Raw genomic sequence first — 136,340 nt, 5'->3', positions numbered from 1 at the left:
CATATCCCCCTCCCCATACCCCCTTCCCCATATCCCCCTTCCCCATATCCCTTGCCCATATCCCCCTTCCCCATACCCCCTTCCCCCATACCCCCTTCCCCAATTTCCCCATATCCCCCTTCCCCATACCCCCTTCCCCATATCTCACTTCCCCATATCACCCCTTCCCCCATATCTCCCCTTCCCCCATACCCCCTTCCCCATATCCCCCTTCCCCCATACCCCCTTCCCCATAACTCACTTCCCCCATATCCCCTTCCCCATATCCCCCCTTTCCCCATATCTCCCCTTCCCCCATATCCCCTTCCCCCATACCCCCCTTCCCCATAACTCACTTCCCCCATATCCCCCTTCCCCCATATGCCCCTTTCCCCATATCTCCCCTTCCCCCACATCCCCCTTTCCCCATACCCCCTTCCCCATAACTCACTTCCCCCATACCCCCCTTTCCCCATATCCCCCTTTCCCCATATCTCCCCTTCCCCCATATCCCCCTTGCCCCGATCCCCCTTGCCCCCGATCCCCGCCTGTGTGTCTAACCATGCTGCTGTTTTGTGAGCTGCAGGACCAAACATCGAGGCACCCGTCCCCGCGGATGCCGACCGCCTGCAGGATGATCCTGGGTGGCCACGAGCCAGGGACAGACCCGGAGCACCAGTGAGACGACACCCCCATCTCGTACGAGAGCAGCGACGCCGGCGTGCCAGACCCAGCGACGAGGGGAGCAGCCACAGAAACAGGCCCCCATCGCAGCTGACTCAGGACACACCTACCCAGGACACCCCTACCCAGGACACCCCTACCCAGGACACCCCTACCCAGGACACCCCTACCCAGGGCACATCTACCCAGGACACCCCTACCCAGGACACCCCTACCCAGGACACACCTACCCAGGACACCCCTACCCAGGACACCCCTACCCAGGACACCCCTACCCAGGACACCCCTACCCAGGGCACAACTACCCAGGACACCCCTACCCAGGACACCCCTACCCAGGACACCCCTACCCAGGGCACACCTACCCAGGACACCCCTACCCAGGGCACCCCTACCCAGGGCACAACTACCCAGGACACACCTACCCAGGACACCCCTACCCAGGACATCCCTACCCAGGGCACATCTACCCAGGACACACCTACCCAGGACACCCCTACCCAGGGCACCCCTACCCAGGACACAACTACCCAGGGCACCCCGACCCAGGGCACACCTACCCAGGACACCCCTACCCAGGGCACCCCTACCCAGGGCACACCTACCCAGGACACCCCTACCCAGGGCACCCCTACCCAGGACACAACTACCCGAGGACACACCTACCCAGGACACCCCTACCCAGGACACCCCTATCCAGGACACCCCTACCCAGGACACCCCTACCCAGGACACCCCTACCCAGGACAGATCTACCCAGGACACCCCTACCCAGGATAGCCCTACCCAGGGCACATCTACCCAGGACACCCCTACCCAGGACACACCTACCCAGGGCACACCTACCCAGGACACACCTACCCAGGACACCCCTACCCAGGACAGCCCTACCCAGGACACCCCTACCCAGGGCACATCTACCCAGGACACCCCTACCCAGGACACCCCTACCCAGGGCACATCTACCCAGGACACACCTACCCGGGACACCCCTACCCGGGACACCCCTACCCAGGGCACATCTACCCAGGACACCCCTACCCAGGACACACCTACCCAGGACACCCCTACCCAGGACACCCCTACCCAGGACACCCCTACCCAGGGCACATCTACCCCGGACACCCCTACCCAGGACACCCCTACCCAGGACACACCTACCCGGGACACCCCTACCCAGGACAGCCCTACCCAGGATAGCCCTACCCAGGACACCCCTACCCAGGACAGCCCTACCCAGGATAGCCCTACCCAGGACACCCCTACCCAGGACTCACCTACACAGGACACACCTACCCGGGACACCCCTACCCGGGACACCCCTACCCAGGATAGCCCTACCCAGGACACCCCTACCCAGGACACCCCTACCCAGGACACCCCTACCCAGGACAGCCCTACCCAGGACACCCCTACCTGGGACACACCTACCCAGGACACCCCTACCCAGGACGCCCCTACCTGGGACACACCTACCCAGGACACACCTACCCAGGACACACCTACCTGGGATACCCCTACCCGGGACACCCCTACCCAGGACACACCTACCTGGGACACCCCTACCCGGGACACCCCTACCCAGGACACACCTACCCAGGACACACCTACCCAGGACACCCCTACCCAGGACACCCCTACCCAGGACACATCTACCCAGGACACACCTACCCAGGACACTCCTACCCAGGATAGCCCTACCCAGGATAGCCCTACCCAGGACACACCTACCCAGGACAGCCCTACCCAGGACACCCCTACCCAGGACACAACTACCCAGGACACAACTACCCAGGACACACCTACCCGGGACACCCCTACCCAGGACAGCCCTACCCAGGATAGCCCTACCCAGGACACCCCTACCCAGGACAGCCCTACCCAGGATAGCCCTACCCAGGACAGCCCTACCCAGGACACCCCTACCCAGGACACCCCTACCCAGGACACACCTACACAGGACACACCTACCCGGGACACCCCTACCCAGGATAGCCCTACCCAGGACACCCCTACCCAGGACACCAGTCATTTTCTTGGGACTGTGTCATTCATAATTTTCCTCTCATACAAACGAGCATCAAATGGCAGATCATCAAGTGGCTGAAGTGGATGTTCAGCAAAAAACTGTTTTAGCTTTGCTCGTGATGGATATTGGAAAATTCCAGTAATTGATCTTTCATTTTCTTGCGTAGGTTCATTTACAGGATGTGCTTCAGAAACCAAGTCATTTATGCTTGAAGGAATATCTGATTCCCTGTCACTAGTTGAAGCTATGTGTTCAGATGTTGCAACTACAGGCAGTACAGATACCGGAACAAGGAAGCCAGAAGAAATATTGGGCCTGGGTTGATTAGTAATGGATGCACTTGTATTTGTCTCTACATTCAAAGTAGCTCTTCTCTGTTCTTGTAACTCACATGTCATTGCATCATCACCATGAGCATTGTTTCTTGCTTCTTGATTATTTGTTGCAGAACTGGATATTGATGTGGATTGTGCTTGTGGTATTATAAACTCTGTAATAGGCCTGCATCGCTTGGCTGATTCCTTCCTTTCTGCTTCTTTTTGTTCTTTGCGTTTTAGTGACCCAGATTTATGCTTTTTCTTTTCCATGCTGGTAGGGGTAATATTCCTGAAATAAAAACTTAATTAAAAATAGCCCACATTGGGAAAAATGAATATTGATGATTGTAAGAATAACTTGAAGGAATGCCAGATAAACCCCTACTTGATAAAAAATATAAAATAACTTACTTACACTTCAATAGGCTATGTTCATTAGTCAATACTACTGTGGCCTATGCAGCTTCAGAAGAGGAGACAATCCACTGTCCAGTGTTCACACCAGCAAGCAACTGAGACAACTGTTGAAACTTAGAAGTTTGGTCCGACTATAGTAAGACATTAAGAATGGTCCCACGACCAAAGTTAACATGTCCAGTTTGATACCAGTGTAGTGTTACAAGTCGCAACCCTTTGAGTTTACCGATCATGGCTTATCACCTCAATATCTTTGACCTCATGATTCACAGTCACTATGTCCGACCCGGGTGAACCAGCCCCCCCCCACCCCACCCTGCCCCCCCCCCCCACCCCCACTCCTTTTCACATCCGTTTAACACTGCTTCGTTCCTTCATACACTGAGTGATTATTTGTTTGTTTCTTTATTGCATTTTTATTTGGTATTGCTCTTTTTAAAAACAATTATATTTTATTAAGTTAGAATACAAATCTCAGGAAAGAAGTTGGAGATTTATTTATCTAATTAATTATAATTTTTAAGGGCCCTTCAGAGATTCACGGGCCCCTTCTTGGCTCTCCGGGCCCTGGACCGATGTACCGGCTGAACCAAGACTACTGCTTAATATCCTTTTAAGTTGCCGACCATCTCAAATCACGAATTGTAACTTTATCTTTAAATTCACACACTCTTGCTGAAAACATGGAATTTCCTTAATTATGCCCGACCCGGGCCCCCTTATTCCACATCCTTCCACTACCTCCCCTGCTTCGTTCCTTTTCATGCACTGCTTATTTGTGTCCTGTTTTCTTTTTTTTCTTATTCCTTTTTATTACTAAAACAGTTGTCTGTGTTTGTTTCTTTATTGCATTTTTATTTGCTATAGGGGGCCCACTTCATCAGGGGCCCACTTTCCATCGGGCAAGCTGACACCCTGGCCAGTCCGCCACTGGATACGAACTGCTTCCAGGTACTGTACTGTAACCCCGGTATGGCTCCGCCTCTGGCTCCACTCACACCAGGGCATATATAAACCGGCCTCTTGTCGGTGACATCCATTCTGTACTACTGACTCTGGCTCAGGGCCGGTGCTAGGAATTGCGGGCCCAATTAGAAAAGTGATGGCGGGGCCCCTACTCTACAAAAGTAAAAATTTATGTATGTTTATATTTCGTGTAGTATGCTCGTCTTTAACCAAAAAAAAACATTAAATGCTTGATATACTAAAATTTTGAAACTTACTTACCCGGGCGGAAGGATTTGGCGGCGCAGGGCTGAAGGATTTGTCAACGGTAATGCGGTGCATTCCCCAAAAGTAAAAACTACCCTATAGTTCCTCTTAGAATACAGAAAAGGCTTCAAACGGTAACTCTATCGCCGCTGGTGCGGGCCCAATTTGATGAAATTGGTCAAATAGGCTTAAAACCGGCCCTGCTCTGGCTAGGCAGGCTCATGACTAATAAAGCCAACTGTTCACTTGCTCTCTCTGCCTCAAGGTGAATTAAAGGTATATTATTATTAAAATCACTTTCACACCGACAGAATCTGCCTTTGTGCTCTGTCCGATGCGTGCGGGGGTGCGGTATGAGGTGAGCGCCAGTGGGTGAGTGAGGGGTGATAGGACGTCGGCCTCAGGTGGATGTGTACCCCCCCCCCCCCCCGGGTCATCCTCGCCACCCGGGCGGACAGCGGGACCGTGCGCTGCAGTGTCACGGCCGCATGCAGGGACGGTCCGGGTGGAGGGTGGTACTGTGGCCATGGGTCAGGCATTGTCCAACGATGTGGAGCCCAGAGCTCATCGCAGGGGGGCTGTCATCATCCTCCATGGCCTGCAATAGACACGCTTCCACCGGCGACCGTGTGAGCCCGGCCCGTTGTGCCGCAGGTGGGTGTGCAATGGAGGGGTGGTGTGTATGCGGGCGGGGTGAGGGTGGTTGGTGTTGGGTGGGGGGGGTGTTGGTGGTTGGTGGTGGGTGAGGTGAGGGAGTCGGCTGGTGCCGTGGTGTGCAGTCTGCCAATACTCGCCGATTCCTACGCACCTCCCCCAGCCCGTGAACCGGGCAGCTATCAGCCTGTCCCATGCCCGCTGGCTCAGCCGGTAACGATGGGCAGCCTCTCGACCATGTCCAGCCCGTCTGTTCTGACCATTGCCCCCATCCTCCTCATCTGGGGAGGTCTTCGCCTCGTCTTGCTGTTCATCCCCTTCCCCCTCCTCTGCCTGCAGCACATCGTCACTCTGCTGGGCGATGTTGTTCAGGACGCAGCAGACACAACGATGCGGCCGACCCTACCTGGCAGGTACTGGAGGGCCCCTCCAGAGCGGTCCAGGCACCTGAAACGCATCTTCAGCAGCCCAAAGCACCTCTCTATCACACCCCTGGTCGCTGCAAGGGCATCGTTGTAGCGGGTCTCCGCGTCGGTCCGTGGCCTCCGTATAGGCATCATCAGCCACGACCGCAACAGGTAATCCCTGTCGCCCAGCAACCAGCCCCTCAGCCGGGGAGGGGGTTTGTCCCTCGAACATGGTGGGGATGAAAGATTGCACCAATACGAATGAGTCATGTATACTGCCCGGATACCGGGCGCAGACGTGCAGGATAATCATGCGGTGGTCGCAGACCACCTGTATGTTCATGGAATAGGTCCCCTTCCTATTCGTGAACACGGACCTGTTATCCGCAGGTGGACGCACGGTGACGTGCATCCCATCGATCGCCCCCTGGACCATGGGCATCCCGGCTGCTGCAGCGAAGTCCGCTGCCCGGGCACCCTGGCTGGCTCGGTCCACAGGGAACTGGAGGTAGTGGTCCGCAATGGCATATAGGGTGACTCATTGCCCGGATGCACCGATGCCTGCGAGATGCCGGACAGGTCCCCACTCGGTGCCTGGAATGACCCCATGGCATAAATGTTCAGGGCCACCATAACTTTGAGGGCCACGGGGTGAGGGTGTCCTCCCCCAGTGCCACGCGGTGCCAGGTGTGGCATCAGGTGGCAGATATGGGCGACGGTTTCCCGGCTCACCTCTCCTCCTGCATGCCCGGCCCGTGAGGTCCTGGTACGACGAGCGGGGCCGGTACAGACGAGGCCTCATCGGGGGTCTCTGTCGCCGTGGCACCACCACCACATCCTCCTCCTTCTCCTCGCCCTGTCGTGCAGGCGGCCGTCCAGCCAGGGTGGCTGTCACCTGCCTCACTGCGGCACGTTCCTCTGCGGCAGCCTCCGCCGCCTCCCTGGCACGCTCCTGCTCCAGCTCCAGCTCCCCCAGGGCAACATGTAGAAGTGCGGCTCCCGCCACGGCTGCAAACATCGCTGGGTGATCACCAAACATAACGTCCTGCAGGGGATGGGTGGTATGGGTGGGGGGGATAGACGACATGTCATCATTGCCCATAACCCCCCCTCCCCCCGCCCCCGCAGCCAGGTGCCATGGGCTGCATGGTCGTAACTGGCACCTGGCCAGGCGGACAACCTCCCCAAACCCACCCCTCCCCGGCACTCGCCCTCCCCTCCCCAGCACTCACCCTCTTCTCCCAGGCACTTGGCCTCTCCTCCCCGGCACTCAACCCCTACCCCCCTCCCCAGCACTTGCCCTCTCCTCCCTGGCACTCGCCCACCCCTCCCCGGCACTCGCCCCCCCCCTCTTCCCCGGCTCTCGCCCTCTCCTCCCCGGCACTCGCCCACCCCTCCCCGGCTCTCGCCCCCCCCTCCTCCCCAGCACTCGCCGTCTCCTCCCCGGCACTCACCCATCCCTCCCCGGCACTCGTCCATCCCTCCCCGGCACTCACCCTCTTCTCCCGGGCGCTCGGCCTCTCCTCCCCGGCACTCAACCCCCCCCCCCCCCCTCTCTCCCCAGCACTCGCCCTCTTCTCCGCGGCTCTTGCCCACCCCTCCCTGGCACTTGCCCTCTCCTCCCCGGCACTTGCCCTCTCGTCCCCAGCACTCAACCCCCCCTCCCCGGCACTCGCCCCCCCCCTCCTCCCCGGCACTCGCCCCCCCCCTTCTCCCCGGCACTCGCCCCCCTCCTCCCTGGCACTCACCCCCCCTCCCTGGCACTCGCCCACCCCTCTCCGGCACTCGCCCCCCTCCTCCCCGGTACTCGCAACTCCCCTACTCCCCGGCACTCGTCCCCCACCTACTCTCCGGCACTCGCCCCCCCACTCCCCGGCACTCCACCCCCCCCAACTCCCTGGAACACTTCCCCCCCTCCCCGGAACTCGCCCCCCCCCCCACCCCGCACCTCCCCAGGACTCTTCACCCCCCCCACTCCCCGGCACTCGCCCTCCTCTCTCCACCTCTCCCTCCACCCCCCTCCCCACTCCACAAACACCCACTCCACACAACCCCCCCACTCCACACACACACCCACTTCACACACAAACACCCCCACTCCACACACACACACCACACACAACCCCTCCCCACTCCACACACAACCCCCCCACTCCACACATCCCCCCCCCCCACCAACTGCGGCTGCGCCGTCACTTCTCCTGTGGCCACCCCACGCCCAGACCTACCTCTGCGCTGGCCGACATCACAACTGGTTGATGCCGTTAAATAGGTGGTTTAAGAGAGAATGCGGGTGGCCCCGGGGCCCATACCGTTGCGCCGGTCGTCGCCATTCTCGGAGGCGGGCGGTGCGATTCACGTCAGCGTGATTTATTGGTGGCCGGAGAATTCAGCAGCCGGCGGGGGTGGGATTCATGTCAACCCCGGCGATTCTCCGACCCGGCAGGGGGTCGGTCAGAGAATCCCGCCCTATGTGTCATTAGCTCTTCTATAAAGTGGGCCGCTTTTGGTACTGAAGGGGAGAGACCAGCCAAGGATCTTCCGTGTAGTGTATATAATAGTTTATCAGAATAAAACTTTGTTTCCGTTAACAAATCAGTGTGGATTCCTTCCGTCCTACAAAAAGAGCAGAATCTGTAGGGTAGTAAACTTTAGATTATTCCAATCACCACATGCTGGGCCCGGCCTTAGGAAATTAAGATAAGGATTGTCAATGCATGCCTGAAGAATGGTGCAGAACCATTTCAGATACTTAGGATGCTGGAATCATTTTTGGGGCCAGAAAAGACCGTATCGATAGAATGATCTTCACCTAAATTGGAGTTGAACCATGTGCTTTTAGGAAGGGTAAGTTAGGGTAGTGGGGTAGGATTTAAATTGGTTGGTTCACTGGAGGGGTAGATCCATACCATCAGTCAAAAACGTTGAGAAAAAGGTTAGCATTTTTTCTTTAGTTCTTTCTTGGGATGTGGGCTGCACTGGGTGGGCCAGCATTTATTGCACATCCCTCATTGCCCTTCTGAGTGGCTTTCTAGACCACTTGTAAATGACTTTACAAGTCATTTTTTTAAAGAGCCAACCACATTGCTGTGTGAGTGGAGTCACATGTAGTCCAGATCGGATGGCAGATTTCCTTCCTTAAAGGACATTAGTGAACCAGATGGATTTTTATGACAATTGAGAATGGTTTCATGGTCATCGTTAGATTTTTAATTCCAGATTCTTGTTATTGAATTCAAATTCCATCAGCTGCTCGGGTGGGATTCGAACCTCAGTCCCCAGAGCATTATCTTGGTTTTCTGGAATACCAATCCAGTGACAACACCCTAGTTTGAGGTACATCAAGTAAAAAAGACATGGGGAGAATGGGAAAACTCCACACGGACAGTGACCCGGGGCCGGGATTGTACACGGGTCCTCGGCCCTGTGCTAACTACTGTGTCACTATGCCGCCCTAGGAGGCCACCATGTTGTTGCCAGTGGTGGCGTCAGACCACGCAGTTGATAAAACAACAGGCCCAATTTCATTCTGATTGTGTTTACCTCTGGGTTTAGACATTTCAAATTTATGTTGAACTTTGGAATAAACCCCAAAACACTGATAAGTGAAAAAGCTGAACCTTTCACCTGATATTAGCAATGCTTAAACGGATTAATTGCAGAAATCATGGAAGCTGTTTGGCCACACCTCTTACTTCATTCCCATCAAGTAACCCTCTTTATCCACGCAATTTATTTATGAGGATCTCTTATTTTTGTATGTATACTCATTTTTTGAATTTCTATCTGTTTTGTCACCCTTTGCTGTTCTTTTTATTCCTCCTATTCTAAGGAGCTGTTCTTAATTTTAATTCTATATTTTTCATTGTTTATGCTTTTTGTTAGTTTTATGTTGTTTCTGACCTCTTTAGTCAAGTCTGGCTTTTTTTAAAGCAAGCCTAGCCGACATGTATGAACTGGCCTGTTTTATTTATTCTTTCATGGAATGTGGGCATCGCTAACAAGGCCAGAATTTGTTGCTCATCCCTAGATGCCTTTGAACTGAATGGTTTGCTGGGACATTTGAGGGCAGTTAAGAGTCAACCAGGTGAGGACAGCAGATTTCCTTCCCTAAAGAGGATTAGTAAATCAGATGGGTTTTTCTGACAATCAATTTAATTTTATGGCCAACATTACTGAGACTATGGGCTGCATTTTACCTGCCCCCATCGTATGTTTTCTCAGCAGGGCTGCATGTAAAATAGGGTATTTGCCCACCCCACCACCCATCCCCAAAATAAGAAGCCTGCCCCTTCCATATTTAAATAGGTAATTGAGGACCACAATATGTTAGGGAGAGGGGGGAATCTCTTCCCCAGTGAGGGGTGCAAGTCCCACGAGAGTTTAGCCTGCCCACAGCTCTTTGTGAGTGCAGGGCAGGCCAACGTGGAAAGGGTCGATTCCACCCCGACTTTCCTTCCCACCCAACCACCCTCCTTCACCGTGTTCAGTTCTATCTTATTATTCAGTTCTAAGCATTCAATTTCAGATCTATAATTGAGTTTAAATTCTATTCCCTACCATGGTGGGATTTGGCCTCAGCAAAGGTGGCAGCACAAGGTCAATGGTCAACATTTGAGTCGCTGTCAAAATCCTTGGAATGCCTAGTGGTAGGGATCATGAGGAAGGGAGCAGGCGGTGAGTGCCTTATTTTCGGAGCTCTCAATGACTGAACATTTAAAATATTTAAGGAAGCTTCAGATAATTTACCTGTAAATAGTGCAAGGTCTATTCATAGTGCCGAAAATAGTCGTGAAACTAACCGGTTCTATGTAAAACAATTTAATCAGTCTTGTTCAAATCAGTTTATTTGCAAGGGAGTGAGCAGCTTACGCTTGTTTGGGTTTGTACTGGGAAAAACAGAAGTTTATTTTCTGGGTTAGCTGACAAACTGAATTCATTGCCTGGCCTAATTGCTTGAGGTTTTTGAGTTTGGTAGTAGTTCTGGTGTTGTAAAATATGCAAAGAAAAAGAAAATCTTAGGATCACATTAGCAATTACTTTAAAGGTACACTAGTAATTACATGTTTAGGCATGGAGGGGGGGGGGGGTGATTATCATAACTCTTGTGTTAATGAAGTGGCATTGAGATCTGAAACCATACAAACATTTATAGGCCTGTGAAATAATACAACAGGTAGTAATGAGTAACTATTTTAAAACAAGTGAACATATCTTGAATTTAAAAAAAATAAGTTTGCTTTTAAAAAGGCAACCTCAAAGAACTGGAGTTTTATTCTGACTGAAGTCTTTCAAATACACAAAAGTCTGAGACAAGCAAATCAGTGTGTGAATAAATATTTTATCATTCCAATAGTTGACAGCAATTTTTCACCTTATGGTAAAGTCACTAAAATCACACTGCATCACTGTTATTGATTGACAAGGACTTTTTACAGTTGAAGATTTAAGTACGATCTTGTTCAAAGCAAAGGAACATCATTTTGGGGAATCATGAACAATTGTGGAATTTGTTTCACACGTAAGATAACCACTATATAAGACTTTTGTTAATCAACTGAAATAAATAAATTGGAAAAAGTGCAAAATAAAATAACTTCACACGTCCAGTTTTAAATTACCTGCCGCAGTGAAATCCTGAAAATACATGAAGCAAGGTAGTGTGATGATGAAAGCAAACACTGTTTATTGGTTTCCTGCTTGTCTGAAGTGCCTTTAGTTCCCTATCTAATGGCACTTTGATAACTTGGGAAATAAATCAATTAAAACTGGCAACCTAAGTAATGTGGAAATGAGCCACTCGAAACCTCTCTTTTGTAACATATTGGATTTCACCATCTTCATGTTAATACAAAATTAAATTTGCAAAATGCAAGTCATTACGTATTGGCATAAATCTGCTCAAACCAATTGATTCGAGAAACATATCAAATGTCAGTACTGTCGCACCCCCGTTTACAGCCAGTATACAGGATTTTACATATATCCAGAGTATTTCATAAAGTATTTCAGAAAATACTTCAAAACACCGCAAAGCAATGTTACAACACCAAGAGATTGATAGTAGTAAAAACATCTTGAAGGATAAATTGTACATATATAAAACCTGAAAAATAGTACACATAAGTACAACAAATTAGTACCATGAATTCTAGAAAATATTTAAACAAAAGATGGTGTATAAAATCTGTGAACAATTTTAGTTATAATTTAATTTTGCATTGAGAAACAGAATCTAAACATTATCATGAATGTCTCTTCTACTTAATTTATTCAATAATTTACAGAATATTACTTGTTCCACAGCGTGAACCATTTTCAATGCCTCTCTGAACAAATAGTTCTCATGATTGGAACAGCAAGGCGTGTAAAACTAAAGATTTATGTATAATATATAAGGGTCGAAAAACTGTGGGCCAGCAAGCTCAGTACTTGAGCTCAAGAAATTCCACAGCTGTATTTGCAAGAGTCAGAGGAATTTTTCCAAGTAATCACCAAATGATGGGTGCCTGCACCTCTCTTTGCATCTAAGATGCCCTGCAAGTTTGAGTATCCAGAGGGCGCTAAAATTGTTCTAATATTTTTTGACACCCCCCCCCCCCCCCCACTCCCAACATTGATTTGAGGATCCAGGATTTGGCCTCGAACCTCCAATATCACCCCTCAACGTCTTCAGCAATGCACTGGAGCTTTATCCTGGATTTTTGTGCTGAATTCTTGGACTGCGACATGAATTCATAACCTTCTGACTCAAGAGACACAGCCAACGCACTACTTTGGGGCAATGTGCCGTTCATACACTGTCACTGAATTTCCCACCATCAACAAGCTGGGGATCGTCGTTGATTCAAAACTGTATCAACATGTACCTACCGTGTCTACTTGCTACAGAATTTCCTGCTCTAATTTTCACCACCGTTGCTATCTAATTTGCTACTTTTGAATGATCTTCCTGACTCACATGAAACTGTAGCAAATAATTCTCAGCACTCAGCATGAACAAGCGGATTGCATCTCGTTAATCCCTCAAGTCACACACCAATGTGAGATGGAAATATATCACCGTCCCTTCATCACTACTGGGTCAGCATTCTGAAACTCCTTGCGAGACAGCACTGCGTGTGTATCTACACCACATGGACTGTGGGAATTCAAGAAGGCTACTTATCACTTTCTCAAAGGCAATTAGGAATGGGCAAACAGTGTTGGTCATTCCAGTGATTTTCACACCCCATGAACAAATAAAAAAGAGTATTTAGGAATGTTTTTTCACAGGTGTGGGCATACTGAGCGAGAATAGCATTTATTGCCCTCCCCCCCCAATTAACTTTGAGAAGGCGGTAGTGACGCAATGAATATGTTTGTATATTATATAAATATGGCAGCTGAATTGATGTTCCTCATTTTCTCCCTGTCCTCAAAGCAGTGACTCATGTTAGGTGAGGTCCCAATGGGTTCTCAGGGATCTTGCTGAAATGATTGCATTCACGTTCAGTCCAAGCAGGTTATTTTGCTACGTTGCGTGTGGGTGTCACAACTTTTCCTGATCCTCCCCTGGCTCAGCACAAAACACATTTTTTGAGGTTTACGGGATGATGATCGGGATATCTCTCCCATCTCTCTCTCTTGAGCCTGAAGGCATCAAGATTAACTGGATTGTCTCCACAGAACCATTGTTTAAACTGACAAACTCATAAGACCAGAGAGTGGAATTGAACGGCAGCTTTCCTCTTTTGTACTGCTCAATGCATTTACTTAAAGTCATCGAAAGGAATCTGCTTAGTTAACCCCTCTCTCCATTATAAACACCTTTCCTTTGCTGTTGGTAGTGGCACAGTGCAATAGGATTCTAATCACTGCTACCCGTTCAACAAATCGACCAAGTGGGAAGTTTTCATTCACAAGGGGATAAATTAACTTCCCACTCCAAGCAGTAACAGTGCAGGCAGGGGTTAGTTAAGATGGCGAGCAGGGGTTTAGATTGCAGGATATTCCCACACCACGGTGGTGGTCTTATTTTAACTGAGAGCCAATTAAGGGCAGTATCGTCTTGGACCAAGAGCAAAAGCTAACAGCAGCCTCTTGGCCCAGGGAAGCGATTTCATTAGAAAACTTTTTCACAGGTTCATCTGAGTCAGGAGGATCATTCAAAAGTAGCAAATTAGATAGAAAAGGAGAAAATAATTTCTCAATTGACCAATTATTTCCAACGGGAGGAAAAAAACAAGTCTGAGCATCATTGCGTGTACTTCCAAGCATGACTCATACATAAATGAATGTTTAAATGCATTCTGTACTGACAAAATCTTGAACCACATGCAGCGATACACAGGGCAAAGCATTTTTTCAGAGGGCTTAATTTTCTCAAGAAAGTTCAAAATGGATAATTTTGAAGTGCTTTGACTTCGATTAGAAAGCTTTCGATTCTTTCCACAGAACACTCTCCTTGCTAGATTATAAATGGCATTGTTGGGGTGCTGCCACACTTGTTTAGGAGCAGATCACAGAATAGAAGAATTCAGATTGATCTTAAAGCAGTGTCTTAAACTCAGGGAACGACCTAGCATATCTCCACAAAGTTCAGGATATTTTCTTTAAAAGCAAATAAATAGTAATTTACAGGTAACTTTTTTTACTCCAGCACCGAGATGAAATTTTACTTCCTCTTTTCAACCCACTCCTCTCTCTGGATGTTCATCCTTTTTTAGCTTTATTTTGAAAATGTAAACAAACTCCATGAATTAAAACATACAGTAGTTAAATTAAATCCACATTTGTCAATTTGAAGACCACAAAATTGTTTTTTCCCATTGTGCTATAACATCACATCACAAGCGGCAATTTACACCAATTGTGAATTGAAGGCTCAATTTCATTAATGGCAAACTAAACCATCAGTTTCGGAAAACAAATTTGAGACCATCCTTAAATATTGTGCATTTATGTAGTTGTACCTTCAAGATAGAAACTGTCAAACATCAATAAATTTTTTTTTTTAGAGTACCCAATTCTTTTCTTTTCCCAATTAAGGAGCAATTTAGTGTGGCCAATTCACCTACGTTGCACATCTTTGGGGGTGAGACCCACGCAGACATGAGGAGAATGTACAAACTCCACACAGACAGTGACCCGGGGGCCGGGATCGAACCCGGGTCCTCGTCGCGGTGAGGCAGCAGTGCTAACCACTGTGCCACCATGCCGTCCTGTCAAGCTTCAATTTTAAAATACTAAAACGGAATAAAAACATTTTTCACATCACATAAAATATTGTTTTGTTCATTGATAGATTAAAATGAAATGCAATACTAGGTTTGTTAAGTTGAAACAAATCAAAAAAGTGATTTTGCAGACGCATAAGCAGAAAATGCTCATATTCTTAATGAAAGGAAAGAAAGAACGTGCATTTCTATTGCCTCATTCATGAACTCAGGACATAAAGCGCTTTAAAGCCAATGAAGAACATTTTATAAACTGTGGTCACTGCTGTAATGTAGGAAATGCAGCAAGCAATTTGTGCGCAGCAAGCTGTGATCATGACCTGATCATCATTTTGTCATGTTGAGGGTAAGTATTGGTCTGACACCTGGGATAACCTCCCTACTCTTCTCCACAATAGTTTCATGGGACCTTCTTTGTCCACCTGAGGGGGAAGACAGGGCTTATCGTCCCATTCGGAAAATGGCACCTCCAACAGGTACAGCATTTCCTCAATACTGCCCTGGAGTGTCAGCCTAAACTTTGTGCTCAAGTCTGAAGTGGCAGTTGAATGTACAACCTTGTGACTTAGAGGGAGGAATGCTGCCAACTGAGCCACAGCTGACACAAAAAATGGACACTATTATTTGCAATTATGAAATGGATAGTCCATTCAGACACTGGCTCCATTCTATTGTCAAGCAGCCCTGCAGCATTCCACATAACAGCGAGTATAAGCAATAACTCCATTCAGGAATTGACCATATTTTAGGTTGCTGTACTAAAGCAGAGAATGAAAACCAAAATGAAAATGTCCACCATAATACTCTCCAACACCAGATAGTTCTGCCGCATTTTATGCATCAACACCACCCAACTATGTAGAATCATCAAAGGGGTGATTCGGTAATAAGAGAACAGAAAAAAAGCTTCCTCGCATTTGAGTTTGCATCAGTTAAATAACATTTAAAATGTATTTTAGGCAAAACAACCTAATTTCCCACCAGTGCCAATCTGGCAACATTGGGATCCACATCACTGATCAGAACTGAGCATTAAACACAGCAGCTGCTCGTCTATAGCTTGTCTTTACACATTTATGCAGTACTGCTTTATAAACAGTTAAATGCAATATTTCAATGGTTGTGATCAATTTCAGGACCTGGGAGTGGATTATCGATTGCCCCATCCAGGTGGCGGGTTTCCCAATCCAGTGGAGAACGGAGCCACCTCCGTTCCAATGCTCCGGGTCCTCGCTGGCAGCGGCAGTAAGTTACACGTCCCACGGGAGGACGCAAATTGGTGATTTCCAGCCCGAATCCGCCCACTGTTATGCACCGACCCCCACAGCGGGAAATTCTCCCAGTAGGATTTGGTGCAAGTTTTCTCCAAGCATGGCTCTGACAAGGTGGGTCAAAGGGGTCAGTGCATAACTGAGGTGCCCTCCCCAAAGTCCATCAGAAGGCCTCCCCTCCTCCCCACAATGCAAGTCCTGTCGCCCCCCCCCCCCCCCCCCCCCCCCATCAGCGACCCCCGCATGAAAGCTGAACAGCAGTCCTGGCAGTGGAGTGAAAAATCACTACATTTTCACTCACCCTTCCCTCACATCTGTCTCAGACAAATGTGTTTAAAGCAGCTACAGGTACGAGTGTCAACGGCTTCCTCGAAAGTCGAGTACACTTCAAAGGGCTTCAAACCCTTTCACATCTTTGAAATGCAAATCTTCCATTCAATTTCAGTTAGCAATACATTGCATTAGCCAGTGATCGACATTGTATTACTCCAGACAGCTGCTTGGTGGACTCTTGACCTATCTTTACTTTTACATTTGAATGCATCTCAAGTACCCTGCTTTGATGTTAACCACAATGTTTATAAGCACTCTTGCCATGATTGACAGTTCTTCACCACATCAAAAGCAGCTAAGTGCTTGATGCTGTGAAAAGGGGGAAGTGAAAGCAATTAGCTGCTTTTGATGTTGTGACGAACTGTCTCTGTTGGGAGGGTCTGATGGGGGCCGGGTAACCCTCATACGTGAATGCTGTGGGGCAGGGGCCTGTTATTCCCATGGTGAGAAGGGAAGGGGGGGGGCAGAATGCCCCTACCTGTCAGTGGAGGGGGGGGCAGGATTTGCATTGGGGGGCAGAGGGCGGATTGCCTTCTCAAAATGGCGACCTGATACCGCGATTCTGACAGAATCCAGCGAGCTCTCCTCCATGCATAAATTAGCATGGTAAAGGAGAGGGAATCGCACCTGGGGCTCCGCTCCTAGTGCCAGCAGAGGCCAGTAGGGAGTCTCCGCTGGCGGGAGCACTTAGTCTCCAGAACGAAGAATCCAGCCCCTGCATTATAAAGTTACCCAAAAAACTCAACTGTTGTCTTAACTTGTTTAACAATAAAGTTAATACAAAAGATGAGAAGCAGGGTGTAGTGTTCAATCTGATTGTTGCTCCATAAATTTCACATGTTACAAGCTGTGAAGATTTGTGACAAAATGTATATCAGCCAACCTACTGCTGGATTTCCAGCTCAGATTTTTATATTAACTAAAAATGTTAAGCAAATACAACTTAAAGACAAACGCTAATAAATGTACAGTGTTGGTCCTGCTACCTTCGGAAGAATATTGAGGTGTTGAGATAGTTCAAAGAACAGCATCAACGACTCAAAGATATCGGCTGCCATTAGGGGAAATTCCTCTTCAGGAAAAATTGGTCGGAATTCTCCATCCGTTCACGCTGGTGGGACTCTCTGCTCCCGCTGCAGTGAATGGAGTTTTGGCCGTGCACCAAATTCTCCCTTCTCGCTAGCAGCGATGGCGGGGTGAATTCGGATCGGAGAATCCCGCCCACTATATTATTCAGGACTGGTTGGGTTAAGGAATCAATCAGCTAATTCCTAACAATAATAAATATCTCTTAAAAGACATCTTCAGCAGGCATTGATGGTATACAAAAGCTAACTTAATAAATACAAAACAAGTTCCTTCAAAACTGATGGCTGCAAAGTCATTTCATTTACATATCTTACTTTTAAGGCTGAAATCACACAAGAATGATGTGGGGTCACCTGCCTTGTATGGAACAGAACCTTCATCCGTCCATCACCAGGCCCAAGGTAGCAAAGACAGGGATACACTTTTCTGAGTCGAGTCTGCATCTCAGCCTGGAAGGACATCTTGTGCGTTAGCGGCGGTTAGTTTGCTGAATGAGTCCTTGTGGTCCACGCTACAGAAATGTCATTCCACTGACCTTACTAATTTTGGCAGTGTAACATTGGGTGCCAACATGAAGCATTCTTTCATCTCGGGTTTGGACCAGTTGCTCTCCAGAACCCCCTACAAATGGCCATACGATTGATAAATGAATCTTCACTGCAAGCGTCAGCAAGCTATTCAATCCTGGAACCAAATCAGCGAAACCCAATACAGCAAACGCTTAACATTTAACCTCACCACCCATCGTCAGTAGAAACTGATGAAGAACATTGACCAATTTTCCCTTTCTGACACAAGGGATGATGAGGGTATCTGTATTGCTGCTTCTTGTGACATAAGCTGACAGCACAGATCAGGGATTGAGCCTTCTCCATCATATAGTTCAGCTGCTTATTAAATAACCAATTGGAGCGGTCAACCACTGATTTATGTAATTACTTATTGAGCATATTAGTTCAAATTTTTTTTAAAAGTTTGCAATACAGAGGAGTGCTGAATGGAGTTCAAGAAGCAGTTTTTGAATTTAAGGAACCACAAAACCTAAGCTCACAGAATGTATTTTCTTAAAATCTCTCACATCTATAGGAACAAACCATCTATATTTACAAAGATTGTCTACAGGCCCAACAAAAAGTTGATCTTTCCATGTAATTTCTAGATTTTAGCCCTGTCCACAGGTAGGACTGTTCGTCAGGCAGGTTTGTAGACATGAGAGGTTTTCAGAATTGTGTTATCAAATTTAAGAATAAACAGAACTGGGCAGTTTTACCAATGTGCAAAGAACCACACAAGAAATTGATACAAACACTAAAAACACACTGCATACTCTTCACCCAATGCAGTTTATGACCATTAAATCCCATTCCAATGAAGGGAACATCTGATGCTTTCTCAACCAATTTTAAAATGGCTGACCAATCCTCAAATTGAAGATACAAGAAATATGTCCAAAAATAAAATGTTTACTTTGGAGCATGTACCAATGCCTCTTTTCCTTGAAACATTTGTGCGTTCTTTTTCTGAAGGAGCTTAATCTGTTTTATTATGAACACTGAGGTACCACGCCTAAAACTTTCTGACTGAAGACAGTTGTAGAATCTGCAAGAGAGAGAAAAAATCCAGTTATTTATCGATAAGCTAAACAATGTGCTCATGATAACATATATTTTCAAGAGTACAAGTCAACAAGGTTGTTACAGGCGCAAAATGGTAGCAGTTGACAAGCACTCCATAAATACCAACCCTTTGGACCCTACTATTTTTACAGGGGTCGAACACAAGGAAATCAAAGCACCTGCCTATTTCAGTCAGCAGGATTCAGTTAATGTGGCAATTGGGGATGTGCATAATATACCGATCAGGGCAGAACAGTTGGATTGGCAGAGTACGCTCTCTGACCAGTTTTACTGGCGATAATAACTGAAGCGGCCTCAAGAAAGGATTTCTGTAGAACCGTGAGTAGCAAGGTTTCTCCTCCTGGCCTAACAAAAATAATCTGCACCACTGGGCTCTTCTACTTTCCCCTCTCCCCATCAGGCTATGATCATCTTGCTGCCACCTGGATTCTCTGATATCATGCCGGCCTGAAGTCGGCAAGCTGCTTGGGAAAAAACACTCAGTACAGCAGATCACCATTTCTATTCAACTGACACCTGGGCCAAAATTTGGTGCTGGATACATCACTGCCAACACAGACCAGCAGTCACCACTCTCTCTCTTAATTCAGGCAAGAGTGAAACATCAAAGACACTGGAAATTTGGATTAAAAACAGAAAAGACTGGAAGTACTCAGCAGATTTGACAGTATCTATACAGTATGATGTTGATAATCTTTCATTGGGTTTGACGAATGACATCCATCTGAAACGCTAACTCCTTTTCTCTCTCCATAGATACTGCCCGACCTGCTGAGTAATTCTAACATTCTCTTTTTATTCAATATAATTCCAAGACCAAGCAAGAATCAGGGTACTGCTACCGGCCATTTAAGCAATGGTGCATCCATGCAGCAGAATTAAGCAACCCCAGATTATCCTAAAAATTTCTGGGTTTCCCAGAGAATTACCGCTTTATGGTGCAGCGTGAAACCTTTGGCGGGCCGGAGAATGACCCGGGGGGGTGGGGGGGTGAATCTCCGGTGCCGGGGTTTCGACAGGGGCGGGAATCGCCCTTGGCTGCCTGTTTTCGGCCAGTCCTGCCGCGCAACTCAAACCAGGTCAGTACCTGCAGGACCTGGGTTTACGGGCAGCCTGCAGAGTCCTCGGGGTGGGGGGTTCCACCACGGTGGCCTGGCTTGCGATCGGGGCCCACCAATCCGCGGGCGGGCTTGTGCTGTGGGGGCATTCTTTCCCTCTGCGCCGGCTGCTGTCAACCTCCGCGATAACATTTCCGCGCATGCGCCAACTCGTGCCGGTCAGCAGAGGCCCTTCGGCGCAGCGCCAAGCCCTTCCGCGCTGGCTGGTACGCACCTGTGCTTAGCCCCTGAAGGTGCTGAGGATTCCGACGCCAGAGTGGTTCACGCCAATCCTCGGCACCGGTACGGCCTGCCCCACCGGGTAGGGGAGAATCCCGCCCCTTGTCTTTGATAAGTTATTAATTTCAGTCTAAAGCCTCAACATACCAAAGCCACAACAAAAAGTAACTAACTTTTAACTAAGTAACTAAATAGCCTGGACGAGTGACCATAGCCTTGACCTTTCTGAAACAAAAACTGAAGCATGCAACTAATCTTCTGTCCTACTAATCAATGTTCTTATTCTGGTCATACGTACAGATTGTGTTCAAGAGCCACTTGGGTTTGTTTTGCCAGTAAACACCAATGTAATAGACTGGAAGTCCAGATAAGGTTATGACAAATCCAACGGCGCATTCCACAGGTGTCACCCATATAGATACAACAATCAAGAAGATGCAGGCGAGCACAAAAGTGATTGGGAGCAGGATGTTAAACTGCAAGAGAAAAGAAAAATGCAAAACACGTTTCAAAATATGATTTTTAACTTCATTACTAATTAATTTCTATTTGACTCAATTTGCTGTTTCATCTACATTTATTTTCTCGGACACTCAAATCAGGGCAGAACTGCTCAATATATGCAGCACTGAAAGTATGCCAACAGGAAAACCATCGGCAGTACCACCAGCCAGTTTTAATACAAAGGGAATTGGTGAAGAATGGCTGAAATACACCCAAACACAATATAAATATTGTAAAACAAAGCTGCATATTAGAAAGGAAGGGAGCCATAAGCAAACTGTAAAATACTTTCTTGCAAATCGCCTTTTAGACCGCAGTTCAGTTTTGATTTACGATTTACTGTTTACGATGAATCCTTCAAACCTTTCTCCAACAAGCTGGGACTGAAATGTTTCTTTCATCAAGTACGCCATTTAAAGGAGAAGGCCACCTAAATTTCCAGGGTTTACACAAATCATTTTTCTCTCTTTTAGTGCCAAAGGCCATTCTTATAAGTGGGCCCTTGCTTCTTGTGAATTGGAGTGTGACTTTATATACACAACAAGTGGCAATGGAGCCCTACCCCAAGGGACAAACATATTGGCGCGATGTGCCTGATTGTGAACAGAATCTCGTAGCGAGCGCATTTAGCCAAGTGTTTCCTGACGCTCGAGCACTGAGACCACGCTAGGGGCTTTTCACAGTAACTTCATTGAAGCCTACCTGTGACAATAAGCGATTATATTACTGAACACCCATTCAGGTAGGCGCAGGGCCTCAGCGGGGAACTCCTCGACGAGACCACACTTAGTCCCTTTTTCTGCACTGAGGAGCACCGCTCACCGGAACTCCGGATCCGGATCTCTTCACCGCCCAATGCGACCCCGAATCCCTCCAAAGCACCAACTCACCTTTAAGGGGGTCTTCAGGCCCCCCGCAACACCTACACAGGGTACCCCTGAGCCCAATCCCCATTGCGGGAAAAATGGAAGCCTGACACATTGGTAGTGCCAGGGTGCGCAGGTGGCACCAGCAATGCCAAGGTGTCACCGCCCTGCCATGAGTGCCGTTTCGCCTGGTTCCCCCTTTGTGGAGACCAGCACGGCGCTCACCCAAGCAATCCAAGGAGAGGGGGTTGGTTCCCACGCCTTGATCGTGGAAATGCATGTTACAGTGAGACTAATTGTCTCACTCTAATATGCAGATTTGCCCAAAAGTGATCCTGCCCACAACGGCCACGATTCATGGTGAAAGTCTCGCGATATCGTGTTAGATCTTGCAAGGCGTGGTGAGCCGGGTAGATCCTGGAAAGGGGATCTTCCAGCAGCGCTGTACTGCCTTTCGGGAGGCCGGTATCACGCCTAAAACCTTGTTTCTGTAACATGAGCCCTCTTATTCTCCTAGTCATCAGATAGGGGACACAATCAGATCAAATAATATATATCATGAGCTCTCACCAGCCCGATACTCCACAAGTCCGGTGGTGGTGGTGACTCTGAGAATCCGGGGGCAGCGGAGAAGATATAAGCGAGTGGAGGGAGCATTGGTTTGGACCCCGATTTATAATAATTATCGGTTTGTACTGGGTAGGCTGGATGGTGGGTTCCGGAGATGGCAAAGGACAGGAATTAGGAGGATGGGGGATCTATTTGGAGATGGGAGAACCCATGGAAGTTGCTCTCGTGGTACGGCGGACAGGCCAGGCAGCCAGAATTTGGAGAAGGCGGCGGCAGCAGCATCGACAGAGGATCGAGGCGGCGGCCCATGTGCAGGGCCCCGCCCCACACCCTGAGGATCCGGCCGCCCATCAAGCCAGGGAGGAACACAGTGGGGGTCTTGCCAGCGACGGCCCAAGGTGTACAGGCGTCATTGGTCTTTCGAACAAATGATGGACAGTGTGTGCCGCAGGAGGCTCTGCCTCAACAAGGCGACGGTGCGGCACCCATGCCATATCTTTGTGGACTTGGCACCACGTGGAGGAGGAGGGTACCCAATCCCGGTGGTCGTCAAAGTCATCGCAGCCCTTAACCTCCATGCCTCAGGATCATTCCAGGGCTTGATCGGGGACTTGTGCAGCATCTCACAAGCTACAGCCCACAAGTACATCCGTGAAGTTTCTAAGTGTTGGCTTGACTGGGGAGAAACCCAATAGTTAGATAGCGGCGAGGAACTTGCTGACAGAGATGTGGGAAACTCCCAGCAAAACCCACCACAAATGACACTTCAAAACTGTTCCATCAGATCACGGTCTACATCTTGTGAGTCACCTTGATGGTCTTGTTCCATGAGATAAATGCACATATTTCCAAGATTTCCTAAAGGGCGACACATTGAGCCAAAGGTCCGATCATTGATGGCCTTGATTCCGAAGTACTCTGTTTTACTTGACCTCAGCCGTGCATCAGGCTTGAGCTGAAGTCAACAGATGATCTGTTCCCAAGCCTGTTTCAAAGCTTCTCTGCAAATGACTGCCAAGATCTATGCAGAAGTGGCACAGATGACCACGTCTATCGTCTCTCTTCCCTCCCCCCCCCCCTCTCTCTCTCTCTCCCTCCCCCCCCCCTCTCTCTCTCTCTCCCCCCCCCCCCCCTCCCCCCCCCCCCCCCCCCCCCCCCCCCCCCCCCCCCCCAAGGGATTGGGTGATTTATCAGTGATAAATTGTTAAATTAGGAATTATTGGGAAGGCCAATGTTTAGATACCCTAGTTATTTTACAAATGAATAGCATACGGTGATATTATTACAGTCACAAATAAACCAAAACTCTGGTATAATGCACAAAGTTACAGAGGTATACATGTGAAATGAATCAAGACTGTGTCTGCCCATTTACCTTGATAGGTCGCTCCATTTCTGGTTTCTTGTAGCGCAGCCACATCATTCCAGCAATGGCTAAGGCAATACATAACCAGTTAAAGAAACTGAAGAAGTTAATCACCGAGTAAATGTCGACTGAGAATGCATACATCAAAGTCATCCAGCACTGAAAAATGGAAACAAAAAAAAATCATTAGCCACAGGAGAAGAACGGGCATGTCCCCCACCCATAAGGGAGATCACTGAAAGTGGCAATGCAGGTCGATAAGGTAGTCAAGAAGGCATACGGCATGCTTGCCTTCATCGGTCAGGGCTTTGAGTATAGAAACTGGCTGCTGCAGCTGTACAGAAATTTAATGAGGCCACATTTGGAATATTGCTCCAATTCTGGCTGCCACACTACAGAAGGATGTGGATGCTTTGGAGAGGGTACAGAAGAGGTTTACCAGAATGTTGCCTGGTCTGGAGGGTATTAGCTATGAGGAGGGGATGGATAAACCCGGACTGTTTTCACTGGAGAGACGGAGGTTGAGGGGTGTTTACAAAATTATGAGTGGCAGGACAGAGTGGGCAGTCAGACGCTTTTTCCCAGGGTGGAAAAGTCAGTTACTAGGAGACATAGGTTTAAGGTGCGAGGGGGAAAGTTTAGAGGCGATGTGCAAGGCAAGTTTTTTTACACAGCTGTTGGTGTGTACCTGGAATGCGCTGCCCGGAAGAGGTGGTGGAAGCAGATACGATAGCGACGTTTAAGAGGCATCTTGACAAATACATGAAGAGGGTGGGAATAGAGGGATCCGGACCCTGGAAGTGCAGAAGGTTTTAGTTTATACAGGCATCATGATGGGCACAGGCTTGGAGGGCCGAAGCGACTGTTCCTGTGCTGTACTGTTCTTTGTTCACAAGGCCACCTGACTAACAGGCTTGGCTTCCAGTCAGGTGGGAAGTAATACGAAGAGCCACAGGACCAAGTAGTTCCTTACCCTGACCGGGCCGGCAGGCCTGTCTCTGGGTGGGAGTTGGGTAGGGAAGCAGGGCAATTAAACTGGAAAATACACTTTGGCTTGGGATGGGGAAGGTTGGAAGCCTCACTGGCGGGGAAAGGGTCAAAAGGATTGTGGGGGTTGGCCAGACACATTGAGCCTTTCCATTCAGCAGCTGGGATAAGTGGAAAGTATCAGTCCCTTACCTTGGATTAGCTGACGAGTGTCCTAAAGCATGGGAAACCCGGTTGGTTAGGATCCAATTTTAAATGGTGAGTAAAAATGAGGTATGCAGCCTCATTATAATATTTAGTGCCAATCCAAGTGGGCTGGTCACATGGCCTCTCTCTTTTATGCCATCTCCAGTAAAACTGGATGTTGGCAAGTTGCAGTCAGGATTCAGACTTCTAACACATGCACTTTCACCTGTTTTTTTGAAATTAAAATTACTCTCATCATGTTTCCACAACACCTACTTTTAACAAAGCATTTTCGCTGGAACAGTTCCAGTAAAATCACACGCTATTGTACAACGGTGAAAGAATGCAGAAGCTGGAACCTGTAAGCCATGGCTGTGTGGTTATGACTGGAAATATGAGCTGAGCCTACCATCAATACATGCAATAGGTGATGAACAAGTCCAGTAAATGCACTGAACAATGAGCAACTCAATTTAGAATCAGAATAACCAGGGCACTGCAGTATCACTTCGTTGGAATAGTTAATCCAGCTACTTCTTAGGTCATGTGAGTTGCACCTTCCTTTATCCACTTAAGTTTTAGCAAAAAAAAAGATAAGGAGATAAAGCAGAAACCTTTACATTTACAAATGCTTTTTCGCTAATATTAATGAGCAAAGGAAATCATACCAGAAAGGATTTATTTTAATAATGTGTTGTAAAAAGAATGATTTGATATCGCAAAGCTGATTTAAAGATTAATATTTGAATCTTTTTTAAGTGGAAATGCATTTTACTCCAAGTTACAATAAAGTTCCTTCACTTCTGATGGAATCAGTCTGGCTGAATGTTCTCTCTCTCTCTTTAAGTTGGCAATAACTTGCTTATTTGTATATACTGGGCGCGATGTAATGGCTGCGTTGCGCCCGGCGAGGATCCATGTGGGCCGGTTAGATTGTGGGAGAGTCCCAAATCAGGATCCGCATGAGGTGCTGAGTGGTCTGCGACCTAGCCAGCTCGCTCTCGTTAGTGGGATCCGGATCCCACCCAAACACGGCGAGAAACCAATAGTCACCAATTAAGGCCAATCTAACGGCCGCCTGTGATCTAACCGGCTCCCCAGCAAGAGGTCACGCAGGCACCGATAGTACTGGTCCACACGAACTAGGAACAGGCGTCATGGCAGCTGGGGGGTGTCTCCTAAGCCATTAGAGGCTTCATGGTGGTTGGGGACAGGGCAGGGTGGCATGCTGGCTCTCCCCCTGGTACCACCACCCTGGCACTATGGGATGCCTGGGTGGCACTGCAAAGGGTCAGGACCGGAGAGAGCCATGCCCATAAAAGGAGGGATGAGGGAGAGAGATGGGTATGGAGGTGTCTCCAAAAGGTTGGGTGGGGTAGTGAAGGTGGGAGTACTGAAAAGGGGATGGAGGTGGGGAGGGGGGAGGGGGGGGGGGGGGCCTCAGCGACCCCATAGTAGGATTGTGTGGGATAATGCCCATGTGTGTGGGGGGTGGCATTGCCCGTGAGTAGGTGGGTGTGGGGACCCTCAAGCTGATTTAGAGATCGGGGCACCTTTTCCAGTCTGGCTGGCGAGTTCAGCTCCCCAGTGATGAAAAAAAGTCGAAGTGTGGGCTAGCCCAGAGGGAAACTCCCCAGGGTCCCAAAAAATGACTAAATGTGGCTAGATAGCGGTGGGGAACATGTCGACAGAGCTCGGTTGGGGGGGGGGGGGGGGGGGGGGGGGGAATCTCCCAGCCAAACCTGTCTTAACTGACACTTTCTGTTAAATCGTGCCCACTGTTAGATCAGGGATTATTTAAACTCTCAAGCGGGGCTGAATTTAATGGCAGTGACGCGGTCTCACCCGTCATTCAGGCACTTAACTCCCCAGGATTAAGGAGGTCCCACCCGAGGCCAGCAGCTCTCTGTTGAGCAACAGAACCACAAGGAAGGTGGTGGCTGCTGCCGGTATAACACACATCTGAGGCCCAGTATTATTATGCATGCAAGCCACAGGGGAGCAGGGGGGGGGGGGGTGTCAGCAGGGGCCGAGTGGATGGCTCCCAGCGATCCCGCAGTTCCCTCGGTCAGGCATAAGTGCAGAAGCCTAAGCCGTAGCAACTATCTAACAGCTTGTTTGTGTGACAGTGGGGACAGTGGGATGGATGAGCAAACTGACCATGGCACCATGGTGAAGGAAGCCATCCAGTTTGGGGAGAAAAATGAATGTAGTGATAATAGGGGACAATATAGTGAGGGGGATTGACTTTGTTCTCAGCAGCAAAAAATGGAAATCCAGATTGTTGTGTTGCCATGGAGAAAAGAAAATTACTGCGGATGCTGGAATCTGAAACCAAAGAGAAAATGCTGGAAAATCTCAGCAGGTCTGGCAGCATCTGTACGGAGAGAAAAGAACTAATGTTTTGAGTCCAGGTGATCCTTTGTCAAAGCTAAAGACTTTGAGAGACTTGAGAGAGTGGGAAAGTCATTTTAACTGGGATTTTTAACCATTTCTTTCTCTCTTGTCTTTCTTTATATATATTCACCCCTCCCCATCTTATCTACCTTTCGTTACCCTTTCTCCCCTTTGCTTCCCCTTCCCCTCTCCCCACATCTACATCTCCCCGAACAGGCGCCGGAATGTGGCAACTAGGGGCTTTTCACAGTAACTTTATTTGAAGCCTCATTGTGACAATAAGCGATTTTCATTTTCATTACATCTGTCACAGTTTAACCTCTGATGTTAGTTTCTCTGCAGTTTTGATGTGGAGATGCCGGCGTTGGACTGGGGTGAGCACAGTAAGAAGTCTTACAACACCAGGTTAAAGTCCAACAGGTTTGTTTCAAACACTAGCTTTTGGAGCACTGCTCCTTCCTCGGGTGAATCAGTTTGGCCGTTCACACCTTTTCTCCCTGGGGACTGCCATTAGCACTCTTTCCCCTTGCTTTCTGTGGGTATTAGCCCTGGGTTTCTGTGGCTATGACTCATCTTTCATTCTCACTCCACAGTATATTTCCCACTCTCTCTGTCTTTAGCTTTGACAAAGGGTCATCTGGACTCGAAACATTAGCTCTTTTCTCTCCCTACAGATGCTGCCAGACCTGCTGCGATTTTCCAGCATTTTCCAGCATTTTCTTTTTGGTTGCTGTGTTGCCAGCTTGGTGCAAGGGTTTGGGACATCTGCATAGGCAGAACTAGGAAATAGGTTCTGCATAGAGTATGAGCTTCTAGGTACTAAATTAAAAAAGCAGAACCTCAAAAGTTATGATTTCTGGATTATTACCTGAGCCATGTGAAAGTTGACATGCGGGGGGGGGGGGGGGGGGGGGGGGGGGGGGGTGCTTTATAACAGACATGAATGTGTGCCTTGAAGACTGGTGCGGGAGAAGTGAGTTCTAGTTAAAAATCAGATGGGCAAAGGGAGCCTAAATGATGAATTCATACAATATTTTGGGGGTCTGTTTGAACAGTACATTCTCATGCCAACCTAGGATGGAGGTGGCAGCAATCATAATACAATTAAATTTTATGTTTTCTATTTCTTAATATATATATACACATTTATTTTAATTACACTGTTCTCCTCAACAAAGTACTTCAGTCTTACCTCATTTTAATGGGAGGAGTGATTCTGCTTCTTTTGCTCACAATTTCACACACAGACACAGACTCACCTTTTGATTTGATTTCCATGCAGTCCTCTCTCACACCCATGCACACCCCTCTCTCACATACCCCTCAAACACGCTCACCTCTCTCTCACACACAAGCACACACATAAAACTCTCCCACACGCAAAACCTCTCAATCACATGCTCACCTCATGCACACGTCACACACACTCACCTCTCTCTCTCACACACACACCTCTCACACTCACCTCTCACACACTCACCTCTCACACACAGACATCTCTCACACACATACCTCTCACAAACACTCACCTCACACACACAGACACCTCTCACACAGACACCTCACACACACTCACCTCACAGACACATCTCACACACACATACTCGCCTTTCACACACCTCTCACACACACTCACCTCACACACTCACCTCTCACACACACAGACACCTCTCACACACACAGACACCTCTCACACACAGACACCTCTCACACACATACTCGCATTTCACACTCACCTCTCACACTCAAATACTCGCCTTTCACACTCACCTCTCACACACACACTCACCTCTCACATACACTCACCTCTCACACACACATACTCGCCTTTCACACTCACCGCTCACACACACTCACCTCTCACACACACACTCACCTCTCACACACAGATACCTCTCACACACACATACTCGCCTTTCACACTCATCTCTCACACACACACTCACCTCTCAGATACCTCTCACACACACATACTCGCCTTTCACACTCACCTCTCACACACACACTCGCCTCTCACACACACACTCACCTCTCACACACAGATACCTCTCACACACACATACTCGCCTTTCACACTCATCTCTCACACACACACTCACCTCACACACACACACTCACCTCTCAGATACCTCTCACACACACATACTCGCCTTTCACACTCACCTCTCACACACACACTCACCTCTCACACACATACACTCACCTCTCACACACACACATACTCGCCTTTCACACTCACCGCTCACACACACTCACCTCTCACACACACACTCACCTCTCACACACAGATACCTCTCACACACACATACTCGCCTTTCACACTCACCTCTCACACACTCTCCTCTCACACACACACTCACCTCACACACACACACTCACCTCTCAGATACCTCTCACACACACATACTCGCCTTTCACACTCACCTCTCACACACACTCACCTCTCACACACACACACTCACCTCTCACACACACTCTTCTCTCTTGCAGACCCCTCACACGCTCCTCTCACACTTGCACATCTCTCAAACACACATACACCTCTCTCTCCCTCACATACTATCTTTCTTACACACATTCTCCATTTTCGCACTCACCTCTCTCATACTCACAAGCTCACCTCTTTCACACATGCACACACCTCTCTCTTTCTCACCTTTCTCTCACACACACATCCATTCTCACATATCTCCCTCGCATCCACTCACTCTGTAGCATCCACTCACTCTGTAGCATCCACTCACCTCGCTCGCTAATGGGTAATTTAGCATGGCTAATCCACCTAACCAACACATCTTTAGACTGTATTGCAAGAAAATTTGAGTGCAAGAATAAGGAAGTCTTGCTGCAGTTGTATAGAGCCTTGGTGAGACCACATCTGGAATAATATGTGCTGTTATGAGTGAGCCTGTCAACCTCCCTGGCCAGAGAGGGAGTGCGACAAAAGTTCAGCCGACTAATCCTGGGGGTGACAGGAGGAAGGATTGAGGAGATTGTATTCCCTCGAGTTCAGAAGAATGAGATATTACATCACCGAAGTGTACAGCATTCTTACACAGCTTGACAGGTTAAATACAAAGGAACATATGAATTAAGAGTAGGACAGGGTGACTCAGCCCTGCAAGCCTGCTCTACCATTCAATAAGATCATAGCTGATCTGACCATATGTGCAACTCCACATCCCTGTCTACCTCCAATAACCTTTCACCCCCTTGTTTAGCAAAAATCTGTCTACTCTACCTCAAAAATATTAAGTAGGGTGCTCTTTCCGAGGGCCGGTGCAGATTCAATGGGTTGAATGGCCTCCTTCTGTACTGTAAATTCTAGGATTCTATTGTGGAGGATTCAGTCTTGAAGCCCAACCTGCGTAACAGATTACACCAATCCAAGAAAATAGCTCAGGGTTGCAGAGATCTCATGGAGGTGGATGGGAGTCCAACACCAATATGTACAACCCAGAAGAGGAGAATCTAGCCAAGCTTAGTACGTAAAACAGATTTGTATCTACTGTTCTTGTCAAAAATTGCATCAGACTGTTTTTAATGTGCCTGGGAATTTTATCTTGATCATGTTTCTTTCACCTTCAGAAAGAACAATATGTTCAGAGCTATAACTTTCTATCAGGGGAAACCACTTGCCAAAACAAGAAATATATGCAATGGGAACAATGTGTGGGGTCAACTCTCACAGGATACACAAATGGTTTGGACTGTAGAATCATTTTTTTTTTGGAAGACTGAAAGGTGAAGATCAGAATGTTGTTACTCTCACCGCTGAAACTTCACAGTTGGCCAGTGAGTTTACCTTGGAACAAGGCAAGCTGCAGAGCTGGTTCACCAGCCGGCATAGCACCAGCAGGGGCTGGTTTAGCTCAGGGCTAAAGAGCTGGCTTTTAAACAGACCAAGGCAGGTCAGCAGCACGGTTCAATTCCCGTACTAGCCTCCCCGAACAGGCGCTTCTTTTCACAGTAACTTCATTTGAAGCCTATTTGTGACAATAAGCGATTTTCATTTTTTTTTTCATTTCATTTTTCACCAAGCAGAGCTGTCAATCGTGATAGCAGTCAGTTCAGGGTCCACTGTTGCAGCTGAAACATTAACATTTTCAGTCTATGCCATTTCTAATCAACATTAATGTAATCCTTATATGTGAGAGTTCAATCAAATGGTTCAAGGTTCATTCCATATATTAAGACGCCTCTTTGCTGGGTACCAATAGCAAATCAGATTCATTGTAGATACATAGCTGCTTGTATCATACACACACACAATTCTAGCGTTTTGTTAATGTAGACACAAAAACAGCCATTAGCAACCAACATGAAAATGAAAAATGAAAATCGCTTATTGTCACGAGTAGGCTTCAATGAAGTTACTGTGAAAAGCCCCTAGTCGCCACATTCCGGCGCCTGTCCGGGGAGGCTGGAACGGGAATCGAACCGTGCTGCTGGCCTGCTTGGTCTGCTTTAAAAGCCAGCGATTTAGCCCAGTGAGCTAAACCATACCCTTCATTGAAAGACTTCCATCTACCTTACTTTCTTTCATATTCCTTTCAATTTTGGTCAGCAAAATACTCCAGTATTTTGGGAATGACACTACCTAACCCTATCTTTTTTAAAATTTGTATTCAAGATGTGGGTTTCATTGCCGTGGCCAGAATTTGTTGCCCAAGCTTAACTGCCCTCGAGAAGGTAATGATGAGCCACCTTCTTGAATCGCTGCAGACCATAAGTACACCAAAGTGCTGTTAGGGAGGGAGTCCCATGATTTTGACTCAACAACAGTGGGGCGATGGAGATATCGATCTAAGTGCGATAGCTTATGGCTTGGAGGAGAACCTGCAGGTGATGTTCCTACGCATTTGCTGCCCCTGTCCGAGGTAGCAGAGGTTGTGGGTTTGGAAGGTGCTTTTCAAAGGAACCTTGATGAGTTGCAGCAATGCATTTGGTAGATGCTGCCATTGTGGTGGAGGGAGCAAATATTGAAGGTGGTGGATGGGGTGGCAACCAAGAGGCTGCTTTGTCCTGGATAGCATTGGGTTTCTTGAGTGTTGTTGGAACAGCGCTGATCCAGGCAAATGGAGAGCATTACATCAGGGAAACCATTTCTCTTCTAAACCCGTCTGCCATCTGCGCCTCACATTACCTTCGAAACATGTCTGCCAGTTCTTTCTTCTTCACCACATTTAGGACTCTCCTCTGACCACGTTTTTGCTATCGCCAAATGTTCCTTTCTTTATTCCTTATACCTCTATGAATTATTCAGGGACATTTTCTTTGTCAAAGACTCAATATAAATGTTATTAATATGTCCACGCCTGCAGTAAAATGTCTGCATCTCTGTGGTGTACAACTTTAGGTAAAAAAAGGTGTGCTACACTTTTATGTAAAGACAACACATTTTTTTTTTTAAAGAGTACCCAATTCATTTTTTACAATTAAGGGGCAATTTAATGTGGCCAATCCACCTAGCTTGCACATCTTTGGGTTGTGGGGGCGAAACCCACGCAAACACGGGGAAAATGTGCAAACTCCACACGGACAGTGACCCAGAGCCGGGACCGAACCTGAGGCTGCAGGGCTAGCCCACTGCGCCACCATGCTGCACCGACAACATATATTTTAAACAAATCCTTAATTTTCTGAGCTGCACAAATTTTAAAAATAGACATTCGATGGTTTTGTTCACATATTAGTGCACGCACCCGCAATTGGAGTAGTAATTTTACTCAACAATGTAAACCTCAAATTCCCTCTTCTCATCTAATATTGCACCCACTTGTTTTTCTTGAGTGTAGGTTAAACTACTCAACAACTTGATAGTGCACTTATTACTCTCGCTTTTATGAAATCAAAATGCTAGTATTGCAAATAGGATTTGGCAGGCCCCAATAGATTCAAGGGCACCTTAATCTGGATCAAACCAAGATTCAAACAGCAAACATCAGCAACAAACTGAAGGTTTCAAAAATTGCTTCAGACCAGGTAGTCTCTGCTCTTTGTGAGATGTTACAGTTCCGTTTTCATACAAAATTAGTGTAGTTATTTGAAAAGCCTGTACGCAGTGATGTAAAAGCAGTTGTTTTGAATAATAGAACAGGGTTGCTTTTGTACTTTGTAGGCCCATTAAAAATTTTAAGCAAACAATTCTCCAGCAGTGAATTGTCCCTTTCTTTACACAGTAAAACATCAATCAAGATACTCACGGTAAATATCAATGATGGCAGAGGAGTAAAATGTGTTGGGTGAATCATAGATAGGAGGGTCGGCAAGTGACCTTCTCGTGATCCCACAAAGAATAGTCTGCAACAAGAAAAAAAATATTGAAGTAAAAAAAATCAGGTACAGCTGGGAAAGCAAACATTAACTGATATTAATAGATAGTTTCCTGGGAAAGTTGGTTTTCAACCCGTCTGCAATATCCTCCAACACTTCTCCACTGTTGTCCAGCTAGACTGGGCTGCCCTTGCCTGGTTCATTCCGCTATCCACTCAGAGCCAGAGAATAATCTGAAATGGCTTCTCTCCTCACTCATAGAACATAGAAAGCACACAACAGGCCCTTCGGCCCTCGATGTTGTGCCAAGCATTGTCCAAAACCAAGATCAAGCTATCCCACTCCCTGTCATTCTGGCGTGCTCCATTTGCCTATCCAATAACCACTTGAAAGTTCCTAAAGTGTCTGACTCCACTATCACAGCAGGCAGTCCATTTCACATCCTAACCACTCTGTGTAAAGAACCTACCTCGGACATCTCTCGTATATCTCCCACCCTGAATCTTACAGTTATGCCCCTTGTAACAGCTACATCCACCCAAGGAAATAGTCTCTGAACGCCTACTCTATCTATCCCCCTCGTCATCTTATAAACCTCTATTAAATCGCCTCTCATCCTCCTCCGCTCCAAAGAGAAAAGCCCTAGCTCCCTCAACCTTTCCTCATAAGACCTACCCTCCAATCCAGGCAGTATCCTGGTAAATTTCCTTTGCATCCTTTCCAATGCTTCCACATCCTTCCTATAATGAGGTGACCAGAACTGCACACAATACTCCAAATGTGGTCTCACCAGGGTCCTGTACAGTTGCAGCATAACCCCACGGCTCTTAAACTCAAGCCCCCTGTTAATAAACGCTAACCCACTATAGGCCTTCTTGACGGTTCTGTCAACTTGAGTGGCAACCTTCAGAGATCTGTGGACATGAACCCCAAGATCTCTCTGTTCCTCCACATTGGTCAGAACCCTGCCGTTGACCCTGTAATCCGCATTCAAATTTATCCTACCAAAATGAATCACTTCGCACTCATCAGGGTTAAACTCCATCTGCCATTTTCCGGCCCAGCTCTGCATCCGATCAATGTCTCTTTGCAGCCTACAACAGCCCTCCACCTCATCCACTACTCCACCAATCTTGGTGTCATCGGCAAATTTACTGACCCACCCGTCATACCCCTCCTCCAAGTCATTAATCATGCACCATTATTTTTAATATCGCCCAAGGATTCAGCCTTGGTCTCTGCTGTTTCTCATTTTCATGCTGCCCTTGATGACATCATCCAAAAATACAGCATCACTTTCCATGTGTACGTTGACAATGCAAGACTTAAGCCATTGTCTTTAGACCTGCCATAAACTCTATTTTCTAGCCACTGACTCCATCCCGCTCCCTGGAAATTGTCTTGAGGGTGGACCAACAGTTCACAATCTTGGTGTTACATTGACCCCGAGATAGCTTCTGAACAGCTTTACACGTCATTGCCAAGACTTCCTACTTCCAGCAATGCCAATTTCCTACTTCCAGCAATGCCAATGCAACCTAGCTTAATTCTGTCCTTGCCTCAGCTACTGAAATCCTCATCCAGTCTTTCAAACATTTAGAACATAGAACTGTACGGCACAGTAATTGGATATTCTACCACTGACAGCCATGCCTTCAGCTGCCAAGGCCTCAAGTTCTGGAATTCCCTCCTGAAAATTTTCCATCTCTCTTCCACTCTTTCCTCCTTTACGATGCTCCTTAAAAACCTCTGGCAGGATTCTCCATTCCTGAGTCTATGGATTTGTGGATTTTCACAACGGCAAAACTGGCGCCGCACCTTGACCGATTCAGCAATGATGGTGGGGCTAGCACCAGCACCATATGGAACACAATTGACTCCAATAAGAAATTGTGCGGTTTTCACTGGGTCCGTGATGGACACTCGGGAGGCCGACAAGCAGCAGGCGCATTAACACATTACATTCCCCACACTCATCTCAATCAACAAGGTGGTATTGATTGCATGGAGTGCGTCCATCCCACTGACGGGTCAGCTGGGGCCAAAGGGCACCTAGGGAGCTGGCTTGAGGGCACATCCATACAACCTAGGTTCACAGTGGGCAGTCAGCAGCGTGCGCAGCTGAATGGCCGCCTTCCAGGCCGTGCAATGGTGCTCTGTACCCGTCCACCCCGACCCCACAGCTAACTTCCTGGCCACCCCCGCTACTCCTCCCAGCCCTGGCAGAAGCCTCCCGGCCAGCAGCACAATGATCAGCAAACTATGGCAATGTTGGACACTTTCCGTATCCCCTCACTCTCCCTCAGCAGCAATGTCAGCTGATGCACAATTTTCTGCACATATGGAGATATACTTGTCACACAACTACCAGTTAAGATTTTCAGGTTTGAAAAACAACAAAAAGATATTCAAACAGTATATCAGACGTGGCACAATGGTTAGCACCAGAGGTCCTGGTTCAATTCCGGCCTCAGATGGCTGTCAATTTGGAGTTTGCACATTCTCCCCTTGTATGCGTGGGTTTCCTCCGGGTGCTCCGGTTTCCTCCCACAGTCCAAAGATGTGCAGGTTAGGTGGATTGGCCATGATAAATTGCCCTTAGTGTCTAAAGATGTGTAGATCAGGTTCAGGGGTTATTGGGATAGGGCGGGGGAGTGTGCTTGGGTCAGAGGCTGGGTGCAGACCCGAATGACTTGGTCCTGCACTGTAGGGTTTGTATGATTCTATTCTATGAGACTACATAAAATCCAAGCACTTGTTCCAGGCTGATACTTTGGTGCAGTACTGAGGGAGTGTTCTATTGCTGGAAGTGCATACCTCAGATAAGATATTAAATACTCAGATACGATATTAAACAAGATTTCAAGTGCATGCAAACCAACAATCCCAAGAATAGCAGGAATTTCTTCCAGGGTTCTGGCCAATAATGACACCTTTTCCGGGTTAACAGTGCAAAAAAAAACAAGACTACTGGTCAAGCATATCGACAGATGTTCAAAAAATCTTGCTGTGTCCAATCAGCATGCATCTTGGTCTGTATTAGTGACCACACTTCATGCAAAGTGCTGATAATATCTTACAGATGGCACCACATAGAGGAACAATTCACTGAGGTGTGCAAAAATAATAATAAAAGGGTAATTATACGAGGGAATTTCAACTTCCCCAACATTAATTGAGATTGCCATAGTGTAAAGAGTTTAGAGGGGACGGATTTCTTGAAATGTATTCTGGAGAGTTTTGATGTCAATATGTGGAAGGTCAAGCAAGAGAAGACACAGTGCTGCATCGAATTCTGGGGAACGAAGCGAGATAGGTGTTATATGCGGCAGTGGGGGAGCATTTTAGTGATAGCAACCACAATACAGTATGATTTATGTTTGTTCTGGAAAAAGAAAAAAGATGGTCTGCGAAAAAAGGTTTTGGTTTGGAGGAAGGAAGATTCAATTAAAATAAGGTGGGACCAGGCCAAAATGGTCAGCTTCTTGTGGGAAAAACAGCAGGGTTGTGCAGGATATTCAAAAAGGAAATGGCGAGAGTACAGGCCAATATGTTCCCTTTTGGGTGAAATGTAGGAACAACAAGCCTGGAGCACCCTGGATGTTGAGGAACATTCAGGACTGGATGAGAAAGAAGCATTTAGCAGGTACAAGGGAGCAAATCAGCAGAGGCCTCAGTGGAGTATAGACATTGCAGAGGGGAACTTAAGAAAGATAGGCCATGAAAAACTACTGGGGGGTAAGATTAAATGTGCTATTTGCAAGGGCCCACATGTACATCACTCTGGATTGGGACCAGACGAGCCAGGAAGCCAGGGCCAAGGGCTTCGCCCACATAGCAGGCATGCCCCAGGTGCAGGGTGTCATTGAGTGCACTCACATGGCTCTGCTTTCTCCATGGCAGCATGGGGTGCCATCTGTGAACCCCAAGGGATACCACTCCCTCAATGTGCCAGTCGTCTGCGCATCATGCAGGTGTGTGACTGTTCCCAAGGGAGAATCCATGATAGTTAGATTTTGGGGTGCTTGCAGATCCCAGCAGCTTTTGAGGGCTGGCATTGGCTGGAGGGTTGGCCTGCTCAAGATATTCCGGGGAGAATGTTCTGGTGCCTGAACCATTCCGGGGGGGGGGGGGTCGCTATCCGATATAGCCTCCAGAGGGTGTCCCGCATTATTGTGGTATGCTGCGCGCTGCACAACCTGGAACTACAGCAGGATGAGCAGCTGGACCAGGAAATGGAAGTGCGCCACATCTCCTTGGAGGATGTCGAGGAGGGTGGCGAGGGGGAACCCGCGGAGGAGGTGAAGGAAGGACCACAGGCGAAGGCCATGGCCTGCATTGGGTGCAGGGCTAGGGACACCTTCATTGCCTCTCAGTGTGGTGACGACCAGGGCTAGGGTGTTAAGACCTCTCTCACCATGGGGTCTAGCATTCGCTGTCTACTGCGGTGCCTGTGGGACGTCATTATGATAGTGGCTACATTCATGGGCTTGTCCGGACGCTGCACAAGAATGATAATGACTTGCAATGAGGATAAAGCAATGCTTCTCTTATCCTCTGCAAAATGACTAATTCCTTTCTGACTGAGAACCGAGCACAATCTGCCATTGAATGGGTGACCTAGGGGCCCAGAGAGGCCGAACGTCACATGTCAGCTGCTACTACATCCTCCGAGGTCAGGGGTCCTGGTATTTATCTCCACTTACTGACAAGGTGGACAGACTCTTTACACGTATTCAACCTCTGGCATCCTCATATCTACAGGGTGTGGGCAGACATGAAAAGCCTGAGCATTAATGTTGGGGGGCTAGGTCACAGCGACTTTACTGTGTTATCAGTGTGAGAGGCGGGACAGACATTGCACTGCCATTCTTTCACTGCATAGAGAAGTGCCAAGTTAGCGCTGGAGTTTGCGGAACCTGCAGCCACGACATGACATTATGGAGGGTCTATATGGGTCAACAAAGTGATTGTTATTCCAAATGCCCTGTTACAAAGGTGACTTATCTCTACTAATGTCTAGGTTCACTCAAGCCTACCAGATGTCTATTGTTACTTACTCTTCCTGACTCTATGCCCAAGTCCATCCGCATGATCCACAGCAAGGTTGAGGCAGCCTGCTGACTTCCATGCCCTGCTGCCCGAGATAATCTTGGCAAGCGTCCCTCGGAGGCCTCGACCTTGAGGGTTCGGGCCTACCTTCGGGCTGCGCAAGTGTTGCAGTGCTGCAGTCCTCGGAGTGCGGGGCTGGGGATTTGTTGCTCACAGGGAGAAGGGTGTTAGATGGGCTGGACACCACCCCTCGTGCCTGCTCGGTTGGAAGGCCCTGGGCTGCGCTCCGATTGATCTTCCCTTTGGCTGCCCATGGGCCTCACTATAGGTTGAAGGGGCAGCTGCAGTGAGATCCAGAAACCCCGCCATCCTCTGGTGCTAATGGCATCATTTGCATCACAGGGGCAGACTGATGGAAGAAAGTTAACTCACGTGAGGCTTGCATCGTGGGTGCATGCTCACTTTTGTCTCTTGCCGGGTGGCACAGAGGTTAGCATTCCTGCCTCACGGCGCCGAGGTCCCAGGTTCAATCCTGGCTCTGGGTAACTGTCCGTGTGCAGTTTGCACATTCTCCCCGTGTTTGCGTGGGTTTCACTCCCACGACCCAAAGATGTGCAGGTTAGGTTGATTGGCCACGCTAAATTGCCCCTTAATTGGAAAAAATGATTTTAGTATTCTAAATTTATTAAAAGGTTTTACCCTTGCAACCATCTTCATAGCTGCAGTCCTGTTCCTCACCGGCCAGCTCAAGGGCTCTCTCCTCAAAGGGGGTTAGGGTTCTTAGCTTGGACATGACTCCGACATGTTGTGTCCGATCACGCCAGTTGTGCTCGAGTCTGTCCTGCAGTGAGACAGATGGGGAGAGGGCAAGCGGGACTCCTGCCCAGTCAGATGAACTCTGGCATGCGTGGGAGGTGAGTGGGAGTGGAAATATGAGAACCAGAACGGTCAGGGGGAGACGGTGGGAGTGGGAGATTATCTACTGGGGGGAACAATGGGAGGTGGGAGATTATCTACCGGGGGAACCATGGGGAGTGGGAGATTATCTACTGGGGGGAACAATGGGAGGTGGGAGATTATCTACCGGGGGAAACATGGGGAGTGGGAGATTATCTACCGGGGGAACCATGGGGAGTGGGAGATTATCTACCGGGGAACCATGGGGAGATGGGGAGTGGGAGATTATATACCGGGGGAACCATGGGGAGTGGGAGATTATCTACCGGGGAACCACGGGGAATGGGAGATTATATACCGGGGGAACCATGGGGAGTGGGAGATTATCTACCGGGGAACCATGGGGAATGGGAGATTATATACCGGGGGAACCATGGGGAGTGGGAGATTATCTACTGGGGGAACCATGGGGAGTGGGAGATTATCTACTGGGGGAACCATGGGGAGTGGGAGATTATCTACCGAGGGAACCATGGGGAGTGGGAGATTATCTACCGAGGGAACCATGGGGAGTGGGATATTATCTACTGGGGGGAACCATGGGGAGTGGGAGATTATCTACCATGGGAACCATGGGGAGTGGGAGATTATCTACCATGGGAACCATGGGGAGTGGGAGATTATCTACCGGGGGAACCATGGGGAGTGGGAGATTATCTACTGGGGGGATCCGTGGGGAGTGGGAGATTATCTACTGGGGGGAACCATGGGGAGTGGGAGATTATCTACCGGGGGAACCATGGGGAGTGGGAGATTATCTACCATGGGAACCATGGGGAGTGGGAGATTATTTACCATGGGAAACATGGGGAGTGGGAGATTATCTACAGGGGGAACCATGGGGAGTGGGAGATTATCTACCGGGGGAACCATGGAGAGTGGGAGATTATCTACCATGGGAACCATGGGGAGTGGGAGATTATCTATCGGGGAACCATGGGGAGTGGGAGATTATCTACCGGGGGAACCACGGGGAGTGGGAGATTATCTATCGGGGGACCACGGGGAGTGGGAGATTATCTACCATGGGAACCATGGGGAGTGGGAGATTATCTACCGGGGGAACCATGAGGAGTGGGAGATTATCTACTGGGGGGAACCATGGGGAGTGGGAGATTATCTACCATGGGAACCATGGGGAGTGGGAGATTATCTACTGGGGGGAACCATGGGGAGTGGGAGATTATCTACCGGGGGAACCATGGGGAGTGGGAGATTATCTACTGGGGGGAACCATGGGGAGTGGGAGATTATCTACCATGGGAACCATGGGGAGTGGGAGATTATCTACTGGGGGGAACCATGGGGAGTGGAGATTATCTACCATGGGAACCATGGGGAGTGGGAGATTATCTACCGGGGGAACCATGGGGAGTGGGAGATTATCTACTGGGGGAACAATGGGGAGTGGGAGATTATCTACTGGGGGGAACCATGGGGAGTGGGAGATTATCTACCATGGGAACCATGGGGAGTGGGAGATTATCTACTGGGGGGAACCATGGGGAGTGGAGATTATCTACCATGGGAACCATGGGGAGTGGGAGATTATCTACCGGGGGAACCATGGGGAGTGGGAGATTATCTACTGGGGGAACCATGGGGAGTGGGAGATTATCTACTGTGGGGAACCATGGGGAGTGGGAGATTATCTACCATGGGAACCATGGGGAGTGGGAGATTATCTACCGGGCGAACCATGGGGAGTGGGAGATTATCTACTGGGGGAACCATGGGGAGTGGGAGATTATCTACCGAGGGAACCATGGGGAGTGGGAGATTATCTACCGGGGAACCATGGGGAGTGGGAGATTATCTACCATGGGAACCATGGGGAGTGGGAGATTATCTACCGGGGAACCATGGGGAGTGGGAGATTATCTACTGGGGGGAACCATGGGGAGTGGGAGATTATCTACCATGGGAACCATGGGGAGTGGGAGATTATCTACTGGGGGGAACCATGGGGAGTGGAGATTATCTACCATGGGAACCATGGGGAGTGGGAGATTATCTACCGGGGGAACCATGGGGAGTGGGAGATTATCTACTGGGGGAACCATGGGGAGTGGGAGATTATCTACCGAGGGAACCATGGGAGTGGGAGATTATCTACTGGGGGGAGCCATGGGGAGTGGGAGATTATTTACCATGGGAAACATGGGGAGTGGGAGATTATCTACGGGGGGGACCATGGGGAGTGGGAGATTATCTACGGGGGGAACCATGGGGAGTGGGAGATTATCTACCGGGGGAACCACGGGGAGTGGGAGATTATCTACCGGGGGTACCACGGGGAGTGGGAGATTATCTACCGGGGTGAACCATGGGGAGTGGGAGATTATCTACTGGGGGAACCTTGGGGAGTGGGAGATTATCTACCAGGGGGAGTGGGAGATTATCTACTGGGGGGAACCATGGGGAGTGGGAGATTATCTACTGGGGGGAACCATGGGGAGTGGGAGATTATCTACTGGGGGAACCATGGGGAACATACAGTTCCCCGAGTCTTTCTCCAGGGCAACGCTGGAGCCAATCAGAGTCGATTTACCTATCAATCAGCACTCTTTTCTGCTGTAGTATAAATTGTTATATTTTGAAATTTGGGATTCGTGTCATGATGAGTGCAAGGTGGAAAACGTTGACAACATGTGTCCCTTTTCAGCAATCTAAAATCCTGTTCATCAAATCCCCCTCCTGTTGCATTGTGCACCTGCGATTAGCCACGGACAGGGTTTTCACTCCCCATGGTCCGCCCCCGATAGATAATCTCCCACTTCCCATGATTCCCTCCGATAGATAATCTAGGTAATCTCCCACTTCCCATGGTCTGCCCCCGATAGATAATTTCCCACTCCCCATGGTCCGCCCCGATAGATAATCTCCCACTCCCCATGATTCCCTCCGGTAGATAATCTAGATAATCTCCCACTCTCCATGGTTCCCCCTGGTAGATTTGGTTTATATTAAAAGAGAATATGACGAGGCAGGTATTTAAACTGTGGTCTGGTTGAATTAGGAGCTATATAGAAAAATTGTTTCATTCTTCAAACACATTTTACACTGAGGTAAGATTGGGTCCAGTATTCCCTTCATCAATTGGCTTCTGCAATAGAACAATAGCTCCCATCCCCTTTTGCACTTGCTACTCGTGCTGGCTACCATTGTTGTGAAAAATGTTTCATTCACCTTCCTCACTCTACCTTTATAAATCGCGGTGAGACATATGCCAGCAGAATTGGATTCTCCGCAACTGTTGTGTTGAAAAACACCGGGCGCGATTCTCCCAAACAGGGAGAAATCGTAAGGCTGGCGTCAAAAACGGGCAGGTTTGACGCCAGCCTCCCCCCCCAGACCGGGAACCGATTCTGGTCCCCGGTCGGGGCTAGCATGCTGCGGCCGTGAACTCCGGCATCGCGGGCTTAACAAATTTCGTTAAGCCCGCTTGCCAGAGTTTGCGACGGCTGACGCGTCACATGACGTCAGCCGCGCATGCGCGGATTGGAAGACTCCAACCCGCGCATGCGCGAATGACGTCATCGCGCATTTGCGCGAAACCCGCGCATGCGCGGGCCGGGATGCCCCTCAGCCGCCCCGCAAATGGATACAGCGGGGCGGCGGAAGGACAAAGAGTGCGCTGGAATCGGACCCGCTGCCCGCGATCGGTGGGCACCGATCGCGGGCCCATGGCACCCTTGGCACGGCCGTGGTACTGCCGTGCCAATCGGTGCCATGGTTGCCAAGATCCGAACTTTACGGCCGTTTTTACGAACGGCCAGACCAGGTGTGTTTGCCGTTCGGAAAAACGGCCGTAAAGGGCTTGGACTTCGTCGGCCAGCTGAGAATCGCTGCTCGCCGTAGAAAAACGGCGGCAGCGATTTGTGTCGGGAGTCGGGCGTGGGGGGGGGGGGGGGGGGGGGGGGGGGGGGGGGGGGGGGGGGGGGGGGGGGAGAGAGAGAGAATAGCGGGGAGGGCGTCAGACTAGCGTGGCCGTAAAAATTTACGACCCCCGCTATTCTCCGCACCGTCGTGAGTGCGGAGAATTGCGCCCACCATTTGTTGCAAGAATGAAGCAATGATTCATTAATCCATATTACAACATGTAACAAGGTGTTTAAAAGGCTTATTAATGTAATGTTTATTCATTGTAATAATGCTAAATATAAAATTATAACATTTTAATCAGTTTACCTCGATGAAGTGAAGAGCGATCCATTGACAGAACCGAAACAAGACAATCCTACAAACACAGGGACAACCCAGGCCATCACTCCCAGGTGGATATTTCCAAACTCCTGCACAAACAAGGAAAAACACAGTCATAAAATAAATAAAGAATACAGCTCTACTTCAGATTGTAATTCAGCATAAAAGACAAATGTAAACATTTGTTTTAGATTTTGTGCACCTGTATGCTTAAATGCTTACTCTGAAGGGTGCCTAACTTGGGCAATATAGAACCAAAATATTTTCTAATAATAGCAAAATGTTGCAGAGACTGGAGAGATCTGAAATAAGAACAAAGATTTTTCCACAGAAGAGTCATATTGGACTCAAAACATAAATTGTTTCTCTATCCACAGGTCCTGCTTGGCCTGCTGCGAATTTCCAGCACTTTCTGTTTTCATACCAACATGTTTTCAAAGAACAAAGAAAAGTACAGCACAGGAACAGTCCCTTCAGTCCTCCAAGCCTGCGCTGACCATGCTGCCCGTCTAAACTAAAATCATCTACACGTCCGGGGTCCATATTCCTCTATTCCCATCCTGTTCATGTATTTGTCAAGGTGCCCCTTAAACGTCACTATCGTCCCTGCTTCCAGCACCTCCTCCGGCAGCGAGTTCAAGGCACCCACTACCCTTTGTGTAAAAAAACCTGCCTCGTACATCTACTCTAAACCTTGCCCCTCACACCTTAAACCAATGCCCCCTAGTAATTCACCCCTCTACCCTGGGAAAAAGCCTCTAACTATCCACTCTGTCTATGCCCCTCATAATCTTGTAGACCTTTATCAGGTCCTCAACCTCCGTCGTTCCAGTGAGAACAAACCGAGTTTATTCAACCTCTCATAACTAATGCCCTTCATACCAGGCAACACCCTGGTAAATCTCTTCTGCACCCTCTCTAAAGCCTCCACATCCTTCTGATAATGTGGCGACCAGAATTGAACACTATTTTCAGTTATCATCCATTTTTGATTGTGAATATTGGTTTATTTTACCAACAGAATGTTGGTAAAATAAGGGTGTGTGGAGTGAGGGGTGTGGAGTAGGGTGTGTGTGTGTGTGTGGAGCGGGTGTGTGTGTGTGTGGAGTGGGTGGGCTGTGTGGAGTGGGGGGGCTGTGTGGAGTGGGGGGGGTTGTGGAGTAGTGGGGGGTGTGGAGCGGGGGGTGTGGAGTAGGGGTGTGTGTGTGGTGGTGTGTGTGTGTGTGGTGTGGGGGGTGTGTGTATGGAGTGGGGGAGGTGTGTGGAGTGGGTGTGTGTGTGGAGTGGGGGTGTGTGGGTGTGTGTGTGTCTGGTGTGGGGGTGCGTGTGTGTGTCTGGTGTGGGGGTGCGTGTGTGTGTCTGGTGTGGGGGTGCATGTGTGTGTCTGGTGTGGGGGTGCGCGTGTGTGGAGTGGGGGTGTGTGTGTGTCTGGTGTGGGGGTGCGTGTGTGTGGAGTGGGTGTGTGTGTGGAGTGGGGGTGTGTATGTGTCTGGTGTGGGGGTGCGTGTGAGTGGAGTAGGGGGGCTGTGTGGAGTGGGGGGGCTGTGTGGAGTAGGGGGTGTGTGGAGGGTGTGGAGTGGGGGGGGGGGAGGTGGACAGGAGAGGGCGACTGCCCACAGGCCGTTATGTTTGGTGATCACCCAGCAATGTTGACCGCCATGGCGGAAGCCGCATTTCTACATGTTGCCCTGGGGGTGCAGGAGCGTGACAGGGAGGCGGCGGAGGCTGCCGCAGAGGAGCGTGCCACAGGGAGGCAGGTGGCAGCCGCCCAGGCTGGAGATTCGCCCGCACGACAGGACGAGTAAGAGCACGAGGAGGAGGAGGAGGTGCCACGGCAACGGAGACGCCCGATGAGGCCCCGTGTGTACTGGCCCCGCTCGGCAGGCAGGAGGAGAGTCCGGATGAGCCTGGAAACCGTCGCCCATATCTGCCACCTGATGCCACACCTGGCACCGCGTGGCACTGGGGGAGGACACCCTCTCCCCATGGCCGTCAAGATTACGGTGGCCCTGAACATTTATGCCACAGGTGAATTCCAGGCGCCGAGTGTGGACCTGTCCGGCATCTCGCAGGCGTTGATGCATCGGTGCATCCGGGCAGTGACAGTCACCCTATATGCCATTGCGGACCGCTACCTCCAGTTCCCTGTGCACCAAGCCAGCCAGGATACCCGGGCAGCGGACTTCGCTGCAGCAGTCGGGATGCCCATGGTCCAGGGGGCGATCGAGGGGATGCACGTCACCGTGCGTCCACCTGCGGATAACAGGGCCATGTTCACGAATAGGAACGGGACCTATTCCATGAACATACAGGTGATCTGCGACCACCGCATGATTATCCTGCACGTCTGCGCCTGGTACCCGGGCCAATGTTCACGACTCATGTGTTGTCACGGTCTTACATCCTCGGCATGTTCGAGGGACACCGCCCCGGCTGAGGGGCTGGTTGCTGGGCGACAGGGATTACCTGTTGCGGTCGTGGCTGAAGACGCCTATACGGAGGCCACAGACTGACGGGGAGATCGCCTACAACGATGCCCTTGCAGCGACCAGGGGTGTGATAGAGAGGTGCTTTGGGCTGCTGAAGATGCGTTTCAGGTGCCTGGACCGCTCTGGAGGGGCCCTCCAGTACCTGTCAGATAGGGTCGGCCGCATCGTTGTGGTTTGCTGCATCCTGCAGAACATCGCCCAGCAGAGGGGTGATGTGCTGCAGGCAGAGGAGGGGGAAGGGGATGAACAGCAAGACGAGGCGCAAACCTCCCCAGATGAGGAGGATGGGGGCAATGGTCAGAACAGACGGGCTGGACATGGGCGTGAGGCTGCCCACCGTTACCGGCTGGGGGGGGGGGGGGGTGCGTGGGAATCGCCAAGTATTGGCAGACTGCACACCACGGCACCAGCCGACCCCCTCACCTCACCCACCCACCCACCAGCAACCACCCTCACCCCCCCCCCCCCATCACCCACCCACCACCAACCACCCACACCCCCCCACCCAACACCAACCACCCCACCCCACCTGCATGCACACAACCCCTCCATTGCACATCCACCTACGGCACAACAGGCCGGGCTCACACGGTCGCCGGTGGAAGTGTGTCTATTGCAGGCCATGGAGGATGATGACAGCCCGACCTGCGATGGGCTCCTGGCTCCACATCGTTGGACAATGCCTGACCCATGGCCACAGTACCACCCTCCACCCGGACCGTCCCTGCATGCGGCCGTGACACTGCAGCGCACGGTCCCGCTGTCTGCCCGGGAGGTGGCGAGGGCGTCCAGGGGGGAGGGGGGACACACCCACCTGAGGCCGACGTTCTATCACCCTTCACACACACTGGCGCTCACCTCACACCGCACCCCCGCATGCATCGGACAGAGCACAAAGGCAGCTTCTGTTGGTGTGAAAGTGATTTTAAGAACAAACTGTTCATACACGTGCCCTAGCCCCAATAACTAATCTGTGCCCTGCACCCGTGCCAACTTACTCAGTGTCTAATTGTTTGGCCTTACGGGCCCTTTGACTACGTCTAGGTGGTTCCCAAAACGGTACAGCAGAACTGGAGGTGGACTCCTGCGATTTCTGCCTTCTGACTCCAGATCCCATTGGCGGCCATTTCCTGGGGCAGCCCGGCCTAGATGAGCCAGGCCGCGGCTCGGGCGACTGGGATGGATAGCTGCCAGCCTGTCCTGCCTGTTGCCCACCAGATGCACCTGGGACGGAAGTGGGGGGGGTCCGAGGTGTCGCGGTGTTTTGGGACCTCCCCTACAGGGGGACCTGGAACAGGCCCCAGCACCTCCTCCTCCCTCAGGATGCCCGATGGTCCCCGGGTCTCTACATCGGTTGGCGATGCGAACGGACCGACCATCCGCAACCCCCCCGACACCTGGCGCTGCCAGTCCTGGAGGTCCTTGCTGTTATCGACAAGGGTCTGCAGGTTTGCAGCCATGGAGCTGAGGGAGTTGGCCATCCCTGTCTATGTCTGGGAGACGCCGGCCAGCACCTGGGCAATGGAGCCGATACCCTCAGCGATGGCCTGCTGAGACTGGGTCATTGCCTGCAGAGACTGGGCCATGGCCTGCTGAGACTGGGCCAGTGCCTGCTGAGACTGGGCCATTGCCTGCTGAGACTGGGCCATTGCCTGCAGAGACTGGGCCATGGCCTGCTGAGACTGGGCCAGTGCCTGCTGAGACTGGGCCACTGCCTGCTGAGACTGGGCCATGGCCTGCTGAGACTGGGCCAGTGCCTGCTGAGACTGGGCCAGTGCCTGCTGAGACTGGGCCAGTGCCTGCTGAGACTGGGCCAGTGCCTGCTGAGACTGGGTCACTGCCTGCTGAGACTGGGCAAGTGCCTGCTGAGACTGGGCCATTGCCTGCTGAGACTGGGCCAGTGCCTGCAGAGACTGGGCCATGGCCTGCACGAAGGCCCCAGGCCTCGCATACTGCTCCCCATGTCTGATACCGTCGCACCCATTGCCTCCACTGTGGACACCACCCTTGAGTTTTCGGCCTGCGTGACATGTGTGACCGGCCCCACTCCCTGCTCCTGCATGCAGGTGGATTCCTCCACCTTCGTCTGCAGCTGCTGCAAGCCGGCCGTCACCCCCTTCGATCGTCCCTTGGTCCGTGATTGCATTGGGTCTATGGGTGGCTGTGTTAACTCCAGGAACCCGAGACCCATCTGGGTGGCAGACAGTTGCTCGCGCCGGGATGCCCTCCGACCTCCCGGCCCCTCGGCTGCTCCTGTCTCCACCTGCTGTACTGGGACGGTGGTGTTGTGCGCACCAGTTAGTGTACCAGAAGCCTCATCGCTAAAGTGCGTCAGTGTTGTGTGTGTCAGCATCCTGTGCGTCAGTGTCCTGGGCAGGTGTGTCCTGGGTAGGGGTGTCCTGGGTAGGGGTGTCATGCGTCAGCTGCGATGGGGGCCTGTTCCTGTGGCTGCCCCCCTCGTAGCTGGGTCTGGCCCGCCGACTTCGCCGCACTCGCACAAGATGGGGGCGTCGTCTCCCTGGTGCTCCGGGTCTGTCCCTGGCTCGTGGCCACCCAGGATCATCCTGCGGGCGGTCGGCATCCGCGGGGACGGGTGCCTCGATGTTTGGTCCTGCAGCTCACAATACAGCAGCATGGTTAGACACACAGGCGGGGATCGGGGCAAGGGGGATCGGGGCAAGGGGGATATGGGGGAAGGGGAGATATGGGGGAAGGGGAGATATGGGGGAAGGGGCATATGGGGGAAGGGGGTATGGGGGAAGGGGAGATATGGGGAAAGGGGGATATGGGGAAAGGGGGATATGGAGGATATAGCGGATGGGGGATCTGGGGCAGGGAATATGGGGGAAGGGGGGTATGGGGGAAGGGGGATATGGGGAAGGGGGATATGGAGGATATAGCGGATGGGGGATCTGGGGCAGGGGATATGGGGGAAGGGGAAAAGGGGGGCAGGCTGTGGGATCGCACTTGGCAGTGCGCCCCCGACCTCTGCATCCGCAACCTCCCGGTCCGCCTGCAAGTTCCACGGCCCTCTCTTCATGAACGGTGAGTGGTCGCACTTCAACTGGACCCCCTCCGGTCCTCTCACGCACCAGTTGTTGTGTGCGCGCTTCTCCTGTGGGGGGCGGGTGGGTGGCAGGGATAAAGGGCAACAGTGTTAGGCAGAGGTATACATGCGGACCAGCGGTTGTGTGTATGTTGGCAGAGGTTCACAACCCATCCTGCCAATGCAGCCTGCATGGGTGGGTGCAGACATGTCAGCTGCACCTCGGGGGGGGGGGGGGGGGGGGGGGGGGGGGGGGGGGGGGGGTTAGGTACTCACCCTGGCTGCCCTGACTAGGTCATTGACCTTCTTGTAGCACTGGGCGCCTGTCCTTGCTGTTCCAGCCACGGCGCTGACGGCCTCTGCCACCTTCCTCCATAGGCGCCGGCTTAGGCGTGGGGCGATCCTGCGGCCGTGTCCGGGGTACAGGGCCTCCCTCCTCTGCTCCACTGCGTCCAAGAGCACCTTGTTGTCCCGCTCCTGGATCCTCGGAGCTGCGCGGCGGGCGGCCATTTTGATGCGTCTCGGGGGAGGGCGGTGTCTTTTGTGCTGCGACACCGCACGGCGTGGGTCAAAAACCCCGTGCATTACTCGTTTTACTGCCACATAAGGCCTACTCGAGGATTGATTTTTTTTTATCCTGAGCAGGGGGTTGGTTTCGAGGGTAGAGGACGTGGAATACTCCGCCATTGCCATTCCAGATCATGCCCCGCACTGGGTGGACCTCGGGCTGGGGGAAGAGAGGGACCAACGTCCGCTCTGGCGCTTGGAGGTGGGGCTGCTGGCAGATGAGGAGGTGGCCGAGAGGGTTCGGGGGTGTATCGAGAGGTACCTTGAGGCCAATGACAACGGGGAGGTCCGAGTGGGGACGGTCTGGGAGGCATTGAAGGCGGTGATATGGGGGGAATTCATCTCCATCCGAACCCATAGGGAGAGGGGGGAGCAGAGGGAGAGGGAGAGACTGATAGGGTGGATAGGAGATATGCGGAGGCTCCAGAGGAGGGATTGCTGGGGGAGAGGCGTAGCCTTCAGGCCAGATTCGACCTATTGACTACCAGAAAGGCGGAAGCTCAGTGGAGGAAAGCACAGGGGTCGGTGTATGAATACGGGGAGAAGGCGAGCAGGATGCTGGCGCACCAGCTCCGGAAGCGAGACGCGGGCAGGGAGATTGGGGGAGTGACGGATAAGGCTGGGAAGGTGGTGCGGAGGGGAGTAGATGTTAATGGAGTCTTCAGAGACTTCTATGGGGAACTGTACCCCGTCGGAACCCCCGGTGGAGGGGGGTGGAATGGAGCGCTTCTTGGGACAAGCTGCGATTCCCGAGGGTGGAGGAGGAGCAGGTGGAGGGACTGGGGGCGCCGATCGAGCTGGAGGAGGTGGTTAAAGGGATAGGGAGCATGCAGTCGGGGAAGGCGCTGGGGCCGGATGGGTTTCCGGCGGAATTTTATAAAAGATATTTGGACCTGTTGGGCCCCCTGTTGGTCCGGACCTTTAACGAGGCAAGGGAGGAGGGGCTTTGCCCCCAACTATGTCACGGGCGCTGATTTCCTTGATCCTGAAGCGGGACAAGTACCCTCTGCAGTGCGGGTCACATAGGCTGATTTCGCTGCTAAACGCCGACGCTAAGCTGCTGGCAAAGATCCTGGCCACTAGAATAGAGGATTGCGTGCCCGGGGTCATTCATGAGGACCAGACGGGGTTTGTGAAGGGAAGGCAGTTGAATACAAACGTACAAAGGCTCCTCAACGTTATTATGATGCCGGCTGTGGAAGGGGAGGCGGAGATAGTGGTGGCATTAGATGCGGAGAAGGCCTTTGATAGGGTTGAGTGGGAGTATTTGTGGGAGGTGTTGGAGAGGTTTGGGTTTGGGGAGGGGTTTATCCGGTGGGTGAGGTCCTCATGAATGACCCCGGGCACGCAATCCTCTATTCTAGTGGCCAGGATCTTTGCCAGCAGCTTAGCGTCGGCGTTTAGCAGCGAAATCAGCCTATGTGACCCGCACTGCAGAGGGTACTTGTCCCGCTTCAGGATCAAGGAAATCAGCGCCCGTGACATAGTTGGGGGCAAAGCCCCTCCTCCCTTGCCTCGTTAAAGGTCCGGACCAACAGGGGGCCCAACAGGTCCAAATATCTTTTATAAAATTCCGCCGGAAACCCATCCGGCCCTGGCGCCTTCCCCGACTGCATGCTCCCTATCCCTTTAACCACCTCCTCCAGCTCGATCGGCGCCCCCAGTCCCTCCACCTGCTCCTCCTCCACCCTTCCCTTCACAAAGGTTTGGGTTTGGGGAGGGGTTTATCCGGTGGGTGAGGCTGCTCTACGAGGCCCCGATGGCGAGTGTAGCCACAAATAGGAGGAGGTCGGAGTACTTTCGGTTGTACCGGGGGACGAGACAGGGGTGCCCCCTGTCCCCCTTGCACTTCGCGTTGGCGACTGAGCCCCTGGCCATGGCATTGAGGGAGTCAGGGAACTGGAGGGGCCTGGTGCGGGGTGGGTAGGGGCATCGAGCGTCGCTGTATGCGGACGACCTGTTGCTGTATGTGGCGGACCCAGTGGGGGGGATGCCGGAGGTGATGAGGATTCTTAGTGAATTTGGGGGTTTCTCTGGGTATAAGTTGAACCTGGGTAAGAGTGAGTTGTTTGTGGTGCATCCGGGGGATCAAGAGGAGGGGATTGGTAGGCTCCCACTGAAGCAGGCAGGGAAGAGCTTCAGGTACCTAGGGGTCCAGGTGGCTGGGAGGTGGGGGGCCCTGCACAAGCTCAACCTCAGGTTGGTGGAGCAGATGGAGGAGGAGTTTAAGAGGTGGGATATGTTACCGCTGTCACTGGCGGGGAGGGTGCAGTCCGTTAAGATGACGGTGCTCCCGAGATTTTTGTTCCTGTTCCAGTGCCTCCCCATCCTTATCCCGAAGGCCTTTTTTAGGAGGGTCAACAGGAGTATCACGGGATTTGTGTGGGCGCATGGGACTCCGAGGGTGAGAAGAGTGTTCCTGGAACGGGGCAGGGATAGGAGGGGGCTGGCGTTGCCCAACCTCTGTGGTTACTATTGGGCTGCCAACGCAGCGATGGTGCGTAAGTGGGTAATGGACGAGGAAGGGGCAGCATGGAAGAGGATGGAGGCGGCGTCATGTGTGGGCACGAGCCTGGAGGTGCTGGTAATGGCGCCGTTGCCACTCCCTCCAATGAGGTATACCACGAGCCCGTTGGTGGCGAATGCCCTCAAAATTTGGGGGCAATGGAGACGGCATAGGGGAGAAATGGGGAGCTCGATGGAGGCCCCGATACGGGGGAACCATCGGTTTGTCCCAGGGAGCATTGATGGCGGATTTCTGGGCTGGCATAGGGCAGGGGTTAGGAGGTTGAGGGACCTGTTTGTCGAGGGGAGTTCGCGAGCTTGGGGGAGTTAGAGGGGACGTTTGGGCTCCCCCCGGGGAACATGTTTAGGTACATGCAGGTGAGGGCGTTTGCCAGGCAGCAGGTGGAGGGGTTCCCCTTGCTGCCCCCACGAGGGGTGCGGGATCGGTTGCTCTCGGGGGTGTGGGTTGGAGGAGGGAGGATTTCGGACATATACCGGGTGATGCAGGAGGTGGATGAGCTGAAGGGTAAATGGGAAGAGGAGCTGGGTGAGGAGATTGAGGAGGGGACGTGGGCGGATGCCCTGGAGAGAGTGAATTCCTCCTCTTCCTGTGCGAGGCTTAGCCTCATACAGTTCAAGGTGCTGCATAGGGCCCACATGACTGGGACGAGGATGAGTAGGTTTCTCGGGGGCGAAGACAGGTGTGCTAGATGCTCAGGGAGCCCAGCGAACCACGCCCATATGTTTTGGGCGTGCCCAGCGCTGGGAGAGTTTTGGAAGGGGGTAGCAAGGACGGTGTCGAGGTGGGGATTCAGGGTCAAGCCAGGCTGGGGACTCGCAATTTTTGGGGTTGCAGTGGAGCCGGGAGTGCAGGAGGCGAAAGAGGCCGGTGTTCTGGCCTTTGCGTCCCTAGTAGCCCGGCGGAGGATCTTGCTCCAATGGAAGGATGCGAGGTCCCCAAGCATGGAGGCCTGGATCAATGATATGGCGGGGTTCATTAAATTGGAGAAGGTGAAATTTGCCCTGAGGGGGATCAGTACAAGGGTTCTTTAGGCGGTGGCAGCCTTTCCTGGACTTCCTGGCGGAACGGTAGGGAAATAGGCCGGCAGCAGCAGCAACCCGGGGGGGGGGGTTTGGATCGGTGGGAGGGAGAACTGTGTACATGGGTTTGTGGGATGTGGCGGGTGTTATCTCTTTCCCTTTTGTTGTTTGGGTGTTCTTTTGTTTTTTTCTTTTGTTTGTAGTTGCTTTTAGAGTTGGGTGGGTATTGTTCTTGGGGTGTTACCGCGGTTGTTTTGTTAATAGAGTTGAGATGTTTATATTTTGTAAAAATTTCAATAAAAACTTTTTTTTTTTTAAAACTCCGTGCATCCGTGACAGGTGACGCCGTCGCAAATGGCGTCACGCCGCTGCTAGCCCATTCCCAGCTGGAGAATTTGCTCCGTTTCGGGGGGCCCAACGCCGGAGTGATTCGCGGTGTTTTTGGCGCCGGGTTTTGGCCATTGCGCCGATTATCGGAGAATCCCGCCCCAGAATTTGAATACAAATGGCAGGCACTGGAATAGAAACTCAGCTTTGTTATCCCATGCCACAAGTTCTCCCTGTCTGAAAGTTACACAATCCTACAAGTTATGGAGCTATCTCCAGTGCAAATTATTGCAATGAATCAAAAACCAGATTTAAATGCTAGTGGCAAGTACGTAAAACTAGTCAAACACACAGAAGTCCCTATTTTGCAAGGTTTGAAACCATGCAAAGGCTTAGTCTTCTGCCAATCATTTTGGGCAACACGTAATAATAATCTTTATTGTCACAAGTAGGCTTACATTAACACTGCAATAAAGTTACTGAGAAAATCCGCTAGTCACCACATTCCGGCACCTGTTCAGGTCCACAGAGGGAGAATTCAGAATGTCCAATTCACCTAACAAGCACGTCTTTCGGGACTTGTGGGAGGAAACCGGAGCACTCGGAGGAAACCCACGCAGATACAGGTAGAACGTGCAGACTCCACACAGACAGTGATCCAAGCCAGGGAATCGAACCCGGGACCCTGGAGCTGGAACAGTGCTACCGTGCTGCCCATGTAAATGGAATGTAAATTCCTTTGTGGGAATGTTTCAAACTATCAGGCTGCCTCATGATCATTCACCTGTAATCACTTACCACAGCAACAGCCTCTGTTTGTAGCATTAACTCAGGAGACAACGTAGTAAAATACGCCATATTGGTCAACACATAGACAATTGTTACTATCGGCAAGGAGATGATAATAGCCCGAGGCAAATTCCTGAGGAACAAAAAGAAAATTACTGATGGGTGAAAATTTATATTTTCATGAAAATCATATTCATCTTTTTTAGAGCAACAGGCAGGAGTCACTTATTGTATAGTTCTCACAGCGTGGCCATGAAGCACAGGCAATTATTAATCAAACAGCGCAGTTTGCATTGCACACACTACACAAGGCAAAGATCCAAGACATTAACATTCAGGAATTACATTAGTAAGCACCAGACCCACATAAACACCCAGTATAATTTTGTCGCAAACAAGAATGTTTAGCTCTTTTTGTGGAATGAATGTTTGTTTATTGGAGCTTTGAGATAACTGCCTTTATTCAATAGCTTTAAAGCCAATTATAGTTGACTGTGTTTTCTCAATCTGTTCAAAAGCTAAGCAGGCCGAGATGTTACAAATCAATTAATAGGTTGTGGAGCTGAAGGAACTGTTGTAGTAATGGGAAACATCACTGATATTCTAGGATAATTAAATTGAGCTGTAGTTAGCTTTGGTAATAAGTGCATAAGATGCTGCGCTAAACCTTTTTAAAAAAAAATCTCTACTTGGGCCGCAGCTGGAATATTGCATACAATTCTGGGTACCACCCTTCAGGAAGGGTGTCAGTGTTGGAAAGGTCACTTAGGAGGTTTAACAAAAGGACATCAGGAATGAGAGGCTCCAGTTATCAGGTGGAGAATGTAGAAGCATAGATTGTTCTTTTAAAATAACTAGCAAACGAATTATGGGACAAATAAAGAGGAACTCATTTTCATGGAAAGTTGATAAAAAAGAAAGCTCTTAAAACTTACACCAGGACTTAAACAAAGCCACAAAATTTGTATGCCCATGTTTAGGACATGCTCTAAGACACTGCTAAACTAAACTTAATTTCCTAACTAACTATAAAGAATCAGGAACATCTCACTCAAGTAAAACAAATGGCTGGCCTTCTTTAACACTTCATGGTGCAAATTGTGGCGATGTTTCACTTCATTGCCATTTGAAGTAAAATAGAAGTGTTCCAGATTTTTTAGTTTTAATGACAGTGAAACTGTCAGCTTCCACTGACATTATTCGTCTAGCACCTTCCAGTGCCTCCACAGTGCAGTTAAATGCAGAAATCCAGAGGTTGCTGAGAGTGATTTCCTGCCGCTCTATAGGGTACACTGTTGAGGTTCTCACAGACAGCAATGAATTAGAAATCAGTGACTTGATATGAAATTCCACTTTTTAGTCTCACTATAAAAACTTCTGAAAATGTTTTGCCCTGTTGAATAGGGTAACTGGATTGTTAGTGTTGCACTAAGTCATAATTACAGCTGAACAACCTCTTCAGCTGTTAAATTACAGAATGTATTTTTAGATTTGTTGACTTAGGGTCAGTTTCTAATACTGTAATACCACACAAAACCTGCTTGTTAAGATCTCTACTGCTGCTGCCAAAATTAAACTAAGGTTGGAAAATGTGAACTCCACGATGAGAAGATTGTTAGATCTTTGTGGGCCGCTTTCTTTGATGTCAGTGGCAAGCACCTTTGCTTTGCTACTGCCCACAAATTCCAGGCCAATGTTGCATTCCAAGTTTATTAGGAGGTGTAACTACGCTCAGTGCCAGTCAATTTATTGAGAAGTACAATCTGCTCAAGTACCATGTGCGGTCAAGGTCAACCTATGCTTGAAAAGCTGAAGCATTAATGTTTCCAAACGTACATACGACAAGTTTTCAAAAACCCAATAAAAAACATTTATAAAAAAAGAAAGTGCAGATGAAGAAGGTTTTGGTTACCTTTCTAGATCAATATTTTACCCGATATGGGGAATACACTTCAAAATCTTAATAAAAATATTATCCTCCCGACAGTAAACTCAATGCCACAAAACTGCCAATGCAAAATTATTTCTTAAGATTCAAAATGTTTCTAATTATCAATACCAATTATTGCAAAAAGCCAAAAGCAACTTGCATATTGCTAGGATAGAGGTTAATTGTGCTCCGTTTCTACTCATGTTTTGATCGAGTCTTTCTATTTTTGATAGGACTGTGAAACAATTGTCAAACGCAGACTTCACTGTTTTTTAAAGTTCCTCTTTGACTACCTGGCAAGAGATAAACTCAGAGTGAGAAGGTGAGCAACAACTTCATCTAAGATTTAAAGTGGCTGAAGAACATCATGATGTTTAATCCAGAAATGTTGCTGCACTCACTTAAATGGTTCGATCATTTCTTCCGTGACAAAATTCAAGTAATTCCTACAATGAAAGAAAAGTTAAATTAAACTTCAACAAACATAATTCTAACAAAATTGTGTGCATAACAGGCTAGCTTTTACAAATTTGCAGTCCCATGGTCACTTAAGCAGCACCATTCCAAACCCACAACCAAGTTTTAAGTTTAACGCCGTATTCACAGATTTCTGGAGCTGGGCTTCCCTGAAAGTTGCCAATGAAAGCAAGGCGAGAACATGATGGCAATTGGGGGAGCAAATTAAAACTACTGTCAACACTGCAATAAAGGTGGGATGGTGGCACAGAGGTTCGCACTGCTGCCTCACGTCACTGAGGGTCCGGGTTCGATCCCAGCCCTAGGTCACTGTCAGTGTGCAGTTTGCACATTCTCCCTGTATCTGCATGGGTCTCATCCCCACAACCCAAAGATGTGCAGGGTCGGTGGATTGGCCACTCTAAATTTCCTCTTCATTGGAATTTTTAAATGAACGGTTCCTTAAGTTAATGTGACGCTAATTACATATGACATCAAATAGCCTCACCAGCCACCATATGCAAAGAGGCCACTGTAGACTGCCAACACTGCTTTTCCAACATCTGTGGTTGTCCCTTCAAAGGCCCGATCAGGTTTCAAGTATGGAGTGTCTCCTGTTTGGAAGAAAACAATGCCCATGGTTACTATTGAACAATATAGTTAAGAAGAAATGAAGCTTGTTAAGAAATAATGAAGTCACTTACGAGATCCAAAATTCCTCTATTATTTTAGAGTAGGGATTTTACTTTAAATCAACAGACGTCTCTAGCATATTGAGGGGCATATTAAGGAATTTACAATCACAGAGCGATTTAACAATCAATGCGGTCTGCGCGGGCCAGCTGGCAGATGTGTTTGTGGACATCTTCGACCTCTCCCTACTCCGTTCCGAAGTCCCCACCTACTTCAAGACGACCACCATCATACAACGGTGCCAAAGAAGAACCAAGCAATGTGACTCAATGACTACCGTCCAGTGGCCCCAATATCGATCGTAATGAAGTTCTTAGACAGGTTGGTCATGAGGCACATCAACTCCATAGTCCAAGATTGGGGCAGCAGGGTAGCATGGTGGTTAGCATAAATGCTTCACAGCTCCAGGGTCCCAGGTTCGATTCCCGGCTGGGTCACTGTCTGTGTGGAGTCTGCACGTCCTCCCCCTGTGTGCGTGGGTTTCCTCCGGGTGCTCCGGTTTCCTCCCACAGTCCAAAGATGTGCGGGTTAGGTGGATTGGCCATGCTAAATTGCCCGTAGTGTCCTAATAAAAGTAAGGTTAAGGGGGGGCTTGTTTGGGTATAGGGTGGATATGTGGGCTGGAGTAGGGTGATCATGGCTCGGCACAACATTGAGGGCCGAAGGGCCTGTTCTGTGCTGTACTGTTCTATGTTCTATGCCAAAATCCACTGCAATTCACATACCGCTAAAACCGGTTCACAGCAGAGTCTTTTCTCTGGCCCTACACTCATCCCTGGAGCATCTCGAAAACAAGGACTCCGACATCAGACTCCTATTTATTAACTACAGCTCCGCCTTCAACATCATAATCTCAGCCAAGCTCATATCCCAGCTCCAAAACCTAGGACTTGGCTCCTCACTCTGCAACTGGATCCTCGACTTTCTGACTCATAGACCACAATCAGTAAGAATAAACAACAACACCTCCTCCACGATCGTCCTCAATACCGGGGCCCCGCAAGGCTGCACACTTAGCCCCCTACTATACTCCCTATACCCGCACGACTGTGTGGCAAAATTTGGCTCCAACTCCATCTACAAGTTTGCTGACGACACAACCATAGTGGGCAGGATTTCGAACAACGAAGAGTCAGACTACAGGAGGGAGATAGAGAGTGGAGTGGTGTAACAACAACAATCTCTCCCTCAATGGCAGCAAAACTAAAGCTGGTCATTGACTTCAGGAAGCAAAGTACTGTACACACCCCTGACTGCATCAACGCAGCAGAGATGGAGATGGTTGACAGCTTCAAATTCCTGCACATCACCAACCATCTGTCCTGGTCCACCCATTTTGACACTACCACCAAGAAAGCACAACCGGCCTATACTTTCTGAGGAACTAAGGAAATTCGGCATGTCCGCACTGACTCTTACCAACTTTTACAGGTGCACCATAGAAAGCATCCTATCCGGCTGCATCACAGCCTGGTATGGCAACTGCTCGGCCCAAGACCGCAAGAAACTTCAGAGAGTTGTGAACATAGCCCAATCCATCACACGGACCCGCCTTCCATCTGTTGACTCTATTGACACTTCCTGCTGCCTTAGGAAAGCGGGCAGCATAATCAAAAACCCCTCCCACCCGGCTTACTCACTCTTCCAACTTCTTCCATCGGGCAGGAGATACAAAAGTCTGAGAACACGCACAAACAGATTCAAAAACAGCTTTTTTTCCGCTGTTACCAGACTCCTAGACAGGGCCGGCCCAAGGCACCGGCAACTCGGGCAGTCGCCCGGGGCGCCATGTGTTAGGGGGCGCCAGAGACTCGGGTCCCGCGCATGCGCAGTTGGGCCGGTGCCAACCAGCGCATGCGCAGTGGCCGCCCTCCCCCAGGGCGACCCCCCCGCCCGCCCGCCCCCCCTTCCGTCCGCCCGCCCCTCCACCCCCCTTCCGTCCGCCCCCCCCCCCCCCTTCCGTCCGCCCGCCCCCCCCCTTCCGTCCGCCCTCGCCCCCCCCCCCTCCGCCGCCGCCTCGGCCCCCCCCCCCCCCCCCCCCCCCCCCCGCCGAGAATGAAGATATTCATTGAAGATCTGCACAGTGTGTGCGAGGTACGGAGTCCCGTTTCAACACTCACCCAAACACCTAATGTGTTCTGTGGGTGGTCAGGAAATCTGCACAAAGAGTGAGAATCAAGTGGCGTGGATGTCCTGGGATCTGGTCAGTCTATCAGGAAGAATCTGGGATCAGGTCAGTAATTGAGGCTGGGGGTGGTTGGCAGGGTGTCTGGGTCGGAGTGTTGAAGAAGGGGCTCAATAACATGGCAGGAGGTGATCATTAACGATGAGATGGGGTCAGTGTAATGTGGAGAGGATCAGCTTAAAGGGGTAAGAGTCAGTGTAAGGGTAGGAGGGGGTGGTGTTTGGTGTCTAGGACCAGTAAGTGTAATTGGTGGAGGGGCCAGTCATTGTATTGTGGGAGGGTTAGGATCAGTTGGGATGAACTGTGCATGAGGAGCTGATAGGACTGGTTAAAGTGCAATTTAGTTCGTTTCCTCTATCTAACCCCTGCCTCGGCCCCCCCCCCCCCCGCCTCGGCCCCGCCCGCCCCCGCCTCGGCCCCGCCTGCCTCGGCCCCGCCCCGGCCCCGCCCGCCTCCCCCCCCGCCTCGGCCCCCCCCCCGCTCCCCCGCCCGCCTCGGCCCCGCCCCCCCGCCCGCCTCGGCCCCCCCCCCCGCCTCCCCCCCCCCCCCCCCCCCCCCCCCCGAAGGGCGCCGAAGTTCAGCTTGCCCGGGGCGCCAGCAACCCTAGGGCCGGCGCTGCTCCTAGATGACCCTCTCATGGATTGATCTGATTAATACTACACTCCTGTATGCTTCACCCGAAGCTGGTGCATATGTATTTACATTGTGTACCTTGTGTTGCCCTATTACGTATTTTATTTTCATGTACTAAAATGATCTGTTTGAGCTGCACGCCGAAAAGTACTTTTCACTGTCCCTCGGTATACGTAACAATAAACAAATCCAATCCAATCCAATAGTAAAAGGGTGGTTTAACTCTACAACATGTGTCTTCTGTCACTGACAGGTGCCCTGCCAAAAGGTCAGTCTGACCGAGACTTGGCTTCCAGTTTGCCAGGAAGCACTCTGGAGCAGGTCAGGTTGATCCAAAAACCCAGTGCAGTGTGCTAAATATTGAATGTACAGATAAAGGAACCAGCTGATGTTGGCTGTGGCTTGGGAGGTCACCAAGTACAGATAATTAATCTAATGTTTTGAGACCTAGGTTTAATAAACATCTGAGGACATCCTTGAGCAACTGGATTATTTCAAATGACAAATTAACAATAAAAACAATTGTACACAAGCTAACCAATTTAAAATATCGTAAAATATTTTAAATAGAAATATTACCATTAACTGTACTTTGAACTTACTGGTGAATGAGTAAAAGGCAGGCTCAATTCGTCAATATTTTTGGATAAAGTTATTTACTAACTTGCTTTGTGTAGTTTTAAACTTTTTCGCTTCCTGTCCTTTCCTAAATGATATCCATTTACCATCCCTTTTCCTAACTGTTGATCAGTTGTTTTTAAAACAAAGCATTAGTGAAGAGGTGGATGTGCATCACCAGAGACGTCTCTCGCACGGGGAGGATTTGCTGTAACATGCTTCAATCAGATCCAAAGCAGTGGGGATTTTTCAGGGGCACAGGCAAATTAAGTACAAAAATACTCCTTTGCTAATGTCGGCCATTGCAATCAATGGAAAGCCAAGAAAATCAGGGAGAAAAAAATCCACGTTTTAAAAACAATCAGGCTGGGAGAAAGAAACAAAGGAAAGCGATCAAATTAAGTCGTTCAAGAACAAGAAAATATGAAAATAGCAGCATAATTTGAAGCACTAAACACAGCGCTAAAAACTATTCAGGGTTAATATCAACTGAAACATTGACAGCACCTTCCAAACCCTCAACCACCTTGAAGGAAAAGGGCGGCAGATGCATGGAACTACCGCCCCCGGCAAGTTCCCCTCCAAGTCACATACCATCTTGACTTGGTACCAAATCGCCTTTCCTTCATTGTCGCAGTGTCAAGATCCTGGTACTCCCTTTCTAATGGCACTGTGGATGTATTTACACTACATGGATTGCAGCAGTTTAAGGAGGCAGCTCAATTAAGGATGGGCAAGAAATGACCCAACTTCCATCACCCACATCCCATGAATGAATGCACAAAAAAAACAATCCTCCAGTCTGTGGAGCAGCACAGTGGTTAGCACTGCTGCCTCACAGCTCCAGGGACCCAGGTTTGATTCTGACCTTGGGTGACTGTGTGGAGTTTGCACATTCTCCCCCTGTCTGCATCGGTTTCTTCCCACAATCCCAAGATGTGCAGGTTAGATGAATTGGCCATACTAAATTGCCCTTAGTGTCCAAAGGTTATGTGGGGTTATGGGGATAGGGCGGGGGTGGGCCTAGGTCGGGTGCTCTTTTGGAACGTCGATGCAGACTCAATGGGCCGAATGGCTTCCTCCGGCATTGTAGGGATTCAATAATTCCATGATTCCACGAATGTTAATGCATTTTCCAACTTTTCTTTGACACAATTACTATCGGCGGAATTTACCGGCTATTCACGCTGGCGTGATATTCTGGTCCCACCGACGGCACACCCCTGCCTCGGGTTTACCAGCGGCAAGGGGTGCATTCAACGGGAAATTCCACCGACAATGGCTGGATCAGAAAATCACACTGGCATGCCACCTCCACCGCCAAAAAACACACGGCGGGTTGCTTGGTAAATCCTGCCCGATATGTTAAATCAACATTAATGTAGAACTGTACCATCGATAAGAACACGAGGCACAGGAGCAGTCGTACACTCCATGTCTGTTCCATCATTCAACACAATCATGGATGATATCTCAGCCTCACTTTCCTGATATCATAACCCGATATTACATTTATAACCCGTTATGAAAAATGCAAAATTGGAAAAGTGAATTATTTTATGACTAAAATAAAATTATTTGTTGTCCATGTACCAACGCACTGCAGCTTTCTTAAATGTTCTTTTACTAATACCACTGCTTCTATGAGATGCTTCCTTGGTGGATTCAGTGTAGCTGATGGCCTCATAGCTCATGTGAAATACTTTTGAGGCACACCCATTTGGCCACCTGCAAGAGCTCCGGCTTTAGAGGACTTGGCTACTGCCAAGGCAATGTTGTTCAGCTGACTTTCGGACACTTTGACGGATTATTAGATTTTGAGGGTAGGATGTGCCACAAGATCTGCCACAGAGCTATTGCTCATCACTCTCGCTAATCTTCGCAGTCTTTGGGAAATTAGTGAAGCACATGAAGCCCTTATCTGTGCAGTCCATTGCCTATCCAGGTTATGCAGATGTTGGAACTAAGAGTCTGAATGACTGCAGTTTGAACTACCAATAATCTACACAAGCTGATGCAACAGATTCCTGGAGCCCAATTTTACACCAGCAAAACACTTCTACGGACTTTTAAAGAGCTGATGCTAACTAGTTACATTCATTTTATTTATTTTTTCCCCAATTAAGGGGCAATTTAGCGTGGCCAATCCACCTATCCCGCACATAATTTGGGTTTGTCGGGGGTCATAGAACATAGAACATACAGTGCAGAAGGAGGCCATTCGGCCCATCGAGTCTGCACCGACCCACTTACGCCCTATCCCCGTAACCCAATAACCGCTCCTAAGCTTTTTCTGGTCACTAAGGGCAATTTATCATGGCCAATCCACCGAACCTGTACGTCTTTGGATTGTGGGAGGAAACCTGAGCGCCCGGAGGAAACCCACGCAGGCACGGGGAGAATGTGCAAACTCCGCACAGACAGTGACCCAGCTGGGAATCGAACCTAGGATCCTGCCACTGTGAAGCCACGGTTCTAATCACTTGTGTTACCGTGCTGCCTGATGATGCCCGTGCAGACATGGGGAGAATGTGCACACTCCTTATGGACAGCGACTTGGGGCTGCGATCGAACCCGGGTCCTCGGTGCCATGAGGCAGCAATGCTAATCACTGCACAACCATGCCACTCTGCGGGAAGGGAGAATCCCGCCGCTGACGGGACCACGCCGGAAAACAAGGACAGAGAATCCTGCCATGGTACAGCAACTCATGGGCTGGCTTTCCAAGAGGCTGTATGATTACATTGTGTTGAAAAGAGCTCTCTTATCAAGGCCGTAGCCCATGTTTAGCATTTATGTCCTCTTCCACAGAGCTTGGAACAAAACTTGCCTCCAATGAGTTGTTTCTTGGGGGTCCTTTCCACTACTTCCCATTTTTAGCTGTGCTGACTGCTCGAGTACTTCGCCAAGTGATGTAGACCCTCTAACTCATCACTCTAAACTCTCACCATCAGCCCCCATTGAGAAGTTAGTCTCTGTGCTGGTGCTTGAGAGGGATGAAATGTGTCACTGTGCTTTTTCTGTAGGGTAATGCTCCTTCAAATCTCCAGAATTGGGGAAGGGACAGGAGCTAGTGCAGACCGACAGTCTGCACAATAGGAGATGATGATAGCTTCACTGTGCAGCTTTAGGTTGGGAAGCTGCTTGAACAGAGGATTGCTGGAGGTCAATGCAAGGATGAAATGATAGCCAGGCAGCTTTCTCAGTGCCAACACCCCCCCCCCACCCCCCCAGCCCCACCCTTTCTGACACTCTGCTCTGGATGGCCTTATCATTTCCAGAGTTGCCTGTCTCATCTGCGAAAGAGCCTAAATGCAAAATAACTTCTCTTGTATTTCGAGATAATTCATTCCCCCGAAAGTGAGAGCTAGTGAGTGGTTCTGGAAAAGAGATGTCCAAATGTAGGGGCGCCTCATCATTTAGTGTGAATGCTGTGAGGGAGAAAAAGCAAGGTGCAGGCAAAATAGAGAGCTATTCAATAGAAAGAATAAGATTGGGCTGTGAAGAATTACAAGCAACCATCAGAGCAGATTATTGTTTGCTATTTGTTATCTTGTGAGAACAGAATGCTCTTACTGCCTCTGTGAAGTCAGTGAGCAACGGGAGAGTATATGTGATTAGGGAAAAAAGGAATAGTAGCAGACTGTCCATTTGTGCTTGGAGGAGAGAAGGTAATGAAGAGAACATAGCACATACAGTGCAGAAGGAGGCCATTCGACCCATCGAGTCTGCACCGACCCACTCAAGCCCTCACTTCCACCCTATCCCCGTAACCCAATTACCCCTCCCAACCTTTTTTGGTCACTCAGGGCAATTTAGCGTCGCCAATCCACCTAACCTGCATGTCTTTGGACTGTGGGAGGAAACCGGAGCACCTGGAGGAAACACACGCAGACACGGGGAGAACGTGCAAACTCCGCACAGACAGTGACCCAGCTGGGACCCTGGCACTGTGAAGCACAGTGCTATCCACTTGTGCTACCGTGCTGCCCCAGGGGATGGAAGTGTTTGGAATGCGAGGGCAGAGAGAGTGCTGGGCAGATAACTGTTGTAGCCAGGCATACCGCAGAGAAGTGGAGGGATAAGAACCTGGATTGAAGCTCACTGCTCTGGTCAATTATGGAAGCATGCCCTTCATCAAACTGGGGTCCCAGGGTCTAAGGGTTAACTACCACTGTGATTTATTTCCCAGCATGCTGCAAGGTCAGCTTCTTTGCATTAGACATTCCTCCACCTCCTCAAAGAAGGCCTCAACAGACGTGTCTGAGAATCTGGCAATTTGCGAGCACACTAGGAGCTACATATATTCACACTCAGAGACCTGTCCTTCGCAGACAGAAATAATATGTTCCTGCACTGCGCCTTTTTCAACGAAACAAAAGTTTGGGGGATCAGCTATTCCCTGGCTCATTCCCCATGATTTGCCTTTACTGGAAGGGACCTGCCTGGTTTGAATTTAAACAAAAGCTTGCCACTTAATTGCTGCTTGGGGCATTCCCATGGCAACACCTCAACCAATCAGCACTCATTGCTCATGCATTATAATTTGCTGTTGTCGTTACAAATTCAGTCCTGATCAGTGCAACAGAAATAGTTTCAACTGCTGTCTTTTTCTTTCAGCAATAAAAAGTGTATTCATTTGTTAAATAGCATTCAGGAAACTCTGTCCTATAGGTATGTTTGCCCATTGCTGACATGATCAGATGGGCAACCCCACCTATCAAAGAGTAATCCGGCCTAGCGAGACTGAGGCACTAAATTGGGTAGATCTGGCCCAGAAACTCTAATGCGTGATTATCCTGTACCCGTCCAGGGTAACATAGGCACATACCAACCTCATGGTATGAAATGAAATGAAATGAAATGAAAATCGCTTATTGTCACGAGTAGGCTTCAATGAAGTTACTGTGAAAAGCCCCTAGTCGCCACATTCCGGCGCCTGTCCGGGGAGGCTGGTACGGGAATAGAACCGTGCTGCTGGCCTGCTTTAAAAGCTAGCGATTTAGCCTGGTGAGCTAAACCAGCCCCGTGTACAAGTGTGTGCATGTGCCACAGACAGTGGGCGCGATTCTCCGCTCCCCAAGCTGGGTGGGAGAATCGCGGGAGGGCCCCCCGACAAATTTGGCGCCCCCGCCACGCTCGGAAGAATCGCCGCTCGCCGTTTTTCGCGGGGTGGCAGAGGGGAAAGACGGCCACCGCGCATGCGCGGGTTCGTGCCGTCAGCGTCATGACGTCAGCCGCGCATGCGCGGGTTGGAGCCGGCCAACCTGTGCATGCGCGGCTGACGTCATTAGGCGCGCCGGCCGCGTCATTCTTGGCGCGACGTCCCCGCGGCCGAGAGTTACGGAGCACCGCTCCTAGACCCGCCGGGAGGGGAGAATAGGGGACGAGGAGCGGCCTCCGAGGCTGTCGTGAAACTCGGCCGAGTTCACGACGGCCCTCCCGATTTTTCCCGGGAGCGGAGAATTCCCCCCACTATTTTGGAACTGTTCGAAGCAAAGAAAGACCAAAGAACAAAGAAAAATGTGTTTTTCTTTGCACAGAAACGGGCCCTTTGGCCCTCCAAGCCTGCGCCGATCCAGATCCTCTATCTAAAACTGTCGCCTATTTTCTAAGGATCTGTATCCCTCTGCTCCCTGCCCATTCATGTATCTTAAATGACGCTATCATGCCCGCCTCTACCACCTTAGACGGCAATGCGTTCCAGGCTCTCACCACCTTCTGCGTAAAGAACTTTCCACGTGTATCTCCTTGAAACTTTTTCCCTCTCACCTTGAACTCGTGACCTCTAGTAATTGAGTCCCCCACTCTGGGAAAAAGCTTCTTGCTATCCTCTCATGATTTTGTAGACCTCAATGAGGTCCCCCCTCAACCTCCGTCTTTCTCATGAAAATAATCCTAATCTATTCAACCTCTCTTCATAGCTAGTGCCCTCCATACCAGGCAACATCCTGGTGAACCTCCTCTGCACCTTCTCCAAAGCATCCACATCCTTTTGGTAATGTGGCGACCAGAACTGTACGCAGTATTCCAAATGTGGCTGAACCAAAGTCTTATACAACTGTAACATGACCTGCCAACTCTTGTACTCAATACCACTTCCGATGAAGGAAAGCATGCCGTATGCCTTCTTGACCACTCTATCGACGTGCGCAGCCACCTTCAGGGTACAATGGACCTGAACACCCAGATCTCTCTGTACATCAATTTTCCCCAGGGCTTTTTCATTTACCGTATCGTTCGCTCTTGCATTGGATCTTCCAAAATGCATCACCTCGCATTTGCCCGGATTGAACTCCATCTGCCATTTCTCCGCCTAACTCTCCAATCTATCTCTATTCTGCTGTATTCTCTGACAGTCCCCTTCACTATCTGCTACTCCACCAATCTAAGTGTCATCTGCAAACTTGCTAATCAGACCACCTATACCTTCCTCCAGATCATTTATGTATATCACAAACAACAGTGATCCCAGCACGGATCCCTGTGGATCATCACTGGTCACAGTTCTCCATTTTGAGAAACTCCCTTCCACTACTACTCTGTCTCCTGTTGCCCAGCCAGTTCTTTATCCATCTAGCTAGTACACTCTGGACCCCATGAGACTTCACTTTCTCCATCAGCCGACCATGGGGAACCTTATCAAACGCCTTACTGAAGTCCATGTAAATGACATCTACAGCCCTTCCCTCATCAATCAACTTTGTCACTTCCTCAAAGAATTCTATTAAGTTGGGAACACATGACCTTCCCTGCACAAAACCATGTTGCCTATCACTAATAAGCCCATTTTCTTCCAATTGGGAATAGATCCTATCCCTCAGTATCTTCTCCAGCACCTTCCCTACCACTGACGTCAGGCTCACCGGTCTATAATTACCTGGATTATCCCTGCTACCCTTCTTAAACAAGGGGACAACATTAGCAATTCTCCAGTCCTCCGGTACCTCACCAGTGTTCAAGGATGCTGCAAAGATATCTGTTAAGGCCCCAGCTATTTCCTCTCTCACTTCCCTCAGTAACCTGGGATAGATACCATCTGGACCTGGGAACTTGTCCACCTTAATGCCTTTTAGAATACCCAGCACATCCTCCCTCCTTATGCCGACTTGACCTAGAGTAATCAAACATCTATCCCTAACCTCAACATCCGTCATGTCCTCTCCTCGGTGAATACCGATGCAAAGTACTCGTTAGGAATCTCACCCATTTTCTCTGACTCCACGCATAACTTTCCTCCTTTGTCCTTGAGTGGCCAACCCTTTCTCTAGTTACCCTCTTGCTCCTCATATATGAATAAAAGGCTTTGGGATTTACCTTAACCCCTGTTTGCTAAAGATATTTCATGACCCCTTTTAGCCCTCTTGATTCCTCGTTTCAGATTGGTCCTACATTCCCGATATTCTTCCAAAGCTTTGTCTGTCTTCAGTCGCCTAGACCTTATGTATGCTTCCTTTTTCCTCTTAGCTAGTCTCACAATTTCACCTGTCATCCATGGTTCCCTAATCTTGCCATTTCTATCCCTCATTTTCACAGGGACATGTCTGTCCTGCACTCTAATCAACCCCTCTTTAAAAGCCTCCCACATATCAAATGTGGATTTATCTTCAAACAGCTGCTCCCAATCCAATTTCCCCAGCTCTTGCCGAATTTTGGCATAGTTGGCCTTCCCCCAATTTAGCACTCTTCCTTTAGGACCACTCTCATCTTTGTCCATGAGTATTCTAAAACATACAGAATTGTGATCACTATTCCCAAAGTAATCTCCAACTGAAACTTCAAACACCTGGCCGGGCTCATTCCCAACACCAGGTCCAGTATGGCCCCTTCCCGAGTTGGACTATTTACATACTGCTCTAGAAAGCCCTCCTGGATGCTCCTTACAAATTCTGCTCCATCTAGACCTCTAACACTAAGTATATCCCAGTCAATTTGGGAAAATTAAAATCTCCTATCACCACCTCCCTGTTGCTCCTACATCTTTCCATAATCTGTTTACATATTTGTACCTCTATCTCACGCTCGCTGTTGGGAGGTCTGTAGTACAGCCCCAACATTGTTACCGCACCCTTCCTATTTCTGAGCTCTGTCCATATCGCCTCACTGCTCGAGTCCTCCATAGAGCCCTCCTTCAGCACAGCTGTGATATCCTCTCTGACTAGTAATGCAACTCCTCCACCCCTTTTACCTCCCTCTCTATCCCGCCTGATGCATCGGTATCTTGGGATATTTAGTTGCCAATCATGCCCTTCCCTCGACCAAGTCTCAGTAATAGCAACAACATCATACTCCCAGGTACTAATCCAAGCCCTAAGTTCATCTGCCTTACCTGCTACACTTCTTGCATTAAAACAAATGCACCTCAGACCACCAGTCCCTTTGCTTTCATCATCTGCTCCCTGCCTACTCTTCCCCTTAGTCACGCTGACTTCATGATGTAGTTCCTTACAGGCATTAGTTACTACCTCCTTACTGTCCACTAACCTCCTCATTTGGTTCCCATCCCCTGCCACATTAGTTTAAACCCTCCCCAACAGCCTTAGCAAAAGCAACACAAAGGACATTGGTTCCAGTCCGGCACAGGTGCAGACCGTCCAATTTGTAGTAGTTCCACCTCCCCCAGAACCGGTCCCAATGTCCCAAAAATCTGAACCCCTCCCTCCTGCACCATCTCTCAAGCCACGCATTCATCCTGCCTATTCTTTCATTTCTACTCTACCACGTGGCACTGGTAGCAATCCTGAGGATTACTACCTCTGAGGTCCGACTTTTTAACTTGGCTCCTAACTCCCTAAATTCTGTTTGTAGGACCTCCTCCTGTTCTTTTACCTGTATCATTGGTGCCTATATGCACAACGACAACTGGCTGTTCACCCTCCCCCTTCAGAATGTTGTGCAGCCTATCTGAGACATCCCTGACCCTTCCACCTGGGAGGCAACATAGCATTCGGGAGTCTTGTTTTCGACCACAGAACCACCTATCTATTCCCCTTACAATTGAATCTCCTATGACTATAGCCCTTCCATTCTTTTTCCCGCCCTTCTGTGCAGCAGAGCCAACCATGGTGCCATGAACTTGGATACTGCTGCCTTCCTCTGGTGAGTCATCTCCCCCAACAGTATCCAAAACGGTATACCTGTTTTGGAGGGAGATGACCGCAGGGCACACCTGCAACTGCCTTCCTGCTTTTTCTCTGCCATTTGGTCACCCATTCCTTTCTCCCTCAGCAATCCTAATCTGCAGTGTGACCAATTCGCTAAACGTACTATCCACTACCTCCTCAGCATCGTGGATGCTCCAAAGTGAGTCCATCCGCAGCTCCAGGGCCGTCAAGCGGTCTAACAGGAGCTGCAGCTGGACACACTTCCCACGCGTGAAGGAGACAGGGACATCAGCCATGTCCCTGAGCTCCCACATTGGGCAAGAGGAACATAACACGGGTCTGAGATCTGCTGCCATTTTTAATCTTAACCTTAACTTAGTCCAACTATAATATCAAATAATAGATAAATGAAAAAGGAAAAAAAAGAAAAATTATTACCAATCACACGATAAAAAGAAATAGAAATAGAAAAACCTTACCTTATCAACACACCACAGTCTCTTTTTTTTGGTTAGAGGAGGAGGGCGGGTGGGAGACACTACACGTGTAGTGTCTCGGGTTCAGCCACTGCCCAAATATATCAGTTCACTCACCTTCCCAGAGCGCCATTCGACCGCTCCCACTCTGCTCCTCTCTCTCACCGCTCCTGTAAGCTAAGTTTTTAAAATGGGAAACTTACCTTCCCGACAGCCCCCGGTTACTGCTCTCGCTGCTACCACTGAAAAACTGAAACAATCGAAGCACCCAAAAAATATGTATGACCAAGCCCAATTTCACACCCACTAAACTCTTCCACAAACCTTTTAAACAGCTGATCCCAACCACTTAAGGCGACACTGTAGCACACCTGGTTAGCACTGTTGCTTCACAGCGGCAGGGTCTCAGGTTCGATTCCCAGCATGGGTCACTCTGCACGCTCTCCCTGTGTCTACGTGGGTTTCCTCCGGATGCTCCGGTTTCCTCTCACAAGTCCCGAAAGACGTGCTTGTTAGGTAATTTGGACATTCTGAATTCTCCCTCTGTGTACCCGAACAGGTGCCGGAATGTGGTGACTAGGGGATTTTCACAGTAACTTCATTGCAGTGTTAATGTAAGCCCACTTGTGACAATAATGATTATTATATCATTATTGATTTCTCCCTACCCACTCGATCAAGATTCCTCATAATTTTGAAAACCTCTATCACATCAACTTCTCTGGCTTCCCCAAGTTTTCAAAATGTATTTAAAATGGCTTTTGGCACACCCAGGATCGGGCGATCCAGAAGGTGGAGAAGGCGCTGGCTGAGCAGGAGGAGCATCAGACTGCGGTGGAGCTGGAGGTGGGGATGCTGAGGGACCAGCAGAAAAAGCTGCTGGAGAAGGTGGAGGACCTAGAGAATAGGTGCCGCTGGCAGAACCTAAGAAGTGTTGGGCTCCCGGAGGGGTCCGAAGGAACGGACGCTGGGGCATACGTCGCAGGCATATTTGAGAAGCTGCTGGGGGATGGGGCATTCTCCCAGCCCTTTTGAGCTGTATAGGGCGTTAGGGTTGAATGTTCTGCTGACGAGGGAGGGACTTGGGCTGAGGGACAGAGAGGAGGTTGGGGGCGGGGGTTGCCTGAGGATGGACCGGTGGAGGCACGGTTCGCGGCCTGCAGGCGGTCCTAAAAAAGGGGGATGACTGATCGGCGGGGGGGACAATGAGCCCCCCAACTAGGCTGATCACCTGGAACGTTAGATGGTTAAATGAGCCGGTCAAAAGGGCACGTGTGTTCGCGCATCTTAGGGGATTGAAGGCAGACGTGGTGTTGTTGCAGGAGACGCACCTTAAGATAACGGACCAGGTTAGACTGAGAAAAGGCTGGATCAGCCACGTGTTTCATTCGGGACTAGATTCAAAGACTAGAGGGGTCGCGATCCTGATCAATAAACGGGTGGTGTTGGAGGTGGGTAGAATAGTCTCGGATGTGGTAGGCTGGTACATTATGGTCAGTGGAAAACTGGAGGGGGTGCAGGTGCTATTAGTAAATGTGTATGCGCCAAATTGGGATGATGTGGAGTTTATAAAGAGGATGCTGGGAAAGGTACCGAACCTGGAACCACACAGGTTGGTGATGGGAGGGGACTTCAACACAGTTATGGACCCTGGCTTAGACTGGTCAAGCTCCAAAACGGGCGGGGGGGGGGGGGGGGGGGGGGGGGGGGGGGGGTGGATCCATGGAGGTTTGGGCAGCCGAGGGTGAAGGAGTTCTCTTTCTATTCACACGTGCATAAAGTGTACTCCCGAATTGATCTCTTTATTTTGAGCAGGGCCTTTCTGGCTGGGGTAGTGGACACGGGGTATTCGTCAATTACAATCTCAGACCATGCACCACACTGGGTTGACCTGCAGGTTAGCAAAGACATTAACCAGCGCCCGCAGTGGAGGTTGGATGTGGGATGCTTGGCGGATGAAAGGGTGTGCGAGCAGCTGAGGAAATGTATTCGGGGCTACCTGCAGGTCAATGACACGGGGGAAATTTCAGCAGCGGTGGTTTGGGAAGTACTGAAGGCGGTAGTGAGGGTGGAGCTGATCTCGATCCGGGCTCATAGGGAGAAGGAGGACAGGGCAGAGACGGACAGACTGGTAAAGAAGATATTACAGATTGATAGGAGATATGCGGAGACCCCCAGAGGCAGGATTTCTGAGGGAACGGCGGAGGTTGCAGACAGAGTTTAGCTTGCTGGCCACAGGGATGGAGCAGCTGAGAAAGGCGAGGGGGACAATCTATGAACGTGGAGAGAAGGCCAGCAGAATGCTTGCACAGCAGCTTGGGAAGAGGGAGGCAGCGATGGAGATAGGGAAAGTAAAGGATGGAGATGGGAACCTGATTGGTGATTCAGTAGGGGCGAATAAGGCATTTATGGATTTCTACAGCAGGCTGTACAGGTCGGAACCCCCTCCAGGGCCGGAGGGGATGAGGCACTTCTTGGAGGGGCTGAATTTCCCAACGGTGGACAGGGAGCGGGTTAAAGGTCTGGGGCCCCAATTGGGCTGGAAAAGATAGTGGAGGGCTTGAAGCCCATGCAGGCGGGTAAGGCCCCGGGTCCGGACAGGTACCCAGTGGAGTTTTATAAAAAGTTCTCGGGGATATTGGGTCCGGTGTTGTTGAGGATGTTCAATGAGGCAAGGGAAGGGGTGCTGCCCCCGATGATGTCACAGGCAACAATTTCGCTGATTCTTAAGCGGGACAAGAACCTGGAGCTGTGTGGGTCCCACAGGCCGATCTCCCTGTTGAATGTAGATGCCAAGTTGCTGGCCAAAATCTTGTCCTCCAGGATCGAGGACTGTGTTCTGGATGTTATTGGGGAGGACCAGACGGGGTTTGTTAAGGGCAGGCAGTTGGTGGCCAATGTAAGAAGGCTGTTGAATGTGATCATGGTGCCCCCGGAAGGTAGGGAGGTGGAGTGAGTGATCGCAATGGATGCAGAAAAGGCTTTTGATTGGGTAGAATGGGATTATCTGTGGGAGATGCTGGGACGGTTCGGATTCAGGCAGGGCTTTATTGACTGGGTCAGATTACTGTATCAGGCTCTTGTGGCAAGTGTACAGACGAACAGGACAACTTCGGACTATTTTAGACTTTTAGACTGCATCGGGGAACGAGACAGGGATGCCCCCTCTCCCCACTGCTGTTTGCGCTGGCTATAGAGCCGTTGGCAATTGCTCTGAGAACTTCAAGGGGCTGGAGGACGGGGTTTCGCTCCGTGTGTATGATCTGCTTCTGTACGTTTCAGACCCAGTAGAGGGGACAGAAGAAATCATTAAGATTTTAGGAGAATTTGGCCGGTTTTCAGGGAATAAGCTAAATATGGAAAAGAGCGAGATATTTGTAGTTCAGGCGAGGGGACATGAGGGGCGACTGGGAAAGCTGCCGTTTAGGTTAGTAAAGGGAAGCTTTAGGTATCTGGGCATCCAGGTGGCGCGGGAATGGGACCGGCTGCATGAATTGAATCTGGCCCGGATAGTGGACCAAATGAAGGACGATTTTCGGAGATGGGACGCGCTTCCGTTGTCTCTGGCCGGGAGGGTGCAAACGGTGAAAATGAAGGTCCTCCGGAGATTCCTATTTGTATTTCAATGTCTCCCCATCTTTATTCCGCGGTCCTTTTTTAAGCGGGTCAACAGAGTGATCAGAGTTTGGGCGGGCAAGACCCCACGAGTAAGGAAGGTAATGCTTGAGCGGAGTCGGGGAGAGGGCGGGCTAGCGCTGCCAAATTTTAGCAACTATTACTGGGCGGCTCATATAGCCATGATCAGGAAGTGGGTGGTGGGGGAGGGGTCGTCATGGGAGCGTATTGAGGCGGCTTCTTGTAAGGGCACCAGTCTGGGGGCGTTGGTAACTGCGCTTCTGCCGTTCCCGCCGGCACGGTACTCCACCAGATCCGTGGTGGTGGCGGCCCTGAGAGTTGGGGCCAGTGGAGGCGGCATGTGGGAGCAGTGGGAGCATCGGTCTGGGTCCCAATTTGTGATAATCACCGGTTTGCCCTGGGGAATATGGACGGGGGGTTCAGGTTATGGCGGAGAGCGGGGATTGAGAGGATGGGGGATATATTTATAGAGGGGAGCTTTCCAAATATGAGGCCGTTGGAGGAAAAGTTTGGGCTGGCGAGGGGAAACAAATTGGGGTATCTGCAGGTGCGGGACTTCCTTCGTAAACAGGTGTCAACCTTCCCACTCCTATCACTGAGGGGGATTCAGGACAGGGTAATTTCCAGAGGGTGGGTCGGGGAGGGGAGCGTTTCAGACATCTCTAAGGAGCTTAAGGGTCGGAGGAGACGCAGACCGAGGAGCTGAAGCACAAGTGGGAGGAGGAGCTGGGAGGTTGAGATAGAGGATGGTCTATGGGCAGACGTGTTGAGTGGAGTCAACATGTCTGCAACAGGTGCCAGGCTCAGCCTGATACAATTTAAGGTTGTGCACCGGGCTCACGTGACAGTGGCCCGGATGAGCAGTTTCTTTGGGGTGGAAGACAGATGCACAAAATGCTCGGGAGGACCAGCGAACCATATCCACATGTTTGGGACACGTCCAAAGCTTCAGGGATTTTGACAGGGGTTTGCGGACGTCATGTCCACGGTGTTAAAAACAAGGATGGCGCTGAGTCCAGAGGTGGCGATTTTCAGGGTGTCAGAAGACCCGGGAATCCAGGAGGAGAAAGAGGCAGACGTTCTGGCCTTTGCTTCCCTGGTAGCCCGGAGACGGATCCTATTAGCTTGGAGGGACTCAAAGCCCCTGAAGTTGGAGACCTGGCTATCGGACATGGCTAGATTTCTCTATATGGAGAAAATTAAGTTCACCTTGAGGTTCACTGTTCGGGTTTACCCGGAGATGGCAACCGTTCGTCGAATTCTTTGAGGAAAATTAATCGTCAGCAGACTGGTGATGGGGCATCTGGCGCCCGCTTCACGAATGCAGCGACCAGGTATGGTTGCTGCCGTGGTGAAACGGGCGTGAAGCGCCGGCCGCTCGGCCCATCGGGCTCGGAGAATCGGCGTTCGCCGTGAAAAATGGCGAGCGGCGATTTTTCTGAGCCGGGGGGGGGGGGGGGGGGGGGATAGCTGGGGGCGCCAGGGGGTCGTAAAAATTGTCGGGAAGCCCTGCCACGATTCTCCCACGCCTCGTGGGGAGCGGAGAATTCCGCCCTATGTTTATGGTTTCATGTATATTATTTTGTTTTTGTTACTATACCAAAAATACCTCAATAAAATGTTGATTAAAAACAATGGCTTTTGGCCTAATTAACCCCGTCTCAAAATAACAATTTACTCCAAATTGGGCAGCACGGTAGCACAAGTGGATAGCACTGTGGCTTCACAGCGCCAGGGTCCCAGGTTCGATTCCCCGCTGGGTCACTGTCTGTGCGGAGTCTGCACGTTCTCCCCGTATCTGCATGGGTGCTCCGGTTTCCTCCCATAGTCCAAAGGTGTGCAGGTTAGGTGGATTGGCCATGATAAATTGCCCTTAGTGTCCAAAAAGGTTAGATGGGTTATTGGAATTGGGTGGAAATGAGGGCTTAAGTGGGTAGGTGCAGACTTGATGGGCCGAATGGCCTCCTTCTGCACTGTATATTGCAATGTTCAAATTTTCACTTCCCCAAGTCTTAAAATATGCAGTAGGAATTAATTTGAACCCTTTCAGCCTCTAACGCTGCCATTCCTGTCTTACTGGTTGAACTACTGTAAAAATGTCAAATTTCTATTCTGTCAAGTTAGATCTTTATAGTTACGCCTTGTCTTCCTGTGATAGTGTTGCAAGATATTCAGGCAGTTTGCTCAAAAATGATTTCACACAGACTGAAGTCTGAGGTCTGAACAATTCTCAATATAGTACACAGAAAACAGGTAGACAGGCTAAATAAATTGTCTAATAAACTTTCAACAGTGCACTCTAGTTTAGCTGATTTTAATTATATATTGTGTAATTTTGTTTGTAGCTCATGAGGAAGTCACTATCACACACCAGGGCTGAATTCTATCATCATGGCTGCTGTCCCTTTTAAAACAGTGTTTTTTCAAACATCTTTTTCCTGGGACCCACTTTGTCAACTGGCTAACCTTCGGGACTCACCTGATGGCTGGCACAGACATGATGGTCCGAAGGACTTCTTTCTGTTTTCTGTGTTGTAAAATGATACGACGCAATGAAAGTAGAGATATATTCAAAGTGCAGAGGAGAGCATGAGGTGAATGCCAATCTTTGAATTATGGAAATAAAAATGAAGATTTACATTTTTCTATCACCTCACAACTACATGAGTATAAAGTAGTTTGCAACCATTGAGGTACAGTCACTGCAGTAATGCCAATTTATGCAAAGCAAGACCCCACCCCAGATAATTCCCTGCTCTTATTCAATGTAGTCCCATGGAATCTTTTACATCCACATGAGGCAGAGCCTCCATGTAACATGGTAACAGGAAAATGGCATTTCCAGCAGGGCATCCCTACAGTACTACATTTAGCCTTGATGTGAAGGTGAACCCACAACCGTCTGATGTAGAGACAAGAGTGTGTAATGGACAATTTTAATACTTAATATTGAATAACTGCTTAATAGTGTGATTAACTAAAGCTGCAGGCGTTTGTGTGTGTGTGTGTGTGTGTGTGTACGGTTAGAGAGAGAGAGAGAAAAACTGATATCCCAGCTGTCTGAAGGTCGAGATGGTAAAGTTAGGAGAAAAACAACTCCTTATATGGAATGGAGATTTACTTGTATCTTTTGAATGTATAAAGACAAGGTTGAGGCGCTCGGCGCGCTTTCCTCTCTCTCCAGTAGAGAGAGGAGGGTGTCCTCTGCAGAGCTAAGAAATAAACTAACTTGCTCTTATTCATGACTGATTGCTTCTGAGTTTTCCTTTTTCCCACCACAAGTGTTACCCACTAAGTCAGGACTAACAGAGGAAATTTAGGCTTAATAACCTTTAATCTAAAAGATAATCTTGCAGGAGAAGATGCAGTATGCTAGTAAGTGGTTGGGAAGGGAAGATGAATCCAGAACATTACTGTAAATTATATAGTGGTTTGTACAGGTTTATACTTGGAAAAATTGCTTTTGGGATTTATATCAATAGTCTTTTCACTTACGATACAAGATGAAGTTTGTGTGGTTGGGGGGGGGGGGGGGGGGGGGGGTTTGCAGACAAAGGCAGTGAGTTTCCATAAAATTCTGAGGATTTTCCTTTGGTAGCAGTTATGAAAGAGTCCGTGTGTGATTGTTCTGTGCCAGATTTAATCTGGTATATGCAGTGAGTTTTGCTGCGGGTGAGGATCGAGAACCCAGAGGACCCAGACCCAGAAAGAAAGACAGTTTTGTTGAAACCCTATTGTCCCTCACACATTGAGAATGGATGCATACAATGAGAGGACAGACAGAGAGAGAGAGAGAGAATGTGTGAGCAGTGATTTCTTTCACTGCCACTATCTGGTTTGCTCTCTATCTTCCTGTCAGGGGTCTTTCTTCTGGGGGGCTTCCTGACAAGAGTCTCGTTTCTGCAGGGTCTCTTTATTTGGGGGGTCTCAGCTATTGGGCGGTGGGCGGTCTGTTTGGCGTGGGGTGGCAGGTCTTGCATTGTGGGGGCTTTTGAATGGAATCTGAAGAATTACCCCCTTGGTGCACCACGTCAGGGCCAATAGTGATATTCTCACTGAGGTGATTCCCAGTCCAGGGGACTGGAGAATACGGTGACTGGTCGGCTATGTGGATGCAAATGGGATCTTAATGACCCATTTGCATCCTCCTCTTGACCCGGGGCGCAAACCTTCATCCTGACGCCAGCAGGATGGAGCATCGGAAAGGTCGCCGATGCTGTTTTCTCCACAACGGTGGATCCTCTGCCTCATCGGTAACTCCGCGACCAGCGCCCTAAAGATGCGCAGGGCAAGTAGATTGGCCACGCTAAATTGATTCTTAATTGGAAAAAGATAATTGGGTTCTCACAATTTATTTTTAAAAACTCTGCTACCTATGGTGCGAGGCGGCAAATTCAGGCCATTAAGCTTGTTTGGAAAACTGTCCGAAATATGCTAACAATCTGCAGATTCACATTTACTTCTGGTAAAGCAGCACCTCAATTTTATAATTCTCACCCTCATTTTCAAATCTCTCCATGAAACCGCCTGTTCCCTAGCTCTGTAATCTCCTCCAACCCCACAAACCTCTGAGATAGCTGCACTCCTCTCAGTTTGGGCCTCTTGAGGATCCCCGCTCCATGATTGATTAGAACGGCTCAGGATCGCTGCTCCTGGGGGCCTGTTGACGCCGTTGTAAAATTCCGGGAGAGGCTACCCCAAGAATTCCTGACGGCCATTCCACTTCACACGATCTAACCAGATCATAGAACTTACAGTGCAGAAAGCGGCCATTCGGCCCATCGAGTCTGCACCAGCCCTCACAAAGAGCACCCTACTCAAGCCCACGTATCCACCCTATTCCCGTAACCCCCACTTAACCATTTTGGACACAAAGGGCAATTTATCATGGCCAATCCACCTAACCCGCACACCTTTAGACTGTGGGAAGAAACCGGAGCACCCGGAGGAACCCCACGCAGACACAGGGAGAACGTGCAGACTCCGCACAGACAGTGGCCCAGCCGGGAATCGAACCTGGGACTCTGGAGCTGTGAAGCAACTGTGCTAACCACTATGCTACCATGCTGCCCTTAGATCTTGCTGGATGTCACGATCTGGTTGGCGGGACCCAGTCTCGCATGGTTAAATGAGTTAAAAAATGGGGGGGGGGGGGGGGGGGGAGGATTTCAAAAGATCCCCCCTTACAGTCCTCAACCATTCCTCATACGACAAGCTCTTCATTCCAGGGACCATTCTTGTGAACCTCCTCTGGACTATTTTGAGCTTATTCCTAGTTTATGGTCCAGTTGCATCATTTAATATTCTCAGCTCTTTTCCTGGCAATTCTCTTGCTATTGCAGCATTGAAGGAATGTTGCACTTTCCATTTTTCCACAGCAACTATGAATGCGATTTTCCAGCCGTTCCCGCCAGTGGGATCTTCCACCCAAGTGGACCCTGCTGCAGGTTCCCTGGCGGCAGGATAGCCAAGAAATGCAAAACCATGTACTTTGGCAGACATGAAGATCCCACCAGCAGCCAATGGCGAACCACCTCTGCTGCATTGGTGGGTGTGGTCATATATTTTTCTGGGTCTCTTTAATCACTCTTTAACTAATATTTACCTTCCTCTCCAAGTTTTCCAAATATCATTTCACTCCTTTATTTCACTTTTAATTGCTTAGATAATCCATTTCACGTAACGCTTGTTTAACTGTTGGCCTGAGATTTGGAGTTATAATGCATTTCCAGCATTGCAAAATAGATTTGGAGCTTTGTGCCAATTATAACCACGGGAGTCCTGGGAAGGTCCAAACTCAAACGGTTTATTTAATTAAAGAAATGCAAGGCCACAACGTGGCGGACAGTGCATCCAGCATTCACTCAGCCAGGCTGTTTGAGGAGGGGTGGTACGGGGTGGCCCAAATGTGTTCTACACTGTTCAACTTCATGATGTTATGATACTAAACTAATGGCGCAACATCTGAATGGCAGCCCTCGAGATGGTGGACAGCATCCGGTAAATGTTCAAACATTTTGAGTGGGGGGGTGGGTGCGGCATGTGGCGCAATGGTTAGCACAGGGACTGCGGCACTGAGCACCCGGGTTCGAATCCCGGCCCTGGGTCACTGTCCGTGTGCAGTTTACACATTCTCCCCATGTCTGTGTGGGTTTCACCTCCACAACCCAAAGATGTGCAGGTTAGGTGGATTGGCCACGCTAAATTGTCCCTTAACTGGAAAAACAATAATTGGGTACACTAAATTTATATTAAAAAAACACAAACATTTTGAGCGGGCGTCAACGAACAGCAGGAACATTGATCCTTGAAAAGGTCTGGCGAAATCGGAGTGTAACGGTACCTTGGACTGGCCTGGCCGCTCCCAAGGGTGAAAAGGTGCTGCTGGTGGGAGTTTTTGACCCTCCTGACATAAGGGCCGGGATTCTCCCCTACCCGGCGGGGCGGGGCATCCCGGCGTAGCGGAGTGGCGCCAACCACTCCAGCGTCGGGCCTCCCCAAAGGTCCGGAGTGGTTGGCGCCACGCCGACTGGCGCCAAAACCGGCGGCAACGGGCCAGCTGCTCGGCGTCGGGGCTGGCCGAAAGGCCTTCGCCGGTTCGGGCATGCGCCAGTGCATCAGCGGCCGCTGACATCACCACCGTCGCATCCGCAGTAGGGGGGTTCTCTTCCGCCTCCGCCATGGTGGAGGCCGTGGCGGAAGAAAAAGAGTGCCCCCTCGGCACTGGCCCGCCCGCCGATCGGTGGGCCCCGATCCCGGGCCAGGACACCGCGGGGGCACCCCCCCCGGGGTCCGACCGCCCCGCGCCCATCCCCCCCCAGGACCCCGGGGGCCCGCTCGCGCCGCCAATCCCGCCGCCACCAGACGTGGTTGAAACCACGTCGGCGGGTTTGGCCTCTGAGCGGCGGGACTTCAGCCGATTGGCGCGGCGCGATTCCTGGCCCCGCCAATTCCCGGGTGGCGGAGAATTCCAGCCATGGTGGGGGCGGGATTTACGCCGGCACCGGGCGATTCTCCGTCCCTGCGTGGGTTCGGAGAATTTCGCCCAAGGTGCATTGCTGCACAAAACTCTCGATGTTGCCATCAAGTTCTGACCAACACACGGAGCTTCTGGCAAGCATCTTCATTTTGGACACACCCGAGTATCCATTGTACAGGTCCTGCAATATGGCTTTCTCGCCTTTGCTCTAGACCAGAACACGGGCTCCCCACAGGAGAATGCCATTCGTCACGCTAAGCTCTTGTTGCTTAGTCGTGACAATCCGCAGCTCCTCAGGCAGTCTTCCCTGCTGTCCCCCGTGCAGGACGATTTGGCCAATTTTGTTCAGATCGGGTCCTTTTGTGTCCACTTACGAATCTGTGCCCGGGAATGTATCCGTAAAATTCAGTGCCAACACGACTTTATCTGCTACTGGCGGTCAATAGCACCAATTGCTGTATCCTGGTCATCGCTATCGGTGGGATTGTCTTGTCCTCCTTGAACGGACCAAGCAACGGTTTGTGCTCTAATACTGCCCCAATGCCAAAAGGGGAAGCATCACATGTGATTAAGAGTGGTCTGGAGCCGGTTCAATCCCGGCCCTGGGTCACTGTCCGTGTGGAATTTGCACATTCTCCCGTGTCTGTGTGGGTTTCACCCCCACAACCCAAAGTGGATTGGCCACGCCAAATTGCCCCTTAATTGGAAAAAAAATAATTGGGTACTCAAAATTTTTTTTTAAAAAGGTGGTCTGGAAGGGTCGGTGCGCGTTAGCAGCCTAGAGGACAACAGCTGTCACTTTACCTTGGTAAACACCTCTTCTTATGGCGCCCTCCATGCCTAGCTCTTTTTTTTTTAAAGGAGTGCATGTAGTGGTGGTCAGTATGGGTGAATTTGCCGTAATAATTCACAAGTCCGAGGAATGACTGTAGTTTGGTTGCATTCTCAGGCGTGGGGGCCTGCTTGCAGGCTCATACCTTCTCCTCCATTGGGTGTAAGCCGTCCTTGTGAACCTTGTCCCCTTGGTATGTGACCTCTTTTGCATTAAATATACACGTCCCATTTTAGGCAGTGGGTGGCTGGGTCCCACAGGCTCGACTCTTAGGTGGTGCTGCTCTTCACATTGAGGGGTGCCCAATGCTATTCACCTCCATATCTCGCGGCTCTGGAATTCCTGGACTCGTTTCTCTTCTTTTACACACGAGAGGGATATCTCTATGGCAGATCCAAAGAAAGTTCAGCCAGAAACTTACGTTGGGTCATCATGTTGTTTATGCCACACATGAGGTGGTCCCTCAGCATCTCCAAAAGCGATGGCCCATTGCCACAATGCCCGGCCAGCTTTCATAGACGCATCACAAATTCTGTGACCAACTTCCCTGGGGTTCACCTAGCTGTGGTGAACCTATACCTTTGTACAATCACCAAAGGTTTGGGATCGTAATGATCTGCCAAAAGTGCTACCAGCTCGAAGGTCTTTGAATCTGGGATTGCAGGGTAGGTCAGGCCTTTGATGTAGGGGCCCTGCGGGCAGTCAGGTGCATTAACTTTTGGCGTTGTCTCCTGTAATGATGCTTGCCTGAAAGAAGTAATGGATTCTCATTCTCAGTGTACTGGACTCAGTCTTCTACGCTTGTGTCAAAGGCATTGAGCGTCCCGAAGATTGGCATTTTAAAATATGTTTTGTCCTTGCTCCCTTGTAGCGAGATCTAACCCTAGTCCCGATGTCCAGAATCACAGCCTGTAGTTCGTTTTTCCTCATCACCAGTATTATAATCACAGGAGTTCTGAGAAGGTCCAAACTCAAAGCAATGCAAGACCACAAAGCTGTGGGCAGTACATCCAGTCCCAGCCGGGACTATCCGAAGATACTGGTTCCCATCCTGGCCAGTTTTTATCGGTCTGATTTAACCAGGCCTGCAGTTAGGTAGGCCTCTGCCCCTCAGCAGGGGTGCTCATATTCCAAGAGCCCTTTCAATTGGGAGATCAATTGGGTTATCCCAATGGGTCCCATGGTGGTTATTACAGTGCCAAATTTGCTGAAGGCATTAAGTGAATGAATGCAAGCAGGGCGATTGGTGCTCCATTGAGTATGGAGCTGTACATTGGTTCCAAAAAATAATTCTAACCATAGGAGTTAAGGGGCGGGATTCTCCGCCACGGGATCCTCCCCTTCACCGGCAGCGCACTCAAGCCCGCGGATTTCCCAACAGTGTGGAGGTGACCATATTGGGAAGCCCTATTGGCCGGCTGCCAGGACTGAGGATCCTGTGGGGGCGCGCCGCACCAGAAAATGGATGCAGCTGGACAGAGAATCCCACCCAGGATCTGCTAATGGGAATGAAGTGAAAGTAGTAGGTATGAGAAATAATACGAGGTAGCCATTGAGATTGTATTTGCTGGTTCTATTCAATTCTCCAATTATTTCTTTACCCAATTGTACTGCAGTACAACTCTTAACACTTGTTCCATTGTGAATTTAAAATTTTCATTAAATTCATAACATTCATTTTAATCTGTTATTTAGGCTTGCATTGTATCAGGAAAAAAATACTTTTCCTTACCCTCTGGAAAATGAATCTATTATTAGCACAGTATCGTTGAGCACATGCACACCATACAATTTTAAAATTAATAGTAATTTTGCAGTTCAGAACTGGAGTAGAGCTGAAAAAAGCAACATGGGCCCATATCTTCCTGGCTCCCAGTGTCACATTTGGGGATTATCCCGTAGATACGTTAGGGAATCCCTTTCAGAAGTTCCCAGAAACTAGTTTACGTGCGAATTGTCCAAAAGTGCTAACTTCCCCTGGACAATTGCGCTGCGAACCATCCAACAAAGCAATTTAAATTGCTAACATTGGATTGTTCTGACAGCAGTACGCTTATGGTTACACTGAAATAAGAAGAAATAAAACCACTTCTAACTTTAGCATAACTAGTTTAAACACCCAGACCAATCCCAGCACGGGCTTCCCCAAACACTCCTGAACCCTTAGAGGGCTTCACCTCTGCAACTACCCCCAAAGTAATCCCCAAGCCTGACCTGTAAGGGATTCCCCCACCCCCCAGTCCCGACCCAACATAGCCCCCCACCAACCTTACCTGACTAGACAACAGCACAGACAACTGTTTTGATAGTATATATTTTTGATACCCTATTCACTGGCCTCCCAATCCCCTCCTTTCATTAGCTCTAGCTTGTCTAAAATGCCAATACTCATGCCCATCCTGTACGAAGACTCCCTTATCTAGTTAATCTGTTCTTCAACGTGTTAAACCCGAGACTTAGTTCACATCTATAAATTCCAGGACACTTCTGCCCCAACCTCCCTCTGCAAACTCCTCCAGTCCTATAATGTCCCTGGACTGTTCTACTCCTCTGCTTCAAGCCCTCTGTACAGTCTCTCTCACCTCTACTCCCATCACTGGTGCTAGGGTTTTGTCTTATTGATCCTATTCTCCAGAACTCTGGAGTCTCCTTCTGGGCTGGATTCTCCGATTTTGCGGCTATGTCCAGAAGGAGCGTCTGGTCTTATGACCAAAATGTCGATGGCTCCCCTGCACCCATACTCCGCCCGGTAAGGGGCTAGCAGCCGCGCCAGATAGCAGATAGGCACAGAATGGCCGGGTCCGCGCATGCGCAAGGCGGCGGCTGCACCATACAACATGGCGCTGGCCGAGTGCGGACTCGGTCTGCCAGATAGTGCCCCCCTATAACCTCCCCTTGCCACCCACCATCAGTCCCCACCGATACAGCAGTACATCACCCCCCCCCCCCAGCTGTGGCGGCGCTGGACACAGTCCGCAGCCGCCATGCCAACTTCATGAAAGTTGAGAGGATACGTGACCGACGCCATCGGGAAGTTGGCCCATCGGGGGCGGAGAATCGGGGCGGGCCTCAGGTGATATCCTGGGGCCGTCCCAGTGGCGTGAGTACGCTGTTTTTGAAGGGGACGGAGCAGCCGAAAAACGGCGCCGTCCCCGATTTCAGCGTAAAAGCGGATTCTCCGGTTGATCGATCGCCGAACGCAATGTTGCCGTCAGCAATCGGAGAATCCTGCCCTCTAACTTCAACATTCATCACTAAACCCTTCTCTCAGGCTGAGTTTTCTTCCTCCTTTGATTTCCACTGCAGCATTTCCCCCTCAGAATCCCCAATTGTAATCAGTGAAGTATCTTGGAATGTTTTCAACATTAAAAGGTGCTCTATAAATTCAGATGATTGTGGTTGAGAATTTTTAGAAAAACGATCTGAGGTTTGTTTTGAACAATTGAAAAATACAATAAACCTGACAAAGTAGCACTCAAAAACTCAACTGGTTTTGTGTTAGAGTAACCCCCAGGGCTGGTTTAGCTCACCAGGCTAAATCGCTGGCTTTTACAACAGACCAAGCAGGCCAGCAGCACGGTTCGATTCCCGTACCAGCCTCCCCGGACAGGCGCCGGAATGTGGCGACTAGGGGCTTTTCACAGTAACTTCATTGAAGCCGACTCGTGACAATAAGCAATTTTCATTTCATTTCATCAGACACTCTTCAATGTGTGGAACAATGGTGTTGTTTTGTCCTGTGAGCACTCACAATTTTTTTTTAAAAAGAGCAGGACAAAGATTCTCCGTTGCAAGTCCTCCCCGCTACCACTAATAGCGAGGCTGAAAAATTCAGCCAAATTTCCCATTCACTGCAACAGGACCAGAGAATCCCGCTGCCGTGAACGGATGGAGAATCCAGCCTCAGGTGATCTTATAACATTTAGGCCTGAATTATCTGCTCCATGGTGCCAGCAACTAAAATTGCAATTGGGCGGGGAATTGTACTTGATGAAAAAAATAACAATTTGCACCTGGTGCCAACTCCATCACCATTCTTCGCTGGAGTTATTGAAGTTGCGGCCCATGCTGGCAGGTCCATGCAAAATCATCATTTGCATGGATTGAAATATCATTTGCAGCTTGGACATTTCATGTGCCACCCTCCGTGATGCCACACGACAGAAGTCTCGGGAGCGCCAATTTGTGCAAGTATTTATAAGCGGGGACTGGGCGCCATGCCTGCTGAGGGGGAGAAAGAAGCTACAAAACTCTCAAAACGTGTTGGACTTATTGGGGGGGTGCCGGGGCCTGGAGCAGTATCAGGGAATGAATCGGTTCCAAGTTGGGGTCCCCCTCGATATCGGGGTGCCCTGGTTCAGGCCGCCGTTACTGCAGTAAGTGGATTTAAACACGTCCCTTTGGTACTACTTACAGTCCATGGCTGCTCACTGTGTCCTCTGGATGTTCAGAGAGCGTCTGGTAATGTGGGAACTCACCCCTCTGGAAACCCTGATACCACAGCTGTACACTGTAGTATCAAGGGAATGGGTGCGGTCAATCTCAATCAGAGGCCCACCAGGTTTTGACACTGCTCAGAAGCCATCTTCGTGGCTGCAGTGAGTGGGTGGTAAGTGGAGCGCTTAAAAACAGCTCTAGCTGTCAGGCTCTTTTGCTCTAATTCCGGCCCCAGAGATTATACCACGCACTGGGCTGGGAATTGCTTTCAATTGTCGCCGGCAGAGTGCTGGCCCATTTACTTGTCCTGAGCCACGGAACAGATAGCGCCCCCAATGGAATCGTGAATCGCACGCTATTCAGTCCCAGCAGGTACACTGAAGTCTCCCAAACTGAGAATCCTGCTTATGGGGCTGCACAGTGGCACAGTGGCTAGCACTGCTGCCTCACAGCACCAGGAGCCCAGCATCAGTTTCTGGCGCGGGCGACTGTCTGTGTGGAGTATGCACGATCACCCCGTTTGTGTGTGTGGGTTTCCTCCTGGTGCTCTGGTTTCCTCCCATTGTCCAAAGTTGGCCATATCCCTTCGCGTCCAGGGATGTGCAGGTTAAGTGGGGTATGGGGTTGCAGGGATAGGATGGGAGCCTGATTAGGGTGTTCGTTCAGAGGGTTGGTGGAGACTCGTTAGGCCGATTGGCCTCCTTCTGCACTGAAGGAATTCGATGATTTATATACTATCAAGAAAACAATTTTCTACATACAAAAAAATGACCTGTTCATTCCTAAACATTTTCAAAAGCAGTAAGAAATGCTGCCTGATTACCAGCTCAGCCCAATCTATATTGGAAAAGCAGAATTTAAGGTCCTTCAGAGTGATCCATCTGAACTCAAAGTACAGACAATTGTCCATTATTACCAGCTACTGCTGGAGATTTCCAGTGTAAGAATTGGGTCACTTAACACTGGTTCTCTTCAGTTGACATGTTTCCTTCTCTCACATGGGCATGATTGCTGTCAACACATTTTAAAAGAATTCATTAAAGCCCAGTTTGTATCTTGTTTCAACAGTACAAACTATTTGCAAGTTTAACGCAGTAAACAAAAGATTTCATTCCCCATCAGCATCCCCCCCGCCTCCCCAAATCCGGCACAAAGGTCATGACAGAGGTTATGAGAAACTCTACCAGAACAATAACTGCACTGTATTTTAAATGGAGACCGCATTTTTAATTTTTCTGCAACTTTACAAACATTTTGCAATAGTTTTACTAGACAAAAGACGGAGATGAATAACTGGCACCATATACTTGGGTTATTACAATCTGATACCAGTAAAGTGTCCATTTAACTACTAGAAATAGACGCCGACATTCTCCAAACTCTCACATTATTTCGGCTTATGAGATTTCAACGAGAAGACATAGAACCATAGAATTCGTACAGTGCAGAAGGAGGCCATTCAGCCCTTCGAGTCTGCACTAACTGTCCAACATCCTAACTCGCCCCCCTCCCGTCCCCAATAACCCACCTAACCTGCACATTTTTGGGCACTACAGGGCAATTTAGTACAGTCTATTCAATTAACGTGCACATCTTTGGACTATGGGAGAAAACCGGAAGACCCGGAGGAAATCCACACACGACACGGGGGGGGGGGGGGGGGGAAGAAGAAGAAACGTGCAAGCATTGCTCGCACAATCACCCAAGGCCAGAATTGAACCCGGGTCCCCGGCACTGAGGCAGCAGGACAAAAATAATAAATTTTCAAAAACAAAATCACTCACTAAGCTTAATAATTCAAGGAGAACAGATACTCCTGAACAAAAAAGCAACAACATTTCTACTGAACACCTTTCAAGTACCCTCATGGAGAAGTTCGATTTTTGAAACAACTTTTTTGAGCCAAAAGCCATTGGGGTCAAATTTACATGAGTAATGTTTTCAATGTGTTGACATGTTGTTTGATTTGGAGCCAAAAAGTCTTGCAAAGGAATAAAGTAAAAACCAACGACACTAAAGAATTCATATTAATCATCATTCATTAACCTGATCACTTTAATAATTTGAATAAATCAGAACAAAATTTAGACGCAGGAATGCTTTAAGCATTTTTTTTAACCAGTAATTGTTTTTATTAATATTTATACATTTATACTCAAATAAAATTATTAACTTCCCCAGGCTTGTACTTTGGTTCTGAATTTTTTTAGCCTTTGATCCCCGTGAAACATTTACATGAGAATGACTTTTGGCACAAGTATATATGGTAAATGCTGGTGGACCCAATTAATCCTTTTTTTAAAAACAGCATGACATTAATGATAGAAACAATGAAAAATCTCCTCTTTGGTATGAAAAGGGCATCAAGAAAAAATGGTTAACAACGAAGTGATTAATATTTTAAAATCTTTTCAATTCTGTACTGTTCTCAGCACATCACATTCTTGATGGTTCCGCAAAGATTAAACAATTCAACCATACAGTCTGATGGTACAATGTCGATATGGTTCAGAACAAATTGAGAGAAAAATGAATCACAAGATTAGCAAATGACCAAGTGCCCAGCCAAACTAAAGATACATTTAAATCCTTCCTGTCATGATATGCATACATGCACATAATGAGATACAGACAGGCAATGAACACTTGGGGGTGGTTTCCCACTATAAAAGGCACGAGACACTCACACTCCGCCTATTTCCACGAGGGACATCTACAGAGTCAGTCCCAGACCCGTGTTATGCTCCTCGTGCTCAATGTGGGAGTTCAGGGACACGGCCGATGAAATGAAATGAAATTCGCTTATTGTCACGTGTAGGCTTCAATGAAGTTACTGTGAAAAGCCCCTAGTCCCCACATTCCGGCGCCTGTCCGGGGAGGCTGGTACGGGAATCGAACCGTGCTGCTGGCCTGCTTTAAAAGCCAGCGATTTGGCCCAGTGAGCTAAACCAGCTCCTGATGCCCGACTCCTTCATGTGCGGGAAGTGTGTCCAGCTGCAGCTCCTGTTAGACCGCATGACGGCTCTGGAGCTATGGATGGACTCACTTTGGAGCATCCGCAATGCTGAGGAGGTGGTGGATAGCACGTTCAGTGAGTTGGTCACACCGCAGATTAGGATTGGTGAGGGAGACAGAGAATGGGTGACCAAAAGGCAGAGAAAGAGCAGGAAGGCAGTGCAGGTGTCCCCTGCAGTCATCTCCCTCCAAAACAGGTATACCGTTTTGGATTCTGTTGGGGGAGATGACTCACCAGGGGAAGGCAGTAGTAGCCAGGCTCATGGCACCGTGGCACAGAAGGGCGGGAAAAAGACTGGCAGGGCTATAGTCAGAGGGGATTCAATCGTAAAGGGAGTAGACAGGCATTTCGGTGGTCAAAAACAAGACTCACGAATGGTATGTTGCCTCCCGGGTGCACGGGTCAGGGATGTCTCAGATCGGCTGCAGGAAATACTGAAGGGGAGGGTGAACAGCCAGTTGTCGTGGTGCATATAGGCACCAACAATATAGGTAGAAAAACGGGATCAGGTCCTACAATCAGAATTTAGGGAGTTAGGAGATAAGTTAAAAAGTAGGACCTCAAAAGGTAGTAATCTCAGGATTGCTACCAGTGCCACGAGTCAGTCAGAGTAGAAATTCAAGAATAGTCAGAATGGCTTGAGAGATGGTGCAGGAGGGAGGGGTTCAGATTTTTGGGACATCGGAACCGGTTCTGGGGGCGGTGGGACCATTACAAACCAGATGGTCTACACCTGGGCAGGACTGGAACCAATGTCCTAGGGAGTGCTTTTGCTAACATTATTGGGGAGGTTTTAAACTAATGTGGCAGGGATTGGGAACCAGATTAGGAAGTTATAGGTCAGTAAAGAGGCAGCAACTAAAGCCAGTAAGGTACTAGATAATAAACTCAATGTGACTAAGGGGAAGAGTAGACAGGGAAGAGATGATGAACGCAAAGGGACAGGTGGTCTGAGGTGCATTTGTTTTAATGCAAGAAGTGTAGCAGGTAAGGCAGATGAATTTAGGGCTTGGATTAGTACCTGGGAATATGATGTTATTGGTATTACTGAGACTTGGTTGAGGGGCAAGACTGGCAACTAAATATCCCAGGGTATAGATGCTTCAGGAGGGATAGAGAGGGAGGTAAAAGGGGTGGAGGAGTTGCATTCCTAGTCAGAGATGATATCACATCTGTGATTAAGGAGGGCACGATGGAGGATTCAAGCACTGAGGCAATATGGGTAGAGCTAAGAAATAGGAAGGGTGCAGTAACATTGTTGGGACTTTACTGCAGGCCTCCCAAAAGCGAGCGTGAAGTAGAGGTACAAATATGCAGACAGATTATAGAAGAATTTAGGAGCAATAGGGTGGTTGTGATGGGAGATTTTAACTTCCCCAACATTGAATGGGACTCATGTAGTGTTGGAGGCGTAGATGGAGCAGAATTTCTAAGGAGCATCCAGGAGACATTTTTTAGAGCAGTATGTAAATAGTCCAACTCGGGAAGGGGCCATACTGGACCTGGTATTGGGGAATGATCCCGGCCAGGTGGTTGAAGTTTCAGTCGGTGATTACTTTGGGAATGGAGATCACAATTCCGTAAGTTTTAGAATACTCATGGACAAAGACGAGAGTAGTCCTAAAGGAAGAGTGCTAAATTGAGGAAAGGCCAAGTATAACAAAATTCGGCATGAGCTAGGGAATGTGGATTGGGAGCAGCTGTTTAAGGGTAAATCCACATTTGAAATGTAGGAGTCTTTTAAGGAAAGGTTGATTAGAGTGCAGGACAGACATGTCCCTGTGAAAATGAGGGATAGAAATGGCAAGATTAGGGAACCATGGATGATGGGTGGAATTGTGAGACTAGCTAAAATGAAAAAGGAAGCATACATAAGATCGAGGCGACTCAAAACTGATGAAGCTTTGGAGGAATATCGGGAAAGTAGGACAAATCTCAAACGCGCAATAAAGAGGGCTAAAAGGGGTCATGAAATATCTTTGGCTAACAGGGTTAAGGAAAATCCCAAAGCCTTTTATTCGTATATAAAGAGCAAGAGGGTAACTAGAGAAAGGATTGGCCCACTCAAAGACAAAAGAGGGAATTTATGCGTGGAGTCAGAGGAAATGGGTGAGGTTCTTAATGAGTACTTTGCATCGGTATTCACCAAGGAGAGGGACATGACGGATGTTGAGGCTAGGGATGGATGTTTAAATACTCTAGGTCAAGTCGGCGTAAGGAAGGGGGAAGTTTTGGGTATTCTAAAAGGCATTAAGGTGGACAAGTCCCCAGGACCGGGTGGGATCTATCCCAGGTTACTGAGGGAAGCGAGGGACGAAATAGCTGGGGCCTTAACAGATATCTTTGCAGCATCCTTGAGCACGGGTGAGGTCCCGGAGGACTGGAGAATTGCTAATGTTGTCCCTTTGTTTAAGAAGGTAAGCAGGGATAATCCAGGGAACCTGTGAGCTTGACGTCAGTGGCAGATAAACTGTTGGAGAAGATACTGAGGGATAGGATCTATTCGCATTTGGAAGAAAATAGACTTATCAGTGATAGGAAGCATGGTTTTGTGCGGGGAAGGTCATGTCTTACAAACCTAATAGAATTATTTGAGGAAGTGACAAAGTTAATTGATGAGGTAAGGGCTGTAGATGTCATATACATGGACTTCAGTAAGGCGTTTGATAAAGTTTCCCATGGCAGGTTGATGGAAAAAGTGAAGTCGTATGGGGTTCAGGGTGTACTAGCTAGATGGATAAAGAACTGGCTGGGCAACAGGAGACAGAGATTAATGGTGGAAGAGAGTGTCTCAAAATGGAGAAAGGTGACTAGTGGTGTTCCACAGGGATCCGTGCTCGGGCCACTGTGGTTTGTGATATACATAAATGATCTGGACGAAGGTATAGGTGGTCTGATTAGCAAGTTTGCAGATGATACTAAGATTGGTGGAGTTGCAGATAGCGAGAAGGACTGTCAGAGAATACAGCAAAATATAGACAGATTGGAGAATCGGGCAGAGAAATGGCAGATGGAGTTCAATCCAGGCAAATGCGAGGTGATGCATTTTGGAAGATCTAATTCAAGAGCGGACTATATGGTCAATGGAAGAGTCCTGGGGAAAATGATGTACAGAGAGATCTGGGAGTTCAGGTCCATTGTACCCTGAAGGTGGCAACACAGGTCAATATAGAGTGGTCAAGAAGGCATACAGCATGCTTGCCTTCATCGGAAGGGATATTGAGTACAAGAGTCGGCAGGTCATGTTACAGTTGTATAGGACTTTGGTTAGGCCACATTTGGAATACTGCGTGCAGTTCTGGTCACCACATTACCAGAAGGATGTGGATACTTTAGAGAGGGTGCAGAGGAGGTTCACCAGGATGTTGCCTGGTATGGAGGGTGCTAGCTATGAAGAAAGGTTGAGTAGATTAGGATTGTTTTCGTTGGAAAGACGAAGGTTGAGGGGGGACCTGATTGAGGTCTACAAAATTATGAGAGGTATGGAAAGGGTGGATAGCAACAAGCTTTTTCCAAGAGTGGAGGTGTCAATCACAAGGGGTCACGATTTCAAGGTGAGAGGGGGAAAGTTTAAGGGAGATGTGCGTGGAAAGTTTTTTTACACAGAGGGTGGTGGGTGCCTGGAACGCTTTGCCAGTGGAGGTGGTAGAGGCGGGCACGATAGCATAATTTAAGATGCATCTGGACAGACATATGAACGGGCGGGGAACAGAGGGAAGTAGATCCTTGGAAAATAGGCGACAGGTTTAGATAAAGGATCTGGATCGGCGCAGGCTGGGAGGGCCGAAGGGCCTGTTCCTGTGCTGTAATTTTCTTTGTTCTTTGTTCTATATAATGTAACGCTTACAGCACGTGGCTAAGAGCTAGTCTGGTTCAGTCAGACAGAGAGATCACACTTAGGTTAGCAGAGAGTCAAATTCATAGAGAACTGTGTGACAGGTTCAATGAATCAAATTGAACTGACTTCAAGGTCTGGAGTCTATGTCAGTCATAGCTGCATCCAGTTGCAGCCCGTGTTATCTCAGTGTGCTTAACATGACACTTCCGACAAAAGTATGGCCACCAGCTCCTCTGGTAGTTTCGCTGCATATTCAACCATCCAGCAATTAGCATTCCAAAATTAACGATCCTCATGGATAACCATGACATAAGGCTAACAGATTTTAATATTTATTAGATGAGATTCTTCTGACGGTATAAGTTTCAAATTTTACAATGCAGATATCGGAAGCTTTCATTGAGGAAATAAATTTTGGGAATAGAATCTATTTTAATACAGGACTGGCCTCCCCATATTTTGTGCGATAAGTCCATCGCCATAATTTTCACACAGTCACAGGGGAGGCATGGAGGGCAGCAAGCTTCCACGTAATTGTCTTGGAGCCACAATTTTAGTTAAGCAGCAGCAGCACTGAAATGAACTCTTGTTCATCTCTAAAAAGTACTGACAATTTTCATTTAAAAATCTTGTTGCAGAAGAGTGACAATGAATATGTGCGTATTGTTAACTTTGAAAGCATGTGCAATACAGACAATGGGGGAAACACCGCAATCCACTTTATGCAGGTACACCCACAGTCCTTTTAGAGAGGGAATTACAGGATTTTGATCCAGCGACAGTAAACAAATGACAATATAGTTCCAAGTTAGGATGGTGTATGGCTTGGAAAAGATCTTGAAAGTGGTGGCTTTCCCATGCATCTGCTGTCCTAGATGGTTATGGGTTTGGAAAGTTCCAAAGAATCCTTGGCAAAATAGAATTTTGCAGTGCAGGAGGCCATTCAGCCCGTTGATTCTGCACCAGCCCTTGGAAAGAGCACCCACTTAAGCCCACACCTCCACCCTATCCCCGTAACCCCACCTAACCCAAGGGCAATTTATCATGGCCAATCCACCTAACCTGCACATCTTTGGACTGTGGGAGGAAACCGGAGCAGCTGGAGGAAACCCACACAGAGACGGGAAGAACACGCAGACTCTGCAGAGACAGTGACCCAAGCCGGGAATCGAACCTGGGACCCTGGAGCTGTGCAGCAACTGTGCTACCGTGCCGCAATAATCTTGGAGATGGTACAAAATGCAGCCACAATATGCTGGTGGAGACAGTGAATGTTTAAGGTGATGGATAGGCTGCCATTCAAGTAAGTTGCTTTTGTCATGTATGGCAATTGGCACAATTGAGATCTTGGGTACCAGAAGCTTTTTGATGCTGGAGTTGGATAACCTTGATGCTTGGCTGGATGAGGAGGGCCGAAGGGCCTGTTCCTGTGATGTAATTTTCTTTGTTCTTTGTTCCTATATAGATCTTTTTGCATGCAGACCGTTGGTCATGTAGCTGAGGTATACAGGGCGAAATTCTCCGACCCGCACGACGGGTCGGAGAATAGCGGGAGGGCCTTCCCGACATTTTTCCCGCCCTCCCGCTATTCTCCCCCACCCCCGCCCAACTCCCGACCCGAATCGCTGCCGCCGTTTTTTTACGGCCGGCAGCGATTCACAGCTGTTCGATGGGCCGAAGTCCCAGCCCTTTACGCCGTTTTTACGAACGGCAAACACACCTGGTCTGGCCGTTCGTAAAAACGGCGTCACAAACTCGCTTTTTATAACCATGGCACCGATTGGCACGGCTGTACCACGGCCGTGCCAAGGGTGCCATGGGCCCGCGATCGGTGGGCACCGATCGCGGGCAGCGGGACCGATGCCCGCGCACTCTTTCTCCTTCCGCCGCCCCGCAGTATCCATTCGCGGGGCAGCTGAGGGGCAACCCGGCCCGCGCATGCGCGGGTTTCGCGCAAATACGCGATGACGTCATCCGCGCATGCGCGGGTTGGAGTCTTCCAATCTGCGCATGCATGGCTGACGTCATATGACGCGTCAGCCGGCGCTAACTCTGGCAAGCGGGCTTAACGATATTCGTTAAGCCCGTCATGCCGGAGCCTACGGCGTCGGGCTGCTAGCCCCGACCGGGGACCAGAATCGGTTCCCGGTCGGGAAGGGGCGCGCTGGCGTCAAACCCGCCCGGGTTTGACGCCAGCCTTACGATTTCTCCCGTTTTAGGAGAATCTCGCCCACAGTAGCTGACAAGAATAGACAGAAGAGGAGAAGGCATTCTTTCAAGGGAACCTCAGATATAACCACATCATCCAGGCTCCTCAAATGGTTAATGAAGTGTCACTGATTGGACAAGCACTAACAGCCACTACTGACAACGATTTCAGTCTTGACTCCACACCTGGATTTCAATATCACCATCAGCCCTATTGTGCCATAGAATCCATACAGTACAGGGGGCCATTCAGCCCATTTAGTCTGCACCGATCCTTTGAAATAGGGTCCCTGTTGCTGTGAAGCAGCAGTGCTAACCACTGAGCCGCTGTAATGCCACAACACCTGGAAGCAATATATTATTAGTTGTTCTTAACACCCTGGGACTAGTTAGGCGTAATAGGCAGAATAGTGTGGCATCCCCATGGCAAGTTAATGCCATGGGAGCATTAATTGGGCAGGAGGGTGGTGGGTGGTGACTCCTCTCCTCCACCTTTCTCCTTAAAACCCTGGTGAAAAGGCCTGTAGACAGTCTTGCCACTCCATCGCCAATTGAGACTCTGAAGAAGGAAATTAATTCCCACTTAAAGGCCAATCCTGCCACTGCTGGTATTAATTCAGCAGCAGCACCCAATACCAAATGCAACGGGCCTTACCAAAAAGAGGTGACAAGAGGATCTTACCGACTCTCCAGACAGCAGCCAAAAGCTCTGCTGTCTCCATAAGATTCCACTTCGTGAGGCCAGAACAGATGTGATCCAAACTACAAATCTTGGTCCTATGCAGACTCAGACATGAGGTAATTTTGTTGAATTATGCATATATGTCTTAGGTATGTTCTCAGGTCGGGCGGCACGGTGGCGTAGTGGTTAGCTTTGCTGCATCACGTCGCCGAGGTCCCAGGTTCGATCCCGGCTCTGGGTCACTGTCAGTGTGGAGTTTGCACATTCTCGCCGTGTTTGCTTAGGTTTCACCCCCACAACCCAAAGATGTGCAGGGTAGGTGGATTGGCCATTTTAAATTCCCCCTTAATTGGAAAAAATAAATTGGGTACTCTAAATTTGTAAACAAAAAAGGTTTGTTCTCAGTTTTGGGGTGTGGAGGTTTGCAAACAAATACTTCTGTACTTTTGTCCCACTGATGGATCAATTCATAAATTTGTCAGAAACCACAGGTTGAGATGCACGTAAAATCATGGAAACATTGGAGGGTATTTGCACGTGCCCAAAATGAGCATGAAGTTGGTGTGTATTCCCAGCTCCTGCCTGAGTAGTTCATAATGATGCCTGGACCATTTTCAGGTTCAGGTTTCATTAGTAAATAGTTGAAGCAAATACTATCTACAATGGCAGCATTCAGTTAAAAGCTTGGTTGGCTGAGAGTTTGTTTACATTATTTGATTAAAATGTGGCACCAGCGCTCTTTAGACATGCCTTTAAATTATGGAATCAGCAATCAAACAGAAGTAGTGATTAGAATTACAGCACGCGATGGATCACTAAACTTTCATTTTTTTATTATTCTTTAGTGCAGACGGTGTTTGTTGAGGTATACCAAAGAAAGTTATCAGGGGCTGGGAGCCAGCACTGCAGAGCACGTTCTTTGGGATACAACACTTTTCCAATGGCATCTTGCAAAAAAAGTACTGGATAATATTCTCTGACAAAAGACTGTTCACATCAATCCCAGCCTGTCCCCCTTCTTTTCCTGAGAATTTGTAATCCCATTAGCCTCATCGTCCTGCTGCAGTGTCACTCCTTGGTGGATGACAACTGTACGCAGTATGATTGCCAACAAGTCTTCATGGCACTGACGGAGCCCAGTACACATCATAATTCATGACACCAGCTACTTTGACAAAATTGTCACCACTTTGCTTTTTTTTTATCTGAAGCAAATATTAACTGTAATGAGAGCATTCAGTTTAAATGCTAGCTTGCCTGAGACCATGCTTGAAATATCTGATTAAAATGTGGCACCCGATAGTTTTATAACAAGTCTAGTTGCAATATGTAGCAATATGATGATCTATGTACAAATGTATCAAACACATTTTGACTGATCATGGAAATGAATGTACAGCAAAGAAGTAATGTAGATAAGAGAAACAGCAGACACTGTTCTCTCCATAACCCAGTACGAAGTAAATACACTCTATAAAGTGGTGCCAATGTGTCCAAGCCAGAAGAAACTAGTTTTGATTCCATGGGCCAGATTTCAAAGTGGGACTGTGAACCCAACACCAGGATAATTTCCAGGTACTGACCCCATGCTGCAACTGTGTCACTCCTGCCATGCCATTTTAAAATGTAAATGGCTGAATTGGGCCACAGGCGTGCTCCAAGCCAAATCAGTGCCATTGCAAGTCTCTTGGGGGTGAGAGCTGCCTGCAATGTACAAGCAGCAACGGCACAATGCAGCCACAATCGCTGCTGCCTTGCAGAATAGAGAGAGCACCCCTAAGGGCCAGCAATATGGTCACTCACAAAGTGGCATGTGGCCAAGTCAGAGTTAACCTGCATGATCCGACCCAAGATTCCCCAGGTCCTCAGAGTTTTCACTGCATATAATTAACTTTCGCCTGGTTTGAACTTGACAGCTATGCACTAACATTCACCAGACTGGCCAGCTCCATCATATTCACATTTGAAAACTCCAATCTCGCCCTTCCAGTTCGTTAAGCCCCATCAAAGAGATTAATGAGTTGTCAAATAGAGGTGAGTGGGGTCCTCATCCCCTGCTGAAAATTGGAGCATGTCTGGAGATTTAGGGATCCACTGACGCTCTCCAGGCATATGATCTGTGCGGTCCAGGCACGGACCACTATTGCCGCAGCTTGCAGAGCAGCCACCTTGCTGCCCACCCCACTGCCACATGGCCTCTGGGTGTGCACCACGCCCCCCCCCCCCCCCCACCCTCGCCCCTACAGGAGCTGCAGAGTGTACAGCTGGCACGGGGAGCGCCCGCCACCAGTAACCCTGCCAACAGGGACGGGTGCCTGGGCCAGAGGCCCTTGGGATACACTGAGACTGTACAAGCAGGAGCTGCTCGGGGACGATCCTGCAGTGGCAGAGCCTGCCCACAGGAACAGGACCCAGCCAGTGAGGTTGGAGAACCAGCCACTGAACAGGCCGAGGAGACGCTGCGTTAGGCCCTGTGAGTACCGGCAGCGCCTGTCATTCGAGGACCTGCCAGGCCGGGCATGCCATTGAAGGCTCTGGCCGAGGAAGGGACAGTACCACATACATGCAGGGTCATGGTGCACCTGGAACCGTGGCGGTATGGGGAAGAGCACCCGCTCCCGTGGCCGTCAGGTGACGGTCACCCTGAACTAGCACGCCACGGGGTCCTTCAAGGCATAAGAGGGGACCTGTCTGGGATCTCAGACCTCTGTGCTCAGGTGCATCCAATGCCGTCACTGAGGCCTTGTATGCCCAGTTGGCACAATACATCAAATTCAATGTGGACCGAGCCCACCAGGATGCCCGGGCAGCGGGTTTCACCACCATCGCCAGGATGCCCCAGGTCCAGCAGGTGATCGACAGCTTTCAGGTCTTCCTACGAACACCGGCCCATGATAGGCCAGGCTTCACAAAGCGAAAGGGGTTCCATTGGAGGAACATACAGATGGTCTGTGACCATAAGCTGCACATCATGCACATCTGCGCCCGATACCCAGGCAGTGTGCACGATGCCTTCATCCTGGCGCACTGAACGGTTCCTGACATTTGAGGCGTAACGCTGGGTGAGGCATTGGCTCCTGGGTGACAGGGGTTATCCACTGCAGGCGTGGCTGATGACACCTATTCAGCAGCCACAGACCGACGTGGAGACCTGCTACAACAACACGAGAACAGTGCTTCGGCATCCTGAAGATGCAGTTCAGCTGCCGGGACCACTCTGGATGGGGCCCTCCAGTATAGTGCTAGAAGACTCTTCATATTGTGGGGGCCTGCTGCACCCCCCACAACATCGCGCAGCAGAGGGGCAACGTGCTCCAGGAGGTGAACGCCAGGCCTCGTCCGACGAGGAGGATTGCGAGGATGGGGCCCGGGCAGGCGCAGGAGGCATCACAATGCGTGCACCAGGGCCAGCGCGCACAGGACTCTCTAATCGCCTCGACGTTCACCGACTAGGGGCCTGGCCAAGGGTACAGACATCCGCTCCCCTCACCAGCTGATCACCCGTCCTACAACACCCACCTCCCTGCAACGCCCTCCGTGATTCCTACCTATGGGTGCGGGCCCTGGATTGGCAGTAATAGTGGGTCTGGTCCTTGGGATGGAGGATGATGACAACGTACTCCGCGATGAGCCCTGGTGCTCTGCGTCATTTGAAAACATCTGACTCCTGCTCGCAGTAGCACTTTCTCCGTCCACCTGGGTGATCCCTGCATGTCAGCTGGCCATTCCATCACACAGTCTCACTGACCTCTTAGGGTGGCGGAGGTGAGGACTGGGTGGGGTCGATGTGTGGGGTCCGACCTGGCAACACCCCACCCCTCGCAGCCAGCCCTGCTCGCACCCTTCTGAAACAGCATTGAGGCAGTTTGGAACCTTTATGCACCGGTGTTTATTTTACAAAGAACATGTGAACACCTCTCTAACGGTCTGTGCCCGAGCACCTAACCCTTTCCTATGTTTTACACCCGTGCCACCTTAACTGGTGTCTACCTTTCTGGCCTTACAGGCTCTAACGCTACGTCTAGATGGATCCATACGCGGTACATCAGGAGCGGCGTGCTGCAAATCCCGCCCTGTGACCTGGGTCCCCTTTGGTGGCCATCTTCTGGAGCAACCGGGCTGGGATGAGCCCGGCGGTTGCTTGGGTGTCCCGAGTGGCGTAGTGCCACCCTGCTCTGCCCGCTGCCCAGATGCGCCAGGCACATGGGGGCGTGGGGGTCTAAAGCGCTGCAATGCACCAGAACCTCCCCTGCGGGAATCACTGACAAGGGCCCCATCATCTCCTCCTCCCTCAGGGTGCCCAGTGCCGCGCGCGCGCCCCCCCCCCCCCCCCCCCCCCCCCCCCCGGCTACTCTTTGGAGCGGGGTGCAAACGGAGTGAACTCCTGGGGCTACCCCACCACCTGGCGCCGCCAGTCCTGGAGGTCCACTCTGGCCTCGACAGGGGTGTCTATGCTCACAGCCATGGAGCACAGGGACTGTGCCACCTTCCAAGCACTCCTGTTTCAAACAGGAGAATTTTACCAAACACATTTCTAATTTGCGGAAAGTAAAATGGCAGCACTACTTGAAAGGGAAGCAGGAACATAAAATTCAAGACGAGCTTGGTAAAATTCTTCAGTACAGTACTCATTTAGGGAAGGACCCTGCCTTCCCAGGGAAGAGAACAAAAATATTAGAATGCAGAAACCTGGGCAGGATTGAAAAAATGGAATTCTGCACATATTCCAAGATAGTGCAGGAAAGTCATCACCCAGTCGGGATATCACAGCATCATCTTTTTAACGTCGGGATGGGTCAATGTTCGTATCCGAAGTTCACACATTTGTGCTTTGCAGGAGATGCACTGCGCAGGTATCAGAAACAGAAACTTGCAATAGTTTACTTTCTCAGGCCAATGAAAGGGAGAGAAGTTTTCACAGTGATGGTAAAGGCAGGAACTGGGCATGCAAATTCAAAATGTGTTCTTCCAAATTTATTGGCAGGACCTGTGTGAGGGAAATGGGCCAGACCACTGACTGCAGCTGTTTGTCAGGTAAGTTGGAGCTGCCCAAACAGGCAAGCCCTGAGCTCCACATACACTATTCCACTTTTAAGTGTAAAGACAAAAAATTGTTTTTTTGACTCATCATGTTGGGCGCAATTCACCGGAAATATTTTGAAGTCTGGTTTCGGGCACATTTGTCGGGGTGTTTCTCGACAGCTGCAGTGTCGAGATTCAAACCGTTATTCAACTTGGCTTTTTCTTTGGGTCTCAGGGAGTTTTTCCCCATTGAGGCCACAGTTAGAAAGTTTTCCTGCACTCGGGAGCTCGCAGTAGGACCAGCTACTCACAGATCAGGGCGCCCTTTTCTCCAGGCCCCCCTCACCCTCCCTTTCATGGGCATTGCCACCCAGGCCCTGACCCTTGGTAGTGCCAACCTGACACCTTAGCAGTTCCATTCCATCACACAGTCCCACTGAACCATTAGGGTGTGCAGTGCCAGGTCGGACACCACACATCGACCCTGCCCTGTCCTCACATCTGTCACCTTAAGGGTTCAGTGGGACTGTGTGATGGAATGGCAGTGCCTGGGTAGCAGAGCCAAGGTGCCCGGATGCTGGGAGGAGTGTCAGGGTGCTACCATCCTACCCAACCATCCTGGCCTGTGAAACCCCCCCCCCCCCCCCCCCCCCCCCCCGAGGTGCTGCTCCCGATATCCCATTTTTCTCTGGTTCAATAATTAATTGAGCATTTTCAATAGCATCCAGTTAAGATGAAAGGTTATCACCCTGAAATATTTACTCTACTGTTTTTTCATTCATAGATAATACTCATCCTGTTGAATATCTGCAGCATTTTCTGATCATGGGCGGGATTCTCCGACTCCCCGCCGGGTCGGAGAATCGCCGGGGGGGGGGGGCGTGAATCCCGCCCCCGCCATCCGCCGAATTCTCCGGCACTGGAGATTCAGCGGGGGCGGGAATCACGGCGCACCAGTCGTCGGCCACTCGCAGTGCCCCCCCCCATCGATTCTCCAGCCGCAATGGGCCGAAGTCCCGCTGGTTCTTTGCGAGTCCCGCCGGCATGGATCAGGCTAGGTCCCTTACCGGTGGGGCCTGGCGGTGTGGGCGGGCTCCGGGGTGCTGGCGCCTGCCCCACGGTGGCCTGGCCTGCAATCGGGGCCCACCAATCCGCGGCCAGGCCTGTGCCATGGGGGCGCTCTTTTCCTACGCGTCGGCCTCCGCGAAGGTGAACCCCCCGTGCATGCGCGGGGATGATGTCAGCAGCCGCTGACGCTCCCGTGCATGCGTAGACTCTCGCCGGCCGGCGGAGTCCCTTCGGCCCCGGCTGGCGTGGCGCCAAAGACCTTCCACGCCAGCTGGCAGGGCGCAAACCACTTCGGCGCCGGCATAGCCCCTGAAGGTGCAGAGGATTGCGCACCTTTGGGGCGGGCCGACGCTGGAGTGGTTCACGCCATTCCGTTCCGCCGGGACCCTCCGCCCCGCCGGGTACGGGAGAATCCTCCCTGGATTACAAAACAAGTTTGCAGAGGGAGACGGTGTCATATTACTGATATTGGTACGATGCTGTTCACTGTATTTCCTTCATTTATGAATCTTCACATTGAGAAATGCAGAATTTTAAAATAAACAAACTACTGAAACCTTTAATGGGAAGCACTTTAAAATCGTGTACATTTTGATTTAAAATAGTGGGATGGATCCTCCAATCGCTGACGCCAAGATTGCATTCGGTGGTCGACCGGTGAATTCACTTTTATCCTGGAATCGGAGGCAGCGCCGTTTTTCTGATGCTCCGCTCCCTCAAAAACTGCGTACTCGAGGAGTACACCGCACGCCGGCCTCAGGATGTCACCTGAGGCCCTCCCGATGGGCCGAGTTCCCGACGGCATACGACACGTGTTCTCACAACTTTCGGGGACCTTGGGTGGCGGCTGCGGACTGTGTCCAGCGCCGCCACAGTCGGGGGGGGGGGGGGTTTAACAAGTCGGCAGGCTGGGTTGGCGCGCGGCCGGCGCCATGCTGTATGGCACTGCTGCCGCTGACATGTGCATGCGCTGCCACGGACCCTGCCATTCTGTGGCTGTATCCGCAGGTAAAGCCGGGGGGCTTAACGCGGCTGCTAGCCTCCAATCAGGCGGAGGATCGGTGCGGGGGCAGCGCCAAATTTTTGGTCATAAAAACAGACAGATCCTGCAGACATATCTGCAGAATCCAGCCCATTGTATTTCACATTTAAATGGTGGTGATCATGTTTCCAGTGAAAACTTCTTAAACTATTGAAAATTGCATTAAATGATGCCTTGACGTGATTTTATGAGGTTTTCGAGATAAAAGCTTTTGCTCGCGGGTAGTTAAGTTGGAGAATATAGGTCTGTCTCAAATCATTTTTACAGTATAAAGATGTGCCATGATGGGTAAAAGGTTGGGAACCATTGGCTTCGAGGAATGTAGAAAGTACAGGGGTAAGAAAAGATGGAAATTACGAAAGCAAAGAGAGGATATGAAAAAATTATTGGCAGTAAAATCAAAGAAAATCCCAAGATGTTTTACCAACGACATAAACATTGGCCGAGTAGTTGAAGGGGATAGTTGTTGACTCCAGAGTTATATCAATGGTTTGGTTGAGTGGGCGGAAACGTAGCAAGTGGAATTCGATCCAGAAAAGTGTTGTCGTGCATTTGGGGAGAGCAAACAAAGCAAAGTAATAATAAACGGGAAGATACGGAGAAGGGTTGAGGAAATGAGAGTGCATGTCCACAGGTCCTTGAAGCTGGCAGGACAGCTGGACAATCTAGTCAAAAAATCAGATGATGGGATGGCATGTGGCGCAGTGGCTAGCACTGGAACTGCGGCACTGAGGACCCGGGTTCTAATCCCGGCCAGGGGTCACTGTTCGTGTGGATTTTGCACATTCTCCCCATGTCTGCGTGGGATTCACCCCCACAACCCAAAGATATGCAGGTTAGGTGGATTGGTCACGCTAAATTGCCCCTTAATTGGGAAAAAAAATAATTGTAATGCTGGAACTGTATAAAACGTTGATTTGGCCACAGCTGGAGGGTTGTGTACAGTTCTGGTCACATTACAGAAAGGACGTGACTGCTCTGGACCGAATGCAGAGGAGATTTACAAGAATATTGCCATGGCTTGGAAATTACGACTACGAGGAGCGATTGGATAGCCGAGGGCTGTTTTCCTTAGAACAGAGGAGGCTGCAAGTTACAGATCAGGTGCTGGTAAATAGGATTAAAATGAGTGGCTAAGGGTGGCACAGTGGTTAGTACTGCTGTCTCATGCCACCGATGACCCGGGTCCAATACCCGCCCCACGTCACTGTCCGTGTGATGTTTGCACATTCTCCCCATTTAGTATCATCATAGAATCATAGTGGGACGGCAAGGTAGCACAGTGGTTCGCACTGTTGCTTCACGGCTCCAGGGTACCAGGATCGATTCCGGGCTTGGGTCACTGTCTGTATGGAGTCCCCGTGTCTGCGTGGGTGCTCTGGTTTCCTCCCACAATCCAAAGATGTGCAGGTTAGGTGGATTGGCCATGATAAATTGCCCTCAGTATCCCCCCAAAAAAGGTTAGGAGGTATTGCTGGGTATGGGGGATAGGCTTGAGTAGGGTGCTCTTTCCAAGGGCTGTTGCAGACTCGAGGGGCCAAATGACCTCCTTTTGCACTGTAAATTCTATGATTCTATGTCTATCCTTATGGATGGTTAATAATGTCAGTCAACTTGAGCATATAAATAAAATATGAAAGTAGCTACTCCAGGACATTCGGATGCAATTAATAATTTGGATGCATCACAAGCAGATTCACAGGATAGTATTCTGATACTACATCCCACTTACTGTGGCTTACATTGTAGCTAGAAAACATTTCTGTGTCGCCATATCATAGAATCCCCTACAGTGCTGAAGGAGGTCATTCGGCCCGAGTCTGCACTGATTATCTGAAAGTGCACCCAACCCACGCCTACACCCCCGCCCTCTACCCAGAACATCACCTACCCATTGGACACAAAGGGGCAATTTAGCATGGCCAATCCACCTAATCTGCACATTTTTGGACTGTGGAAGGAAACTGGAGCACCCAGAAGAAAGCCACGCAGACACAGGGAGAATGTGTAAACTCCACACAGCCAGTCACCCGAGGTCAGAATTGAACACAGTGCTAACCACTCTGCCACCAATACTCTACACATCAACGGCATAATGAAAAGTTTGATAAAGGAAGCAAGTTCTGTTACAATAAACAATTCCACTCACCTGAAATTGCTGAGCTTTCCATGGGTATACAGTTTAATCAATCCAATAATACAATCTGTTTGTTCAGGACGACAACTTCCTTCAGTCTAATGAGAATGGACAGCCTCACCTTGCACCATCCCATCCTCCTGAGAAATCTAATCAGTTAACTACGCATGGCAAAACTTACAAACACATTTTCAGGTATCCAGGGCGGGATTCTCCCAACGGGAGTCTAAGTGCCGACGCTGGAGTAAAAACCGGAGTGTTTTACTTCGGCGTCCGTTCCCAGACCCCTATTCTCCCCCCTCCGTGGGGCTAGCAGGAGCGTTGCGTGATTTACGGGGGCGGGGCCTTGGCACAGCATCAGAGACCCGGCGCCGTGTAAAAGACGCGGCACCTCGGGTCCCCCACATGCGCAGTTGGGCCGGCACTAACTAGGCACCCAGGCCGCCCCGCACAAACATGGCGGATGGATCCAGGCTCGCCGGCAGAAGAAAGGAGGCCCGCTGACAGAGGCCGGCCCGCCGAACGGTTGGTCCCGATCGCATAGCAGGCCACTCCGGAGCCCCCCCCCCCCCCCCCCCCCCCCCCACAGACCGTCCCTCAAGCCTTCACGACAAGTACCCACCGGCAGCGACCAGGCCGTTTACGCGCGGCCACTTGGCCCATCCGGGCCGGGGAATCGCCGCTTGCCGCGATTCTCCGAGCGACCCGGCGCGATTCTCGCGGCGCTGGTTTCGGGGGGGGGGGGGGGATTACCACCCCCAATCTTTGCCAACTGTCACATCAGGGGCAGGATTCTCCCGTACCCGGCGGGGCGGGGGGGTCCCAGCTGGACGGAGTGGCATCACTCTGGCATCCTCCGCACCTTCAGGGGCTAGGCCGGCGGTGGAGTGGTTTGCGCCCCGCCAGCCGGGAAGGCCTTTGGCACCACGCCAGCCAGGGCCAAAGGGACTCTGCCAGCCGGCGCGGGTCCGCTCATGCGCGGGAGTGTCAGCGGCTGCTGATGTCATCCCCACGCATATGCAGGGGGGGTTCACCTACTTGTCGGCCATCGTGGAGGCTGACACAGCCGACGCGTAGGATAAGAGTGCCTCCACGCCAGATCGCCCCGCGCCCCCACTCCCCAGGACCCCGGAGCCCGCCCGTGCCATCAGGTTCCGCCGGTAAGGGACCTAGTCTAATTTACGCCGGTAGGACTGGCAAAGAACCAGCGGGAATTCGGCCCATCGCAGGTCGGAGAATCACTGGGGGGGGGGGGGGGGGGCGCTGCCAGCGGCCGCCAACCGGCGCAGCGCAATTCCCGCCACCCCCGGCGGTTCTCAGACCTGGCGGGGGGTTGGAGAATCCCATCCCAGGTGTTTGTTGTCTTCAGTACCGTATAACTATTTTTTCTACAATATTCACTTGACAACCCTAATTCCTACTTTTACGTTTAGCTCTTTTCACTGTATTTAAACATCATTCTATCTGACCACTCCGTGACAAGACTCCACATACCAGGTCAGCCAACATTTTTCAGACGATAACATTTCCCTTCCCGTCATCCAAAGTGGGAGCAGGAAATACATCCGCCCCGGCTCAGAATGTCCCACAGCCACTTCATGCTCGAATGAGCGTCAATTGGCTGTAGGCGGGACTTCTGCCCCTCAGTCAGGTGAAATTCGCGCTTTCGAGAACAGCTGGTCAATCTGGCTGGACAGCAGCTTTTCCTGTCCCCGCAGCGACAAGAGCTGCAGTGGACCAAGAAGAACGCTAGGAAGATACCTGAGCCGAAGTCCCAGACTGGAGGACAAGGTAAGTTTAAGGGGGCCCCAGGGCGCAGAGGGGAAGGAAGGTCTGGGCGGCCCAAAATGGCCGTTGGGGAAAAAAGGGAGATGATGGATGTCCAGTGGCCACCAGACCCGGGGATGAGAAACATGTCAGCCAATGGGAGGAACAAGCTTGATGGGCCGAATGGCCTACTCCTGCTCCCATATAGTATGGCCCGAAGTCAGAAGGAGGTTTCTGATGGAGGCTCACCACCCCCCTCACTTTCTCTCCTGAGATCTAAGCCCATTCAGTTTTGGGTTTCCTCCACACCAGGTAAATCCTCCCGCCAGTCTATGTGGCATTTGCTATTTTACGTTAGACAGCAAGGACAAACAGGTAGATTATTTTTTTGTCAAGTAAACGGAAAGAATTTAATATTTTAATCTGAAAGCACAACAGGGATGATAAATGGTATTTGAAAACAAGGGGCACATTCACAGGCCGCAGGATCGGCGGTGTGGGTAGAAAATATCATGAGAATCAGGAAATGCAATTCTCGCTGGAGAGATCATGTGCACAATTCCTTGAATTTTTTTTAAGTGCGAGCGAGCGGGAATTGCCACTCGCATCCCGGCGCTCGGCCTAGTGGGGCCGGCAACGCAAATCAGCGTTAACTGGTCCGCTTAATCAGGCCTCACAGGCCTCCCATCGCAAATGATAGCTCACCAGCTGATTCGCCTGGACCACGTTCGCCAGGCCCCCACTAACAAGGTCAAGCAACACTTAAGCTGCACTTTCTCAGCCAACCCCAACCAGCTCACAGCTCTGGTGCCGAGATGACCGGCCACCAAAATTAGGAGATGCTGACCTGGGGAGTCTCCTAGACGCGGTGGAGGTCTGGAGGACTGTCCTGTTCCCCCAAGGATCCCGGAGGGTGAGCCACAAGGTAGCCAATACTGCCTTGGATGAGGTGGCAGCAGCTGTCAGTTTGAGGAGCATGACCAGGAGGACTGCCGTCCACTGCAGGAAGAAGGTCAATGACCTACACCGGCAGCACGAGTGAGTGGACACCAATGCACCCCCCATCCCCAAAAGGGATCACCCACCCCCAACTCCCCGTGTGACCCCCAGCCCTCACTTCCCCCCACCCTGCCTTCTCACCCCCTCTCCCACCACTGTAAACCATGCATGTGGCTAATGATACCCTCTGTGTCTCATCAGCAAAAGCTCCCCCATAATCGCCAGGAGAGGGCCTGTCAAACGTGAGTTGTTGCCTTACTGACTGACTGACCCATCCCTCCCACTGACCACATGTACATTCACCTGCAGGTCCTTCAGCCAACGGAGCTGGCTCATCCCAGGTGGCACTCTTTCCTGATGCCGAGAACACCTTGGAGGAGAGCGCCGATGATGCAACCGTGGTCGTGGCACAGCTGTCGTACCCATCCCCCCCCCCCCCCCACCGGCGCATGCTCGTGGACAGGCTTCTGGGGCACAATCAGGTGATCACCACACAGCACAATATGCAGATCAGGTGGAGGCAGGAACCCCCAGGTGAGACAGCAGTCGGAGGTCTGCTGGATCCCAGCACCAGACCAACCTTGATGAGGTTCTGCGTGACATGTCCCACTCTCAGATGGGTATGGCCAAGATGCTGTAGAGCTTGTCCCTGTTGCAGGTGGGCATTGCAGAGGTGCTGCAAAGCATGGCCCAGTAACTGAAGTCACGAGGTTTTGCTGCAGCTTTATAAAACTCTAGTTAGACCACACCTGGACCAGAATTGTGTCCAGTTCTGGTCGCCTCATTATAGGAAGGATGTGGATGCTTTGGAGAGGGTACAGAGGAGATTTATCAGAATGCTGCCTGGACTGGAGGGCATGTCTTATGAAGAAAGGTTGAGGGAGCTAGGGCTTTTCTCACTGGAGCGAAGAAGGCAGAGAGGTGACTTGATAGAGGTGTAGAAGGTGATGAGAGGCATGGATAGAGTGGATAGCCAGAGACTTTTCCCTAGGGTGGAAATGGAGGAAGGTATAGGGGAGATGTCAGAGGTTGGTTCTTTACATAGAGAGCGGTGGGTGTGTGGAATGCACTGCCAGCAGAGGTGGTGGAGTCAGAGTCATTAGGGACATTTAAGCGACTCTTAGACAGGCACATGGACAGTAGTAAATTGAAGGGGTGTAGGTTAGGTTGATCTTAGATTAGGATAAATGGTCGGTACAACATTGTGGGCTGAAGGGACTGTACTGTGCTGTACTGTTCTATGTTCTATTACTGAGGGTGTTGATACAATGGTGCGGATCATGGGGAACTGCCAGGGCTGGCAAACCCAGATGATGCAGGGGTAGCCGTGGCTCAAACCAGCTGCCCCTCCATCCCAAGGTGAACCACAGGGCCCTATGGGCACCGATCAGGAGGTGGAGATGCTGGATCCCAACCCTGACCCATCCCATGGAGTGGAGATGGTGGGCACCAGGCCTGGGTGGGAGCCCCATGGGCAGGGCTGCACGTTGATGTGTGGTTGGTGGGAAGGGGTGAGGGGATGGAAATACCTCCGTGATGGGGACTTTAAAGATGGTGCCCCGATCTCTTTGGAGCTGGTTCTGGGCTCTGTGCAGCCCTGCCCTGCCAGAGTGACAGTGTAAACCACACTCACTCTTTTTTCCCCAGAGAGGCTCAAGATCCCGTGAGAAGTCTGGTCTGTGCAACCGGAGAGTTAGACGCCAGCTTTCTACCTGAGCTGAACTATTTGCCAAATTCTGGTACGATTCCACTCACGGTGTTGACAATTAGGGCTCATTTTTTGAAGCATTATTTCGAATACTTCCTTCATTAAGGTGCAGAGAACATTCATCTGCTAACTGCAATGAATTATCAGCTCAAAGCACAATGTAAAATCATTTTTTCTGACGCCCCTCCAAATCTCTGCCACACCCACATGATGTCACAGAAGTTACATTGAATTGAAATGATTCATATCTATTTGCTGTTGCCCAATGCTCCAGTGCTACAGAATGAATCATGTGAAACACCATCTGGAATCATGCAAAACAGTGCTTCAGCAACACACTGAATACCTGACTGTACTGATGTCAAGGGTTTGCAAAATTTCATCCAAGTTACCAACACTCACACTGCGTTGAATTCTTGTGCACAGTAATTCCTTGTGAAGTCACATTTTTAAATTAGGTGAACTAATTTCAGGGTTCTCAAAGTGGTGGTGCGGATGTCAGTTTTTTTAAACAAGGCAGGTCCAAACACAGATTATAAAATTCGATCTTTTTCGCTGTTACTGGTCTTAAGAAAGTAGAATTAAACATTTGACAATTAATATTCAATAACTTACATTTATATAGTGCCTTTAATATAATAGGACATCCTCAGGCACTTCATGAGAGCATTATGAAACAAAATATGACACGGATACACGTAAGAACACATCTACACAGTTAAGATGGCCAAAAACTGGTCAAAGAGGTAGGTTTAAGGAGCGATTTAAAGGAGGAAAGCGAGGTGGAGAAGTCTTGGCAGTGAATTCCAAAGCTTGGAGCTGAGGCACCTGGGCAACAGTGGAGTGCTGCTGGAGGAGGATGGTGTGGTCAACCAAGGCAGGGGTTGCAGACTGGTTAAAAAGGAAGAGGAGGGATACTTTACCGTTGACAGTTACTGTTCAAGCATTGCAGGATACGGGGAAACGTTATTGGAGGGACTCAAACCGAGTTCCAGGAGAGATGGGCATGGCTTTAGGAGGTGATAACATGTTCAAGGACTTTGGAATGTAAAGGGAGGGAGCTTGGTGATAGGGCGGCATTTGCAACAATGCAAAAAAAGGGTCAAGGCTTTTTTTTTGGGTGGGGGAGGGGGTGGAGAGGAGTGATGACAATAGATTTGAAGAGAGGGACAAAGCCTAAAGATGGCGAATCGTTAACAATTTCAGCTAACATGGAGATCAGGAGGGGTGGTCAGCAGTTCATTGCCAACAAGATTGAGGGAGCAGCAAGTAGGTTCTCTTGGACAAGAAATGCTGAAAGAGGGCATGAGGGAAGATTGGAGAGAAACTAGAGAAAGATGTAAGCATTTTGAAAGCATTTAAGGCAGGACTTTCTATTTGATTCATACAGAATTTTAGTTTTAGCGGGTTGAAATATATTTTTCAAAATAATTTGTTCGGGATAAGCACAATCCAATTTTATTTGGAATAACGCCTGGTACAATAGGTTTCTCAGGCAGTTGTAATTGGAACAGACTGACAATACAAATACAATTTGTGTCACACCTACCTCTAAAAATCTGCACAAAGCCCAAAATAATGATAACAGTTAGGGCCAACAACTTGGCTGCAGCAAAGATGTCCTGTACTCTTGTAGCTGCCTTTACACTGTAACAGTTCACTGCTGTTAGAAACACTGAAAAGAAGAGGAAAAAGCTGTCAATATATTAAATCTTAGATTTTTTATTTAAACACCATAGATACCTGTTGAACAAGAGGGGGCAGTAAAATTGTGGGATTGTCACTGGGCTAGTAATCAGGGCAAGATCTGGGCACCTGGGTTCAAATCCCACCACGGCAGATGGTGAAATTCAAGTTCAATACAAATCTGCAATTAAAAGTCTAGTGAAGATCATGAAACCATAGTCAATTGTCATAAAAACCCATCTGGTTCACTAATATCCTTTAGGGAAAGTCTAACTCCAGGTCCACAGCAATGTGGTTGCCTTTCACATGCCATCTGAAATGGAGGGCAGCTAGGGATGGGAAATAAGTGCTGGCTTTGCCAGCAATGCCCACATCCTGCAAATGAATTTTTAAAAACAAGACACGCATTCACAACCAACCTACACACTGACATTGGCCGATGAAGACTCACTGGATAAATAAAACCTAGTCATGTAGTATTCGTTCATACAGACTACAAATGGTTTAGGGTTGGATTTTGGCTGCAAAGGCACTGTAGCTTGAGTCCGCCTCGATATAAAAGGCCCCATCACACACCATTTTCATTCCAGGAAGGGGGCAGGGGGACGACAACACGGATTGAAGTGGCCCAGCCCAACCAGAAGCAGACTGAAGGTAGCCATATTGGCTGTAAGCGTCAAGAACAGCTGACCTGAAGGGTCGCCTCAGTTTCTGTGTCCCAGCTGTTTTAAAAATGGTTAAGCCCTCAGCCCCCTCATCATATCCCCTCCAAGAACACTCGCCTAGTATGGACCATGTACAGAACTAATATAATAATAATGCTGGAGGAAAAGAAACACCCTTACAGAAATTTTCTTAAAAGAACTGTGGCTCTTACAATCCAATAAACGTGCCAATCAGACAGAGCCATTCGGAGTATGATTAACAGAATCTTTCCCTCACTTTACGCCTCTAAATCTTGTCCAAATAAACAAACATGGAAAAACTTCATAACCTCATAAAAATGTCGACCAAACACTGCATTTCTACCTGTCAAAACAGAACCCCTGCTGAGGTCATCTATATGCGAGTCCTGAAGCTCATTCAAGCATTCAAAATTAGGTCATCTGGGAAGTGTACCAACAGGCACAGGTGACCAGACATCTATTTCTTTGCAAAACCCTGGTCTTAGTGCTTAATATTGGGTTTGTGCTCAGCTGGCCACTCTCATCTCGTGCAACAGGGTATTCATGATCTGTATAGCTGAGGTTGTCAATAGATAAATTCACTGCACAACAATATTACACACCAGGTTATTGACAGTGTAAATGGCAAGGAGGGAACAACATTTCTGAAGTATGTTTAGCAGAATTTTCTTGATCCATAGGTTTCCATATCAAAGCAGAATGAGATTTTGCTGGACCTGGTTCCTGTTAATGAGGCGGGTCAGTCAGGGAACAGTGATCACAGAATCATAAGGTTTAGATTAGCAATGGAAAAGGACAAGGAGCAATATAGAGCAAGGCTACTTAAATGGAGGAAGGCCAGTTTTAGTGGATTAAATTCAGACATGAAGCAGCACAACTGGAATAAAAGATTTGCAAACAAAACCAAATTTGTTAAAGGTAAATCATACTGAAATAACTTGAATTTGTTTTTTGAGAAGGTAACAAAGAAAGTAGATGAAGGTAATGTGCCTGGTGTGATGTATGTGGCCTTCCAATAGCTGTTTGATATAGTGTAATATATTTTCAACAAAGTTGAAGCCTGTGGAATAAAAAGGACACTGATGTCATGGATTGCCATGGCAATGAGACAAATGCATGTGGAAAATTAATCTTCAATTTCATCCGCTGCTCAGATATATGTATGAACTTCTTTAAAAGGACCTTTGAAGCAAGTAAAGACAGACTTAAGAAAGCTGCCATAGGTCACCTGACACATCTGGCATTTTAAGCAAAAGGAACTCTGTCTGCTTTTACCACATAGGTATCAACAGACAAGAGAAGTTAGGATCATAGGATCCCTACAGTGCAGGAGGCCATTCAGCCCATTGCACCAACCCTCTGAAAGAGCACTATTCCTAGGCCCACGCCCCTGCCAACCTTACCTGCACATTTTTGGACACTGAGCTACAATTTAGCAGGGCCAATTAACCTAACCTGCACATCTTTGGACTGTAGGAGGAAACCGAAACAACCGGAGGAAACCCACACAGACAGTAATCCAAGATCGGAATCGAACCCGAGTTCCTGGCACTGTGAGGCAGCAGTTCCAGAGGACAATACATAGTCACAAAACAGCATTTCCGGGGCCCGGGGAGGTGGGGGGGAAAGAGAGAGAGAGGGAGAGGGAGAGAGAGAGAGAGAGAGAGAGAGAGAGAGGGAGAGGGAGAGGGAGAGAGAGAGAGAGGGAGAGGGGACCAGAACCATTGTTCACAAAACAACCTTAGCCAAGAACAAAAGTGTAGGATTCATAAAAAGTGAACTGTATTTTTTTGCCTTTTATCATTGAATCTTAATTTGGCCAAAAGCTTACCTCATCTGTAATCATCTTTATTAGTGTCACAAGTAGGCTTACATTACACTGCAATGAAGTTACTGTGAAAATCCCCTGGGCACCACACTCTGGTACCTGTTCGGGTACACGGAGGGAGAATTCAGAATGTCCAATTCACCTTACAAGCACGTCTTTCAGGACTTGTGGGAGGAAACTAGAGCACCCAGACAAATTGTGTCTGTTTTGTGAAGGTCAGGTCAAGTAGTTTACCTTTTTAAAATATTTTTATTTGTTTACCTGGGTGGGTGGGTTTTTAGTTCAATAAAAACTCCCCTTTTGTTTCAACTCAAGAAACCCTGTTAGACTTGAGTTCTTTGCAATCAGCACATAAACAGTTAAGTACAGACACTGAATTGATATCTTCATCTTTATATATTCCAAAAGAAAAGTCTTGAGATCAACTGAGGAGGGAAAGGACAAATCCTGGCACCAGTCCTAACAGGATGCAAAGTTGGCCAAGTGACAAGAAACAAAATAGGCTGAATGTTTATTTTTTGGATCAGACGGGTTATAAGTGTAGTTCCCAAGGGGGTGGTATGAGGATCACTGTTTTTCTTTTATCTACATTAATGACCCAGACCAGGGTCTGCAGGGCACAATTAAAAATGTTAGATGATGCAAAACGTGGAAGTATTGTGAACTGTGATAAGAATAGTGATAGGAACACAGTCAGGCTGGTGAACTGGATTGGCGTGTGGTAGATGAAAATTGATGCAGAGAAATGTGAAGTGAAACACTTTGGTACAGCTAGAGAAACCATTGGGTAGATATGTACAATTTTTTGGAGGTGGCAGAGCAGATTGAGAACATGGTTGAAAATAGAATCCTGGACTTTGTAGCAATAACATGCTGCCAGTGGCACCAAGGTGTGGGACTCCTGCCCTTCAATGGGAGGAATTCACACCCCTGGGTGCTGCCAGCCAATCAGACTGCAGGCAGGTCCAGGATGAAGACCCCGATGGAACCCAGACTCAGGTAAAACAGGGTATTGGGTATGGCTAGGGAGGTGATCAGGCATCTTATGGAGGAGGTTGGAGATGTGGGTTTGGCAGTGCAGGCAGGAAGGAAGGGGATTGCTATCTTTGGGGGTTTCCCACCGATGCACAAATGGCATTCCCTGGAGACAGAACTCATCTTTTCTGCACTTTAAAAACCTTTCTTGAAAGATTACCCACACCAACCATGCCAATTAGCTTGTAAACAAACTCAGTTGACCCTTAATTATTTATTCACATATGGCGGGTGGGCTGCCAATTTTGGCCCATGCCTACCCCCTGCATTAAGGCAGACAGCTTGGGGCTGGGTGAAAAGGTGGTGGACTAGCCACCCCTCGTATTCACATGCTCTCCTGCCTAAAACACACCAGGTGGAGTGGGGTGGGGGGCATAAATTCCTAGAGTGCTAAAGCAAGGAATTTTGATGAAACTTCATAAAACATGGATTTGGCTTCAACTTTGGGGAAAATGTGAAAGCTTTGGGAAGGATGTAGAAATTATTTACAAGGATGATTCTAGGGGAGGAACTTGTGGATAGTTTGGAGAAACACAGGTTGAACTCCTTAAAGTGAAGGTTGACAGGAGAATTAATAGAAGCATTCAAAATCATGAGAGACCGAGACAGCGTGGGTGGAGGGAAACATTTGCATTGGCTGAAGTCTCAAGAATCAGAGGAGAGAGATTTAAGGTGTTTGGCAGAATAATTAATAGCGGCATGAAGAAAAACCATTTTAACACGAGTGGTGAGGATCTGGAATGCGCGAACTGACAGGTAGTTGAGGCAGGTTCAATCGGAGCTTTCAAAAGTCTATTGAATAATTATCTGAAGAGAAATAAATTTGCAGAGTTATGGGGGAAGGACGGAGAGTTGCTGAATTGCTCTTCCAGAGAGCTGGCGCAGACCTGACAAGTAGATTAGCCTCCTACTGTCCTGTAGTATTCCATGATTCTAAGAACTCCAATTAATATTTCTGCAGAAGGGCAAGAAGCTAGAGGAAAAGATGACAATAAAACTGTGAGTTAAGCCAGCCTCTAGAACCCTATTTACAAAATAAATGTACATCCAGGGATTTATTTGAGGGATTGAAGTGAAGCAAGGTACACTTTGATAAAAACAACTGCATTTTGATCACAAAATCTTGCCCACACATGTGCAGCAGTATCACTCCAAATAAATCAGGCAAAGTTTACGTCAGGCTAAATAAATAGAAATCTGAGTGACGGAAAATGCTAGAAATATACTTTGCAGGTCTGACTTTGCGTTTCTTGAGACAGAAAGAGAGTTTCATCAGAACTGGGAATAACCGGTTTTAAGCAAAGCAAGACGGAAAGGAAAGGGAAAATCAAAACGACAAAAGTGGTGTTGGAACAAGGCAAAAAGAAAGATCATGGAACAAGTAAAGAAACAAAGAAGTGTCTGTCTGGAGTATGGGTAAATTGAAAAGCAGAACCAACATCAATAGCTGTCATTCAAACACAAAAAAAAAGGGAGCAGTTTATGATCTAAAATTGTTGAGCTCAATGTCGAGTCCCGACAGCTATGAAGTGCTTAATCGAGAGCTGAGGTACAGCTCCTCGAGATTACATTGAACATTAGTGGAAAGTGTCAGACAGAAACTCATGTGGATCAATTGGCATTCATTTAGGACTTTGTATTTAGGATGCTTGTTTTATAACTACTGTTGGTTACTGCTCACCGCTACTATTTTGAGACAGTGCTTCTGGAACTGCATTTCATAATGCACAGAGCTAACAAGCTGATCTTCTGAAGTGCTGTACGTGGGAAATCAAGATAAAGTGCAGTCATCAGGTGCAGATGGAATTATCCATCACCATCCAATTTTGCTTCACTTAAAGATTGCAATTGGTCTCAACTCCCGTACCAGCCTCCCCGAACAGGCGCAGGAATGTGGCGACTAGGGGCTTTTCACAGTAACTTCATTGAAGCCTACTCGTGACAATAAGCGATTTTCATTTTTTTTTTCAACTCTTGGGTGCAATGCCATCGTTTTGTTTTGAAGCCAACCAAAGTACAGTTAAATAATACTAAATTTTTGCAAGTTTGTAAGATTACACTTCTTTAATTGGTGAAAGCTTCGCTCAATAATAGCACTCTTGTCTCTGAATCAAGATTGCGGTAAGGGAAGATTTAATACCTAGGAGACCATCACGTGACGTGTTGCAGAGCTAAGTAGATAATAAGTTAAGTGCCAGGAGTAATAACAGTGGATAAGAATAACGCCACATCAAACACAATTTTTAAGTATCACTGTTGATATATTGCCACCAACATTTCAGATATAATGTCACATTGTCTGTTATCTAAATACAAAAAAAAAATTTCATCAGCCAAGTACCCAATAAAACAAGGCAAATCCTCAAATCTGTTCCATATTATTGCACTCCAGTTGTATGTATTATCTGAAATCATGACACGTGATTAAAATATTGGATTCTAAATGTTTAGCTATGAAATCAAGAGTAGATACAAAGGTACATTTAATTTAATAAAAGGTTTGATGCAATTAACTGATCAATGTGACCAATTTAAAGGGCAGCACAGTGGTAGCACTGCTGTCTTGCGGCGCCAAGGTCCCAGGTTCGATCCCGGCTCTGGGTCACTATCGGTGTGCAATTTGCACATTCTCCCCCGTGTTTGCATGGATTCCACCCCCACAACCCAAAGATGCGCTGGGTAGGTGGATTGGCCACGCTAAATTGCCCCTTAATTGGAAAACATGAATTCGGTACTCTAAATTTTTTTTTTTTAAATGAGACCAATTTATTTGAAAAATAATTAATTTTTTTAAATGTCGGCCATGCCCCTACGGCCCCCATCTCAAAACCAAAACATATAATTCTCAATTCAGACTTCATTTTATAGTAACATCATAGTAAAATGCATGTTGTTACACCCTACTTATTTGCAAGTATATATCTATTAATGGAGAGGGAACCAAAGTACAGGCCTTCTAATGAATAAAAAAATTGAAGAGAAGGAACATGTTATTCTATTTAACCTTCAGTTCAGTTCTACTGAAATTCAAATTAAACATTCAAACTAGAATTTAAAAGAAATAGAAGAAAATGCAGTCTGGTGAAAAAGTTCACTGATGCATATGGTTGCAACTGATTTCATATTTTTATACTTATGCAAGCCACTCACTGCCTACGTCATCTGTTTACTTCAACTCCACCTTGCCATTTTACTTTGATCTATATGAGCAATTCTGCGCTGCTGTGCAAGACAGGGTCATGCTTGCATCAGACAGGTCTGCCTTGCAAACACCCAATCAATTGAATGAAGACTGATTTTACAACCTGTTAACAAATTTGCATCATTCCTACCAAACTAAAACAAAAGAAGAAAGCTATGATATTCACTACTATGGAAACTTTTTGTTTCCTCACTAAAAAAAGTTTGTTGTTATGATAATGCAGTGTTTAATTCATAACCTATATATTCTGCTGTCCTTTCTCCAAACAGCTTAGAAGACTGCAGAAAAAGGCTTCATAAGATACGGAGAAAGGATAGCATTGTGGCACTGCTGTCTCACGTCGCAGAGGACCCGGCTTTGATCCCAGCCCCGGGTCACTGTCCATGTGGAGCTTACACATTCTCCCTGCGTGGGTCTCACCCCAACAACCCAAAGATGTGCAGGGTGGGCGGATTGAGCAGCTAAATTGCCCCTTAATTGGAAAAAAATTAATTGGGTATTTTAAAGTTTTAAAAAAAGAGACAGAATAATGACTAAACTGTACTAGGATGCCTTTATCCATAAATCTCAATGTCTGTAATGGCAATGCAAATTCACCTCAAGCTGATTCGGTACAATGAAAGCAATCTTAGCCAATTGCAGAAACATCTGAATTCACTTTTTTGACATTTCAGAATCAAGTTATTGTTTTGACATTGTTTTGAACCCAAATTAAAATTATTTTTGAGTAATGAATTTCAAGAAATATTAAGCCTTGTGCCTGTTAAAGCTACTCTTGCACAAAATTTAATCACTTAAAATGAAAATATCACAGCAACGCCGTCTTATTTAAAATTGGCCCATTTCTACAGAAGTCAATCAAAATTGAAGTGGAATACATTTACTGTTTAAAATCTTTGTCATGTTAGCATTATGATTGCTTAACATCTTGTAAACTAAGTTCTTATGACTCCAATCCAAAGTGCACAGATTCAAAAGAAGTATTTAACAATTTCATCTTTGCACACTTTGGTCCCTTGACCTTTATAATGCATCTGTTATATACAGAAATAGCACTTCTGTAGGTTTTGAGAATGTCTTGTGCGGTCTTATTTTATGCAGTAAGGGAAATGAAGAAAATTATACGGGAAAATATGAATTAGAATTGGAGGCCCAATTTTAACTGTGCAGGTGGGTAGTTTTGGAGTGGGTTACAATCTTGTCCATGTGTTTCTCCAAATAAATCAACACAATGCTATTGTATTGTTGCTATTAGAAGGGGGTAATTATACAGAACATGATTTTTCAAAGTGCGGGTTAAATGAGAAGGAAATTAGGCTGTGTGCAATCTTTCGGCCAGAGGCGGCAGCAATGAGCAGGCCATGCAGCCTGCACATACACTGAATGCGAAGGGCACCATGCAAAAGTGCTTTTAGCCCCAAATCACAGAGGAGAGTTTCTTCCATTCTTTAGCAGCTGGCAAGCAAGGCAAAAGGACAGTGAAGATTAGTTATTTTCTTACAAGTAAGAGAAGGCCAAAGACACAAATATGCAGTGTACCTACTGGCCAGGATCTCACAACTGAATCTGCTGGAGAGAGCTGCTCAGGATAGTCCAGGACAGAGCAGTGCTCGAGTTAACTCTGTACAGAGTTCCAGGGCCTCTGTTAACAGCCTTTATAGAAGAAACTTAACTTGGGAACAAAAGTGTATAAAGATAATTTTTGAAATATGGTTTTGTCAATTGTGCCAAGGCAAGTAAGGACGCAAAGCCCACGTGTATTATATGCAGCGAGGTTCTGGAAAATGAGAGAAGTTTCAGATTTTGAAAGAGAAGTGGTGGGTGAAAAATTCCTTTTGATGTTGAGCACCCAGAGCTAGTTATTAACTTACAGCTGACGGCAAATGAAAATACTATGCTGTTGTGTCTGACATGTGGTAGCATTATAAAAACACACCAAATTCCCATGAGGCTGTCAGTATTCTGGAGTAGCATCTCCTAGGAGTATCCAGCGCTGAGTAAAACAAGCATTTTGTTGCTATTGTCCTGCATGATGAACTACATGTGCGAGGCTGGATTTTCCATTCTCCACAAAGGTGAAAACGGTACAAAGGAACTGGTTGAAGTCGTCACCTGATATGCTCATTGCTCTCTCCTCCTATGAACCTGATTGGAGTGAGATTGTGAGGACCAAGCTTGACTTGATACAGCACAGCCATGACAATGTTCTCCTAGCCATATTGTCATTTGTATCAAATTCGCATTGCAATCAAGACTTTTAGAGCAAAGTGACTAAATTATCTGCAGTTTGGCTGAATACTGATTAGCCAAACTCAAACAGATTGAGGGGGAGAGGATGGTCGGAACATCTCGTCCCCAGCTCCCCCGCTGCTAGATGCAGTAACAAATGTTGCATTGTGTCAAAAATTAATGTAATACGCTCTGATGCTGCTAAAATGTTTTAGAAGGGGAACTAAACCTCACCTTTTTGAGGAGATGTTAAACCAAAGCCCTATCTTCATCTTCAGGTAGAAGTTAAAGGTCTTGCAATGCCCTTTGAAGAGCGGCAGACTTCTCATCGTGTCCTAGCCAACTTTTCTCCCTCACCCAATATTAGTAAGACATATAATCTGGTATTTGTCTCACTGCTGTCTTTGGGATCTTGCTGTGTGCAAAATGCTATGATTCTCTACATTGTAATTCAGAAGTATGTAATTGACCGTGAAGTGCTTTTGCATGTACTAAAGTTGTGAAAGACACAATAGAAATCTAGGTGCGTCCTTTTGCCAAGTATTGGAGCATACCTGATGATTTTATTTCTCCCCATTGCTTTCAAACATGCAGGAAATAATAACATTACCTTGCTCTCTTTCCTTCCATGAAAAATAGTTATCTTATACTCTTCTAAACTGAGGCAATACACCACATGAGATACTGGACAATTCACCAGTGCAAAGACTCCAACAAAGTAACTTCTGTAAACCAGACGATGTCTTAGAAAATAATGTAAAAGAGAAGCAATACTAGAAATAACAGAGAAACTATACTAAAGTACCAAAGAACGTAATAATTTTAGAGAAGTCAGGATTTAACTGAGAAAAAAAGAGAAATAGATTATAGCAAAAGTTCAACTATTACATGGATACCAGGGCCCACCATATAAAATCAAGGATGGAAAGCAATCTAGTGTAATGGTGCATTGATATTGAATTGAAGCATTGTAACAATTTCTACATAACCAAGCTCAAGGACAGGGCTTGAAATACAGAAAAATGTTTGTCTGTTTCCTGTCCTGAGAGTTGCTTGCATGGTAACTTCATTACAAAATTAAGGTGGTTTCATAAAGAACATATTAGTTTACTTATTTTTACAGTGTACTACTTGACAATAAAATGTCTGTGATTCCTCCCTATGCCCCCATCCTACTAAGGTTACTCATGAAGGCCTGCCTTCTCAACCTTGTCCCTCACCTGAGGTGTGATGATCCTCAGGTTAAATCACCACCAGTCAGCTCTCCCCCTCAAAGGGGAAAACAGTCTATGGTCATCAGGGACTATGTCGACTTCAACCTATCAAATGTAATTGCTTAAACTCACAACGACACTTGGCAACAGTTTCCAGTGCATTCCTGTGACCAAGAAATTTCTATGCAACTTCACTCAAGGGCACAATTTACATAAATGAGTTTGACTGTCCTTATTTCCATCCTATTTTCCACTCCTGCAGGATAATACCTTTCTCAGATTGAGATGACTTTTTAAAAACTGGTTTTAAATGAGCTCAATCAGATTTGTAATTTGCACCTATTCTGAATCCATTCCACACATTAGTGCGGCTATAACCTAACAATATTCATGGATACTTTTTCTCTCTATAGGTTACATGCCCTTCGAAGGCATTGACAATCACGGGCTTCCATGTATTGTTCTATGGTTATGCTTGGCAAGGTAAAGCAGTGGCTTGCCATTGTCCTCTGCAGGTTGTTCCTGTACCAGCCTCCCCGAGCAGGCGCCGGAATGTGGCGACTAGGGGCTTTTCACAGTAACTTCATTTGAAGCCTACTTGTGACAATAAGCGGTTTTCATTTCATTTTCTGGCACCCTGGAAGGATTTACATGTTGATATTCAACTTTAATAAAAGCAAATTACTGTGGATGCTGGAATCTGAAACGAGAAAATACTGGATTCAGCAGGGACTCAACTTGTTCGGCCATGTCAGTAATGCACCATCCCTTCCATGAACACACAGCTTCTGGCTCAGAAGCAGAGACACAACCCACTTGCACCACATCTGGAGTATTGAGTCCAGTTTTGGTCTCCTTATTAAAGGAAGGATGTGGTGACACTGGAGGTAATTTAGAGGAGGTTCTCTAGATTCCAGGGATGAAAGCGTTGAAGTATAAGGAGAGATTGAACAGTTTAGGCTAATACTTATTGGCGTTTATAAGAATGAGAGCGCATCTGATGAAGGTATATAAAATACCAGAGGGATTGATAAAGTAAATGTAGACCAAATGAGAGGTCACAGAAATAGGTTGAGAGGTGGTAGATTTAAAACTGAGATGAGGAGGAACTACTTCTTGCAGAGGGTGGTAAATTTGTGGAACTTGTTGCCCCATAGTGCGATGGAGTCTGAATCATTAAATGGTTTCAAGAAGATAGATATATTTCTGATTTTTTTAAAAGGGTTAAAGGGATATGGGGAACAGGCAGAGACGTGGATTTGAAACTAGGAATAGATCAGCTATGGTCTAATTGAATTGCGGAGCAAGCTCGAAGGACTGAATTGCCTACTTCTGCTCCTACTACCTGTGTACCACAAGATTTCCCTCTGTTGGACACGATCAAAACCAATTACTCAGGACCTATCACTCAGTATTACTGAGGCCCCTGGTCACAGAAGGTCTCAAATGTAGCTGACAAACTGGGGCGTGTGGTATCCTTTGAGCAAGGTATAGATATAGAACAGTACAGCACAGAACAGGCCCTTCGGCCCTCGATGTTGTGCCGAGCAATGATCACCCTACTCAAACCCACGTATCCACCCTGTACCCGTAACCCAACAAACCTTACTTTAACCTTACTTTTTAGGACACTACGGGCAATTTAGCATGGCCAATCCACCTAACCCGCACATCTTTGGACTGTGGGAGGAAACCGGAGCACCCGGAGGAAACCCACGCACACACGGGGAGGACGTGCAGACTCCGCACAGACAGTGACCCAGCTGGGAATCGAACCTGGGACCCTGGAGCTGTGAAGCATTTATGCTAACCACCATGCTACCATGCTGCCCCAGATATTTGGCTCAATTCTTTAAAACTGCCATCTAAATACCCATATGCATATGGTATTATGGTAAACCAATGTGATGATGTCGTGAATTAGAACAAGGTGCAGCAATATGCCATTCGGCCATCGAGCCTGTTCCCCAATTTAATAAGATCCCATGGAAAATAATAGACGTGTGAGTGTCATCTGGGTTGGGTTCTCACAATGGCAAAGAGCAGCTGATCACAGACCGGCGAGGTGAATTTGATGGCTGTGGTTGGAAATAAGGAGAAGGAACAAATGTGGAAACCCGGTCATCCGTTTGAATGGCAGAAGTGAGACAGGAAGAGAGCAACGCAGCACGTGTCATGTGCTATTTTAAAGTAGGTGAATTAAAATGTAACAAGTCAGTGAAAATGTTCAACCCTGAATTTTTTTTGACAAAAGTCCAATTAAATTGGGATGACCTGACGACGGAAAGCACCGAGTGAGGATGTTAATAAGTATGTGTGTGCCCCCCGCGGGTGGGCAGGGTGCAGGCTGTGGGAGAGTGGCAGCTACTCACTGATACACAGACAAGCCACCAGCTTGGCTCCGTCCTCGGGCACCGCACAGTCGGGGAAGGCGGGTTTGATGATGTAAGTGGCGAAGACCAGCGCTACGATGTACTGCGAGCTGGGCCGGATGATGAGCAGCTCGATCCAGAGTTTGAGGAAAGCGATGACCGAGCCGTACACCTCCAGGATGTAGGCATAGTCGCCTCCTGATTTGATGATGGTGGTGCCCAGCTCGGCGTAGCAAAGCGCCCCGATGGTGGAGAAGACGCCGCACATGGCCCAGATAATGAGGGAGAAGCCCACCGAGCCCGCCTGCCGCACCACCCCGGTGGGGGTGATGAAGATGCCCGAGCCGATGATGGTCCCCACGATGATGGCCACGCCGCTCCGCAGGGTGATGGTCCGCTTGAGGGCGACACCCGAGCCCGAGTCCGACTGCTCGGCCTGGGCTGCCGGCGTGCCGTCCTTCTCGGCCGGCTGCTCCGGCTCCCCGTTGGCACTCAACGCCAATATGCCCTCCTTCACCTGGCCATCCTCCTCCTCCCGCGCCGAGCCCCTCTTCTTCAGGTTAGACATGTGTGCTGGTCAATGTCGGGCGCAGTGCCTGCAGCCTCTCAGCCCGCTGGAGAAGAGCTGTTACCAGCACTGCATTCAGTCCTTGCCGCGTTGCTGCTCTTCCTTCTGTCCACACAGCAGCTGCCACACGTCTGCTCCCTTTTGCAACTGGACGCGGTCACCTTCGCTGCTCGCTTTTAAAAGTCCCCCCCGCCCGCAAAGAAACCCCGCTCCCCCCACTTCAAAGCGTCACACTCCATCCATTCATCTCCTCGCCAGCCAGATCCAGAATGATGCAACCTTAAATCATCATCTTCGGCTTTCGCTAGGAGTCGCTCTGCCGTAAACCAGAGTCAATTTTCTCTCCGCCTATGATTGTGGCAAGAGAATGCAGGGAACAAAATATTTCTGCTGTCAGTTAATTCAGTTATTTCCAACGTTTACTACCTCTGAAGCGAATGTGCACCTTTGTGCATAAAAATTAAAACGCCTGACTTTGAGCCACAAATATACAGGACCAGAATAATTGGCATATTGGATCATCCGAATGATGCATTTGCCATTATTAATTTGCCCAACTTGGCAAATTAAAACAGCTATGCTATAATGTCCAATTCTTTGCAAATTAATGCCAATTGTGAAATTCCAAGATTTATTCTGGTATTACAAATGACACCTGCTACAAGCATTATGGGCCAGGAATTAATGGCTTCAATGTTGCAGTGTTAATCAGGGTTAAACTGAGATCAAAAGCGACTTTAGGAGTTCCGAAGTGCATAGAATAATGCAGAAATTCTAAATTTGCTTTAATTGAGTTTGCACTCTTCCATCCAGTGCATTGTGGAGATTCCCCTTCGACCATAAGGCCATAAGACATAGGAGCAGAATTAGGCCACTCAGCCCATCGATTCCACTCCACCATTCAATCATGGTTGATATTTTTCTCATCCCCATTCTCTTGTCTTCTCCCCATAACCCCTGATTAATCAAGAACCTATCTCTCTCTGTCTTAAAGACACTCAGTAATTTGGCCTTCACAGCCTTCTGCAGCATAGAGTTCCACAGATTCATCACCCTCTGGCTGAAGAAATTCCTCCTCATCTCTGTTTTAAAGGATCGTTCCTTTAGTCTGAGATTGTGTCCTCTGGTTCTAGTTTTTCCAACAAGTGGAAACAGCCTCTCCACGTCCACTCTATCCAGGCCTCACAGTCTCCTGTACGTTTCAATTAGATTCCCCCTCATCCTTCTAAACTCCAACGAGTACAGACCGAGACTCCTCAACCGTTCCTCATATGACAATTAACAAGAATTAATTAGAACTTCTGCTCTAACATTCAAGTCTTATTGTAAAGACCCTGGAAAATGTTGCACCCTGCTAAATGATAATTTTATTCCAGCATGGAATGTGAATGTTGGCAAGGCCAGCATTTCTTTCTTTTGAGAAATATTCAGCACGTCAGGCTGAATATTACATGTGGAGAGAGAAACAGGTAACATTTCATATCAATGACCTTCTGTCAGAACTGCAAAATGTTAGAGATGAAACTTTTTTAAAAGAAGTACAGAGGCACAGGAAAAGGTGAGGGAAGAAAGAATAAAATGGGATGGGAAACAATACCAAAAAGAAAATGCTGCAAAATCTCAGCAGATCTGACAGCATCTGTAGGGAGAGAAAAGAGCTAACGTGAAGTCCAGATGACCCTTTGTCAAAGCTAAAAAAACATTGAAAGTGGGAAATATTTATACTGTGGAGTGAGAGAATGAAAGATGAGTCATAGGCACAGAAACCAAGGGAACAATGTGCTAATAGCCACAGAAACCAAGGGGAAAGAGTGCTAATGGCAGTCCCCAGAGACAACAAAAGGTGTGAAAGGCCAAACAGCAGAGAACCTAACATCAGAGGGTAAACTGACAGATGTAGGTGTGGGGGGAGTGGAAAGCAAAGAGGAGAACAGGTAAGGAAAGGGGGGGAGGGGATAAGATGGGGAGTAAATATCTATAAAGAAAGACAAGAAAGAAAGAAATGGTAAAAGACAATTAAAATGAAATGGCATGAAAACAAAGGGGTCGAGGTGGAGTAGCGCTAATCATCTGAAGTTGTTCCAGCATCAAGATTCCAGCATCCGCAGTAATGTGCTTTTATCCATATTCATACCATGCAAATACCAGGCAATTAATCCAACATAATAAGAAGTTACAACACCAGGTTAAAATCCAACAGGTTTGTTTCGAATCACTAGCTTTTGGAATGCAGCTCCTTCCTCAGGTGAATGATGTCAGTGTCTATATGCGCAATCTTCTTGGAGATCCTCTCCACTTTGAGCCAGCAGTTTACGGTGTTGATGGTAGCCATAATGTGGAGATGCCAGCGTTGGACTGGGGTGGGCACAGTAAGAAGTCTTACAACACCAGGTTAAGCTCGAACAGGTTTGTTTCAAATCACTAGCTTTCTAAGCGAGGAGGAAGAAGCTGCACTCCAAAAGCTAGTGATTCAAAACAAATCTGCTGTGAAACAAATCTTTAACCTGGTATTATGAGACTTCTTGCTGTGCCCACCCCAGTCCAACGCCAGCATCTCTCCACATCATCATCTCCAACATGAGAGCATCATCTCCTGGTATTTTCATAGAATTCCTGGAGTGCAGAAGGAGGCCATTCGGTTAACCGAGTCTGTACTGATACTCTGAAAGATCACCCTAACTAGGCCCACTTCCCTGATTTATCCCTGTAACTCCATCTAACCTACACATCCTTGGACACTAAGGGGCAATTTACTATGGCCAATCCATAAGACCATAAGATATAGGAGCAATGGAGGAGCTGGAGGAGGAGTTTGAGTTGCTAGGGGGGAATGGGTTCCGGTATCTGCAAGAGAGGGATTTTGTGCGGAGGCAGGTTTTGACCTTCCCGCACCTGCCTCCTCAGGGGCTACAGGATAAGGTGGTGTAAACTAGAGAACAGGAGTGAGAGGAGGGAAGGTCTCAGAGATCTATAAGGAGCTGATGGAGTGGGAGGGGGCTCCGATAGGGGAGGTGAAGATAAAGTGGGAAGAAAAGCAGGGTGGGGAGTTGGTGGCTGAGTTATGGGAGGAGGCCCCGAGGAGAGTTAATGCATCCTCATCATCCGCCAGGCTCAGCCTGATACAGTTTAAGGTGGTCCACAGGGCACACAACTGTGGCCCGTATGAGCAGGTTCTTTGAGGAGGTGGAGGATAGATGTGGGCGCTGTGCGGGGATATTGCTAACCATGTCCATATGTTTTGGGTGTGAACGAAGCTGAGGAGTTTCCGGCAGGGATTTGCTGACATTATGTCAGAGGTCTTACAAGTGAGGGTGGTGCCGAATCCAGAGGTGGCGATCTTTGGTGTGTCGGAAGACCCAGGAGTCCAGGGGGTGCGAGAGGCCGACATCCTGGCCTTTGCTTCCTTGGTGGCCCGGAGATGGATATTACCAAAATTCACCTTGAGGGGGTCATTGCAGGGATTTGCTCAGACGTGGCAGCCATTCATCGACTTCTTCAAATAGAATTAAGCTGTCAGCAAATGGGGGCGGGTCGGAAAGGGGAGGCATGAGAGAGATGAGTAAGGGCAGGAGAACCAATGGAGGGGTGGTTGGGGAAGGTTGCACTGTTTGTGTAAGCCATGTTGGCTGGGTTTTTGTGCTCGGGGGGGTTTGTTGGTTATATTGTTGTGCTTTTCTTTTTGTTGGAAATTTAATGTGTCAAATTGTTAAAATTATAAATGCCTCAGTAAAATATTTTTCTAAAAAAAAGACATCGGAGCAGAATTAGGCCATTGAGTCCGCTCTACCATTCAATCATGGCTGATATGTTTCTCATACCCATTCTCCTGCCTTTTCCCCATTGATGGAACCATCAATTCACCAGACACGTGCTTTCCGATATGAACAGTGGTTTTAATCTACTTATTACAGAGCCAGCCTGTTACCCGTTGATGAACTCTCGGTGAACTGCAGGCTGACTCTGGACAAGGGTATTTATACAGCAGCAGAAGGGGGAGGAGTCATGGGTGGAGCCAAGGGTGGAGCCCCGTACAAACTCCTGAGCATTCCCAGAGCTACTCCCCCTAGTGGTCGGATAACGCTACTGCGCTTTCAAAGATACAGTGTGAATTACCAAGTTACATTCACCACATTCACCCCCTGCAAAAAAAATCAAGTTCGGCGGGGGTGGTGGTCTACAAAGTCAGTCTGTCCGGTGGTCGAACTGTCCGCTGTGATCTGCGGAGCACCGGGGTTGCAGCCTCTTGCGGTGGCTGGATGGGTGTTGTGTGCTGGGGTACGATGGCGGAATCCAAGGAGGGTTGTATCCGAGCTTCATACTCTCCTGGTTCGACTGGGAACTGGGGGCTGGCCGGCGCGGGTGCGCGGAACTGGTGGAGTGAGCTCGTGGGCTCGGGAGCGCGAGGGGCCGGCAGCATGGGGTGTAGGGTGAGGGGTCCTTCTGTGGGGGTAGAGGGGGCGCTGGATCCGGCAGGTGCCAGATCCCGGAGGGATACAGTGTCCTGACGGCCGTGAGGGAACTCGACGAATGCGTACTGGGGGTTGGAGTGGAGCAGGCGCACCTTCTCAACAAGGGGGTCGGTTTTGTGTGCCCTGACGTGTTTCCTCAGGAGTACGGGGCCCGGTGTCCTCAGCCATGCCGGAAGTGAGACCCCCGTGGTAGTGCCCCTGGAAAAAATGAAGAGCCTTTCGTGAGGAGTCTGATTTGTCGCTGAGCACAAAAGGGACCTAATAGCGTGGAGCGCGTCTGGGAGGACTTCCTTCCACTGTGAGACTTGGAGCTTTCTAGACCGGAGGGTCAGTAGGACGGTCTTCCAGACCGTCGCGTTCTCCCTCTCCACCTGCCCGTTCCCCCTGGGGTTGCAGCTGGTAGTCCTGCTCGAGGCAATGCCCTTGTCGAGCAGGTACTGACGCAGCTCGTCGCTCATGAAGGACGAACCCCAGTCGCTGTGTACGTAGCTGGGGAAACCAAACAGGGTGAAGATGCTATGCAGGGCCCGAATGACTGTGTGGGAGGTCATGTCGGGGCACGGGATAGCAAATGGGAAACGGGAGAACTCATCTATGACGTTTAGAAAGTTCTTGTTAGTTGAGGGGAGTGGCCCTTTGAAATCAATCGCGAGGCGTTCAAAGGGCCTAGACATAGGTAGGAAGAGAGATGGGGATTTGAGACAGAAATTCAGGGAGCTAGGGTGGAAGCTGAGAGCTAGAACAAACAGAGTTGTTATCTCTGGGTTGTTACCCGTGCCAGAGAAGTGAGAAATAAGGAGAGAGGGGAGTTGAACACGTGGCTACAGGGATGGTGCAGGAGGGAGGGTTTTGGTTTCCTGGATAATTAGGGCTCATTCTGGGGTAGGTGGGACCTCTACAAACAGGATGGTCTTCACCTGAACCAGAGGGGTACCAATATCCTGGGGGGGGGAGATTTGCTAGTGCTCTTCGGGGGGGTTTAAACTAATTCAGCAGGGGGATGGGAACCTAAATTGTAGTCCTTGTGTACAGGATGTTGAGAGTAGTGAGGTCAGGGATAGGATTAAAAGTTCGAAAGAGGGCACCGGCAAGCAAGACGCTGGTTTGAAGTGTGTCTACTTCAACGCCTGGAGCATCCGGAATAAGGTGGGTGAGCTTGCAGCATGGGTTGGTACCTGGGATCTCGATGTTGTGGCGATTTCGGAGATATGAGTACAGCAGGGACAGGAATGGTTGTTGCAGGTTACAGGATTTAGATGTTTCTGTAAGAACAGAGAAGATGGTAAAAGGGGAGGGGGGGGGGGTGGCATTGTTAATCAAGGAAAGTATTACGGCGGTAGAAAGGACGTTTGAGGACTCGTCTACTGATGTAGTATGGGCCGAGGTTAGGAACAGGAGAGGAGAGGTCACCCTGTTGGGAGTTGTCTATAGACCTCCGAATAGTTCCAGCGATGTAGAGGAAAGGATTACAAAGATGATTCTCGACAGCAGCGAGAGTAACAGGGTAGTTGTTATGGGGGACTTTAACTTTCCAAATATTGACTGGAAATACTATAGTTCGAGTACTATAGATGGGTCAGTTTTTGTGCAGTGTGTGACACAGTATGTAGACAGGCCAACAAGGGGCGAGGCCACATTGGATTTGGTACTGGGTAATGAACCCGGCCAGGTGATAGATTTAGATGTAGGTGAGCACTTTGGTGATAGTGATCACAATTCGGTTATGTTTACTTTAGCAATGGGCAGGGATAGGTATATACCGCAAGGCAAGAATTATAGCTGGGGGAAAGGCAATTATGATGCTATTCGGCAAGATTTAGGATGTATAGGATGGGGAAGGAAACTACAGGGGATGGGTACAATCGAAATGTGAAGCTTTTTCAAGGAACAGCTACTGCGTGTCCTTGACAAGTATGTACCTGTCAGGCAGGGAGGAAGTTGTCGAGCAAGGGAACCGTGGTTTATTAAGGAAGTTGAAGCACTTGTCAAGAGGAAGAAGAAGGTTTACGTTAGGATGAGACATGAAGGCTCAGTTAGGGCACTTGAGAGTTACAAGTTAGCCAGGAAGGACCTAAAAGGGAGAGTTAAGAAGAGCGAGGAGAGGACACGAAAGTCGTTGGCGGATAGGATCAAGGAAAACCCTAAGGCTTTCTATAGGTATATCAGGAACAAAAGAATGACTAGAGTAAGATTAGGGCCAATCAAGGATAGTAGTGGAAAGTTGTGTGTGGAATCAGAGGAGATAGGGGAAGCGTTAAATGGATATTTTTCATCAGTGTTTACACTGGAGAAAGACAATGTTGTCGAGGAGAATACTCAGGTTCAGTCGACCAGGTAGATGGAATTGAGGTTCACAAGGAGGAGGTGTTAGCAATTTTGGAAAGTGTAAAAATAGATAAGTCCCCTGGGCCAGATGGGATTTATCCTAGGATTCTCTGGGACGCCAGGGAGGAGATTGCAGAGCCTTTGTCCTTGATCTTTATGCCGTCTTTGTGCCGGACGACTGGAGGATAGCAAATGTTGTCCCCTTGTTCAAGAAGGGGAGTAGAGACAACCCTGGTAATTATAGACCTGTGAGCCTTACTTCGGTTGTGGGTAAAATGTTGGAAAAGGCTATAAGAGATAGGGTTTATAATCATCTTGAAAAGAACAAGTTGATTAGCGATAGTCAACACGGTTTTGTGACGGGTAGGTCATGCCTCACAAACCTTATTGAGTTTTTTGAGAAGGTGACCAAACAGGTGGATGAGGGTAAAGCGGTTGATGTGGTGTATATGGATTTCAGTAAGGCGTTTGATAAGGTCCCCCACGGTAGGCTATTGCAGAAAATAAGGAAGTATGGGATTGAAAGTGATTTAGCGGTTTGGATCAGTAATTGGCTAGCTGAAAGAAGACAGAGGCTGGTGGTTGATGGCAAATGTTCATCCTGGAGTTCAGTTACTATTGGTGTACCGCAAGGATCTGTTTTGGGGCCACTGCTGTTTGTCATTTTTATAAATGACCTGGAAGAGGGTGTAGAAGGATGGGTTAGTAAATTTGCAGATGACACGAAGGTCGGTGGAATTGTGGATAGTGCTGAAGGATGTTATAGGATACAGAGGGACATAGATAAGCTGCAGAGCTGGGCTGAGAGATGGCAGATGGAGTTTAATGCGGAAAAGTGTGAGGTGGTTCACTTTGGAAGGAGTAACAGGAATGCAGAGTACTGGGCTAATGGCAAGATTCTTGGTAGTGTAGATGAACAGAGATATCTCGGCATCCAGGTACATAAATCCCTGAAAGTTGCCACCCAGGTTAATAGGGCTGTTAAGAAGGCATATGGTGTGCTAGCCTTTATCAGTAGGGGGATTGAGTTTCGGAACCACAAGGTCATGCTGCAGCTGTACATAACTCTGGTGCGGCCGCTCCTGGAGTACTGCGTGCAGTTCTGGTCACCACATTATAGGAAGGATGTGGAAGCTTTGGAAAGGGTTCAGAGGAGATTTACTAGGATGTTGCCTGGTATGGAGGGAAGGTCTTACGAGGAAAGGCTCAGGGACTTGAGGTTGTTTTTGTTAGAGAGGAGAAGGCTGAGAGGTGACTTAATAGAGACATATAAGATAGTCAGAGGGTTAGATAGGGTGGACAGTGAGAGTCTCTTTCCTCGGATGGTGATGACCAACACGAGGGGACATAGCTTTAAATTGAGGGGTGGTAGATATAGGACAGATGTCAGAGGCAGTTTCTTTACTCAGAGAGTAGTCGGGGTGTGGAACGCCCTCCCTGCAACAGGAGTAGACTCACCAACGTTAAGGGCATTTAAGTGGTCACTGGATAGACATATGGATGAAAAAGGAATAGTGTAAGTCAGATAGGCTTCAGATGGTTTCACAGGTCGGCGCAACATCGAGGGCCGAAGGGCCCGTACTGCGCTGTAATGTTCTATGTTCTATGTTCTATAAGCCTTGACCAGGTGGGCCCTGTCTGGTCTATAGAAGTGCGGTTTGCACTCCGCACAGATCGGGCAGTCCCTGGTGACCGCTTTTACCTCCTCGTTGGAGAAAGGCAGGTTTCGGGCTCTGATGTAGTGGGCGAGCCGGGTGACCCCCGGGTGGCAGAGGTCATTGTGGATGACTTTCAATCGGTCAATCTGCGCGCTGGCGCATGTCCCGCGGGATAGGGCATCCGGAGGCTCGTTGAGCTTCCCGGGTCAATACTTAATATCGTAATTGTAGGTGGAGAGTTCGATCCTCCACCTCAGAATTTTGTCATTTTTAATTTTGCCCCTTTGCAAGTTGCCAAACATGAAGGCAACTGATCTTTGGTCGGTGATGAGGGTGAAGTGCCTCCACAATGGCTTGTACTTCTTTCTCGACTGAGAAGTGTCGGAGTTCTGAAGCGGAGAGGGTACGGGAGAAAAATGCGACTGGCCTCCCTGCCTGATTTAGTGTGGCTGCTAGAGCTACCTCTGAGGCATCGCTCTCAACCTGGAATGGAGTGGATTCATCCACCGCCCGCATGACCGCTTTGGCGATGTCCTCCTTGATGCAGTTGAAGGCCTGGCGCGCCTCAGCTGACGGGAAATCGTGTGGCCCTAAAGAGTGAGCGGGCTTTGTCCGCATATTGAGCGACCCATTGGGCGTAGTAGGAGAAGAAGCCCAAGCACCGTTTGAGGGCCTTGGGGCAATGGGGGAGGGGGAGTTCTAAGAGGGGGCGCTTACGGTCCGGGTCTGGGCCCAAGACTCTGTTTTCCACGACATAGCCGAGGATGGCTAGTCTGGTTGTGCGGAAAACGCATTTCTCCTTGCTATATGTGAGATTCAGTGCTGTCTGGAGAAAACGGTGGAGGTTGGCGTCGTGGTCCTGCTGGTCATAGCCGCAGATGGTGACATTGTCCAAGTACAGAAACATGGCCCGCAGCCCGTACTGGTCCACCATTCGGTCCATTGCTCGTTGGAACACCGAGACCCCATTAGTGACGCCGAAAGGGACCCGGAGGAAATGGAAGAGGCGGCCATCGGCCTCGAATGCCGTGTAGTGGCGGTCCTCCGGGCGGATTGGGAGCTGGTGGTATGCAGACTTCAGATCCACCGTGGAAAAGAGCCGGTACTGGGCGATCTGGGCTACCATGTCTGCAATCCTGGGGAGGGGATACGCGTCAAGGAGCGTAAATCTATTTATGGTCTGACTATAGTCGACAACCATGCAGAATTTCCCCCCGGTCTTAACGACCACCACCTGAGCTCTCCAGGGACTATTGCTGGCCTCTATAATCCCCTCACTGAGAAGCCTTCGGACCTCTGATCTGATAAATACCCTATCCTGCAGGCTGTATCGCCTGCTATGAGTGGCTACGGGTTTACAGTCCTTTTGTGAGATTGGCGAAGAGAGGAGGGGGGGGGGATTCGCAGCGTAGCGAGGCTGCAGATAGTGAGTGGGGGCAGGGGCCCGCCGAAGCTGAGGGTGAGGCTCTTAAGATTACATTGAAAGTCTAGGCCTAATAAGAGTGGCGCGCAGAGGTCGGGCAAAACGTTTAGTTGGAATTTTGAGTAGCTAGCGCCTCGGATTGAGATTGTCGCGGCGGTGCGCCCCTAGATCTGGACCGAATGGGAGCCTGAAGCGAGCGAGATAGTTTGCCGCACGGGGAAAACGGGGAGCAACAGCGTCTTACCAGGTCTGGGTGTCTGAAGCTCAGTACTCCCGGAGTCGAAAAGGCATGGCGTTCTGTACCCGTTGATTTGGACCTCTGCCATCGAGTTTCGCAGATGCTTCGGGCGTGATTGGTCCAGAGTGACTGCGCTGAGTTGCGGGTAGTCGGCAGCTCGATCAGCTGTGCTGGAGTGGCCCCGTGACGACTGCCCCCTGAGTTCGTAGTCGTACTCTTCCGATGAGTTGTCCGAGCGTGGAGATGCCGATCGGGCCCGTGGATCGCACGTGGCGGGCGGCGAGGAAGATGGCGGCCCCCATGAGTTGCACATGGCCGGCTGCGTGGTGGAGGTTTGCCAAGATGGCGGCCCACATGGATCACACGTGGCAGGAGGGGGCAGAGTCAGGGCATAGGCCACAGCGTTTCGGGCCCCGCGGGCCTGCGGGTGAGGGGAGCGATTACTTTGTGCCGCTGGGGAGTTGGAAGCTGGGGCCCTTTTTGCGAGGCACACTCTCGCGTAGTGGCCTTTCCGCCCGCAGCTGCTGCAGGTCGCGTGCGGGCCGGGCAGTGGGTGCTGGTTCTGGCCGCAGAAATGGCAGGCTGGAGCAGCATATTGGCTGGCTGGAGCAGCATAGTGGCTGGCTGGGGCAGCATGGTGGCTGGGCGGCCGCGTCGCACAGGCCTGGGGGAGTCTCTGGTCGGGGGCCCATGATTGGGTCGTGGGGTCCGCGGGGATCGAGGTGAGGCTGCGGAAGGAGACCTCCATCGTGGTAGCAGCTTCCACAGTTGTTTCTAAGTCTTGGGGCCCCCTTTTCCAGCAGTCGTTGGCGCACATAATTAGACCTGAGGCCTGCTACAAAAACATCGCGTACCGCAAGTTCCCTGTGTTCAGCCGCGGTGACCGCTTGATAGTTACAGTCATTTGACAAATTATTGAGTTCCCTTAAAAATTCGGCGAGTGATTCTGTAGGCCGCTGGCAGCGAGTCGTGAACACATGGCGTGCATAAACTTCGTTAATGGGCCTTACATATATCTTATCGAGTATCGCTAGCGCTGCAGTATATGAACCGGCTGAGTTTAGTTGCGTAGATATTCTGTGGCTCACCCTCGCGTGCAGTAGACTTAACTTCTGTTCCTCTGTCGTTTCGGCTGTGCTCGCTTCTGCCAGGTAGGCCTTAAAGCACCGCAGCCAGTGGGAGAAGATTTATTTAGCCTCTGCATCCTGTGGGTCGAGTTCCAGGCG

General features: G+C 49.0%; 1 protein-coding gene across 1 annotated transcript; it reads right to left on the bottom strand.

Moving 5' to 3' along the window:
• Positions 1-18,032: 18,032 nt before the first annotated feature.
• slc7a5 (solute carrier family 7 member 5) lies at positions 18,033-125,204 on the bottom strand. The gene is made up of 10 exons (XM_038806523.1): positions 124,434-125,204; positions 111,731-111,856; positions 57,610-57,715; positions 57,047-57,091; positions 54,725-54,848; positions 43,937-44,040; positions 33,667-33,763; positions 23,900-24,049; positions 20,883-21,060; positions 18,033-19,209 (listed from the first exon to the last, which is right to left on the bottom strand). The coding sequence occupies exons 1-10, from the start codon at positions 124,999-125,001 to the stop codon at positions 19,154-19,156; spliced, it is 1,554 nt and encodes a 517-aa protein (XP_038662451.1). The 5' UTR covers positions 125,002-125,204; the 3' UTR covers positions 18,033-19,153.
• Positions 125,205-136,340: the final 11,136 nt, after the last annotated feature.

The sequence above is a fragment of the Scyliorhinus canicula genome, chromosome 9, assembly GCF_902713615.1.
Source record: "Scyliorhinus canicula chromosome 9, sScyCan1.1, whole genome shotgun sequence".
NCBI lineage: Eukaryota > Metazoa > Chordata > Chondrichthyes > Carcharhiniformes > Scyliorhinidae > Scyliorhinus > Scyliorhinus canicula.
The sequence above is the reverse complement of the archived record's forward strand: the minus strand, read 5'-3'. Positions and strand labels throughout refer to the sequence as shown.

What these genes read in the sequence shown, in the direction of transcription:
- slc7a5 (XM_038806523.1), bottom strand. Translation starts at nt 125,001, where the DNA reads ATGTCTAACCTGAAGAAGAGGGGCTCGGCGCGGGAGGAGGAGGATGGC. An exon ending in GGTGGCTTGTCTGTGTATCA is followed by an intron (nt 111,857 to 124,433) that starts GTGAGTAGCTGC and finishes TCTTCTTTTCAG; the next exon opens with TGTTTCTAACAGCAGTGAAC. An exon ending in TCGCTCTTCACTTCATCGAG is followed by an intron (nt 33,764 to 43,936) that starts GTAAACTGATTA and finishes TTCTTGTTGCAG; the next exon opens with ACTATTCTTTGTGGGATCAC.